Source organism: Amblyomma mixtum, chromosome 4, assembly GCF_055824585.1.
Source record: "Amblyomma mixtum isolate Tamu chromosome 4, ASM5582458v1, whole genome shotgun sequence".
Taxonomy (NCBI): Eukaryota; Metazoa; Arthropoda; class Arachnida; order Ixodida; family Ixodidae; genus Amblyomma; species Amblyomma mixtum.
This window is the reverse complement of record NC_143015.1, coordinates 82255583-82399761: the sequence shown is the minus strand read 5'-3', so window position 1 is coordinate 82399761 and position 144179 is coordinate 82255583. Positions and strand designations below refer to the sequence as shown.

Sequence of the window (144179 nt, the reverse complement as noted above, 5' to 3'; positions counted from 1 at the left end):
GGTGTCCACCGAGACGACAGAGAATTACAGCCCCATTTCCTTTCCTTAAAAAGCGTCGCGTTCAAAGGGCAACGCATCGCGCCGAACGGGTGGTGGCATTCCGTGGACTCCCTGGCAGCGCTACAACATGCTGTCGCGTTCCATTCCTAAAGGCGAAGCTTAAGCGTCATTAATTGGCCGTTAATTAATGCACCAACAAAATGTGAAGTGAACAATCGCGTAGCAGAATGCAGCACTCAGGCTGTCGCCTTTCACCACTTTAGCCGCTAAAGTTCCTCGTAATTTTCATTAAAGAGGTGCGTCAGTTGTTGCTCAAGTCAGGTGTCGTCAAGGGTTCGGAAAACCTGATATGTGATCTTGTCTGGTCGGGGTGCAGTAGAGCGACGTATGGTTATCAGTGACTGCTTTACCTCATCAAGAGTGATGTCCTTGCCGAGGTCCAGGCTATGTGGAGGGGGGGGGGGGGGGGGTAAGTGCTTCCATCTCAGTCGATGGAATGGTTGTCGGGACATATATATGTCTTCCAGAGTTTGAGTTATGTCGGCGTCCCTTTGCAGCTCAATGTGAATGACATGTTAGGTGTTGTAAGTTTAGGTATTGCTACTGGTGGCGTCTAGGAGGGCTCGGAGAATGGTCCAGGTGCGTTTAGTGTCTAACGTGCATTTGAGGCTACTGCAGAAGGCCCACTTGTTTCCACCGAGAGTTGTGGCATATGCTTTCGCTGCCTGTGTAAGGGCGGAGATGCGGAGGCGCAGTTTCTGGTTAAGTCGTTGTCGATGCCAGCGTCCCAGGAGGCTTTGGCGAGTTTCCCAGAGATGTAAGAGGTGTGGGTCTATCTGCAGTGCCGTGCCTCTGTTCTTCACTCGTTTGCTGGATGTGTGAATAGCTTGCTCGATCCTGCTGGTTCATTGAGATATTGCAGTGGGGGCTTCTTGGTATGCCGCAAGAAAGTGCGATGTTTGTCCCAGACCGTGAGGATTTGAGTGCGGGGAACAAAGATTTGGTTTTGTGTGTAAGGGTTGTGTTAATGATAAAGTGGTCGCTCTGAGGTTATCTGCTAGGTTCCTACACGACCTGACCTAGAGGTGTGGGCTCGCCCACGCAGGGTCCGGGGTGGTGCCCTTGGTAACACTTGTGCGGCTTCTTGTGAGTATTGTTGGGTCTGTTGGAGTCCTAGGCCATGATCAGACATGGGGATAGAGACGAGGGTCTCTTCAAGAGAGTTGGAAGGGTAACCCTATAATGTGTGGTGGGCGTTGAAGTCTCGAGTGACAAGGAGCTGCGGAAGGTGCACAGGTGGTGGTGGTGGTGAAAAACTTTAATCGAAGAGAGCTTGAGGGTTAAAAAAAATAATAACCCTGCTGCATGGTCGGTATCCTTAGTCCGGGACACCGCATGACGAGGCCCCGTCACGCGCCCGCTTGACCAGAGCCCTTTGGGACTCCAGTGTGGAGCAGTTGAGGAGGGCAGTCTCCCATGCCTCTCGGGTGGGGGTGGGGGAGGGGGGAAGGTGAGGATTCTGAGTACATGCCCACACCATGTGAAAGATATCGCAGATCTCTCCACAGTGCGGGCAGCGCCCATCTGTGTTCGGATCGAAGTGTTTTGCTATTGCAGGACAGAGAAGGGTTCCTGTCTGCAGGCGCCGCAGAGTTCGCTCCTCCGCCTTACTCAGCCCCTTGGCAGGTGCCGGGTAGAGACGGTGGCTGTCGCAATAATAAATTAGGATTTCGCGGAACCGCAGAAGCGGTTTATGAGCTTCTGAGCCATGAGAGCTAGGATGAGGAGCCCGGTGTGTGAGCGCTCGGGCGGCCGCATCAGCGGCCTCATTGCCTCGTAGACCCTGGTGGCCAGGAGCCCAGATCACTTTTGCGCGAGTTGGATCGGCGAGAGCGCGTCTTAGAATTTGCGAGGCCAGAGGTGATATTTCGCCTGCAAGATAATGTTCACAGGCCCGGCGAGAGTCTGTGATAACCGTTTTCGATTTTGGATCGGCGGCAGCGAGAGCTTATGCGACTTCCTCCGCTCGTGTTGAATTTGGGGCCCGAAAAGATAGCCCATCGACATTCATTCCCCGGTGGACTACGGCAGCCGTGAAGAATCCCGCGGGCGACGGCCCTGTGATGTCCACGTAATAGACGCCCTCTTTATAGCCATATTGCCTCTCAAGCGTGCGAACCCGCGCTTGTCGTCTGCCTTCATGTGAAGCCATATCCATGTTACGCGGGAGCGGAGCGACCAAGAGCATGTGGCGCCACAGCACCGGGATGTTCTCCGTCCCCTCTGGTATGCATGTGTGTTGGATGTGTAAGCGGTTTAGCAGGCGGCGCCCAGGCACCGTCTGCGATAGCCGCGTATATTGGTTCACGAGGTGGGCCTCCCGCAACTCCTGATAGGAGTTTACCACTCCCAACGCCTTCAGTTTGGCGTTGGAGGTAGCCACCGGAAGGTCCAGTGCTAGCTTTGTTGCCTTCCTGATGATGGCGTCAATGCGCTCGTCTTGTTTGGTGGTGCGTAGGTACGGCACGGCGTAGAGGATCCGGCTGGTCACGAAGGCATAGGCGAGCCGTAGCGTGTCGCTGCCCCGCAGACCACCCCGCTTGTTGGAAACACGGCGGATCATGCGCCCTACCTGTTCACCTATGCTCTTGAGTTTCGCTATAGTAGAGTCCGGCATAAGTTTGTTATTGATGAACAGACCCAGGATCCGGAGCTCCGCCACTTCTCTGATGGGACCGCCTGACAGAGATATGTGTAGAGACGTGTTGTCCTTGTGGTTTGTCCTGACGTGTAGAAGCTCTGATTTGGCGGGAGCACATTGGAGACCACAGTCGGCAGCATATGCTTCGACTATGGTGGCGGCCTGCTGAAGGCGGTCCTCTATCTCCCCAAGGCTCCCCTCGGTGGTCCAGATTGTAATGTCGTCTGCGTAGAGTGCGTGTTTTATGCCATCTACCTGAGCCAGTCGGCCGGGCAGGTGCATCATGGCGATGTTGAAAAGGAGCGGTGATAACACCGCCCCCTGTGGTGTACCTCGTGTACCCATAGAGTACGGGCCGTACTCCTCGTCCTCGATCCGGAGGAGTGCCTGACGCGCCGAGAGGAAGTATCTGACATAGGCGAAGACCTTGGCCCCGCAGTTAGTGGTGTTCAAGTTAGAGAGTGTGGTGGCATGTTTAACATTGTCAAACGCCCTCTTACCACCCTCGCTCACAGTGCATGGAAGGGAGCAAACAATTGGCCATCTCTTCGTTCTCTCCGGGCAGGATCCCGTACATCCAGGAAAACTAGCGGGACAACTGAGCAAACTTTTCCCAGGAACAATACCTCGTTACCACCCAAAAGACAACCTTTGCTCCGACTACTCCTCGGCCCGCCTTCCCCACCACCCAGGGACCCAATGGCAACAGGATGGACACCACCCAGCCGCTGGACTCCGCCTCCCGGACGACTGCTGTAACAAGTGCGCAACTAGCACGAACGGGATACCATAGTCCCCCAATCCCTCAACTCCACTCCAAATCTCTATCTCTCAATCTCACTAAAAAGGCCCCTATAACTCTCAACCCACGGGCTGATTTCCAACCTCATATACCCTATCTACCACTCACTAAGCGATCCAGCAATACATTCAGACGCAAGAGTTCTGTGCTAACTTCACTCGTATTATTGCAACTGTCTCCGCCGAACAACTCGTCAGTACGAAAAACGATCTTCTAGCCGAAAAATCGCAACTTTTGCAAGGGCGAGCCGTACTCGCAGCAGGGGGCGTTAGGCATAGTAAAGCGCCCGTCCATTCGGAACTTCACGGTGGGCTGGAAGTCCTAAAAATGGGTAAGGCTTCAAAATGAAAGTGGCTTAGTGGAGTGGGGACTTTCCGAATCCATTTGTGAGAATTTGAATCTATGGGTCAAAACGCCGCTAGAAGGAAGTATTGATTTACCCCGTCGGGCGATGTAGGCTTCGAACAGGAGGCCGCCCTCTTCCAGAAAGGAAGATATGTCGTAGTGGGGGCTCCGAGAAAATTTCGTCCAACTGGGGATTTTTAACCCGTACTGACATCGCAGAGTACTCGGGCGCCTTATGCGTGTCGCCTCCATCGGAACACGGCCGCCGCGGCCGGGTTCTGAATATTTATAAAGCGTTGTGTTGGGCTTTGTGTATTATGGTACACAAGCGACTAAGGCTATCAAGCGTCAAACGCATGGTTAAAGCGTATATTTGAAGTGCTTAATAGACCAGTGCTTTTCACATGTAAGTCTTTTAAAGGTGTTTGTTTCCTACAAAAGCTCGAAGACACGTGACAAATCGAAAAGTAGCTTTTCGCCTGAAAGCAAGCATTGGGTGAAAAGCGATGTGTTCATTTAAAAATAGATTAACATATTTGTCCTTAAACAATGAGAGTTCATCTAGGCACGCTTTCCATAATGGTTTATCCTCCTTTTTTAGTACGAAATTCTGTGTCACATACGTAAGTCCAATGAGAAAAGGCATAAAGTCACTTGGATAAATAGTTCGTGATGCTTACATCAGCTCCATTCTCCTAGGATAGGCCTTACAAAGTGCAGTTCGTTGTTTATTTCCTTATTCCATGCCTTCTGCCATTTATCCCTATTACTGCGTACTAACTTTACGTAACCTCATCAAGCCGTTTTAGAGCGCAGCTCTTTGGCGTCCGTTCCTGGGTTTCGCGTCGTCGTCGGCGTCGGCGTCGGCCTCGTAACCAGCTCCGCCGCCAATGTCACGCTTTTCAATTGGTCGAAATGCTCGTGACGTCACAGTGCGCGAATTTCAAATGGGGCCAATTGTACTTTGGCTAGTAACCATGAAACCAATCAAAGGGATCGTATAGTGATGCTGCAACTAAGTTGGACTGAGTTTAGTTAATTGCTTAATTAATCAATTACCCTAATTAATATAGAGGAGAATGAAGAGGTCAGAAGAAAAGAAAAGAAAGAAAGACGCGCGCCGCAGCGACAACAGCGTCCGCGGAAGGAGACGCTGCTGAAAAAAAAACAGATAAGTATGAAGCCGCATTCCCTCCACCACCACGCACTTCCCCACTCAGTAAGACGTTGCTCGATTCATATACGTTGTGTCGAACATTCTAGACAGTTCCAACAATTGACAGGTTAATGACAGAACACGATGGATAGAAATACAATAATATAAATATGAAATAGCCTAATTAACCTTTCTAGTTAGACCGCATAAATCAATAAAACCGAGAACGAAATTGGTCGAGTTGGGGAATCGAACCAGGGTCTCCGGAGTGCGATACGAGCACGCTAGCCATTCCGTAATGCCAGCTGAATGGTTCGGAATGAACAAAGGCGCGTCTAGCTAATACGGCGTCTTCGTTCACTCCCATCTTCCCCCTTTCCCTTACGGCGAGGTGCAGGTGTCCACCCAGATATGCGAGAGAGATACATTTCCTTTCCTCAAAAAATAAATTTACCGTCCAGCAAGGCGTACAGCCGAATTGGCGATGGCGTTCTGTGGACTCCCTGGCAGCGTTGCAAGACGCTGTCGCGTTCCACTCTTACAGGCGAAGCTTAACATGTTAACCACACATCAGTAACACACGCAGACAGCCAATGGACGCGTCATTCGCTGGCAGCACTTGATTCATCATTCACAACCACATTCTTAACGTACGCTCCCTTGCCGCACATGCCAAGGACGTACACCACGATCACATTCTGCGCCATTCCTCTGTACTTTGCTTAGCTGAAACCTGGATGGATCCCGAAGAGCCTCTCGAAATCATAGATTTCCTATACTGCTGTGGTGCTCGCAGAGACCACAACAGAGCGGCGGGAGTCGCTATCTACTTGCGCACAGGTCTCTCTGCAATACCAGTCGAAATGTTTGGCACGTCACATGAAGTTGGCGAACTGTGCGCCGCAAAGTTGCCCAACGGCTTGCTTCGCCCCTACCGCACTCGCGAAAGACGTCGTGCACTTCCTGCAACTCGCATTAACCGTCCATCGATCCACACCGATGTTAGTAGTGGGGGACTTTAATGTTGACAAAGACAAACAGCAATTTCCTAACACTTATGCGGGAGACCATCCCGTTCCTCTCGCTCGTAACGCGTCCCACGGCTGTGACAACCTCGCGAGGCACTTGTATACATCTCGTCTTTGAGAATCAAGCATTGGTGTACCAAGTCGAACATATATCAGTCTATTTCTCCGACCACAAAGCTTCCTTGTACCACAAATGTAAACAAAAGCGAGGTAATTCATATTACTTAGTAAAGTTTCGGAGAGCAAGAAACTTAGTTACTGCTGCCATAAGGTCCCGCAAGAAAGAATATTACTCCCAATTAATTTTGAAAAATGCCCACAGTACGAAAGTCACGTGGCAGATCATTAACTCTGTTATTAAACCCGTAGCAAATCGTTTTATTATGCCTGACATAGAAATCTTGGGGATCTCCATTGAAAATCTAGTTACAACGTTCAATGTATATTTTTCCACTATTGGTGCAAGTATAGGAAATACTTGCCCCTGCACTGAGTACCTCCCTCCTCCGCAAAACATTGTAGTGACCTTTGCATACCATGATATTACAGTGGATGAGATTGTATATACAGCTAATCATTTTCCATCGAAATTATCTACTGGATGTGATGGCGTTGCCTCAATTGCGCTGAAGGAATGCATTGATATCTTATGCCAGCCACTTGAAAAAATCTTCAACTTTGCCTTCTATTCCTCCACCTATCCCGATCTGCTTAAGCTAGCTAGAATAGTACCGATTCACAAAAATGGTGACCGTAACCACGTTGAGAATTACCGTCCAATTTCCATTTTAAGCTGCATAAACACACTTTTTGAAAAACTCATTGCAAAGAGAGTGAAAATATTTCTCGAGAAAGAAACCTTGCTATGTCCGCAACAACACGGCTTTAGACCAAACAGATCAACTGGTACGGCCGTCATATCCCTAACAAACACGATCAACACTTTCCTAAATGATAATAAAATAGTCTTAGGTATTTTTTTGGACATTAAGAAAGCATTTGACACCGTTGATCACGAAATTTTACTGAAAAAGCTGGTGCATTACGGGTTTAGAGGTATTAGTTTAGAATTCTTCAGAAGTTATCTCAATAATCGGCGGCAAATGATCCAACTTAGTGGTGTAAAATCTGACTTTGAAACAGTTACGGTTGGTGTGCCTCAGGGTTCAGTCCTTGGTCCGATTTTTTTTACCTTGTATATTAATGACCTGCCGCATTTCACACAACACTTCTCTGTTTTTATGTATGCTGACGACACTGCTCTTCTATGTGCTCATGAATCTACAACGGATCTTATTAGCACCGCAAATCGAGAATTGGAAACTTTGTGTAGCTGGTTTATTTCAAATAAACTTGTTGTAAATGTTAATAAGACAAAATGCATAATATTTAGGGGCTCCAGAAAAACAATACATGAAAACCTGCCTTCCGTGCAATGGCTGGGAACACCTATTGCACTTGTGAATAACATCACTTATCTTGGAATAATTCTAGATGAGAACCTGCACTGGAAGCCATACATTCAGGCGCTTTGTAAAAAGTTAGCTGCAGCATGCTTTGCACTCTACAAATGCCGAGATTATTTTGGTAATGACATACTCAGAACTATTTATTTCTCAATTTTTCAAAGCCAGTTATCATATTGCATTGAATCATGGGGCCACACCTACCAATCTTATTTGGAACCACTTAGGGTCTTGCAAAAAAGGGCAATTCGATTCATTTCACATTCAGGATACAATGCCCACACTGCTCCTCTTTTTAAACAGATGGATATACTGCCACTACAATCATTACTTGAATACAGGACTGTCTTGACAATACACACATGCCTTACAGACAATTACCCGTTACACTCATCGCTATTCTGTATCCCACCACTATGCACTCGCAACGCCACTCATAGAAATTTCCTTCTTCCGAAAACAAAAAATGTCTATGGAGAAAGAAGGATGGCCCATGTTGGTATTAAGCTGTGGAACAAGCTTCCAAGTGAACTCAAACATTGTATAACTTTTCCTGTGTCACTGAAGAAATATTATAAACAATGAGTGAAGCCACTACTTTTTTTTCATGTATTTTTTGTGTGTTTGTATCTGTTTCTAAAAGAGGCTTGGTGCTCTGAATATTGTTGCTCTATGTACCCATTTACGTCTTTCTAATTTCATGAGCTTTTATATGAATGTAATTAATTTTTGTTATGCCTGCAATTTTCTTTAAAACTGAACTGCATGGATCCCAACTAGCTTCCAGCTAGGGATCCAGATGTTTTAACAAGCATGCCTTGTATGAATGTTGAGAAATAAAAATTGAATCAATCAAATAAAAATTGAATCAATCAATCAATCAATCCTTCATGACTGTCAAGAACTGTTAGTGGAGTCTTTGTTAAGGGAATACGTGTGAAAAATAAAAAAAAAAATTCTGTGATAGCGCATACATGTGTTGCTCGATTTCTTTGCCTCAATCTATCGAAAAGGTGAAACAGCTTATTTGCTGCGCTCAAATTTCCCATTAGGAAGTAACGTAATCGTCGGTAATTTTTTTAATTTTTCCCCTTCACCACAGCGAGCTTTTGCCGCATGTACGTCGGCTCTCTTATTACCATCTATTCCGACATGTCTCGAGATCAAACAGAATACGAGATGTCCTCGTGTAGTGAACTTTTAAGCATGAAATGCTTTTAGCTCCCATTGTCGGCAGTGTGGTGACGTCACGCCGAGACCGAGTGCCATCATCCGGGCACTCGATTCCACTCACCCGGGCTCTGAAACGAGAACATCCGGGCACCGTACGAAACTTAACGAGACTCAACGAGACTCTCTAAGCCCTGCGACGGGACCGGCATACAAGCGCCGGTTGCTCTCCAAACGAGTCACAAAACATAACTGCTGCCAGTGTCTTCTCAATGTTTATCAAGATATCAGTCGAGCTGTGCATTTGATAATGCACGGAATTATAATTTCCGATTTCTAATAACGCGTGCAAAAAGCACATACATGCCACAATACACTTCGTTGTCATACGTGATCTGTTAGGGGCTTTGACAGAAGGCCGCTTAGAGAAAGAGGGGAGCTCCAGGGCGAGAAGGGCTTTCGGCTGAAAAACTGCTTTCGCGCGCTCCCCAAGGATGGCGCTGCGGTCCTACACTCACGCATGTAAACGACCGGCCGCAGGGCCTTCATGCCCTTTCCCCCTCTGGCAGGCAGATGTATACACGCTCGCGGAGTATTCGAACGCGCTGCATATACATTCTTGTCAGGCCTGCGTCTCGTCGTGTCCGCGTACGCTTCTGCATCGTCCTGGATTTCATTGCCGCCACCGTCACAGCTGCTTAAGCCGAGCAATGGAGCCTGTGTTAGGCCGGTAAACATTTCATGCTTACTCAGTTACGGAAGAGGCATTTTTTTTATATTTTGAATGATGCCTCCTGCCATGGTTACGCCTCTATTTCTAGAATTCAGTGCGGTGATCAAACTCAATTAATCAGTGTAGATTATACCGTTTCCACTACTGTCATTCATTATTTTGCCCACAGCTACAAAGACAGCATAACAATCGGCAGAAAGAATGGATGCGCACTTCGGCAGCCTCACCACTTTTTTTTTCATTTGCCTTGCACTATAGCAGTTTCAAAGTATTTTCCTGTTTTTGATCCATCTAAAATTTTGAGCCATCTGTGGAACAGCCAATGTGACTCCGCATCTAATGCAGTCCGTCACCTTATGGTAATCTATTATGGTATGATTGGAATATCTGGAGATGTTATCACCAGCAAATTCACGGCAGTACAGACTGGTCATCTGCTACCAGGCGCATAATAAAGATCATCTCGTTTTATCGCTGGGCGAAAGAAGACCTGTGTATCGGCGGTGCCTCAAGTCTTTCTCGTCCTAGCTGTTAAGCACATGCTGAGACCGCCTTCTTTCTGTCAAATACGAATTTCGCATCATAAGTTACTCAGCTGCGGGCGTAGTGTGTTCATTCTGTGGTCTCGAGTCGAATGCTGTTTTTATTAGTCCGTTGTTTCGAATGCTTCTCAGTGAATGGTATCAGTCGTGCTATCACGACCGCATGCGCTTCATCAACTGCATTTAAAGGCAATAAGAAGCTTGCCTCCTTTTTTTGTCGCTACACGATAGCAGGGCTGCATATGCTCGGCAGTAATTCAGTCCTTTCCTGGCTCACAACTTACCAGCAATGCCGAGAGTGCTGGACGAAGAAATAAGGCGCTTAAGACTTATGTTTAAGAGAATACTCTCAGCGGGCAATTTTTTCTATGCCAAACCGTCCTCTTCCAACCGTCAAACGCATTATTCAGGCGTACAGGAACGAAGGACGCTTTCGAGATGCCCTTCGGCCACAGCGTCGCCGAATACCTACAAAAGAAGAAGACAAGGCGATTGTGGCATCCATAGCCGACCAACCGACCTCTTCCGTCCGGGTAGTACAGGCAGAGCATGGACTTAACCGCGTTTCGGCTGCAATGGCCAAGCGCCACTCTATGAGTCAGGACTGAAAACTTGAACACCTGCTAGGAAGCCACTTCTGCGTGCGGACGACAAGGGGCAGCGGCTCCAGTTCGCTCAAAATCATGGTGACTGGTCCGCAGCTGATTACACGCGTGTTGCTTTCGCCCATGAGTCCACATTCACGACAATCTTACACGAGTTTGGCGCGCCCTCAACACGCGGTATGTAGCAGTGATCGTAAACGTGTAAAATATTCATCTGTGTACGAATTTACCCGTTACATCTTGCGGCACTAGTTAGGGCTGATGCAATTTTGAAGTTCATTGCAACACCTATTCTGGAGTGGAGCCGTGGTAATGTAACTGTGTAGTCAGTTTCAGCAATGTAAGCGTGGATCTCGGCCACAGTGGTGACATGAAACTAACGGCCTTTTCATGCACACTTTCAGTCCTGTTACCACGTTAATTTACAAGGGTCTCATAGCGCAAACCGATGGTGCGGAGATAATACAAACTTAGCATCTCTTTGGGCTTAAATAATAGCCTTAAGTAACAAAATTTCATGAGTTCTTTGCCTCAGATAAATTCAGTATGCCTCGACCATTATAAACAAGCAGCGCAAGTAGTGCAAAGATGTTCCCTTCCTTAGTGCATGGTATGGGTGATACCGATCATGGCAATTATTTTTCAGCTTGTAGGGTCCGCTCGCGGGCCCACTCAAATCCCGCGCCGCTCACCGCGGGTAGCCTCGTCAACCCTTCCTCCCGAGTGGTGGGGCGGGGGGAACAAGGCTACGCGGGGGGAAGCCCCGCCGACGGAGCTTCCTCCGAATCGCAACCCCGGCCCGAAGTTCCAGCGCCTGCGGCTGCCACGCAGGATCCAGTGGCAACCAAGCAACAGGCCAAGCCCGACGCGCCTGTTGCTGGTGCCGCCGACACAAGGGTTCAAGGTAAAGGCTCTGTCGAAGACGTCAAGCCTAAAGAGCCCGGTTCCCCAACGAAGGCTCAAGCCGAGCCCACGACTCCGACTGGCGATGCAGCCATCCAGTCTGGCCACTCGTTGTCGAAGAAGCCTTCCGTCATTGGCACAGCTAAGGAAGACGTCCTCGGCGTACTGGAGTCCGTGAAGAATGTCGAAGCCGCCAAAGAAGCTTTCTTCGAGAGGCCTTCAAAAACCGACCAGACCAAGCCACCGTCGAGTCCGACGAAACCCGCGGCTCCTGTGGACGACAAGCGTACGGAGCAGGCTGAACCGACGAAGCCGCCAGAAGCCAAGAAATAAGGATTCTTCGCAAAATTTGGCTTTACGAAGCCGGAGGAGTAGCACGACAAACAGAAGGTCAAGGAAACAGCAGTTCCCAAGTCCCCCGGAGGTGGAACTAAAAGCAGCGGAATTTTCCATTTCGAATTCAAGAAACAAACTTCTACGGAGGGACCATCCGAGCAGTCCAAGAGTGCTGCAGCTGCAGTCAGTGTGAAAACCCCTCCCGCAGTGCTTAGCGCAGCAGATGCCATCAAGCGAAGTTCCCAGGAATAGAAAGCTGCTGGCGCGGCCCAAGCTGAGGCTTTGAAGAAAGCATCTGATGAAGCGGTAAGGGTAAGGCGTCGGAGGCCGCGGATGCAGGAAAACAAAAAACTCAGGAGCTCGTAAACGTTTGAAAGGCAGGCGTCGAAGATCTGAAGCAGAAGACGCAAGTGCCTGCCGATTCCGTTAAATCAACAGCTGTAGCAGTCGGAGACCAAGCAAACAAAGCAGCGGATGCAGTGGTGCAAAAAGCGGGAGAGCTGAAAGAGGCTGCTTTAAAAGCAGTGGATACGGGCAAGGAACAGGTAGCGTCGCCGTAGCTCAGCGGTAGAGCACCGGACGCGTAATTCGGAGGTTGTTGGCTCGGATCCCACCGGCGGCACCAGCAACAGGCGCGTCGGGCTTGGCCTGCTGCTTGGTTGCCACTGGATCCTGCGTGGCAGCCGCAGGCGCTAGAACTTCGGGCCGGGGTTGCGATTCCGAGGAAGCTCCCAAACGTCCCAAACACAAGGTCCCAACGAGTAACGTCCCAAACAAAGAATAGTCACTCCTGCTGTCACAATGTGGAGACTTGGTCCGTGTCCAGTAAGAACTTGAAAATAAGACGTGAAGCCTCCTTTCTACAGATTTGGATCCCGCGCGGGAAAACAGTGTCCTGAAGGAAGCTATGAGAGGGAGTCCTGCCTTCTTGAGGGAACCAAATAACGCGCACCTTTCCGTGTTGTAAAAAGTACAACACATCACGTAATGTTCTATATCACCGCACACACCACACCTCTTTCGAAGGCGTTGAAAGAGAGTTTGTATACCACAGCTCATATTCTTATTTTTAATTTCTACCATTTTTTTTTACCTCACATGTGAAATTAAACATCTTCATATTATTCTCTGAAATTTTCGTATTGCAGTACGTTGTAGCGGGTGCGCTCTACAAGAGCTTTGTGAAGAAGTTGACACAGACGAAGCAGATGACTCATGACAAAGAAGAAGATGGCCCTGCGCCTGAGCAGTATTGCTATCGCCACGAATGTGTGCCCGACCTAGCTGCCCTCGGACTGTTTTCACCACTCCCGTCCTCCCAGATCCTTTCAACAAACCCCGCCTTACAGCTTTTTTACGTGCTTTGCGTCTATCTCTAGCACGCCATGTACTTTATCACCGACGTTGTAATGCTTAACTTTGAGCTGATCAAAAGAATTGTGTGAGTCGCGGAACTATTCTGGCTGGTGGGCTGGAAGTCGCTGTGCAAATGAGGTGAGGGAGCGCCGGCACAGCAAAGAGCTTTGACTTGCGCATGGGGCAATTTTCACCCTAAGGGATCGCATGGAAAAATAACAAAAAAAATGTCTGGTTTTTAACATTGTTTAACCTGGTTAGAAGTGCGAAATCACTACCTTAACGTGGATTAACTTGATTCAACGAGGAGTTTAGCTGATAATTTGAAGGTCACCATCGTTTTTGGCGAGGTCAGTTATGGTGGACATCAATTTTGGTCCACATCGGACAAGGTCAAATATCGCCAATGGCCCGGGCCAAGTTTGAAGGTCACCATGGTTTTGGGCACGGTCAATTATGGTGGACATCAATTTTGGTCCTAATCGAATAAGGTCAACTTTCGTCAACTCTCCGGGCCAAGTTTGAATGTCATCATTTTGTTGGGCACGTTGAATTATAGCCGGAAAACGATTTTGGTCGAAATCTCACAAGATCAAGTTTCGGGGGTGGCCCCAGCCTAATTCTGGCAATAGCGATGGCTAAAATTTCATGGTCACCATCATGTTGAACACGGTCAGTTCGTCGGTGGCCGGGCCCAAATTGGGAGATAATTATGTCGTATGCGTATTTTAACTTGACACGGCGTCGCTATTGCTAAGTAACAGCACAAGAAAGAATGAAAAAAAGAACGAAAGACTTACAAGAACCATGGTCGGTGTTTCTGAGCGTTTGAGTGCGAAATTTCGCACTAACACGAAGAGCAGAAGCCACCGCTACCTTACATGCTGCACAGAGCCATGCGCAGTCAAGCAATGTGGTCAACTCTCGATTTGCGTGCGCATAGCAAAACTAAATGTAATTTCACCGCAAAGCTAGCGCGGTTCGGCAAAACCGCTGCGCTATAGCAGACGACGCAGCCGACGCCCCACCTACAGCTGTCACTGCGCCTGCGCGCTAGTTCCCGCGGCTCCCGAGAGAGCGCTCCGCGGAGCGCTGACCGCAGTAAGCGGTGTTCAAGATTGAAGTGGACAACCCTGTACAGTGGTGACTCAACTATATCATTCTTTGGTTGCGGACATGAATTTATTCTGGCATGAACTCTCCGCAGTCATAGCACTGCTCTGAAGGTTCGGTTTCGGTTTATTGGGGTTTAACGTCCCAAAGCAACTCAGGCTATGAGGGACGCCGTAGTGAAGGGCTCCGGAAATTTCGACCACCTGGGGTTCTTTAACGTGCACTGACATCGCACAGTACACGGGCCTCTAGAATTTCGCCTTCATCGAAATTCAGCCGCCGCGGCCGGGATCCAACCAGCGTCTTTCGGGTCAGCTGCCGAGCGCCGTAACCACTGAGCCACCGCGGCGGGGCTGCTCTGAAGGGAATGTAAATTTCATGTAAGGCCCATGTTTCGCACTCTTCGCGGCCTGTTTCTGACAAGCATTGGTATGGTATCAGTGATTGTATACAAAAGCCGGCAGAACACATCTTGCGAATATTCTTCGTCACATTTCCTAATTTCAAGTAACTTTTTTTTTTACATAGCGGCACTTGGGCTACACTAAGCAGGGGCTTATGCAGAGTGCGGCATTGCCGAGTACAGGCCCGAAAGAGCTTCACTGGTGCTGCGGTCAGGCTTGGAATAGCAATAAAAAGTAGTACTAGCCACTTTGCAGACTTGTTTGTGTAAGCACTGCCGTTCTTGCAAGCTGTTCGCTGACTATGAAAGGCAGGAGCACAATCTTCAAGACGTGCATGCAGCGTGCATGCATATATTGTATGTTCCTTGACTGTTGTTTCATGTTACCTAAAACGTTATATAGCATTGCTGAAACATTTCAGCAATGAAGGGAACACGCAACATTGTTGAAACGTGGCCCTAAGTTTGTTGTAATGTTGCCTGCTAATGTTAGCTGAGTGTGACTTCAAGAGGAAAACATCCACGTTGTAGCAACACTGGGATGAAACATTACTGCAATGTTACTGCAACAATTTGTGCTACAAGGGTCTCCCTAAAATTTCACCAGCGCTGCGACTAGGAACAAGAACAGAGAAGGAAGACAAGGATAAGCGCTTGTTCCTAGTCGCAGCGCTGGTGAAATTTTAAAGATGTACCAACTAGCTCAAACCACCATTTTGCTTAAGGGTCTCCCTCTCTCTGGGCGACTGTCTTCTAAAAAATACGGTGCAATAAATAAATCGTCTGCATAAAGAGACAGCAAATGCATTCGAACAGCTGCAAACCAACGCGTAAGGAACCATGGAAAATGCACTTCAATATCAGCTCACGATTTCAGATGCGTACGTATCCACCGACGCTTCTGATCCTACAACGCGCTTCTCTCGTAGCGGCGGTCTAACTCCTGAACTACGACAGTAGGTGCATGACCAAGGCAGTGGATATATTTTTACATCGCTTATACATCGGCGGGCCACACCGAAGCCTTGTTTTTCGTTGCCAGCTTAGCAAAAGCGCCGACACGCATTTCCCATAGTGGTTAGTACTGCGCCACCAGACGTAGCACCATACGAAAAACGAATATCCAGTTTTTTTTTTCTATTGTTTAACGACGGCAGTCTTTCTTCTAAATTAGTCTTTCTTTTGTCACAGCGCCTGCCCTGTGTATTGGGTTGTTTTATTGTCCTCGTTCCTTCGCGCTGGGTTAATCTGTTGATAGCAATGCACCAATTAGCACAGACAAAAATCCTGATTCAAAGCACTAATTTTTTTTTTTTTTTACATGGGGAGGGCAGGCCTCTGTCGGGCGCTACCAGGCGCCTTTAGCTTGCTCTCCCTTGTTTGCAGTCTCTGTACTGGCCAAACAAAACCAATAAATGAAATGAAATGAAATTGAAAGGCGGCAATACAATCGCGATGATCGGAGCTCTTTCGGGTGCCTTCGCAGGCGCTCATAGGTTGTTGGCTTTACAAACGCGAGAAAACAGTGACAAGTACGTTTGGCCGATTTTACATGTAGAAACACGTGTGGTTTGCGCAGACACACGAGCAGCGTAATAAGCAGCGCGCCTGCAAAAACGAAAGTCGGTATAAGACTAGTAGTTCAGGAGTGCAAACTGCTAGGCTAGTTGGTTCATATTGCATATAAAGGGAACCAGCGAAAATAGACGCAAGACAAGAACAAAGAAGGCACACACCACAACGGCTAGACTTACAACTGATATATTGCGATGAAGAATTGCTCAATTTAAAAGAATTTAATACCTGCGCACACACCCTACAGACAATACACTTCGCGCACCACATGGTGACATGGCTACTATAATGATAAAAACTTGCACTCGTTTTCGGTGATAATCACAGACGGCTCACTGACGCATTTCTGCTTATTCTTTCTGATCAGGAATGCCTCCAATAGCTCACGCTCACGTTTAGATTTTCCCCGCCCGATAATGCTGGTAGTGTGAAAACTAGGAGAACACTTGCAGTCCTTTACATGCAAGGCTAGATTGCTGCCGTAGGTATAAGACAGGTGGCAAACATTGCTGGAGAATGAACTTCTTGCACTATGGGAAAATTTGATGTGGCAACTCTGCCACAAGAAGATTTTGTTATTTTTCGTTGGATAAATGTAGGCAGAGGCTTAGTAATATTCTCTTTTTTTTTGCATTCGTCGGGCCAAGTCATTTGGCACATTTTGTTTATCAAATGGTTTGGTATGCCGCGCAGCGGTCTGATTTTTTTTAGTTACGAAAGGAATGCCAAAACCTACAGCCATTACCAAGTCTTTCTGCCTAATGCAAGCCAGCATTTTTCTTTTAAAAAAGTGACATACTTCCCAAAGCGAACAACGCCAGGAATCCGGGAAGCTGGCTTAGACAGCAACATGCACAACATGAAAATAGTGCTGTTTTAGAGCTACACAGGTGGAAGGAAATGTTCAAAAGGGGGGCAAACATCCCATATTCCCCTTTATACCACAGACGGAAGTGCGCACCGAGCAAAACTGGTTGCTTCCAATCACCATGCTAAGTATTTCTTTTCTGTCCAGCTTAGAGTCCCAAAGCAACTCAGGCTATGAGGGACGCCGTAGTGGAGGGTTCCGGAAATTTCGACCACCTGGGGTTCTTTAACGTGCACTGACATCGCACAGTACACGGGCCTCTAGAATTTCGCCTCCATCGAAATTCGGCCACCGCGGCCGGGATCGAACCCGCGTCTTTCGGGCCAGCAGCCGAGCGCCGTATCCACTGTGCCACCGCGGCGGGCACACGTCTGAATAATTAAGGAGCCTAAATGTAATAGTTAAAAAGTAACTATTGAATATTAGTTAACCATCCCGTTAGTAAGCAAGCCTTAGCTCTATTCTGATGTACTACACCGCTGAAACTGCTATGCCGAAAAAGCTCTGCTGACGCCAAAAACCTATTTTCAAAAATTGTGCAAAATCATAGGTCCAACACCCGGTATACTCTCACCTAAGACACCTCAGAAGAGCGATACCGCGGCTCTGAGGTGAGAACGGTAGTTTTGCTTCTGCAGAGAGGGAGTTAGACGTAGGCGGGCGTCGTAGCTTCTCCACTGCACATCCCAACCAACCCTTCGCTAGGAGACTTTTGAGGTGCTGTCTACACTTCCCTATTAAAGTGGACACGACCTTTTCGCCTCCTTTAACCGTCAAACATGCGTGTCAAGTATGCGTTGTTAGAAGCGGTTGGTTGGTTTATGGGGTTTAACGTCCCAAAGCGACTCATGCTATGAGGGACGCCGTAGAGACTCCGTAACAGCTCCGGAGATTTCTACTACCCGGTGTTCTTTAACGTGCACTGACATCGCACAGTACACGGGCCTCTGGAATTTCTCCTCCAAAGAAATTCTAGCCGCCGCGGCCGGGATCGAACCCGCGTCTTTTGGGTCAGCAGTCGAGCACCATAACCGCTGAGCCACCGCGGCGGCGCGTTTTAGAAGCCTGTGACCAAGTATTCAGCGTATTTGGGAATTGGAGTCACGTTTTCAGAAGTCTCAACTAGCATAAAAAGAACACATTTGTTTCTTCACTGTCGCGTCATTCCCCCCCCCCCCTTTTCAATATATTTTTGCGCTGTAAATCAGTATTCAACCAAGACGCAGAGAAATATATCTTGGTTTCAGATCACAGATTCATGTACCAGTATGACTAACAATCGCTTTGGCACTAACACGCTCGCAGAGGGCGTCTCTGAATATATAAAATTTCAATAAGGAAGCAATTACTCATTCACAGCCACCCAAGCGCAGCCATACGGCTACAAAGCAAAGCTATAGAGCTTCCGCAGAACGTTCGTAGTTATAGAACAATTCTTCCTGGCCCAGGATTCGAATCAGACCACCCCGTAACCGGAGCAGTCACTCTACCAACCGAGCTAGCAGGGACGGCTAACCTACGGTAGAGTGAGCGAATTGATCAATAACCCGAATTGCGAACACTGTTGGTCCCATAGGGACCGCATACTATGCTCTCTTATGCCCAAGCCCCGAACTATCTGGGGCACCTGAGCGCTGCTCCCGTACCGGAACCAAGACCAAGAATAATGGCTAGTGACAGCTTTAATCTCCCTCAGAGGATTCGTAGTTCAACCATCCTTCACAAATTAAAGAACCCTCATCGGCTTGCGTAAACGCCGCATATCAGAATAAGGGCGGGTAGAGTAATAACCTCATTAAAAGGCTGAAAACTATGCACAACAATGCGTGAAAAGTTCGGGAACACATTTCGAACACATTTTAAATCCTCTTTACTTTGTAATAAGTACGAGGTGCTGTACATCGGGGGCTGATTGCTCAGCTGTAATTCATGCCTTAATGCGGCAAAGAATGGTGGTGTTTTTCTCTACGGTTAGTGATGGTAAAAGATTAGTAATGTATTGTATTTAACACTACCACAAAGCGACTTAGCTATAATCGTTAAACGAGGCAGGTTTAGCTATTACAGCGAAGATGCAAGCTGCATGTTTTCGGGAGAAAACAATCAGATAGTTTGGTTTATGAGGTTTAACGTCCCAAAGCGACTAAGGCTATGAGAGACGCCGTAGTGGAGGGCTCCGGCTATTTCGACCACCTGGGGTTCTTTAACGTGCACTGGCATCGCACAGTACACGGGCCTCTAGAATTTCTCCTCCAAAGAAATTCAACCGCCGCGGCCGGGATCGAACCCGCGTCTTTCGGGTGAGCAGTCGAGCAACATAACTGAGCCACCGCGGCGGCGATAAACAATCAGACGCTTGCTAGCGTTTATCCGGTACGGTTGCTTTAGCAACATTGAAGATATTACAGCCAAGCGAGAATAACTGACGAAGAAGGAATGCCGACAGGGTGTGACATATCTAGAGTACTCGTTAGACAAGGCACAAGAGTATAAGTGCGCTGCTTTCAGCATGTTCAAAAGCACTATCGAAAAGCGAACATTTGCATACTAGAACACGGTGACGTCGCCGCAAAAAAGACCCCCATGATCGCCTTTGAACGCATCGGCTCGCTGGCCGGCGTGAATTCTCGAGCCGGCAAGTTCGACGCTCGAGTCAGCTATGCACAGATCTACGCAGAGTGTTCAAGTTGCTGCAAGCGACCAGTCGTGAAGTCATTGATTGGTTTATACTGCGACAAAGCAAAGCTTGCACCACGAAAAGTTCCATTTTCAGCAGAAACTAGAGGAATGAACCCGCATAACAGATTTCGGCTAAATGAATGGCGGCAGCGCAACACAGGATTATTACACGGAGCTGGTGTAATAACCAGCTCTTCTCACAACTATGCAGGCATCTAGTGCGGAAACAGTTCTGCCGATTCCATCCACCGTTCTTCCCCTTATCTTTTGACGCCCCTCCTGAAGATGTAGAACAGCTTTCAGCGTGAAAGAACTTGAACAAAGTATGCAGGCTAGAAAAACAATATGGGAATGCTTTCCCTAAATTAAAACACCGCTTCAGGGGGCTTCTCGTGCACCGTGACAACACTGAGCAGGGTAGCTGTCGAGCGCAAGTCTTGCGTAACATATGAAACCAAGAGCAATCAAGCGGACGTTGGTGTGACCACGCGAAGTAGTGCCAAGGAAATAAGCAGAAACATTTCATAGGAACGAGAGCAAAGCGAAAAATATTGGGCCTTTCTCTTTGTGGAACAATATGTGCAAAACAAGGCGAAACAAGCGGACAAGAAGATGATGATGTCCTCAGGCTTAATGGCACATACCCACGGCGGGGGATTGGCCAGGGTGCAAAGCGGATGGACAGGAAGACTAGACGAGCGCTGACTCCTTTGTCTTCTGTCTTCTCCGCTGCGTTTCGCGCTGTTCACACATAATGTCCTACCAATTAGCGCTCGGCTTTCCCTGTTACTGCACTTATTTCTCTTTCAGTCGCACTTTGCATGACACATGCTTAACTATCTATCAAACGGCAGCCGTCGAGGTACAGCTGCAACGGAAAAAGATTAGCACAAGTCACTCATGACCGGAGCGGGAAAATTGCGAGACGCGGCGCTATTGTAGCCGTATGCACAGATAGCGAGAGTGCCTGGCACATTCCACTTTCCAAAGTGGGGGTGGCCGACAGAAAGCAGCCCATCCGAAAGCAGGCACTGCTACACATTACTTTTGACAGTGCATCTTCACATTTAACAGTCCATCCCCAGCACATTTTTAAAAGAAAACTATGATGAAGATAACGTTGCTCGCCACGCCAGCGCAAAAAAAAAAATAAAAAATAAAACAAGATTATGTGCTTAGCCACCTTAGCACATGGTGTGGCTGATAAGACATCTACAGGCGTTCGTTTAAGATTTTGCAATTCTGATGGGCGAATCTCTAGGTGGGCTGCTTTCTACCGGCCACCCCCGCTTTAGGAAATGGAATGTTCCTGGCACTCTCGCTATCGGTGTACTCGGCAACAATAGCGCCGCGTGTCCCGATTTTTTCGCTCCGGTCATGATTCACTTGTGCCATTCTTTTTCTGTTGAAGCTGTACCTGGATAACAAAAAGAAAATAGCCGCCGAGGCGTCTTACCAGGAGTGTGCCGAACGGGTCAGCCTGCTGCCACCGCGCCTCCAGGACAGAACGGTCCAGGCTGTGATGTCCATCTGCCGAAGCGCTGTCTGGAGCACAAGTGTGCGAACTGTACGAAGGCATGGCACAAACAATCAAAACTGCTTTGCCTCGCCACCTAACATCACGAGGGCCGTCCTCGCCCCTGGCGGCAGTACAGCGCAAGGCTCGCTATGCGCATGACAGCTGTCTTTTCCGCACAACTCTGTCGATGGTCGCGTCCTTCGGACGCGCCTGCATCGATGTCTACCACATGGCTACAGCGGCCAGCGCGGCCTGGCTATCGGACCTTGTCTGCTTCGACTGCCGGGCTAAATGACGAAGCTGACATGCTTCCTTGCGCGGCGCACGTTACTATCGGAATAAAGGTCCCCTCCAGCAGCTGACGGAGCAAGCTGATCATGAATTACTTTCGTTGACTAAAAAAGCTCTGATAATGATCTGTTAAAGCCACACTTGCTGTTGGTAGCATTAGGTCGAGACAAGGTGGTGTATTTATACACACGTGATAACGTTCTCTGATAATGCTGTCTAGTGCCCCTGAAGGCCAAAGACATATCGCTCGCCTCTTTGTAGAAGGCGTGGCACAACAAGAGATCCGCCACCGCACAGAAATATCTAAAGTGGCAGTGCTGGGCGCAATTCGACGCCCCACACCGCTACAGATAAAGGGTAACTCAAGAGGATGAAGACTGGCTAATTGTAGCCGCTGTAGTAGCGCATTATTTTCTCCGAGCTAAATAACTAGGGAGGAGGTCGGTATAATTGTCTCGTGTGACACCACTCGATGGCATCTCAAGGAAGCGGGAATCTAAAACTGTGGTGCGACAGAGAAGCCCGTATCCGACAGATAAGTGCCGACAGCTGCCGGTATTCGCTTGAGAATTTGAACGCAATTCTGATGAATCTACATCATCTACAGTGCGACTAATCGCTGCGTTCTCGGTGGGCATTGAGACTACGGCCCAGGATTGAAAACGCGGATCAGCGCCATGTACTTGCTGGGCAACTTGGTATCGAGAAGCCAACTTGCGCATGCGCGTCATCTCTTGCGTACAGCTTGCCTAATCGCTGTATTCAGCTCGATGTGCTCTTTGATCGTAGCGAGTGGCGCAAGATGGCGCCACTCGACACACGTAATGACGTTTGCACTGCCAGAGGCGCTTGCCAGGGGGACCATAGAGAAAGGGATTCATGGGGGACGATCTTGCTCGTCGCCCTCATCCCACTGCAGCTGAGGAATGCTGCGTCGTAGTCGTCGACGGTATGCAATTTTTCGACTGGCGAAAACGTCCCCACGCAGTAATATGAGCGATGTGGCGGCTTGTCTGCGGGGGTAGGAATTGCAGGCGCGCGACGATTCGAGTAGACTTAGTTCATTAGTTAAGCTTACATCATCATCATTACCAGCCTCACGACGCCCACTGTAGGGCAAAGGCATCTGGCATGGCTCCCCAATTAACTCTGTCCTTTGGCAGTTGCGGCCACCGTATCCCCGCAAACTTCTTTAGCTCATCTACCCACCTAACTTTCTGCCGCCCCCGGCTACGCTTGCCTTCTTTTAGAATCCACTCGGTTACCCTTAAGGACCAGCGGTGATCTTGCCTTCGCATTACATGCCCTGCCCAAGCCCATTTCTTCCTCTTGATTTCGACTAGGCTGTCATTAACCCGAGTATTTCCACTCACCCACTCCGCCCTCTTAACGTTGCGCCTATAATTTTTCTTTCCATAACTCGCTGCGTTGTCCTTAACTTAAGCTGAACCCTCATTGTTAGCCTTCACGTTTCTGCCCCACGATAGAGGTCGTCTGTGTTTTAATAAGGTGATTCCTACAGTCGACTCAGCGCATTTCTTTTCCCTGCGGACGAGCTGTGCTCGACGCCATGCTATCCATTCCTGAGCCCCGGTCCTCTGCTCGAGGCCCGGATTTATGAATTTGTTAGCTAGCTCACCCAGGACGTACAGCTATAGTACGCGCTGGAAGTTCGTGGACGCTTTTAAAAATTCCAGCACGTAGCAGGCCCATCTGGTAGAGAAAATGACGCGCAATGGTGGCGGCCAATTTTTTTTTTATACTCCCTCCGTGTCTCGGTAGATGTACTGTTTGTGATCGATATCACGCGTTCACCATCACATTTATTGTAGTTCTGTTGTCTAAATTATTTGCACTTCCGATGTCCCACATTCTTGTGGCTTTTGTATATTTTTTTGAAGTTGACTGCGCCCTGCTCAAACGTTCCTGATAACCTTTTGATTTGATATCTTGGAGAATGTACTACAGGTAATATAAAATCAATGTACTAAAACAGATGGAGTATTTTGTACAGGTTTCTTTAAGGTCCGAATATACTTTACTTCCATTCCCGCATGATTTCTTTATAGCGTCAATGAAGTCAGGCATAGGCCACAGGCTTCCATATCCACTGCCCATACAGCCAATGTCGACTATATATTTGCCATATGGATTCCGTCAGGGGAATATTATGAATATATGAAATTAGTAAACTCGTCCTATAAAACATTTCACTAAGAGCACACGCATGCGTTCGCTTCTCCTGTTGTAGGGGAGTTCTTGCTGGCTGATTTTTCTAGTGCTGTCAGCCCACGCCGTCGCAGTTACGCACACGTATAGCTTGATGTTATTGTCATAGAACGAAAGTAGTGTATGAGCTAGCTATGACTACTTGTGCGTGGCTTATTTGTGTTTGCGGCGTGTGGTGTGCTGACTTTGCGCGAAATAGGCGCTCGACCATGCCTCTCCGTGCGCGAGGAGGAGCGAATCATTCCCGCCTCCTCGAGGAGGAGGAGGAAAACTTTTATTTCTATTTACAGTGAGAGGTCGATGGGACGAGCCGGAAGGGCCCGCCCCTTACAAATACTAGGAGGGATCCCTAGTCCGGGATCCCAGTAGCTTCCGCAGCGGCCCGGGCTCTAGCTACCAATGCCTGTTGGGCATGGAGTTCGGAGCAGCCGCGCAGGGCAGCTTTCCAGTCCTCTTGAGTGGGGTGGAGGTGGGGTGGGTAGGCAGGATTGGAAGGGCATGCCCACACCATGTGGTAGGTGTCCGAAAACTCCTCCTCACAGTGTGGGCACGCGCCCGAGAATGAAGAATTGAAGTGCTTAAGTACTGCCGGGCACAGTACAGTATTGGTATAGAGGCGGAGAAGCCAGCGCTCCTCCACCCCAGTGAGGCTTTTACAAGGAGGGGGATAGAGACCATGAAAGTTTTGATAGAGAGAGGTGATCTCTTTAAAGGTGATGGCCGGATTGGAATTGAATTCCGGATCAGGCTGCGGATGAGGCGAAGCCCGGTCAGTAAGCGCGCGGGCGGCAGCGTCGGCTGCCTCGTTCCCCTCAAGACCCGCATGAGCCGGAGCCCACACGATGGTACGATGGGGAGCGGCAGATGCAAGTTTTCAGCATCTGCTTTAGACATCCGCGTGGCATCACTGAAAAAAATTGGCTGTGGCTTAGCTAAAGTTAAGCCTAGATATCTCGACGTAAAAAAATGGCTGAGGCTTAGCTAAGGTAAGCCTAGTCAGATGCGAAGCATATTGATGGCTAGGCTTGGTAATACATGGCTTTCCTTGGTTGAATACTTGGTCATTTTAATACAACCACTAGAAGCCTTCGTCGTGGGGGAAGACAGGGGCATGGCTACAGCGGAACGCCGACTAACCCCGAGACGCGCGTTGGGTGAGCGCCTGGATTGCCACGGAAGCCGCGTCCGCCTGCCCGGTGGAGCGAGCGTTTCACCTACACCGAGTGTGAACGCGCGTTCGAAATGCGCGGGAATGCCGCTCGAGGACATTCCGGCGTCTGTGCGATGGCATCGTTCTCCCTCTCCCAGCGCGTGACGGCGATCTGTCGTGACGTCATCGTGTCACGTGGTGTGGCATCATCGTGTCGCGTAATTTGGAGGCGCACAACCATAGCGACGGCGCGAGGTGGGCCCCCGTTTCTCCACTGTCGTGACGTCATCGCGTCACGTGGTGTGACGTCATTTATCACGTGATTTGGAGGCGCATAACCACGGTGAAGGGCTGAAGTGGTAGCTAAAGTAGTATGCTTCGCATAAAAGTTGCGGCAAGGCGGAGGAGGAGCCGCGCGTGCAGTGAATACCGTGCTGTCTTAGAAGGTTGGTTTAGAGACATGTACGGTGGAGTGCATTCCTCTCGCGTGTACACCAAGATATCAGAGACATGCATTTGCTTTCCTTTAAGGCAATTTTCATTTCATTTCATTTTCCTTAAGGCCCTTACGGATGGGTTCGAGTATCCACCGAGATATGAGATAGGCAGGAGCCGTTTCCTTTCCTTCAAACCAATTCTCTTTTCATTTTCCTTTCCTTACGGCGCGGTTCCGGTGCCCACCGAGATATGAGAGGTTCCTCGCGCACTGCTTGTCTTTTCTTTATTTTTTTTATTTGTGCAGCGTGTGACGTCCCTCCTTTCGGGTGTACACCAAGATATGAGAGACAGGCATTTCCTTTCCTGAAAACCAATTTTCATTCCATTTCATTTTCCTTAAGGCCCTTACGGCGTGGTTCAAAGTATCCACCGAGATATGACAGAGACAGGCTTCGTTTCCTTTCCTTCAAACCAATTTTCTTTTCATTTTCTTTCCCTTACGGCACGGTTCGGATATCCACCGTGACGTCACGCAGTTCGCGCAAGCGCACCTGTGGCTTTTTCTGACGACGAGGCCCACGCTGCCTGGGTGTTGACTAGCCTAGTGAAGCTTTTCGCTTCAAAACGTATATATATTTCAGCTCCAACGTCCCGGTACCGCGGTTAAAGCAGCAGACGGCCGAGCAGACGACGGCGGAGGCAGCGGGGACTCCTTCATAATTTTCTCCGTATGCAGCTTCTAGCAGTTAGGTTATGTGACCATAACGATCCCGAAAGTGCTCGATCCCGGCTGCGGCGGTCGAATTTCGATGAAGGCGAAATTCTAGAGGCCCGTGTACTGTGCGATGTCAGTGCACGTTAAATAACCCCAGGTGGTCGAAATTTCCGGAGCCCTCTACTACGGCGTTCCTCTGAGGGTGAGTCGCTTTGGGACATTAAACCCCATAAACCAAACCAAACCTATTGTTTGAAAGTGTAACCCACTGCCGCTCAGCGGACCATTCGGGACTATATATCCGCAAGGCACTCTCCGTTATGTGCGTAAGATGCTGAAAATAAACTTTCAGCCACTTATTCACGGTTTGGTTATGCAGGGCGCAGCGGGAAAGAAATTATGGCATCAACTTAAATGAACTGCGCGGTTTTGTAATCTACTAATTTTATGGCGGCTAAATGAAAACAGCAAATGGCATTTATTGTCGCCAATCAGGAGCCTCGTTCACAACGCTGCGACAGTTATGCAGTTTAAGCGCGCTGTGGCGGGCAACTTGCGCGATTAAAAGTAAGCTGACCAGACAGCGGTGACATGGTTTATTTGTTTATTGGGGTTTAACGTCCCAAAGCAACTTAGGCTATGAGGGACGGCGTAGTAAAGGGCTCCGGAAATTTCGACCACCTGGGGTTCTTTAACGTGTTGTCCACGTCCTGGAATGTGGCACTTGTAAAGCACAGTACGTGGGACAAACAGTTACACCGTTCAGAATCCGCAATAACAATCAAAGGTCCCATGTGCAGACAAAGCCAAATCGCCCACTTTCAAAACACATAAACAGTCTTGGGCATCCATTCGATAACTTCACAGCTACTGTACCATGGTATGATTTTCTGATCTATGGTATGATTTTCTGAAATTATATCCTCCAGAGTGGCCTTTTTTTCTAAACATTTTCCAGTCAGCTAAATGTAGCTTCCAACGCCGTGGTTTCGTGGGAACGACTGTTGGCCAGGATGACAGACTTATTACGACAACGAGATGATCGCTTCCATATGGATTATCTAAAACACGCCAATTAAAATCGCTAAAAACAGACGGTGAGCTGAAAGACAAATCTAAAACACTCATTTTCACCGAGGTTGGTGAGCAGTATGTGGGTTTACCGAGTTCAGTAAACAGACGTTGTTGCATAGAATAAAATCCTCTATGAGATGGCCTCTAGCGTCAGTTTTCTCACTTCCCCAAAAACATGAATGCGCATACAACTCTCCAGCTGCCAGGTATGACTCTGGTAGCTGCTCCAAAAAAACATCCTAGTCATGTAGTGTTACCTTAAAGTACGGACCAATATATCGAGAGCACACTGTAATGGTTTTATATGGAAACACAATGGCTGCGACAGCTTCGAGTCTTGTTTTAATTGAAGCTGACGAGCCGGGACACCGTTTTTCACTATGATGGCTACGCCTCCCGACAGCCTGCTCGCCTGCTCTCGATCATGGCGGAAAACAGTATAATTCTTAAGAAAACTATTTTTGCGGACCTAAATTTGTCTCTTGTAGACAAAAGGGGACAGGAGCGTGCGCTCCTAGTATGTCTTTTATATCACTATAGTTGTTTAGAAGGCATCTACAGTTCAATTGTATTGTGAAAGCCATCTCAATTTTGTGTTCCTGTCGAGTGAAAAACTAGATCATGTTGTTTATGGCCCCGTTACTCGGGGCCTGTCTTTTTTTTTGACCGATCCAGGGAGCTACGCCGACCGTCCGACGTGGACGGCACGGGGCTGCCCTGGGTCGTGTCCATCGCCTCTGCGGAGGCGCTGGATGACCGTGCAGAGGGCACGTTCACGTTCGAGTTTGACCTCGACCTGTGGGAAGAGGTCTTGAGGCCCGCCGACCCGGGGGTCTCCGTCGCCTTCTTTGAGGTTGTCGGAGTAGCGCTAGCTACTCCACACGGAGGCGTGGGTGGCCCCGACACAGGCTCACTGCGTGTGGCCTGGACAGGTGCCGATGCCTGGTGTGGTGCGCCGCGCCTACGCACCACATTGGCGAAGTTTGTCTTTGCACTGAAGGAGAATCTGTTTGAGCATATCACCTTCTTGCTACCTTGAAAGAAATTTTTCCAGTAGTCTTGAGAGTAATTATTTCTTTTTCTTTCTTCCAAGAAGGAAAAGCCCTGGAGTAGGCAGCATGGTCTCCTTCACAGTTTGCACACCGCGGGGTAGCAACACATTCTTGAGATTGGTGGTCCTTCGAAGAGCATTTTGCTCAAGTTTTGCGGCCGCGACCACTCTGTGAGCCGTGGCCGTAGCTCTGGCAATTGAAACATCAGCGTGGGTTAGGTATGTACGGTCTTACATTTATTTTCAGTTATCCGACTGCAATGCTTTCAGGCAGTATGCTGGTGTTGAAATTGAGGAAGAGGTGTTTCGTGTCTATTTTTTTGTTATCCTTCCTGATCTTTATTCGCTGCACGTTTGTGACATCTTGGTCGATAAGGCCTTCAAGCATTTCTTCTTCAGAGAGGTAGACAAAGTCGATTTCAGATATGACGCCTCGGACAGTGTTTAGAGATCGATGTGAAGAAACGGAGACTGGAATCTCCCCTATGGACGCGAGGTTTGGGAGTACTGGACGGTGTCATGCAGTTCGAGCAGTAAGTCACCGCTGGCCTGTTTTGATACCAGGAACAGGGATATGAGTTTTGCTTGTTTTTCTTCTGCATTGCTATGTATAACATCGAATTTCGGCAAAGTTATCTTTCTTTTCTGAAAAAAGTCGCCTGCATCGTTCCGTCCACTTTTCAGAGAGCGATCAGGTTTAGAAAGGGGGGAGCCATAAAAAATTCAAGTTTTTCGGTCATGGTGCCAGCCACCCACCATGAAGCCCAACGAGGGGACGGGACAGGAGCTCGCGAGCAAGTCCCACCCACGCCACCTGTACAACCCAAATATAAGCAAATATGACACAACTCAGGGTGGTTGGCCACACAAGGTTAACCTTAGCCGCCAATAAAAAAGGAAAAAAAGAAGGAAGGAGGAGACAGGAGAGTTATAAGAAAGAAAATAGGAAAGCGAAAGGTGGAGGGGAGGACAGGAAAAAGCGACCATCGATTTCCCCCGGTCGGGTCAGGCCGGAGGTGCCGTCTAAAGGAAGCTGCGGACAAAGTGGCCGAGGGGCCTTAAAGGTCCAAACGCTCGGCATCGGCTCAACCACCAGGATCCAATTTTCCACGGACACATCGATGCCACGCACGGCCAGGCGCGGGTGCTCGTGTCCGTGGTGACGTACTGCTCACCATCTTCCCCTTGCGGGGATGTCCCTGCGGATGCTCGGGAACCCTAATTGAAAGTCTGCACCAAAGTCTGCATGAAGCAGACGCCCCTGCGAGGCTCGAGTGAAGCGCCGCTCTGTGTCCTGTGTGGCAGCTTGGCTCCTTGACTGTCCTGTGTACAGGTGCAAAGTCGAATTTAGGTGGAACGCCTTTTTATCGACGGAGTTCGCTTGGTGAATTGGGTAGCCACGCTACCTTCTTCCAACGGAAGCTAGTGAAAGGCAGTCACGAATTTGTTGAATTCTCGCCCAACAAATACCGTCTTTGTTTCAGAGGCTTGACCACGTACGTTTTTTTGTGGCTGTTGTCCTCAAGGTCGCGGAGTCCAGTTCCAGCCGCTGCAGCTACTCATCGATGGAAGCGAAATGTGTCCCTAACAGCCCGCGTGGTTCTTACCATCACAACTTGCCACCATAACATGTCACCGTAGGATAGTACCTTTTTGGGAGTCATAAATCTAATGCCTAGTTCGATAGATCGCAATTCACTTAATGGCTCTGTCGAGCAGTAATCAAATGATGACTGTCGCACTTTGAGTGTCCTATGTTCATTCGTCATACCGAGACGGGCTAGTTGTGGACGCAAGTACTGGGCTGATTACTCTTTCTTTGTTCTCATAAGTGGTGAACGCTCGAATGAACCTTAACCTGGTGCCCGCATCGCTTCCCTGTGGAGAATGATAGCCTCCATGAAATCACAAACTAATTTACAGCCGACAGAATTGTTTGATGGTATAGATGTGCTTTGGGTTTGTTTTCTTCCCGAGGATACGCGCCCCACGTACTTTTGCTACCGATTTTACGCTTAAAATGCAACCGTTCTTGGCAGGTTATATCGGGATGTGAGAAAAGTGTTAGTGCTGGGAACTTTTTGTTACAGCCCGAGTGTGTACTGTTTTTCACACCTTCTCTTCAGGTGCTTGTGCATGAATATAGGCCGTAGCGTGAGTGACTTATTGGGCGTGGGAAAAATCGGCCTTCTTCTACAGTGGCGTGTGGCAATGTAGGGCGCATATCGGCTATTTGAGAAATTGAACTGAATTTATCTGATAAAAACCTGGCTCTTAAGACATGCTTTGCCAAACTGTTGCACTGTAAGTAAAATCTGCGAGTTTTCATTTGAGCGCTCTGCACTGCTGAAATATGTCATCGGATGGAATTACAGCATTCAGAGCGCAAGGCTGTGCTCAGTGTTTGCTGCGGAGAACTATGAGGCAGCCGACAGAACATATTTTTGTGAGATTGGGTATGCCACAACACTGCCGAGCGAGAAGGTTCTTAGGTGGGAAACAGCGCACAAAAAACGAGGACGGGAAGGAGGTGACACCGACTATCGGATGGAAGAAGGTGACACAAAGTCTATAGATGACTAACTTGTTCAAAGCATAACCCATGCGCCCTGGAAAGCTGGGAAGGTTCTTGTGTATCTCAGAAGGATTGCGGTGTTCGCGGGAACAGGAGTGGTGTCATTTTCAGGGCCTTGCGAATATCTACACTAAACAACACCTCACAGCATAGATACGGGTGAGATAAAACCCTTCTTGACTCACCTTTGCCGCTGCCGCTCTCACTTCTGCGACCGCCCCCTCTTTGTTGGCGTAGCCGGCACGGTGTCCTTGTGATGCAGCACACAAGGAAGGAATCGCGCACTCATGGTTATCTGGCGACGGAGAAGACAGCGCGACGGAGGGAAGCGGGATCAGTTTAACAGCACTAAAAGGAGAAAATAGGATGTGGATTTGGATCGTGTGGGCGTGGCCGTGTGTGCACAGCGCCTATTCTTCCATAAATTTAACCCCACGCCACTTACGTGTATGCGTTAACGTCATACTAGGCGGGACGCTATTCTCACATCAGGCCGCGTGGCGTCCGTACTCTTTCTCGTTACCTTAACTTTATTCTTATCTCTTATTTCCCTGACGCTCTTTCGCGCTGCCCCGACTATCGCCTCTGTATTTATCGCTGACTAGCACGCGCACGCACTTCACGGGAACGATTGTGAAACCGCGCCGCTGATTGCGCTACTAGTGAGTGCACTCCGAGTTAGGAACAGAGAGAAGCCCCGCGAGCCCTTGCCCTTCTTGCGCAGTACGAGCCTTAACGCTGCCCGTGTTGCCGGCCTGTCGGCAGATGGTCTAGTGACGTCAGCCCCTCCTTGCACCACCGGAAGACGCAGACGCAGTTATATCTGTGCATACTGGAGCGCGCTGGTTGCTTTTGGGACGTGGTGTCGGAATGGTGCACACCGTGCGCACGCAACACCGCAAGAGTGACGGCGAACAGACTGCTATTAGAAGCTGTCAGGCAGAGCTGTTCGCGATCTTGTAGGAGGAGATCTCCTCTGTCTGAGTAAACACCGCGCGTGCATGTGGAGTATGGACATTTACAACATTTCACTGTTTGCAGCAAGACAGATGAACTCATCGCCAGAAAGTGCGGTCAAGACCGCGGATTAAACAAAAGCGCATATAACCATGCATCATTCTCGTCAAATACCAATGGAACGCCGGCATTATCCACCCAATATACAGGATATTTAATTCCCAACTTTCCTCCAGTTAACACTCATACGTGCATGAGATCAGAAGGAAGGCACAGAATTCCCAGTATCACAAAAAGTGACATCAATAATGTGCTTTATTCCTTACAGCACTTGAAAAATATTTAACCCCTCCAAGCCAAAAATCCTGCATAAATTTAAAAGATGGCAAGCTCACATTTTAACCTGCGAATAAGGAAACAGAAACGCTGGATCGTCACAGGGAGCCTATCCACATTTTCCCTGTGTTGAGGCCTCGGCGCCATGTGTTCGCCCCTATATTTTGTCGAAAACTCTTTTTTCCGGTGAGAATCACTTGTGTTTCAGTACGCCTCGGATTGCTAAACACACGTTGCGTAGTCGGCGTAACGGAAATCAAGGCACAGGCGACAAGATTTAAGACGTAAAAAACAGCCTTTGACAACGCTCAAAATCATCCTCTCGAAACATGGGACTTGCAAGTTATTTTTGGTAGGAACTTCAGACGTTAACCAAGGTTTTCGCAATTTTTTCCGTGATTTGAAATATCCGTTCAGTCAGTCTCTAACATGTGTAGACAGAAATACACAAAACAGTGCATTTGTGAATTTATTAACGAGTATTGGGCTCTGACGTTTCGGTCCATTGAATATCCACCACACAGAATTTGCGGGGGAAAAAAAACATATTTGACACCCAAGAAAGAGCACTCGGATATAAACGCACACTGATAAAGCCACGCAGCGACTTCAGATATCAAAAAGAGCCAGCTTTAGTCGTCCAAAGCCAGAAAGAAAAAGAGAAAGCCAACAGTTCAGTACGAAAGATTCCAAAAGTGCATACCTCATACAGTCCTTTCCGACCGACAACGTTCCTTACCGAGCACCCCCTTCCCCTTCCGCGAGCGGCACAAATAGAAGAGTCTATAGCCTTCCCTATGTGAAAAAAATATTCCTCGTCTCGCCCGAAGGAAACCCTGTCGCGTTCTGCTATAAACTGTGCCCTTTCCTCACCACCGACCACATGCTCCTTGTTGTTGAAACAAGAAGGCTGTTGTTTCCTTCCGACCTGGGCTTGCGGGCCAGCATGGTGCCGACGTAAACACGCCGAGTGTTTGCCTTATCAACGTCAAAACGTTCGCGGCGGCCTTGGTCAGTGAGGCAAAGCAGGCCTCTCGAATGCTCGGCCCGGCTGCCCCGATTATGCGCAAACTACCCCTTTAGCCTAAAAATAGCCCTGCTTATGAACAGGTAAGTGGATTGCCCTGCACAGTTCTATAGACCTTTTCACATTTGCCTTTGTGGGCGCAGCCATATTACCACTGGACAGTGCCAGGAGCGTGCAGATTGGCGGATTTCAAACAGCCATCAAACAAGTACAACACGCGCGTGCGTGTTGATCTGTGCGCATGCGCAGCACGGTCTAACACGCACGCGTGCTCAATCAAGCTGTGAGCAGTGAAAAGGTCTGTTGTGGTTTCCGATAGTCCGAAGACAAAACGAATGGCAGGGATCAGATCCTTATTTAAGGTGTCGATCTCGTATTTCGATTTAAAGCCGCCGTGGAACCTGCTGACGCTGGTCAGCAGGTTCCATCACCCTGGTGCGATCAGACGTGGCCATTACGGTTAAGGAGAAATGCTGGAGGTCCAGCCCGTGTACTACGGGATGTAACAGAACGCACACGTTAAAGAACTCCAGCTTGTCGAAACCATACGAAGCCCACGAATACGGCGTCCCTCATTGCCCGAATCGCTCATTGGCATTACTTTAGGGCACTAGCTTGGGCATGTTGGTTATTCATTTGTGACGGAACACCGCAAAGCGCTTGTCTCTTGTCCCGGTGTTTTGCGCTCTTTCGTCACAAATTACTTTAGGGTGTGGAAAATACCAAACAGTGTCATAAGCACAAAAATTTTAGAAAAAGACAGACAGATCGAATGGGCAGTGTTTGCAATTCCGAATTATATAAGGGATGTACAGTCAAAAAAAAATTACTCTCAAGAAAGGCTCGGAGCTTGGTGGATAGCGCTCCACTCCTTGACTGCGAACGGGAAAAAGCGTCAACAAAAATTTTGAGATGAATACTCTTCGTTCTAATGGAATCTGGGTGAAATACAGAGCGAAGCCTTCAGATAAATGTTTTTGCCGATTCGAGTGTCACTATTGAGTACATGGTTAAAAAACTTTAAATCATAAGATTGACATCTTTTGATCAAGGGAGGTTGCAATCCAAGCTGGCGTTTCATGCTTGTTGTGCTGGAGCCAAAGTTACAAGAGCTAGTCACAAATGGGCGGCACGGTTTCCGATGTGTCATAGCTAGCTAACTTCTACTATAATCACAACATACATTTGCATCTATGCCATGCTGATGCCCGCAGACACACACACACACACAAAAACACACTGGTTGAGAGCTGAACTTGGTCAAACACAGAGGGAGGTATATAATGCCAGACCCAGCTCCAACCCGAAGCTGCCCAAGTCTCTGCCCTTTCTTGCGTGTTGTGGGGACTTTCGGCCCCGTTTGGAACCAACTTTGGGGAAGCCCGAATCATGCACTTTATCTAGCGAATTTCCTTACCATCTTCAGCACGTCTTTTCGTTCGCACGCTCACGACTTCATCCCCTCGGGGTACTCGACGGGGAAGAACACGCTATCAGGAGGTGATTTAGAACTAAGTCGATAATTTTCAACTATGCGTACTTTGAAGGAAGCTGGAAGTTGTAGTTGGCCGTTTGGGCGCAAAAAGAAAGATCGCTGCTGATTTCTGAGGCGGACTCTTTGACAACCGGCAGTGAATCTTCATTTGCTGCACTCATCGCTCATATATCCTCCCCAACCCCCCTCGGTTATTTGCAGGCCCAGCCACAAGGCCAAAAGCTGAAAACGACCCGGCGGACCGCAGTGGAATCGCCTCTATGAAGCCGGCGCATCATCATTGCCGGCAATGACGGCGCCAATGGCAGCGGTAATCCGCAACCATATGGGCACCGCGAGCGACGGTGCAATCCTCCGGCAGCAGAAACAACCGCGGCAGTGGCAAAATAAACACGTCGCAACCGCGCAGCCGCCCGGCCTGCAAGCAGCGCCGTGCCGCCGTAAAAGCGCCAGCCCTGGACTGCCCCTGAGCTCCGAGGCAACCAGCTCGGGCCGCAACCACCGTCATGGCGACTGCCATTCAGTGCCGCCGCCACCCACTTCGGTCGCTCGGGGCCTCCCTCCGCGGCTGCGCTGCGCTGCTACTAGTCTGCGCATCTACGTCCCTCGCCGCGGAAGCGATAACTCCGGAAGATCTCCTCTCTGACCGGATCGCCGCGGGGCTGAACGCCACAAATTGCGGAGACCGCTGCGACGCGGGTGAAGGGAAGCCCAACATGTGCGAGTGCCGGACACGGCAGGAGTGCTTGCAGAGCGGAGACTGTTGCGCGGACAGATTCCTGGAACCGGTGCCTAGACCGCGCCTCGCCTGCGTGCCAGCCGGATACACGCGAGACTTCCTGGCGGTTGTGCGGTGCCCGGACTCGTGGGCCCCCATGGACGAGAAAGACGAAACCAAGCTCCGGTGCGAGGCCGAGGAACGGACTCACTTCAAGCTCTCATTACTGGACGTCTTGCCCGTACTAAGTAGGCGTTCCGGGGTACTCTACCGGAACGCCTACTGCGCCTCCTGCAACGGCGACACGAGATACCTCCTCACCTGGGAGCTGAATCTGATGGACTGCGATCCGGCAGCAGCATATCAGGCAAGGACTCAAGGTGCCATGAAGGCTTCCCACACATGAGTCACATAAAAAACCATCATGGGGCAGTAGTAATTCAGCGGGTTGAATACCGACTTTTCTCTTCCACTCCTCACCATCACTGTTCGAGCGCACGCAAAAAGGAAAACAATGGTTACGCGGCCTGGCCTACTGTGCCGATGTCGACTTCATAAGCGTAGCGGCTGCATTAATCCGATGCAGGTCATTACATGTGCCCATGCCCGTCATATTACATCTTTGTGCATAAAAATATCAGACTCGCTTTTTTAAACTGACTTCATATTTTACCAGCGATTAATGCACTAGTAAGTGCTTCGTTCCACGGCTTTGTACAAATAGTGCGAGCCAACAGCTTATTAAAGGTTTTACTGCCTGCTTTCACATAATCTCATTCGTCCAATAACGTGATAGGAATGAACGGAACGTGATTCTAAAAACATCGGAGCGCTCTTTTTCTTTGATCGTTCTCAAGTTGTCCATTTTCAAGAAGTTGGCTCACACCTGGAAATCAAGTCGCCACGCTAGCGTAGTGATTACCGTGCTCGGCTGGTCACTCGGGAAGACGTGTGTTGAATCCCGGCCACGGCGATCGCATTTCTATGGAGCCCGAATGCAGCAGCCCAGTGTATTGTGCGATGTCAGTGCACGTGAAAGAAGCTGAGGCAGTCGAAATTATCCGGAGAACTCCACCACGGCGTCCGAATAGCCCGAGTCGCTTTGGGACGTTAAAGCCCATAACCCAGCCTATAGCAATGACACCTGAAAATCAAAATTGGGCATATATTTAGCACTGATCTGCATGTAAGTGCAAAAAAGGAGGCCAGAGAAAGCTCATAATTTACAATTTTTTATCGTAGGCACTGGAAAAAGGAACAGCCACGGACATGCAATATTCCGACGGACTGCCAGAAGTGACTTTCAGCTGGAGCGGCAGCACAGGCAGGTCCTCGTGCTACCTGGCAGTCAAGGAGCTCGGTGAACATGGCTTCACACAATACTTCAATGTCGCGCCCTGCACACGCAGGCGCGTTGTAATGACGTGCCCGGAAGCATACGCTGACGCAACGGTTCGAAACAAGTGCCACAGCTACGCAAGCATGTTACATGACGAACATCAGCGCCTAGTCTACAGAAACCTGCACTGCGCCCTCTGCAACGGACGAACCGCGAAAACCCTTGCCTGCTTTCCGCAATTACAGTTCAACGTGCAGTTCAAAGCGCCTGCAGAGGTCGTATCTTACGCGGTCGTCATGGACTTCAGCAACTGGCACGCGTCAGCCCTCTCAGTCGAAGCGCCCAATAAAAAATGCGGACGCGAAGAGATCTACGAGCCCCTCGCTAAACGGTGCGTGCCGATCGGTTGTCCGACCGACGTCTGCGCGCGACGCGATGACTGCGAGTGGACTCGGCTGGGGCTCAACCAGGTCGTCGTGCAAGACAACGCGACTATTCGTCCAGCGCCCGGCTACGAAGAACTAAAACCGGACCGCTGGCACCGAGATGGACCCGACGCAGTGATGGCGTGCATGTCAACGGCACCGGTAGCCCTGAGGCCAGTAGGCTTCGAAGAGGTTTTGTCCACTGTCCTCCTGCTAATTTCCGTGGTGTGTCTACTGCTCCACGTGATGGCGTACGCCCTGCTACCGAAACTGCGAACCGGGCCGTCCAGGCTGGTCCTTTGCCTCGCGCTTTCGGTGCTCGTGGCCCAAGGCAGCTTCGTGGCAGGCGGACTCTTCTTATCACCCGGCTCGGCAGTTTGCAGCGTGTGCGCTGTCGTTTCTCACGCCGCCCACCTCGCAGCTTTCTTCTGGATGAACGTGATGGCTATGGACGTCCAACGTACTTTCCGCAAGGGTGTCAGTGGAAGCCCGCGAGCCGGGAGCGCGTTCGCAGCGTATTCAGCGTACGCCTGGTTTGCGCCGGCGCTGCTCATAGCAGCGTCATCCACCCTCCAGTACGTTATGCCAGACTCAGCCTGGAGTCCGTCGTACGGCTGGCCGTACTGCTGGATCAATCGGCCACTAAGTCTCATTGCTTTCTTCGGGGCGCCCGTACTTCTGTTGGTCCTCTCCAACGCCGTGCTGTTCGTGCTGACAGCACGCAGCATCCACCAAACCACTCAACAGGTAATCTTCTCTCACGGACCAGTCTTATTACCGTTTCCAAGAAACTATTCGAAAATGCACCCACATCAGACCTCCCCAACTATACTGTTCCTCACGCCAAATTACGCACATTTGAGTAACATTTCTTGTTTTAACGAATTGGTGACGTCCTATGCCGCTTAAGAATATATAGAATGTTGTATGAAAATATGCATATATCATAAAAGCGAATAATCGCCTGTTTTTTTTTTTCGTTGACCACCAAAGAAAAGCCTTGATGAGGGCACGGTTAAAGAAAAAACGTAGCTCACTTCTTTTCCCGTTAGCAGTATGGAATGAGCGCATATGCACTCCAGCAACTTAAGAACAACGCCACATGTTAATCAAAAGGAGTAGCAGTGAGCGCACGCTCAAACAACGACATGGCTACAGAGCTTGGATATTAATTATAAGTCGATGTACACTCGACGCGCGCTGTCAGTCGTAAAATAGCAGCTTGCAAATACTACCTCTATTTGGAAATTTTCACAACGCTTCATTTTGCCTGTGCTCAACTAGGGGGCAGAAACTTTGAGGCAAGAGGAAAAGCTTGGCTTAAACTTGGCTAAATAGGGATCGCGTTAAGAGAGAAAGCGAACAAAGAGGAGTTCTTGTCCTTATAGCCGAAATCAAAGCGAGGGACTGGACAGGGGCAGTAACCTAACGCGAGAACACGTACCAACGGAGTAGGTAAGCGTACAAGAAAGCACCCGAGACATCGGCGGATGAGATCAGGAAGTTTCGGACGGGGTGGCCGCAGCCGACGCAAGAGATCTACGGGGGAGGCACTCCCCCACGTGAGTACCTAGCTAGATCGATAACAATGAATCTGTATGGAGAGGGCCGAATGGGAAGAAGTCCCACCTAATCGAAATTCTGGACCCTTTGCAGCGTAGACAAAGTCCCAAACACGCAACCTCTAGCCCCACCACAAAGGTATTCACGAACGTTCGACACTCGCGGTCCCTTGCAGACCAAGATGGCCCGGCGGTCGGTTCCAAACGGCGGCAACACTGAGCAGAGTCGACTGACGCTCTACGTGAAGCTCGCCCTGGTATTCGGGCTGACGTGGGTGTTTGGCTTCGCGGCTGCGCTGAGCGGCGTCCGCTGCCTCTGGTACCCGTTCATCGTCCTCTGCAGCCTGCAGGGCGCATTCATATTCTTCGCGTTCACATTCAAGAGGAGTGTTTTTCGCATGGTGAGTGATTGGTTGCCGCCTTTTTCAGTACATGCGTCGGAAAAAATACACTAGTTGAGAGGAGGGCACTGCCAAAAGCCTCGACCCCAGCGTAATAATTACAAAGCCGAATCGCCGCAGCGGTGACTCAGTGGTTATGGGACTTGGCTGCTGACCCAAAAGACGCGGGTTTGATCCCAGTCGCGGCGCTCGTATTTCGATGGAGGCGAAATGTTAAAGGGCCGTGTGCCGTGCGATGTCAGTGCGCATTAAAAAAACTCAGGTGGTGGAAATTACCCGGAGCTCTCCACTACGGCGTCCCTCATGGCCTCAGCCGCTATGGGAAATTAGGCCCCATAGAATCAAACCAAAACAACGGCGAATAACAATCTCGATCTTCACATAGCTTACACCGATGCAAGACATTGTGCTACCCTGGCATCTTGAATGACGGCAAGGCTTTTAATCGGGCTAGTTGGTTGCTATAATTTGACATAGTGGCTAGAGCACAAGGGTGACGCACAGGGAAGGAATACAGACAGGACAAAAGCTAGTCCTGTCCGCTAGTGCTGTACCATTTGTCCTGTCTGTATTCCTTCCGTGTGCGTCTCCCTTGTGAGCAAGCCACTATGTCGAACTTTAGTGACGACCGCTGGTTTAAACAGAGTTCAGCTGGAGACGAAAGCTCGGCTGTCCTCGTCTGATAGTGAACACGCGCTTCTGCCTGACCTTCAGCAAAAAAGAGCCGAGAAGTTCGCACGAACCGTTACACCAAGCTCTCCATGGCTTCTCCATCGGTCGCAAAGCACCGTTTTGGGGATATGTTGCGACTTGCCGGAAAAGCGCGCTACATCTACCTGGAGTCCCGTGACACGTTGCGTAACAAGGTGTAGAAGGAGATTAGGTGTGGAAACGCGCAAGCTTTCCTCCGCCTCTCTGGACCACCTCCACGCCCTTGCATGACTACAAGATTTCGTGAGAAGCGAATGTAACCACTTGGCCGAAGTACGAACAAGGCGCGTAAGAAGTAAAAAAGAACACATGGTATTAGCGATGCCAGTAGCACACTTAGTTGGAAGTGTTCGGAATATATACAGGGAGTTTCATCTAAGACCTGACACGATTTTAAAAACTGGATTTTCAGTTAGAATAGCACTTTTTTCGCCATGCTATTGTCAGCGGTATAGTACGTAAAATACAGCCAGGAAGTGCTAACCAGCAGGCTGGTTAACTAAAATTGAATAGTTAACTTATTAATTATTACTGTTTGGCTCCTTAACTACTAAAGCCGCCGCGGTGGCTCAGCGGCTATGGTGCTCGGCTGCTGGCCCGAAAGACGCGGGTTCGATCCCGGCCGCGGCGGCTGGATTTCTTTGGAGGAGAAATTCGAGGCCCGTGTACTGTGCGATGTCAGTGCACGTTAAAGAACCCCAGGTGGTCGAAATTTCCGGAGCCCTCCACTAAGGCGTCTCTCATAGCCTTAGTCGCTTTGGGACGTTAAACCCCATAAACCAAACCAAACCTTAACTACTGATAGCCTGTAGCCCATTCCAAGTAATACTCATATTAGTTTTTAGAATTTCTAAAACGCGCTTACCCTCGGCGCTGTGGTCTAACAAATTTTAGCTATTTCGGCGAGTTGCCGGCACTGGTTGCTTTAAACGCACGCTTCTCGAACGCGCTTGTATTTTGGCGCGATGTATCCGAAATTTGTTGAGCCACAGGGCCGACAGTAACCGCGTTTTAGAAATTCTCAGAACTGATATGGATATTACCCTACCGTGGGCTACACGCCTGTCTATAATTACGGAAGCTAGCAGTAATGGTTAGAAAGTTCACTTTTCAATAGATGTTAACCAGCCTGCTAGTTAGCACGTCATAGCTGTATTCTGATGTAGTACACCGCTGGCAATGCTATGCCGAAAAAATCGCTATTCTAACTCAAAAAACCTGTTTTTAAAAATTGTGTAATATCCTAGATGACACACCCTGTATATAAATAGTGTGCCTCAGCTAAGTTTCGCAAGGGTCTAAAAATATGCCGCGACATTCTAAGACGACGCGACCAAATTCATGTTGCTGGGCATTGTATGGAGCAAGTTACATTATTTCTTGTATTTCGATAAACTGCGTAATTAGTCGAGATTATTAATTAACCAGCTTCTCAAGCAGTGAAGCAGGCGAAAATTGCAATGAGAAAGTTGTAGAAGTGTCCGCAAAAAGGGTGGCTGAACAGTTTCGAAATTTCTATTAGCTTTTGTTGCTCACTGTAGTTGCCGAGGAAATAAAAAAAAATACCACGTGACATGCCCGCTAATGCACCGTGATTGTAGTGCTCACAATCGTTCCGACTACAAGCGAACAGTTAACTTGGCCGTATGTAGTGCCGCTTAAAAGGCGACAGGGCAGCGACGTTGGCGCTGGCTGTGCAATTTACGCCAGCGCAAGCGTTAAGGGCTGCGTCTGCTTATCGCTATCATGAACCGCCGCCAGGGAAGCATGCCCCTGGCGTAAATCGCTCATTCAGCTACTGCGTCGCTGTACGGCCGCCTTTTAAGTAGAGCACATCGGGCTAAATGACCTGTCCGCTCCTACGTATGAGAGCACTTCAATCGCCGCGCGCACGTGGGCATATCATGTGGTATATTTTTTTTTTTTGTATTTCGCGGGCATCTGCAGTGAGCGAAGTAAGGCTAACAGGTAATAGATGGAAAGTTAGAAACTGTTCAACCGATATTGTTGCGGAAAGTTCTACAACTCTCGAATTGGAATTTCTCGCCTATCTTCATTACTAGCGAAGTTGGTCAAATAGCATCGTCTAGTTATGAAATTAGTAACAAGACAAATTAAACGTAACTAGCTTCACACAATAGCCAACAATGTGAATTTTGGTTGTATCGTTTTAGAGCGCCCCGGCATGTTTTTAAGCACTAACTAAAGTTAGCTTGGACACCATGCGTGTATAGATATGTACTGCAGGGACGAAATTTCTTTTTAATTTGCAGGGCACTGTGGTTGTGTGCATTCCCCCTAGGTTGTTCCGAACAGTCACCCTTGACTAGAGGCGGACACTCAAATATTTGGGATTTCATACCACGTCTGGTGCAGTTCATTCTTCAGTAACAGAGCCTTAGAGCAATACCCGCTCAGTTAGTGTCCCCTCTGTCTTAAAGCATTGTGACTACAAACTCTTACCCAAATGCATATAAGGTCATATCTGATTGTCTAGAGAAACGACGAGGAAGAAAATTACAAAATTATGCACAAAAAAAAAACAAAATGTGGAACAGTGGCAAGAACACGTTGCCGGACGTCATCCCCCCCCCCCCCCCCCCCCTTGTTAAGCCACGGTCCCCAATTGTCCCCAAGCAATTAAAACCCCGCAGCTTAGTGCAAAGCCATCTCCATAAAACCTAGTTCAGAATCTTAACATGCGAAATCAGCACTCAACTAAAGTGGTGACTGCGAACAGTCGACCTAACGAGACGAATAAACAAGGAAAATCGAGCACGCAGGGCACCCCAAGCGCTAACAGGGTGCCGGCTTGTTTCGAAGTTTGTTTAGTACCGGCTGTTAAACAAAGGTGAGCTGACGCAACGGCTTCCCCTCCATAGGTTTACACTTGCAAAGAAGGCGCTAACCTGTTACTCCTTCAGCCCAGCTTAATTTAAAACTAACAAGAATAGGGCTAGCAGTGGCTGCCTAGTGAAGAGAGAAGAAGAAACTCGGTTATTTATTTTTTTTATTGCTTCTTAGTTCTGTTCCCAACTCCTGGATCATTACTGCTGGCCACTTTCAGGAAATATCGCGCACGCTTGCCCCGCCAGCGATCTTAATTTTCATTTCGAAAATCTCTTAATGTCCAGGAACATTTTGTCTCAAAGAAAATTCTCTCGCCTGCAAAAAAACTCACAAATTCGTTTTTCGCTCGTAGGTGCACGTCTGAGTTGGTTTAGATTGGCTTTTTCCACCAAATTTACCTTCTTTTATAAATTCTTGATCTAAAGCACGGTAAGAGCCACTGAATTCTCTAATGTAGCTGTTTCCTGAAGTGTGCTCGTTTTTTGTCTACTACTTTACGTTTGCACATGAGTGCGTGCGTGAAGACTACGCAAGTTTAGGCTTTTCTGCATGACGATGTCAAAATGAAATAGCATGTTGTCTCCCCTAAGTATCCTCTGCGTAAATGCAGATGTAGTAATAACCATGGACACCAAGGGCAAAAGAAAATTACATAAAAGGGCCGTGTATCTGCAACGGTAAGCAGCTGGTTAGCTGCCTCCCTCAACAGGTGGGCGCCCAGTTTACCCTATGATGTCCACCTAATCGAAATATGGGGTAATAGTTCCAAATTCTAATGATTTCGCCTTCAGAGTACCGTTGATTGGAGAACTACAAAAATGTGGCAGAGTCATAAAAAAAAATCACCCTCACTACGAAATAAAAATCTTCAAAACAGGCTAAATTTTAAGCGTCAGAAGACCAGAAAACTGCGCGCACGCCCCCGAAACAGGCTTAATTTAAAGTCCACTAGAGACATAAAACGGTTTTTCATGAAGAGCACATGAGCAGGAAGCTCTGCAATTAGGCTGTTTGGCAGAGACGGTTTTTGCACACAATATGCACAGTATGTATTCTCTAGACATTCGAGGTAGCGAAGAGAAAAGATGAAAACGAGACATGTTTGTGCACTGGGTATCCTAGTCGATATGCAAAGCATTAGATATTGTTTAAAAAGCGCATGGCAAATCTATCCTGTTTTTCTTACTTTTTAAAAAATATTTGGTACTTTCTGGCTGATGTTCACCGTAATCGGGAATAAGAAAATTTCCTTTTAAAAAAAGGGAAAGTTATGGACAAGAAATTCATAGGCCTAACCCCGAGACAGATGAAGACAGCAGAGCAGGTCATAGAACAAACGGGAGTTAATGACAGCCTAATCGAAACCAGTAAGAAATGACCATGAGAAGGGCGTGTAATGCGAAGGTGATAAAGGGTAACAGAGTGGCTTCGTACAGAAGTCAAGTGTAGAAGGGGGCGGCGAGAGTAAGGTGGCCAGAAGACAGGAAGTGTGCGGGGATAAATTATTAATTGGAGGGGTATAATAGAGGCCTTTTGTCTTGCAGTGGGTGTGGTTAGGCTGTTGATCATTATGAAAGCTTGTAGGTTTTCTTGGCTGCTCAATGACATGCATGTCCATGGCAGGTTCGCGACAGGCTGTGCGGGACACGAGCGGACCGGCGGCGACGTCTGAGGAGCACGTCTACCACCATCACCACAGCGCTGCACTCAACGCTGTCCGCTTCGTCGTCGGCACTGGCTTCGGTGGCCACCGGTCGGGCCATGCCTTCGGACACCGAGAGTCCCCAGGGTGTCCAGAAGCCGCTACTGCGACAGACCTAGCAAGCGTCCACGTCGAGCAGAACTGAAAAGAAAAAAAAATCTCACATACTCCTGTAGACACAGTAGAGTGGTTTCTCTCATCAATTATGTCGCACAAAATTCACTAAGTTACAACACAGGCCAACGGACGCTTTCACGCCATGGATATAGGGCGAAGAAATCTTCAAGGGAGAGTTTTATTGTCGGTACAAATGTACCAGCCGGAAAAACAGCTTAAATTTCTGAAGCTAAACTTTTTCGCAAGAAGGAAAACAACCGGAGAAGAGCAGAAACACTTGCAATAGCAAACATTCATACTGGCTACTGCGTTTTATTTACAACTCTTAGAAGTTTTCTCATGTACGGCACTTAAGACAATATAGCGCAAAAAAAATGTCTTCTCAACTACCTTATACTAATTTCGACCTCCTAGCGGTCAGTTACGACCACTCAGAAAAAAAAATCAGTTCTTTGAAATACTGACCAGAGTAGTGATAAAAAAGACCTCAACCTATAAGACGCAGAGAAAGACGCCATGGACTTCCTTTCGTTGTATGCGCTGCTTTTATTCGTTTCCAGAAGGCGTCGACTGGAGTGACTGCAGGACCGTCGTGATCTGATCCATCGAGTATACGTGTACCGGCCACAACACCACAGGTGTCGTTGGCAAATGCTCCAACTTCTTTTAATTGGATTTTGCAGTTTGGTGGGTGTTTTGTCTTTTTTTTTTCGCAACAACAATTAGTGGCGATGTGCCCAGAATAACTTCAATGGCACAGTTTGGCGCACGATTTCCACCACAGCCAAGAAGAGTTCGGTGTGCATCGGCCGTAGACACATTGAAATGGCCAGTAGGCTGCGGCGTACTATCGGGAAAAGGTAACAGACCCCTCCCCTCTTCAACTTCCGACCACTGCCACTCTGCGTGGCAGCGCCATCTAGCAAAGCACCCCTGGTGTCGAGACCGGTGTTGTGGGCCCTTCTCGAAACCAGAAGTTCTTTGTCAAGTGGCGACCCCATGCAGAGTGGTAGGGGCCGGAACTAGGAAGGGGGGGAGGGGGGCTCTGACTTTTTCCCACGATAGTATATTGACACAGACCACCACCGAATCAAAGCATCACAGATGTCCATGATACATGTAACCAGAAAGAGCAAGCAGTGTTCTGATCCCTCTCAGGATTCTCAACATTGCAACCATGGGAAACGCAACGAGCCAATAAATATTGCTGCAACTTTGCGACAACTTTCCAAAAATCGAGACAGTGTGTCTGTAACTGTATGACTGTCATATGCCACGAAGGAGCGGGATGGAATAGCCCACTCACACCTTAGGTGGCACGTGGTATTTGATAGCGGCGACAAGAAAAACTCGCACGAGAACTCGACAATAATAAGTTGTCTAGGGTAGCATAGAGGAAACACCAAGCTTTGCTGCGTTTATGCGCAGGTGCACAAATGGCAAATATGAAACACTACTCACTTTTTCCAAACTTTGTTCTCCCCCAAACGAAGTCCGCATTATTACGGCCGCGACAGTCCATACGCTATCTTCCTCTTTTCTTTCACCCCTCCTGCCTCGCGAAACAAGAACACTAACACCTATCGCTTTTTTTTTTCATCCACTGCTGAGCTAACTTAGCCAGGCGGGTGTATTTAGGTAAAGCGAAAGGTACTGCGGAATAACTTACTGCAGACTCAATAGACGTTATGCAAAAATGCTGCCATCTACCGGAAGAAAACCGAAACGAGCAAGCGACGCCATGTTGGGGGCTTGTGGTCATGGGGTCAACGTGGTTGCTTGGTGCGGGCCGTGTGCGATCGCTTTATTTTAACTTTTTATTTCATTTTATTATTCATTTTATTTTATTACTTTAGTAGCTTTTGGTGGCTTTCGTGTTTTATTTGGCTTGGACGATGCAAACACTGATGGTACGGCCGTGTCAGCATCCTGCGCCCACTAGCTATGTTCCTCAGGAAGTCATTTTCTGTGAAATGCTTTGAGCAGATGCGGGAAGTCGCAATGCTGACGGGGGATCCCTCTTTATGGCGATTAGCCATGCTTTGCGCATCTTTGGCTCATCTGGGATGCAGTGGAAATACATCTGCAAAAGAAAGACGCGCAGTAAAATAGGCTGCATACCAGGAAATAATTTTTTCTGCATTTTGCTCAATGCCTGCTTTGCTCAACATCTTGTTTACATCGGAACTAAGAAGAGATTTTGTAGTTGTGGTCTTCTGAAAACTGCTGCTTAATGCACAGTTGCAAGATAACTTCCTGTACCATGCTACAGTGAGGTTAGTTACCTGAAATAAGTCAGAACAACAATTAGTCGAGCATTAGGGACGTTATGAGCTGTTTTCAAATTTACATAAAGCCTAAAATGCCTGGTGATAGCACAGCCACCTGATCAACCCGTTGCGGTGGCTCAGTGTCTAAGGCGTTGTGCTGCTGAGCCGAAGGACGTGGGTTCGATCCCGGCTGCAGCGGCCGCTTTTCTGATGGGGCGAAAAACGAAAACGTCGGTGTATCGAGGTTTCGGCGCACGTTACAGATTCCCAGGTAGTCAACATTCATCCGATGCCCTCAACTACACTGCGCCCCACGATTCGTATTCGGCAAAGCGATGGCCCAACCATGACTTAGTAGAACGTTAAGTTGGGCGAGTTGGTATAGATTCATGGTTGAAAAACAGCGCACAAAAGACTAGACACAAGAGTAAAGGAGACGACAGGACAAGCGCTGAACTCACAACTAAGGCTTTATTGCGAAAAACCTGGGTTTATAAGGAAGGCATAATCATGAAAACAAAATTGAACAAATAAAACTATGACAATGATAAAACTAGCGTGCGCCCGAAGCCCACAATCTGCCAAGAAACGTGATCTCGTTATCACTTAAAGCAAGCGAAGGTTTGCTAACGCAGCCCCATTGCTCGGTTGCGATGAAGTATGCTTCTGCTATTTCCCGCGTGGTTTGATTCCTATGAGAATACAACACCTTTGCTTGGCTTAACAAAGCAGTGCACTTTTTCTTCTTGTTTTTCATCACTGCGCACCCCTTACAATGGGTAACAAGATAAGATTGGTCATTGCCTTTATCTAAATTGTTGTTGTGTTCTTGCAAGCGCTTGTTCAAGCAACGGCCGGTCTGTCCGATGTAGCGGGCTCCGCAGAAAAGGGGAAAGCTGTAGACGACACACGTGCGGCAGTTGACAAACGGATCCGTGTGCGCGACACCGCAACCTTCTTTCTTTTTCGACACTTTCTTCCTTTCTATCGCAGCACACACTTGTTTAAGCTTGACAGGAGCAGACAGCAATACATCAACGTTGAACCTTCTTCCTACATTTTTCAGTCCGTGGGAGACCTGGTGCAAATATGGCACAACTGAGGAGCTTTTCTTTTCTTTTTCCGGACTGTTGAGTGGTGCATTCAGGGCCATCTGTCGCTTGAAGCACTTAAGTAATCTTGAGCAAGTCTCGTTCACCATTGCATCTTGGTAGCCGGCATTACTTATCCTCATGAGTTGTGATCGGAAACTGTCAGCAACACCGTGGTGACAGGATTTTATCAATGCATACCTCAGGCAAGAACTTACAATGCAGTTCTTCACCAATTTTGAGTGCCCCGATTGCATTGTAAGTTCTTGCCTGAGGTATGCATTGGTAAAATCCTGCCACCACGGTGTTGCTGACAGTTTCCGATCACAACTCATGAGGATAAGGAATGCCGGCTACCAAGATGCAATGGTGAACGAGACTTGCTCAAGATTACTTAAGTGCTTCAAGCGACAGATGGCCCTGAATGCACCACTCAACAGTCCGGAAAAAGAAAAGAAAAGCACCTCAGTTGTGCCATATTTGCACCAGGTCTCCCACGGACTGAAAAATGTAGGAAGAAGGTTCAACGTTGATGTATTGCTGTCTGCTCCTGTCAAGCTTAAACAAGTGTGTGCTGCGATAGAAAGGAAGAAAGTGTCGAAAAAGAAAGAAGGTTGCGGTGTCGCGCACACGGATCCGTTTGTCAACTGCCGCACGTGTGTCGTCTACAGCTTTCCCCTTTTCTGCGGAGCCCGCTACATCGGACAGACCGGCCGTTGCTTGAACAAGCGCTTGCAAGAACACAACAACAATTTAGATAAAGGCAATGACCAATCTTATCTTGTTACCCATTGTAAGGGGTGCGCAGTGATGAAAAACAAGAAGAAAAAGTGCACTGCTTTGTTAAGCCAAGCAAAGGTGTTGTATTCTCATAGGAATCAAACCACGCGGGAAATAGCAGAAGCATACTTCATCGCAACGGAGCAACGGGGCTGCGTTAGCAAACCTTCGCTTGCTTTAAGTGATAACGAGATCACGTTTCTTGGCAGATTGTGGGCTTCGGGCGCACGCTAGTTTTATCATTGTCATAGTTTTATTTGTTCAATTTTGTTTTCATGATTATGCCTTCCTTATAAACCCAGGTTTTTCGCAATAAAGCCTTAGTTGTGAGTTCAGCGCTTGTCCTGTCGTCTCCTTTACTCTTGTGTCTAGTATTTTGTGCGCTGTTTTTCAAACACCAACCATGACTGCCGACGCTGCACTGTGGGTCTCACCATCGCTTGGAAAATACGATTTTCACAAAATATGCGACGATCGAAGAGCCGACTACGAACGGTAAATGATCGATTTACGCTGCCTACTGAGTACGCAAGTCACTGACACGGGCTACGCGAAGGTCCGTTGCGGATCTGTTCGCCTGTGACATATCGCAAATTTAAGATTGCAGAAGGCTTGCATAAAAGCAAACCAAAGATTCAGGATTTAAAAAAAACGGGCACATGAAACCGAGCGGCAGACACAAAATTAATCCCGCGTGAGAAACTACTAGCTGACCGACGCAGTGCGCCTTAAGTGCTAGCAGGCAGAAGCGCTCCTCGGCAAATACAAGATAAGCAAACAGCCCACTTACTAGCCTTTTTAGTTCTGCAAATGTTATTTGCGTTGTGACTTCGTCTACGATCTAATTATTAACTCTCGAAAAGCACTCGACACCCGCAAGAGGCTTCCCGCTGCCTCGCATCGTGTTCCAGGCGAGAAATTAAAAAAAAGTGCACGAAGCTAGCACTCTTACCTCGTTTCCTTGGTTATCCTTGAGTCCTCCTTGTGTACAGCAATGTACAGAGCAATATTTGGGCATCTTGGACGACGATAAATGCCAGCGTGCGCGTCGCTATTCCCATAGTGTCATATACTGCGGTATCCAGAAGCCCCCCAACATGGCGGAAACGCGCACAGTTAACGCAAGGGGGCGCCAGTTTTTGCATAAGATCTATTGGTGGTGAACCGTCTCTGAAACCAATGATCCGTGAACTGCGACTTTCGGTTTCCACGCGTGGTATATGCACGGCGCCGCCTTTGAAACCAGGCAACGGGGTCTCCTGAAATCAGAACTATGGTTCTCATTAGGTCGCAGAGATTTAGAACTTATGTGGTGTCATAAGACAGAAGATGAGCGATGAACGTTTAACGCAAAGCCATCTAGTAGCTAGTAATGAACATACACCACTCGCGCTACACTGTAAAAACATTTAGCTGAAATACAAAGAAATCTTCTGTAACATTCAGTTTTTGGATTTTTTGCTTTTTGCTTTTTTAACAGATTTTCTGTTTGCATGTAAAAAAAAAGTTACTAGGAATTTGTTTCCTCTATATGTTATGTTCTGTTACTTACCGGATTTCGTTTCGTCTAAATGTTACTTTGTACAAAACGTTTGCTTTCTTATTATTTAGATGTTCATTGCAGTGTTCATGAACAGCTTTGATTTAAAACGAAAAGAGCGAAGAATACATTCGAACTATGAAGCTCTGAAGTGACATTATTAGTGTGGGAGCATTCAGTGCCAGGCAGAGCATGGTGGTTCTCGCAGGCTCCTCCTTGGTGCCGCTCCCAAATATATACACCTCTTCGCGCCATTACTGGTAGGAAATGATAGGTTTGAGATTAGCGTACAAAAAAAAAAGATATACCATTTGAGCCAGATAACGAACAACCAACGCCTGAACTCGTTTTAAGCGCAGAACAACAGCACAGAAAGGAACGAAGTTGACAGGACTTCTCCTCATGTTTAAAGAAGGGAAGAAGAGGAGCGTTAATCATGTTTTCTGGACTTGCAGACCATGTCGCCCGTCACTGCCAATGCCTGGAAGTCCAGAGAACTAGGTTACCGCTCTCTTCTGGCACCTTCAATCCTTCGTGCGAGGTTTTTCTGCGCTTAAAATCGATTCCGGTTATGAACCAACTGGCCCGTAAAAAAATTCCCGACAGTAAATGCATTACCAGAACGCCTAATACGCCTATAAGACGCACGTCACGGCTCCTTATGGAATCAAAGGGAGATAGCAGAGACCTATAAAAACCGGCAACTGTCTGCGGTTCTTGCGAGGACAATATTTGTAGCTTGCATTATGTACTTTATCAAGGCTTTTACGCATTGCAGTAGTGCACATAATATAGCGGAAGTCGCAAAATCACCGTTTAATTGTGGGCGGCTTTTGAAGAAAGCACGATTCCGACGCTATTGGTGTAAAAATTCAGAAACTCTTACTAGCCGCTCTCTGAAGGACGAAGGCTGGGTCTCGAACGGCAATATTTAATGCACCTACATTCCAGAAGGAAGAAGTAAAAGTCATCACGCTAATTAGAGCACTCTGGTTCACTCTTAGCGCTATTTTAGCGCACACTCCAGCAGGTGCGTATAGGTGCGGGCGATGTGAAGTGATACTCGCGAATGCGCGCCGCTGCCTGTGGGTCGTAATTCTGTAAAAGTTTTGTAATAAAAACAGCGCAAGGACACAGGACGAGAACGGAGAGTAGACACACACGGCGCTGAACTTGCAACTGCGTTTATTGGAAAAACACGCTGCTTTTCAAGGCAGGGCGTCAAGAAAGCACGCGCATGCGCTTTGTCAAAAATACACTTATCGGGTAATAAAATGTCTCGTAAAAGCACGTTTGATTATCGGTGCTAGCCACTGTTTAGCAAATTCATTTCTTTAGAGGACAATGCTACTGAAGGCTGGCTGACACATCTGTTTCTTTTTCTCAAGATATGAAATGCCTCTGCTACTTCCCTCGTGCTACGATCGTTATGTATGAACAAGATTTCGGTGTCAACGAAAAACGGGGTGCACTTACACTCGAGGCAATGCTTGGCCAAGTTTGTTGAACACTTTCCCAAAGAATTTTGGTGCTCCAAAAGCCGTACATTAATGCAACGACCTGTCTGGCCGATATAAGTACGGCCACAGGACAGAGGAATCTGGTAGACCACAGCAACCTTACACGAGACGAACCTGTTTGCATGGTTAATTTTACACCCTGTTTTCTTTCCCATACCATCTCTCTTCCTTTGAACAGCTGCCCCCACCTTGCCTACCTTATTAGGTGCCGAGAACACAACGTTGACACCATACTTGGCCCCCACTTTCTTAAATCTGTGCGAAAGGGAATGTACGTACGGCATTACAGCTATATTCTTTGTTCTATCGTCCACACTGGCGCGCTGCTCAGAGTCACGTTCGGGGGTTTTCAATTTTTTCAGGATCTTTTCCGCACACAATACAAGAACTGAGTCTGGGAAACCGGCCTGCTTACAGCGGTGTACCTGGGCGCAGAGGCTAGACTTCATTTTGTGAGAACAGGATTTCTTTAACGCCATACTCATGCACCCGGTTACTATCCCGTTTTTTACTAGTTTCGAGTGGCAAGACCTATAGATATGCAGGGGCTTCTCACTCCGAGGGGAGTATTGCCAGCACACGTGGTATTTTTCAAAGACCAGCAGTAAGTCCAAAAATTGTAATGTGTTATGCTGAGGAATTTCATGCGTAAATTTCAGCCCGGACCCTTCTTTACAAAACAATCTAAAACACTTGACACGGTTTCTGCCTGAGGGGACTTCACAACCACAAGGTAATCATCAACATGCCTAAAAATGCGTATAAAACCACCTGCCAATTCATTCGCCACTTCCTTGTCGACATGACTAAGGAAGATGCTGCTGAGCACCGGGGCAACTTTAGATCCTATACACACGCCAGACTTTTGCAAGACTGTTTGGTTTTCCCAAGCGACGTACGTATTCTTGAGATAGAAGGTGAGGAGTTCCAGAAAGGATGCCGTAGAAATTCCGCATCTATCTTGAAAAGCATGCTCGTCATTTTGATCGTCCTTGGGCTGTTTTTATTACAAGATGCTTAACCAACTCGCCCAAACTGCCATTTTACTTCTTTAAAAGGTCTAAAAACCGCAGTTCTGATTTTTTCAGTACCTGTTCTAAAAACCGGCCTTTTATTGCACGCGTTCACTCTTATTAGAAGAGCGCGCACAGACTTCGACACGTCTTAGCGCACGTAGTCACGGTTCGGGCCTTTCTAAATCAGTTTCGTGGTAGATTCATGTACACCGCGTGAAATATGCGATTAAAAATAGGGACCACTGCGACAGGCATGGGGGCGTGCAACAAAGCGCTGTCTAGAACTAAATCGGAGAGGATCGACCGTTCCTTCAAAACAGGCCAACCAGTGCAGAACAAGTCAGTAGCAGAATGAAATATAATAAGCTATGCACTAAGCGTTTCACCTAAGATAATTTAACAAAACTTCTGTTTGGGCTAGATGGTGCATAGCTTATTTTTTATAGGATAGCGCCTGTCCTGTGTCTTTCCTCTCTTGTGTGCGTGTTGTTGTGCGCTTGAATTCGTTTCAAAATGATTTCACCTAAGAGTTTACACGATTTTTAAAAATACGCTTTTCGAGTCAGAAGAGCGTTTTCTCATTGTCAGTGGCGTAGTACATGATAACACAGCTGAGACGTGCTAACTAGAAGGATCGCTAACTAATACTAAATAGTTAACTTTTTAACCATTACTCTTAGGCTTCTTATGTATTGAAAGGAGCGTAGCCAACTGTAAGTCCATATCCGTTTTTAGAATTTCGAAAACCCGGTAGCCCTCGGCGCTGTGTCCGAACAAATACTGGTTATATGAAACCAAAAAACATGTGCTTTCGCAAAGCTTTCAGACAAAGCAACCTCCCGAGTACACGTAACTCCTTGACATGGCCAAAATGTGTTTGGTCACAGCGCCGAGGTTAACCGCGTTTTCGAAATTCTAACGACTGGTATGGATATTACTTATGGCGGTCAACACGCCTCTCAAACGTTCAGGAGGCTAACACTAATCGTTAAAAAGTTAACTATTCAAGTATAAAGCAGTTGTCTTGGTTTGTTACGAGGAAGTTGTGCGTAAGATCCGTGTGACCTATTCGGAGACGGCATAAGATCACATCCTTGAAACGTTCCCGGTGGACACACGACTTTAATTCACCTAAACCGGTTTTACCAAGTGCAGTTTATTGTTTACTTCACTGTTCCCAGCCGACTGCCATATTTTCCTTAAACTCCTTTGTACGCATTTCATGCAGTCATTAAAGAGTATATTTACATTTTTTTCTATTTCCTTGCCACGATCTTTAGCAGCACCAAAATCTGCTCTCACGTTGCCTTTTATTCTGACATCCTGACTCGGGACCAAGCAGAGTTTTTTTGTTTTGTCCTCGAGCTGTGGCTGTTACAATGTTGTGTATGATGTCACCAAGTATTGGGGTGATTACGTTTCCAGAGTGGAAAGCTGTAAGTACACTTGAGGCGTCTGTGTAAATAATACTGTTTGTGAGGTTCTCGTTTACTATTTTTTCTATGGCCACACAATGTCATTTTCTGCAGTGAAGATAGATGCGCACTGTGGAAGTGGCATTGTTTTCTCCGAATTCCCTCGTACCACTCCGCTTCCTACGTAAAGATCCGTTTTTGAATCGTCAGTATAAATGTCCGTAGAACTACGGTGTTTTTCTTCGAGTGCAAGGAATTCTTGTATTATATGCTGTTGTGGAGTTCGTTTTTTACGAAACTGTGTAATAGTGAAACCACAGATCGCAGGAAAATTGTACCATGGAGGCAGTAGATCTCGTCTTCGAGCAATGGGAGGTAATGTGTCTAGTACGCCGATGTTTTGGCGCATCTCTTCAAAACGCAAAAGGAGTGGCCTTCTAGCTAGCAGTTTGTTGTTAAATAGCGTTCTTGATGGGCACTTTGTGACTATGGGGTAACATAGGTGTTTGGGAAGCGAACGGATTTTTAAAATGTACGAGCATGTGAGCATGGTTCTTCGGTCTGTAAGTGCTGGTCCGTTGGTTTCTACGTAAAGACTGTTTGTGGGTGATGCCCTGTATGCACTAGTGGAAAGAAGCAAACCTAAATTATATACTGGATCCAGTCGTTTAAAGTATGATGGTCTCGCTAACCCGGGCACTATACATCCATAATCAAGGGTAGAGCGTACTACAGCGCGGTAAATTTTTAAAAGGCATGTCTTTCGACACCCTAATGTTTTCGTGACAGTACTTTGAGTATGCTAAGGGATCGGGAGGCATTCTTTTTCAGTGCATTTATATGAGGCAGAAAGAGAGTTCTATGTCAAAGGGTACGCCTAGAAAATTGTATTCATTTTTTTACGCGTAGCTTTGTTTTGTTCAGGTGTACGAATGCGTCGGCTTGTGCGCCTCGCTTGAGCGAAAAAACAATGGCCACTGTTTTCTGTGTGGAAAACTGGAAACCGTTCTCGTCCGCCGATGTCACTAGTTTATTCATTGTCAACTGTATTTGTCTTTGGCATGATACCAGGTTTGAGAATGTGCAGGCTATTTGCAAATCGACAGCATAGACTGAATACATAATGGACTTCGGGATTACTTTGGCTATGGAATTCCCTTTGACAACAAATAGCGTTGTGCTTAAAATTCACCCCTGAGGTACTCCATTTTCTTGAAAGAAGTTCCTTGAGAGGGTTGTACCTAGGCGTACGTGAAAGGAACGGTTGGATAAGAAATCATTTAGGCAGTTTAACATCCTGCCACGGATGCCAAGCTCTGCTGGTAACAAAGGATGCCGAACCTCCAGGTTGTGTCGTATGCCCTCTCGAGGTCAAAGAATACGGCAAGACAATGCTGTTTCTGTATAAAAGCTTTTCGGACAGTATTTTCTAGGCGGGCTAAATGATCTCTTGTTGAGCATGCTTTCTTAAAAACGCACTGATGGATGTGAATAAGTTCCCGAGACTGAAGGAGGAACGTTAGTCTTATATTTAGCTCACTATTGGCCTGTAACTACTATTGGCTATTGGCCTGTAACTACTCGGGGGTGTTGGTTGCTTTCCAGGTTTCAGGAATGGTAGAATAACTGCTTCCTTCCAGGCTTTCCGTAGTTTTCCGAGGACCCATATTTTGTTCAAAAATTTCAAAAGTGCTTCCACAGACGGTTGGTAAAGATGTGCCAGGATTTCGTAATGTATATTATCAAGACCAGGTGCTGTCTTTTTTCCGGCCCAGAGAACTTCGTTCATTTCTTAGATTGTTACTTAACCAGTCCACAGTTCGGTTGTGCAACCAATTGTAGTAGTAGTAGTAGTAGTAGTAGTATGTTTATTTGGCCATATTATATACAATATGCCCTCGAGGTGACGCTAAAGGAGGTAGACCAAGCATCCCTCCTGACAAGGCCTACACCCCGATCACACATCATGGAAAACGGGGGCCGAATGGACAATAGATAAAAAAAACAATGAGCAAACATGATCACAATAGAAAATAGTTAATGATAGACAATAATATATATCAATTAACAATAAACAAAACATTTCATAATATGCACATTCAACATAAAGGAACTTCAAAATAATATGCATAATATGCACATTAAAAAAAAAAGCAGAACACAAACACACACTCAAAAAAAAAACTAAGTATACAGAATTAGCTGAAATTTAACCGGGGGGGGGGGGGAAGAATTGTCAGTTTTTTCTTGAATACAGACACACTATAACTTTCTAAAGCAATCTGAATAAGAGACTGGTAGGTATTACACAATGTTATAATTTGATAATCGGTTGTTTGTTTACCATAGTTTGTTCTGGGTCTTGCAGTAGATAGGGCAACGGAACGTAGACCATACGCAACGTTTCTTGAATTATAAGTATTAGAAAAAGAGCTAAAGTCATGCTTGACTTTATAAAAAATGTGAAGAGCCAAACTAAAATTGTATGAATGAAAGAAATTGCGAACATGAAATGTTTCGAAAAGATTTGTTTCAACAGATGAACTTGAACTTAATAAACGTAGAGCTCTTTTCTGGAGAGAAAGCAATTTGTATGAATCAGTTTTGTTGCATGTACCCCACACTAGGTTGCAATACACCAGGTGAGAATGAACAAGGGCAAAATATAGCTGTTTTTTAACTTGTAGTGGGAGGAGATGTCTAACACGATAAATAACATAAATAGATCTGGCCATTTTTAGTCTAATGTAGTTTATATGATCAGTCCAACCCAAATCGCTACGAAAAAACACACCAAGGAACCGGCAACTATGAACTTGCTCGATGTTAAAGTCATTAAAAAATAGTTTGATGTGATAATCTAATGGTTTGTTTTTTGGATGGAAGAGCATAAACTTTGTTTTGTTTACGTTTAATTGAAGTTGATTAACATAGAGCCAAACCGCTAACTCCTCAAGCCAGGCATTACATTGGTGTTCAATTACTTGGAGACTGGAGCCGGAAAAAAAGACATTAGTATCGTCGGCATACATCATGATATTAGGAGTTAATGGAATGTTTACAATGTCATTAATATAGAGAATAAATAAAAGTGGTCCCAGAATTGAACCCTGAGGGACACCGAATTTTATCATACCAAAACTGGATTTTACATCATGAATCTGAGTGTACTGAATCCGTGCAGTCAGGTAACTTTCCAAAAGTGAATTTGCCACTCCACGGATCCCGTAAGTCTTTAATTTATGGAGCAGTATTGTATGTTGCACAGAATCGAAAGCTTTGCGCAGATCAAGAAAAATTCCAACAGAAAAAAGCTTAGTTTCAAAATTGTTAATTATAGAGTTCTTAATATCTAACAGAGCAGATTCTGTTGATTTACCGGCCTGAAAGCCATACTGTTGGGGGCAGATAAGATGTTTAGCTTGTAAGAAATTGTTTAGTCGTCTATAGAGTACACACTCAGCTAACTTCGAAAACAAAGGCAATACCGAAATAGGACGGTAATTATTTGGGTCATTTTTGTTGCCTCCTTTGAATAAAACGGTAACGCGCGCGGCTTTTAATTTGCTAGGGAATACACCACAAAGTAGCATTCTGTTACAAATATGCGTAAGAGGGCCAGCAATAATATTTACAGCACATTTGATAGGAAAAGCAGCAACTTCGTCATCTCCAGGTGAGCAGGTGTTCCTAAAAGAATTAATGATAGAAATAACTTCATCCACTGAAGTAGAGGATAAAAATATAGATTCAGTACTGCAAGAGGGTAAGTATGAGTCTACAGTCCGAGTTGAATGACAGCTAGCAGAGGGTAGGTATGCTCCGGCAGCTAAAAAGTGTTCATTCAGCATATTGGCAAGTGAAATTCCAGCATAATTCACCCCATTGACTTTCAGCTCAGAGGGAAGACAATTCTTCCTGTTCCCTATAATAACCTTAATACCTTGCCAAAGTAATTTAGGATTGTGTAAGATTGACGAAAACTTATTAATATAGAAAAAAGATTTAGCTTTCTTTAGATCTGAGTTTAATTTATTTCGAAACTTCTTAAACTTAACTAAATCATCCGGGCATCGCGTTTCCAAAAAACGAGAGAACATTTTGTTCTTTTCTTTAATTTGTTTCAAAAGTGCTCCTGTCATCCATTCTTTTCTAGCCTTTCTATGTTTTTTTATAGTTTGACTTGGGAACGCAGCGTAATAGCATTCAAGCAGCTTCTGAATAAATATATCATAAGCACGGGACGAGTCATTTTCACCATATACATCTACCCAATTAATTGTAGACAACAAATGACAAAATCTGGAGATGCTCTTTTCATCATTAACTCTACGAGCGTGAACGGGTTTATTCAATTTGGTCATATCAGGAAAAAGTTAAAAGAAAGGCAAGTGATCACTAATCCCAGAAGAAAAAACACCGGATATGCAACTCTGAGGTGGGAAATTAGTGAAGCACAAATCAATTAATGTTTCAGAGTGCAAGGATATGCGAGTAGGCAATTCAATAGTATTGTCACAACCATTAGACAGCATTATTTCATTTAAATTAATCTTCAGAGCGTTATCCTCCAAAAAGTTAATATTGAAGTCACCTAGCACAATGATACGCCAGTTGTTTTGGTTTGCAAACTTCAGAAAACAATCAATGAAACGAAAAAAATTATCAGAATTTCCTTGAGGGGGGCGATACACAACCATAATAGGAACTCTATGAAAAGCAATGCAGACAGTTTCAAAATCAGTACCAACAAGTGAATAATCCGACAAGACCTCAAAACACAAATAATTTTGCACATATAAAGATACACCACCACCACGCTTTCCATCTCGAAATACTGAAATGGGTTTGTAACCAGGAAACTCGCTGACATCTGCATTTGAGGTAAACCATGTTTCAGTGAAGGCAATAAGGTCAAAATTAAAGTTCAGTTTAGTTAATTCAGCTTCTACTTCTTCTGATTTATTTTTTAGGCTTTGACAATTCAAGTGGTAAAGAGATAGTGTGTTGCGAGGATTGTAAGCACCGTTCTTTAGAAAGTCGGTGAATGACTCGGCAGTAAAATAAGCCATTGTTGAGCAGATGTACTGCGCAGTCTCGCAGCAGTACATCTGCAATTGTTGGAAGTCTATGTTTCTCCACTCCATGTTTATACTTTAAAATGATTCGGTGCAGTGTGAAGAACTAGAAATGTTCGAGAACTGTTCACCTAAGATGTCTGCTTGTTCCTCTATGCTTGTGTGCGTAACCGGAGGTGTTAGAAAAGGAACTGTGAAAGGAGAAAAGCTTCCATTAAGTTTGCGGACTTCGCCGCACATTTGTTTCGAGGTAACTGAACTATTTATAGATGATAACCAGTTCCTCCGGGATGTTTTTTCAGCATTGCGATGGATGCACCGTACTTTTGCTCTTGCCTTTTTAAAATTTATGAGACTCGTGTGTGGGGTATCTTCGGAAAGTTCCCCAGGCTTGATTCCGTTTCTTTTTTTGCTTCTCTGCAACCTTGGTTATACCAAACCTTGTGGTTTTGGCGCACTACTCCTGACAACTGCGGAATAGCTAGACGTGCAGCCGCAGTGATATATGCTGTACAAATTTCATTTCGTTCTTCAACGCTAAGATTATTAGAAAATATTTTCTCCGGACAGGCCTTTTCTCGAAATCGTGGCCAGTCCGCTAAGTGCAGCTTCAAACGGCGTGGTATATATAGCTGGAATGATTGGTGGCGGCGATGAAAAGTTAATTACTACTGAAAAGTGATCACTACCGTGCGGGTTATCGAGAGCTCATGTCAGAATCCTAGTGAATAATGCGCTAAGAGAACACACTTTATTTATATATCTAGGTGTCACATTTGGCAGCCACTTGCACTGGCAAGACCAAACTGAGTCAGTCTGCAGGAAGTTGGCGTCGGGATGGCATGCTCTTCATAAGGTTAAAGAATTATTTGAAATGTCTACGTTACGTATGCTTTATTTTGCCTTAATTCAAAGCCATCTATCATACTGTGTCGAAGCATTGGGTGGAACTTAATATACATATTTAGATATATATCCGCCTTCAAAAACGTGCGCCGCCGCGGTGGCTCAGCGGCTATGGTGCTCGGCTGCTGACCCAAAAGACGCGGGTTCGATCCCGGCCGCGGCGGCTGGAATTTCTTTGGAGGAGGAATTCTAGAGGCCCGTGTACTGTGCGATGTCAGTGCACGTTAAAGAACCCCAGGTGGTCGAAATTTCCGGAGCCCTCCACTACGGCGTCTCTCATAGCCTTAGTCGCTTTGGGACGTTAAACCCCATAAACCAACCAACCAAAAACGTGCATTAATAATAACAAACAAGTCTAACCGTTTTGAGCACAGCAAACCATTATTCTGCTAGTCAAAGGTCCTTCTATTTGATTTATTGTACCGATTAAAAATCTCTGTATGTGTTCAGTACATAGTAAGACACAACCACCCTTTTCATGCATCAATACTTCATACCCCGCTTCGGTCCACTAGAAACCTCTCCTTCGACAATTTCAACCTCCCTTCTATCCGCAATGTATATGGGGAACGTTTAATGCAGCCTGCTGGGGTAAAAATCTGCAATACGATACCCATTTCTCTGAAAAACTCACACAATTTTGCTGGTATGTTTAAAAAACACTTATAAAAATAACTGATTTCACCTGAGATTTCTTTTCGTCATAGTTTTTCGTTATTATGTGCTTTGCATGTAACACTATAGTTTGTACTAACACTCGACGTCTGTAAGTTCTCCTTGCATGTCATGTTTTCAAAAAAGTATTTTCTTTCTTTTTTTTGTCTCGCCAAATGTTATCTACCAGTGTTATTAAGACTGCTTTGCTTTTAATCTGGTACTGGGCTTACGCTATTCTGTATAAGTCACCGTTTTTTAATTTGCTCTTACATATTTTGTGTACTTGGACCCGAACTAGCCGTTGGCTATGGGTGCAAAAAGTGTTTTGTATTTCCTGTAAAAAATCGAAATAACCTGAAATGAATGCAAAACAAATATCCCACTTAAAATCGGTAAAAATGAAGAAACCGTGCGCCGGCAAACTGAACATGCTGCCTGTCAAAGCGCTGAGCGGCTAAAAAAGAAAAGCCTTGAACAGAGAAGCCCTGAGGACAGACACCCTATAAGTGATGTACCGCAAGTCTGTAGGGTAACTGCGGCGACTGTTTCTGGAGATGATGCCCCGGGTGGGCACTCCGAGTGCCACACGTGACGAGGGGCCACTTTCATGGCTGGTGGCATGCTCGTTCAACAGTATCCCGACTAACATGACAGCCGTGGGATTATTTCGGTACTCAAGCCACCTGGAGGTGCCCGAGGCTACCACTCCACATTCAACGTGGGTGCGCGATCTAACGTGCGATGGGGACATACAACCCAGGCTCTATTTCGTCTCTCACATCAATGGATGCACTACAGTCTATAACCAGCCGCAAGCCCTGGTTGTCTGACAGAGAGACACTCTACGACAGCGAGTTCAAAGCGGCCTAGGACTACGTCCGGACTATAGCACTCCGATCGCACAGTCCCTATCGTACAGTGGTGAGCAGCCTTGTCTAGAGCGCTTGAGCAGCGCGCACTTCGTAACAAAAACCGAAATTAGAGAGCAGCCCCTCATTACAGGGCAAAGTTTTCTTGCCTGAAGAAATGAACGGCGGCCTTGCCTGCTTGCTGCTTTGTTGCCTGCTTGCCTGCTTTGTTTTCTTGCCTGCTTTGTTTACGAGGCTATCTGGCGCTACTTCCGTGCAAGCGTTGCAGCTGGACCCTAGAGGCTGCCACAAAATCTGGATTTGTTTGCAAGGAAGTGCACCGCCCGAGCGCTCTAGACAAGGCTGCTCACCACTGTACATGAACCGAGTATTGTCATTCCCCGTGAAAAAGTGTTCAGGCCAACGGTAAGTGTGTGATCAGTGCCGGACCCAGACATGGACTACTACGCTCCATCAGACTCTTATCCGAAAAGAAGGTCCCACGTTGGTGGCTCAGAAACTCGTCGAGAACCAGGCCCCATTGGGGGACAAGTAGGTCTACCTTTGCCACCCGCAGTGAACCGTACCGTCACAGGTAATAGCAGGTGGCTGATCGAGGAATTGGCAGTGAACGCAGGGAAAGCCACAGTCGGTATGTGATCAGGAGTAACCAACGTCTTGGCGCGTAACAAGGCAGACCGCCGCACCGTGAACCAGATCAAGGGCGCCCGGTGGACGCAGATTGTCAGCCGCAGCCGAACACGATGCGGCACAGGTAGTATAAAACATATGCCGTGCGGTCGTCCGTGTTAGTACTGCACGACAATGCTCGCACCGGTCCGGGTGGTATGACGAAGAAAACTCCCTGAAGGCTGATGTGGCGGGAATGCCCAACGTGAAACAGCCTGACAACACGCAGCGTAGGGTCGGCATTGTTATGGGCCGCCCCGGAGCGTTTTGAAGGTGCATAGGGTATAGTTATTTTCTGGAAGGCAACGACGCATCTGGCACCTTAGATTATAGAGACGGGGGGCTGCCATATATTGGGGTGTACCAGAATTATATGCAGGCGTCCCCCTTGTGCGTCACTTCAGTAGTGGACACCATCCTGGGAAGATTCGGTAACCCGGTGGTGATAACGGTTGACAATACCCCGTTTGCATGCTGCGTGAACTTCGTACGATTTTCAGTGCGGGACATATAACCACTATCATTTAAATGCGGTCACAAAACTGTCGGGAATATCGGCCATTTGAATCGTGTACAAGTTGTGTCCTCCGACCATGGCGGTAGCTAGTGTGGTAAGGCGAATGCAAGCATTAAATACGCTGACACAATGGTGCTTTCGTTACATCATTAACTGCATCTGTTTTTAGACCCTATTGATCCCTTGTATTTACGTAAACAGTCCTGTCAGACATTGTGTGAGCCAGTTCGCTTATTCTAAAGCATGCTGCATTGAATGATCAGCGGTATTTACCCTCTGACAACCCCCTGTCAGCCAGTGCCAGGTCAGCCAGCAGGACGACCAATGAGGAGGGAGGAGCCAGCGAGGTGGTCAGGAGGAAGGGGAGGTACCAACTGCTGGTGGAAATTAGGCGCACTCCTGACCTGATCAAGGCGCCAAAAAGTAAGGACGCTTAGTTCCACCAGCGATTCATCGGCGGCCCCAATAGGCTCACCTACAGCAGTAATCAGGTTGTGGGCAATTTTTTCACAGAAGGAACTACCACATGTATTATAATCTATTGTCTATTTTTAGCTAACACTATAATGTAGGGTCGTTCATTTATGTACCCACTTTTTCACATTTTTTGCTTATCCTTCTTTCTGCCCAGAAGGGTAAAAATAAATAAATAATGTAGGTACAGCCCCCGTCAAAAGTATACAGCCCATGGGGTTTACTTCTAAGCTGTTTAGTTATGCTCCATAGCATATCTAGCAGTCCAAAGCTTGGGAGGATTTAGGACGAGAAGCCATTCATCTTTCGAGAGATTACGGTCGCTGAGGATGCTTAGCGAGGCATGCTGCAGGCCTCACAAGCAAACCCCTTGTGCCGTATACTTTTGACGGGAGCTGCATATTCAGTGTTGCTTAGAAGAGAGGAGAGGTGTCGCTCCTACACTGGCTTGCCATTCGGGACGAGACGGGTGTGGTCCACGAAGAGATAGTGCTTATCCAACGCCGCGTTTCACTATTCCAGAAGCAGTGAATCTCGCATCGCACGAGTTTGTTACCTCTTATCCGCGCTATCGGTCGTCGACGGGCAGCCATGTTATGCCGCGGGAGGGGTGTTGCTAAACAAACGTCTCCAAACGCGAAAGGGTTGCTCTGCGTTCCGCTCTTTCTTGTTTCCGCTGCGCCTCCGCTAAACAAGAGCACCGCGCGTGGAGGGCTCGTTTCCGCTTCCTCCCGAGCGATGACCTCATCACGCAGAGCGCCGGCTTCGGGCCCGGACTCCGCGCTCGCCCACGTATTCTGTCAACACGGCACACACCACGCCCCAAAAGCAACCAGCGCGCTCCAGAATACACAGATATAACTACGTCTACGTCTTCCGGTGGCGCAAGGAGGGGCTGACGTCACTAGACAATCTGCCGACAGCCCGCCACCACAGGCAGCGTTAAGACTCATACGGTGCAAGACGCGCAAGGGTTCGCGGGGCTTCTCTCTGTTCCCAACGCGGAGAGCGGTCGCTAGTAGCGGAATCGGCGGCGCGGTTTCACAACCGTTCCCGTGAAACGCGTGCGCGTGCTAGCCTGCGATAAATGCAGGGGCTAAAGCCGGGGCAGCGCAATAGAGCGCCTGGGAAATAACAGATACAAAAAAAGTTACGGTAGCGAGAAAGAGTGCGGACGCCACGCGGTCTGATACGAGAGAATAGCGTCCCGAGTCGCAGACTGGGATTCAGTACGACGTAAACGCATACACGTAAGTGCAGTGGGCTTAAAGGTAGCTGAGAATAGGCGCTGAGTACACACGGCCGCGCCCACAGGATCCAAATTCACGTCGGACTTTCTCCTCTTAGTGCGTTTAAACTGATCCCGTTTCTCTCCCTTGCACTCTCCTCTCCCGCGCGAGATAACCATGCTTGCGCGAGTCCTCCCACGTGTTCTGTATCACGAGCACACCGTGCCGGCTACGCCGACAAAGAGAAGGTGGTCCCAGGAGTAAGAGCGACAGCGGCAAAGGTGAGTCAAGACGGTGTTTATCTAATCCGTATTTATACTGTACGGTCTGGATTAGCGTAGATATTTGCAAGGTCCCGAAAATGACGTCACTCCTGTTCCCGCGAACACCGCATTCCTTCTGAGATACTCATGAACCTTCCCAGCTTTCTGGGGCGCATAGGTTACACTTTGAACTACTTAGTCACCGATAGACTTCGTGTCACCTTCTTCCCCTCCTCGTTTTTTTTTTTTGTTGTTGGTGCGCTGTTTCCCACCTAAGAACCTTCTCGCTAGGCAGTGTCATGTATTGTGACAAACGCAATCTTCTTACAAAAATATGAAATATGTTCCGTCCGCTGTCTCATAGATCGCCGCAGCAAACGCTGAGCGCAACCTTGCGCTCTCAATGCTGTAATTCCATCCGAGGACATATTTCAGCAATGCAGAGCACTCAAATGAAAACTCGCAAATTTTACTAACAGTGCAACAGTTTGGCAAAGCATGTCTTAAGAGCCAGGTTTTTCTCAAATAAATTCGGTTCAATTTCTCAAATAACGAATATGCGCTCTACGTTGCCATGTGCCACTGCAGAATACGGCCGATTTTTCCCACGCCCAATAAGTCACTCACGCTACGGCCTATATTCATGCACAAGTACCTGGAGAGAAGGTGGGCAAAAAAAGTACACACTCGGGGAGTGACAAAAAGTACCCAGCAATAACACTTTTGCTTACTCATATATCTCTACATCATGCCAAGAACGGTTGCATTTTGAGCGTAAATTCGGTAGGAAAAGTACGCGGGGCGCGTATCCTCGGGAAGAATACAAGCCCAAAGCACATCTATATCGCCACAAAAATTGCTGTCGACTGTCGATTAGTTTGTAACTTCAAAAAGGCTCTCATCCTCCAAAAGGAAGCGACGCGGGTACCAGGTTCAAGTTCAGTCGAGGTTCCACCACTTATGAGAACCAAAAAATCATCTAATACACCCAGTATTTGCGTCTACAACTAGCCCGTTTCGGTATACGAATGAACATAGCACATCCCAAAGTGTGACAGTCACCATTTTCTTACTGCTCGACAAAGCAAATAAGTGAATTGCGATGTATCGTCCTGGCGTTAGTTTTATGACTCCCAAAAAGGTAGTATTCTACGGTGGCATGTTATGGCGGCAAGTAGTGAAGGTAAGAAGCACGCGCGCTATAAGTGACACAGTTCGCCTCCATCGATAAGTAGCTGCCGCGGCTGGAACTGAACACCACCACCTTGAGGCACAAAAAACCGTATCAGCTCAAGCCAATGAAACAAAGACAGTGTTTGTTTGGGGGACAATTCCAAAAAAATCGGGACTGCCTTTCACCAGCTTCCGTTGCAGAAAGTAGCGTGGCTACCCAGCTCACCAAGCGAACTTCGTCGGTAACGAGGTGTACCACCCAAGTCGAACTTGCCATCTGTACACAGCAAAACAGCCAAGGAGTCAAGCTGTCACACAGGGCACAGTGCAGCGGTTCACTCGAAGCCGTTTTCCGGTGACATGTTTGGGGCAACAAGCCTCTAAGAAAAACAGTGAGCCATTCGCGATTGCTATCAGGAAAACACCGCAGAGCACGGTGACCTTTTTCCTCTGTCAGCACCACGCGCAGAGACCTGCAATCTTTACGGCTCCGGGCAGGTCTCGCCGTCCAAGTTAGTTTGCAGAGGGACGTCTAGAGCAGGCATCTTCCTCTGGTGTCCGTTGCTCGTAAAGTGGGAACAAAATACTCCACAGCCCCACTTCAAACTGAGCGCCCACTCCCGTTTCCCAAAACACGCTGCACGCTCCCATTCTTCCATCTAAGACCCAGTGTTCGATAACAAAATTAACGGCCAACCACGCCAGTCTCCGTAATTAAACCATAAAAATGCGAGAGCATTTTGAGCTGAAAGAAATTTCTGGCTACGTGCTTGCTACTAGATTAAAAATAAGAAGCTGTTTCAATAAGGTGTCATTAGTGGCGATCGACTTATGTAGAACAGATAAATGGAAAAAAAAAGTTGAGCCGAGAGAGTTTAGTTAATCAAGGACAGATGTGACTCTTTGGAAATGCGAACTTCGATGATAAATAAGTCGAGGATTAATATTACTACGAAAAATACAGAATCTGACGAAATGCAGCACCTTTCTTTTCCCTCTAGATAGTGGGAGGGTTTTTTTTTACTGCCGCTTATTTATTTTTTGATACCTTTGAGGCCTCCAGGTAGGCATCTTGTAAGGGGTTGTTCTAAAGTGCGCGTATCAAAATAGAAAACGACCGCATAAATCGACGTCAAGTAGCAGCTAAGAAATAACAATACACCCCATAAAAAAGCGAGTAATAATTATAAAACATCATTCATAAGGAAAAACAGAAAACCACGAAGCAAGACGACCACTATTCAATGGTTGCTGACGACAATCAGGCAGGACCATGGGATAAGCTGACGTAGTGGTAGCAATTAAGACGCCGAAACAAGAAATACACAAAAGGATATCTGCAATAATATAAGATACAAGTATTATGTCCAGAGATGCTTTACCGATTGCAAGCCGCCGCGGTGGCTCAGTGGCTATGGTGCTCGGCTGCTGTCCCGAAAGACGCGGGTTCGATTCCGGCCGCGGCGGCTGAATTTCTTTGGAGGAGAAATGCGAGGCCCGTGTACTGTGCGATGTCAGTGCACGTTAAAGAACCCCAGGTGGTCGAAATTTCCGGAGCCCTCCACTACGGCGTCTCTCATAGCCTGAGTCGCTTTGGGACGTTAAACCCCATAAACCAACCAAACCAACCAGCCTTACCGATTGCCACGCTCACGTCGCCGTGTTCTGAATCTCGCCGATAAATAAGTAGCCTTGCGAAAAATTAAAGGCTACATAATGAATGAGGCGACTAAGGCGACATGTGGTACGAAAAAGAGTGAGCACTGCAAAAATATAATAAAATACGCTTTCGATAAACATTTATCATTTCATAAAAGGACAGAAAATACGTGCGGTAATCAAATTGGCGCAAGGATAGGACACTGGGATGTAGAGATTCGATCACCCTGGCGTAAAGCGGTCCAGCAATGTGTAAAAAATTCAGGGGGCACTTTGTCTAAAGTGCGTAGAGGCGAAAGCGTTTTCCGCACCACTTTGACTGCTTCTGTGGCACTGGTGGCGTCAGATGTAATTGAGTACTAATTACTAAGTGATGGCAAATCACCAATTAATGATAAATTACTGATTAATGCCTGAATACTAATTAACTGTTAATTAATGACGCTTAAGCTTCGCCTTTAAGAGTGGAACACGACAGTGTGTTCTAGCGCTGCCAGAGAGTCCACGGAACGCCACCACCCGTTCGGCGCGATGCCTTGCCCTTTGAACGCAACGCTTTTTGAGGAAAGGAAATGCGCAGCAATTCTCTGTCATCTCGGTGGACACCTGAACCGCAACGTAGAGGAAGGTTAGGAAGTGGGAGTGAAAGAAGAAAGACAAAGATGGGCCGTAATGAAGAAAATTAAAATTGTATTTGAGGAAAGGAAATTACGCAGTAACGGTCTCACAAATCTCGGAGGACACCGGTCAAAATTCAGAGGGGCACATTTTTGGCCTAAAGTGCGGTCACTGATGTGTGGTTAAGATGTTAGGCTTCGCCTCTAAGAGTGGAACGCGACAGCATCTTGCAACGCTGCCAGGGAGTCCATAGAACGCCATCGCCCATTCGGTTCTACGCCTCGCTCGTCGGTAAATTGGTTTTTGAGGAAAGGAAATGTATCTGTCTCACATATCTCGGTGGACACCTAACCTCACCGGAAGGGAAGGGAGGAGGATGGGAGTGAGCGAAGACACCGTATTCACTAGACGCGCCTTTGTTCATTCCAAACCATCGAGCTGGCATGGCGGAGTGGATAGCATGCTCGTCTCGCACTCCGAAGACCGGGGTTCGATTCCCGGGCTTGACCAATTTCCTACTCGGTTTTGTTTATTTACATGGCCTGACTAGAAAATTTAATTAGGCTAATTGGGTAATTAAGCAATTAACTAAGCTCAGTCCCACTTACTTGGAGCATCACTACATGATCCCTTCAATTGGTTGTATGGTTACTAGCCAAAGTACAGTTGGCCCCGTTTGAAATTCGCGCACTGTGACGTCACGACCGTTTCGACCAATTGAAAAGCGTGACATTTCTGCCGACAACTGCTGCTTACAACGATGAGACATTAAAGGCTTTCGCCTTAAAAGTCTGCAAGAACTGAACTCAGATAGCAGTGCACGTCTTTCGAGTGAAGTGCTCGTGGTCAACTAACTCGGAAGTCTATGCCGCACTACGTAACAGGTAAACTGTCATCAGTAGTGCAGCAGCTGCGGCGGCTTTGTTTGGAGACCTGAGTTTCTCAGTATCACCTAGAAGTAAGGCTGACGTCACCATCCATGCAAGTTTCTTTAAGAGCACTATCCACTGCAAGAATGCCCGGAGACGAGGTTTCTTGTTTTCCTTGGCTAGTGTTGTGCCGAAAACGTGAATTCTGCCGCTATGCTTCGCCACGCTTTCTTCTGCTCGCAAAAAAAGACAGAGAAATAAACTTTTATATAGAGCAATACACAAGTCTTCTCGCTAAATGTGCTTTAGTACGGGAAGTCCTATACCCCAGCCATACCCAGACTCCAGTAAACCAGAGAGAGAGAAACTATGTGTCATTAAACTCAACACAACACATTAACTGGACTGAAATCCTGGCGGATGAAGGCAAAACATTTCGAACTTTTAGACGAGATTATTACGCAGTAGGGATGCGGAGATATGGGGAGTATCATCCCACAGGAACGCTCACGCCGGATGCGCTTCCGAAGTACGGCAAACTGGAAGCTTTGTGGGGCGTACCGCGATCCGTTTTCTTTCACGTGGCGCTCTTGTGGGGCACATGCCATGTTTGGTAATAGTTCATCGAAATTGCGCGAATACTGCGGCTATTATCGACGAAAAACAAAATATTCGCAAAAGCTCTAATAGGAGCGAAAGCTTTTGTTTTGGTAACCGAAAGACAAAAGCCGACGTCGCAGCAGAAAACGTTGTTCTTGCCCGCGGGCAACCATCCTCCTTTCTCGTAGTTACAAAACCCTTAGTTTGGTTTGGTTTATGATGTTTAACGTCAGGGACGCTGTAGTGGAGGGCTCCCGAAGTTTCGAGAACCTGGGGATATTAAACGTGCGCTGACATCGCACAGCACACGAGCCTCTAGAATTAAGCCTCCATCGAAATTCGACCGCACCGGCTGGGATCTATCCCGCGTCTTTCGGGTCAGCAGACAAGCGCTATAACCACTGAGCCACCGCGGCGGATGTAAAACCCATAGTTTGAGCAGACTACTACCGCTACTACCATGCTAAAAGGGCGAGACTTTAATCGCTGTCGCAGTAAAAATACCGGTGGCAGTCTGGAGACCCCCCATAAGCACAAGTACTTGGGGCCAGTTTAAATGCAGTTACTGTGGATCCGCTTATGGAAGCACATTTGCTAGGCTAAGCAACGCAAGCAAAACGCAATAAGGACTGCGGGGAGTGTGCGTACAGACGTTCGTGCTTATGTGAAACATAGAGACTTTATGGCAAAATTTGCGTGTAGTGCTAGGAACGTTATTTTGAGAACTTTTTGAGCAAGCAAGGCGCTTATGGCATTACCATCTGGAGCGAAACGAAAAAAAAAACTGGTGAAACTGGAAACATAAAACTGGAAAAGCTTAGGTAGCTATTCATTAAGCAATTAAAGGACGAAATTAGGCGAATAAGTTTCATTAGTGATTGATAAATATAGTTGTAAGCGTCCACAATGAAAGTGACAGGAATTTTATGCGGGACAGGATATGAACGAGTGCTCTTTTTAATACAGCATATCCAGAAGGAATATTGTGCATTTGTTTGTATGAATAACAAGTTGTAAAGCCTGGGATATAAACTTCAAAATAGATTCAGTAAGTAGTTGACCTTTTCTTATCAGTTTTAACCTCATGTATTGAATATTTGTAATCTGAACAGGCAACGAAAAGTTTCTACAGTACCTGCAAAGATCAACGCTGTTGAAGCTTTTTGTCAAACACGTGCACAGGATACGAACCACAACGCGAAAAAAAGACTCATGCTCTGCGCGAGAAGCAACAGATCTGCCTGAATGCAGTGTCTGTTTTGTATTCCGGCGGTTAGAAAGGCGAGATATAGCTGCTCTTTACTGCAACTTTCCGACCTGCAGCATCTTTTTCTTAAAATTTACCACAAAACGCCCACACAACAAAACGCGAAGGCGCCACCTCGAGAGCGGCAACATTAGGGTTGCTTTCATATTTGTGACACACTTTCCGCTCACTGCGAAATGTGTGATGTAAGCAGCATGAACAAGAGAAACAAAGCAGTCTTGGCCGCAATCTGAGCGAGCACAGATCATGCGGCGCTGCCGATTCGTTGCGGCGCGGCTTCCATCGTGTCCTTCGCGGCTTAACGGCCCTGGAGCCACATGAGCGTTTCGTTTTGGCATTTTCGCAGGCGCCGGCGAAGCAAGCACCCCCCATGCAACTTTCGCCAGTAGCGTTGCGCCGTTTCGTAGGCAAAGCGAAAATAGCGCACTAAGTGCAAGCTGCAGAAGCAATATAATCAGCAGCCGAAAGATGCATAGGAAAGAAAAAAAATGCAGACATAAAAAACCATAACATTCCAATATTGCCACGAAGCTTAATGTGACGTCTTGGCTGTTATTTAATTATCGCCACCGGCACGCGGCCTTATCGCTTTGGGTTGCTCAGCTGGATGAGACGTAAGAGCAATGCAAGAAACATCCCGCGCGTAAGTTCGAGATATTGTCGAAGTTGTAGGCGCGTATCCCAAACGTCCATCATGAAATCCTTGGGCGACCGCAGCGTACATTTTGTAGCGAAAGCTACATTGGCCACGAACTTGCGAATTCGCGCTGACGGTGCTCCGAGCACCGGTTGCCTAGCAACCGCAGCAGCTCGCGGTTGCCTAGCAACCGCCGCGCCATCTGGCATGACGTCGCACCGCTTGGCTCGTTGTTGCGCTCGCCTCCACTCGCTTTAGCTGTCGCTACGTATATCCTGGCATAGCCGAGCTAAGGCACTGCCAATTTTGTGCTGATATCGCCACCCAGTTTCTCTAGCTATTTGGAGTCACCCCTTCTCTGTCAGTCATAGTCCAATACCAAATATGCTGCTTACAACGCGCTATGCTAACTAGACCTTCTAGTCGCGCTATAGCAATAGCAAACAATCCAAGACAGTTAAGGTCAGTCGGAAGAAAATTTTTAGATGTAAGAATGCTGTACATCGGAAGCACGCAACACGGCAAGAGTGACGGCGAACCGACTGATATTAGAAACTGTCAGGCAGACCTGTTCGCGATCTTGTAGGAGAAAATCTCCTATGTCTCAGTAAACACCACGTGCATGCGGAGTATGGAAATTTACATTTCACTGTCTGCAGCAAGACAGATAAACACATCCCCAGAAAGTTCGGACAAGACCGCGGATTAAACAAAAGCGCATATAACCAAGCATCATTCTCGACAAATACCAATGGAACACTGGCGTTATCCAGCCAATATACGGGACATTAAAATTCCAAACTTTCCGCGAGTTAACATTCATACTTGCATGAGTTCAGAAGGAAGGCATACATTTCCCACTATCAGAAGCAGTGACATCAATAAAGTGCTTTATTACTTGCAGCATTTGCAAAATATTTAAGCGGTCCAAACCAAAAACCCTGCATAAATTAGAAGATGGCAAGATAAAAGATTAACGTGTGAATAACTAAACAGAAACGCAGGGTCGTCACATAGAGCCCATCCACATTTTTCATTTCATTTCATTTCATTTATTTACCTTAAAGGCCCCTTTCGGGGTATTACATAAGGGGTGGGTTAATCAAAAATTGGTACATTTTTTCACGATGGCATATGAAGTTCAATGTTGGCGTTGAGCCCTCGGTGCCCTGTGTTCGTCCCTATATTTTGTCGAAAACTCTTTTTTCCGCTGATGATCACTTGTGCTTCAGTATGCCTGAGCTTGCGAAACACGCGTTGCGTAGTTGGCGTAAAGGCAATCAAGGCACAGACAAGAATATTTAAGACGCAAAAAAACAGCCTTTGACAACACTCCAAATCATCTTCTCGAAACATGGGGTTTGCAAGTCCTTTTTTGGTACGAACTTCACACGTTGTCCAAGGTTTCCGCATTTTTCTCAAAGTTATTTGCAATATTCGTTCAGTCAGTCTCTAACATGCGTAAACAGGAATACACAAAACAGTGTATTTACGAATTTATTAACGAGTATTGGTCTCTGGCGTTTGACACCATTAAATATCCACCACACACAACTTGAAGGCGGAAAAAAACACAATTTGTCACCCAAACAACAGCACTACGATACAAACGCATACTGATAAGCCGCGCAGCGACTTCAGTTACCAAAATCATCCAGCTTTAGACGCCCAAAGCCGCACAGCAAAGACAAAGCAAACAGTTCAGTACGAAAGAATGCAAAAGTGTACATCTCATGCAATCCTATCCGGCCCATAGCGTTCCCTACTGAGCACACCCCGCAAACGGCACAAATAGCAGCGTAGCCTTCCCTATGCGAAAAAGATTAAGCTTCGTCTCGCCCGAAGGAAACCATGTCGCGTTCTGCTATAAACTGTCCCCTTTCCTCTCAAGAGACCACATGTTTCTCGCTGTCGAAACAAGAACGGAGTCTGTTCCCTTCTGACCTGGGCTAGCTGCGCAGCATGATGCCGGCGTAAACACGCCGAGTGTTTGCCTTATCAACGTCAAAACATTCGCGGCGGCCTAGATCAGTGAGCCAAAGCAGGCCGCTCGTATGCTCAGCCCCGCTGCCCCGATTATACGCCCACTACTCCATTAGCCTCAAAACAGACCTGCTTATGAACCGGTAATTGCATTGCCCTGAACAGTTCTATAGACCTTTTCACATTTGCCTTTTTTTAGCGCAGCCATATTACCACTGGACTGTGCCAGGAGCGTTCAGATTGGCGGATTTCAAACAGCCATCAAACAAGTACAACACGCACGCGCGCTCAACCAAGCTGTGAACAGTGAAAAGGCCCGTTGCGGTTTCCGTTAGTTCGAAGACAAAACGAATGGTAGGGATCAGATTCTTGTTTAAGGTATCGATCTTGTATTTCGATTTAAAGCCACCGTGGTGATAACCTGCTGATGCTGGTCAGCAGGTTCGATCATGCTGATGCGATCAGAGCCGTGGCGGTCACATTTCGGTTTTGGAGAAATGCTGGACGTCCAGCCCGTGTACTACGCGATGTAAAAGAACGCGCACGTTAAACAACGCCAGCTGGTCGAAATCATTTCAAACACGCCAATACGGGGTCCCTCGTTGCCCGAATCGCTCATGGGCATTATTTTAGGGTGTGAAAACTACCAAACCGTGTCATCAGCACAAAAATTTTAGAAAAAGACAGACAGATCGAATGAGCAGTGTTTACAATTCAGAATTATATAAGGGTTGTACAATCAAAGGAAATTAGTCTCAAGCAAAGCTCAGAAGAACTTGGTGGATAGCATTCAACTTCTTTCTTTACTGTAAACGGGAAGAAAGTCAACAAAAAAATTTGAGATGGATTCTTTTATATTTTCTCTTAAAGGATCTCGGAGAAATACAGAGCGAGGCCTTCAGATAAATAATTTTCTCGACACCAGTGTCGCTATAAAATACATGGGGATAAAATTTAAATCCCAGACATCCTCTCTTATGTTGAAGGGGGGTTGTCATCCAAGCTGGCGTTTGATGTTTGTTGTGCTGCAGCCAAAGCTATAATGCGGCCTAGTTAGCCAACTTCTATAACTCAACCTGCATTTAGGGCTTTGCCACACTAATACCCGCAGACACACACACATACAAAAAGCACACTGGTTGAGAGCTGAACTTTGTCAAACACAGAGGGAGGTATAATATAATGCCAGACCCCGTTCAAACCCGAAGCTGCCCAGGTCTCTGCCTTTTCTTCCGTGCTTAGGTACTTTCGGCCCCGTTCGAAACCAACTTTGGAGAAGCCCGGATCATGCACTTTATCTAGCGAATTTCCTTAAAATCTTCAGCATGCCTTTGCGTTCACATGCTCACGACTTCATCGCCTCGGGGTACTCGAGGGGAAATAACACGCTATCAAAGGTCAGAACTAAGTCGATCATTCTCAACTATGCGTACCTTGAAGAAAGCTCGTTATTTTACGCAAAAAAAAAAAGAAATACGAACGCTGCCACTCGGATTGACTTAGTCGCATTCAGATTAACGGCGACTTTGAAATGAACACAGCCTACTGTTTCTGCTTCGGAACGATAGAATGAAAGTTTTAGCTACTTATAACAGAGGCCTTTAATTCACTTTCGGCTTCATTTATTAATTGAAAATGCTGTTTCAGCCGTGATGCCGAAAAAGGAAAAGAAAGGTCAGCTGATATAATGCAGCTCTCAACTCCGCGTTTGACGCTTTAACTAACCTACGCAGACTGAAATGGTCATCATAAGTGAGAGGAAATTGCCAAATCGGTCCCGAGACAGAGGGTCGATGTCCCCGTTTCCACAACCGTGTCCATGTTTGCGGGACAATAAATTTGGGTTCAAACTGGGAGGGCTCCAAGAGATGCATGCTGTAATGCTGTAGAGCTTTAGCATAAAAGGTGTAAGAGGAAATGTAACATGTTAATATTTCACGCATTTAACGCATCGCACTTCACGAAATACACGCAGGCACACGCTTACCGACGCTCGGAATACCGCTTACTGGCGGCGCATTATATGGAAGGAGTTCATGCCACGGATATTGCCAAGTCGAAATTCGCTCAGTGATGAATTTGAAATCACCGAAGACCGCACTAGGAGAGAGTAGTAGTTTAAATTACTAGTTTAGTTCTTGATCCATATGAGGTACGTACCCCTCTTGTACAATCCAACTCAACAGAATGCTCCGATTTATCTCTCACAGGTTTTAAAATAAACATCTGTAAAGGATGAAAAATATCACCCTGTATAAGTCTGTAAGGTTGGACTGAAGCTGAACTTTACCGCCGTTTCTTAAACATCTCAAAACTTATCCTACAAGACGAAATCCACTCCTGTCACCGCCATGGTTCATTATTAAATGCAAGCTCAGCCTGTAAGCTACAAGGTAGAACCCAAATGTTCGCAAACATCCCACAACTACCGGCCATGATTTCCGCCAAGCTGTTGCCCTTCGAGTTTTGCACAGTTTACGGCTGTTGCAGTTCCGAACTCCCCATCATAAATGCAAGCCATGGAGATGATATCGGCATGCTCTTGCCCACAGCTGGAGCTATCCATCTGCTTTCGCTCTTCGCTTGCGGCAAGGCGTACTTTCGCATCTAAGAAGGCGCAGTTGTAGCGATCATGCGACGCGCCTCTCTTTTTACGACTCGCGGCGACGTTTTACGATCAGAGTTTGGCGGCAGCATTGTGCTATATTGAGAAGCGTTTCCCGCACTTCTTTTATATACGCTTTTTTAACCCAGTTTAGGTGACCATTGGCCTGAAGTTCTAGCTGGCCGTTTGGGCGCAAAAAGAATAAACGCTGCTGATTTCTGAGGCGGACTCGTTGACGACCGGCAGTGGATCTTCAATTGCTTCACTCATCGCTCATATTCCTCCCCAACCCCTCTCGGTTATTTGCAGGCCCAGCCACAAGGCCAAAAGCTCAAAACGACCCGGGGGACCGCAATGAAATCGCCTCTAGGAAGCCGGCGCATCATCATTGCCGGCAATGACGGCGCCAACGGCGGCGGTAACCGGCAACCATATGGGCACCGCGGGCGACGGTGCAATCCACCGGCAGCAGAAACAACCGCGGCGGCGGCAAAATAAACACGTCTCCTCCGCGCAGCCGGCCGACCTGGAAGCAGCGCCGTGCCACCGTAAAAGCGCCAGCCCCTGAGCTCCGAGGCAACCAGCTCGGGCCGCAACCCCCGTCATGGCGGCCGCCATTCAGTGCCGCCGCCACCAACTTCGGTCGCTCGGGGCCTGCCTCCGCGGCTGCACTGCGCTGCTACTAGCCTTCGCGTCTGCGTCGCTCGCCGCGGAAGCGATAACTCCGGAGGACCTCCTCGCCGACCGGATCGCCGCGGGCCTGAACGCCACAATTTGCAGAGACCGCTGCGACGCGGGTGAAGGGAAGCCGAACATGTGCGCGTGCCGGACACGGCAGGAGTGCTTGCAAAGGGGGGACTGCTGCGCGGACAGATTCCTGGAACCGGTGCCTAGACCGCGCCTCGCCTGCGTGCCAGCCGGATACACGCGAGACTTGCTGGCGGTGGTGCGATGCCCGGACTCGTGGGCCCCCATGGACGAGAAAGACGAAACCAAGCTCCGGTGCGAGGCCGAGAAACGGACTAACTTCAAGCTCTCCTACCTGGATGACTTGCCCGTTCTAAGTAGGCGTTCCGGGATGCTCTACCGGAACGCCTACTGCGCGTCATGCAACGGCGACACGAGGGACCTGCGCACCTGGGAGCTGAATCTGATGAACTGCACTCCGGCAGCTGCATCTCAGGTAAGGACTCAAGCTGCCATGAAGGATTCCCTCACATGAGCCGCATAAAAAAAAAACATCGTGGGGCAGTAATCATTCAGACTGCTGAATCCCGACTTTTGTTTTCCACCCCTCACCATCACTGTTCGAGCCCACGTAAAAATCAAAACAACGGTTACGCGATCTAGCCTGCTGTGGCGATGTCGACTTCGTAAGCGTAGCGGCTGCATCAATTCGAAGCAGGCCATTACCTGTGCCCATGACCGTCATATTCCATTCGTGTGTAAAATATAAGACTGGTTATTTTAAACTGGCTTCATACTTTACCAGCGATTAAGATATTAGTGAGTGCTTCCGCGGCTTTCGTACAGATAGTGCGTGGCAACAGCTTGTTTAGAGGTTTTAATGCGTGCTTTCACATTATCTCATTCGTCCAATAACGTGAGAGGAATGAACGGAACGTGATTCTGAAAACATCGGAGCGCTCTCTTGCTTTCATCGTTCTCCCCTTGTCCAATTTCAAGAAGTCGGCTCACACTTGGAAATGAAGCCGCCACGCTAGCGTAGTGATTACCGTGATCAGCTGCTGACTCGGGACGACGTGTGTTCAATCCCGGCTACGGCGATCGCATTTCTATGGAGCCGGAATGCTGCAGCCCAGTGTACTGCGCGATATCAGTGCACGTTAAAGAAGCCGAGGTAGTCGAAATAATTCGGAGCACTCGACAACGGCGTCCCTCATAGCCCGAGTCGCTTTGCGACGCTAAAGCCCATAACCCATGATTCTTTAAAACAGCGCCAAAGACAGGGACACAGATAGAAAAGACACACACAGCGCTGTGTCTATCTGTGTCCCTGTCTTTTGCGCTGTTTTAAAGAATCATGGTTCACCAACTAGCCTGCACGTCTACCCTTGTATACCCATAACCCAGCCTAAAACAATGACACCTGAAAATCAAAATTGGGCATATCTTGAGCACTTATCTGCATGTAAGCGCAAAACAAGGAGGCCATGGAGAGCTGATAATTTACCATTTTTTGTTCGTAGGCACTGGAAGAAGGAACAGCCACAGACATCCGCTATTCCTACAATTATCGAGCAGTGACGTTCCGCTGGGGCAGCGGACCAGGCAGGTCCCGGTGCTACATGGCTATCAAGGAGCTCCTTGAGCGAGACTTCGCACAAAAGCTCAATGTCACGCCCTGCACACCCAGGCGCATTGTAATGACATGCCCGGAAGCATACGCTGACGCGACGGTTCGAAACAAGTGCCACAGCTACGCGAGCATGGTATATGACAAACAGCTCCTAGTCTACAGAAACCTGCACTGCGCCCTCTGCAACGGACAGACTGCGGAAAACCTTAAGTGCGATCCGAATGTCCAGCTCGCACCGCCGCCTCCACCCGGGGTCGTGTCTTACGCGGTCGTCATGGACTTCAGCAACTGGCACGCGTCAGCCCTCTCAGTCGAAGCGTCCAACAACAAATGCGGACGCGAAGAGATCTACGAGCCCTTCGCTAAACGGTGTGTGCCGATCGATTGTCCGACCGACGTCTGCGTGCGACGCGATGACTGCGAGTGGACTCGGCTGGGACTCAACCAGGTCGTCGTGCAAGACAACGCGACTATTCTTCCAGCGTCCGGCTCTGAAGAACTCAAACCGGACCGCTGGCACCGAGATGGACCCGACGCAGTGATGGCGTGCATGTCAACGGCGCCGGTAGCCTTGAGGCCAGCAGGCTTCCAAGAGGTTTTGTCCACTGTCCTCCTGCTAATTTCAGTGGTGTGTCTAGTGCTGCACGTGATGGCGTACGCCCTGCTACCGAAACTGCGCACCGGGCCGTCTAGGCTGGTCCTTTGCCTCGCGCTTTCGGTTCTCGTGGCCCAAGGCAGCTTCGTGGCTGGCGGACTCTTCTTATCGCCCGGATCGGCAGTTTGCAGTGTGTGCGCTGTGGTTTCTCACGCCGCCCATCTCGCAGCTTTCTTCTGGATGAACGTGATGGCTATGGACGTCCAACGTACTTTCCGCAAGGGTGTCAGTGGAAGCTCTCGAGCCGGGAGCGCGTTTGCAACGTACTCAGCGTACGCCTGGTTCGCGCCGGCGCTACTCATAGCGGCGTCATCCACCCTCCAGTACGTTATGCCAGACTCACCCTGGAGTCCGTCGTACGGCTGGCCGTACTGCTGGATCAATCGGCCACTAAGTCTCATTGCTTTCTTCGGGGCGCCCGTACTTCTCTTGCTACTCTCCAACGCCGTTCTGTTCGTGCTGACAGCGCGCAGCATCCATCAAACCACTCAACAGGTAATCTTTTCTCGCGAACAAGTCTTAGCACTGTTTTTAAGTACCTTAAAATGCAACTATACTGTTTCTCACGTTAAATTACGCACATTTAAGCTCCATTTCTAGTTCTAACAAACTGGTGACGTCCTATGCCGCTTAAGAATATGGAGAGCTGGATATGAAAACATTGACAAATCAAATAAGCGAATAATGGGCAGGGTTATTTTTTTTTCACGTGACGTCACCTAGATGAGGGAAAGGTTAACTAAACCCTCCGAGGTGACCCAGTGGTCAGGCCGCTTGGCTTCCTTATCCGAACTCGACCGCGGCGGGCCCCGTTTTAATGGAAGGGAAACGTACATGGCGCCCGTGTGCTGTGCGATGCCAGTCCATATAGAATATCCCAGATGGTCTAAATTATTCCGGAGCTCTCCACTACGGCCCCTCTTTTTTCTTTTCATCTTTTAATTCCCCCTATAATCCTCCCCTTACGGCGCGGTTCAGGTGTCCACCGAGACGCGAGACAGATATTGAGCATTTCCTTTCTCCAAAAACCACTTGTCAATTTTCAAGGGTTAGATACAGAAAACGCGAGCTGACTTCTTTTGGCGTTAGCTCTATAGAAGGAGCGCATAAAAACTCAAAACTTGAGAACAACGCCACATGTTAATCTAAAGAAGTAGCAGTGAGCGCAGGCTCAAACCACGACACAGCGACAGAGCTAGAATAATAAGGATAAGTCGCTGCAGACTCGGCAAGCGCTCTCAATTGGAAAATAGCAGCTTGCCAATAGTATCCCTAATTGGAAAATTTCATAAAGGTTTCATTTTGCCACTGTTCACCTAGAGTGCAGAAACTGTGAGGCTAGAGGCTTAAACTGCAGGAAACATACAAACTTAGAAAGAAAAATTTATAGGGATCACGTTAAGAAAGACACGGATGAACGAGGAGTTATATCCGAAATCAAACTGGACAGAGGCAGTAATCTAACGCGAGAATACGTACCATCGGAGTAGGCAAGCGTACAAGAGAGAACCCGAGATATCGGTGGATGAGACCAGGAAGTTTAAGGCAGTGTATGGTTCATGGCGGTTTAACGTCCTAAAGCGACTCAGGCTAAAGGGACGCCGAAGTGAAGGGCTCCGGAAATTTCAGATGGAGAATTTCAGGAAGTTTCAGATGGGGTGGCCGCAGCCGACGCAAGAGACCAACGGGGGAGGCACTTCAGCACGTGAGGGCCTAGCTGGATCGATAACGATGAATCTGTGTGTAGAGGGCCGACTGCGAAGAAGTCCTGCCAAATCAAAACATTGGGCCCTTTGCAGCGTAGACGAGGTCCAAAACACTCAACCTCGAGCTCCACCACAAAGGTATTGACGAACGTTCGACACTCGCGGTCCCTTGCAGACCAAGATGGCCCGACGGTCGGTGTCAAACGGAGGCAACAGTGAGCAGAGCCGACTGACGCTCTACGTCAAGCTTGCCGTGGTCTTCGGGCTGACGTGGGTGTTTGGCTTCGCGGCTCCCCTGAGCGGGGTGAGCGAGCTCTGGTACCCGTTCATCGTGTTCTGCGCCCTGCAGGGCGCATTCATATTCTTCGCGTTCACATTCAAGAGGAGCGTCTTTCGCATGGTAAGTGAATGGTTGCCAACTTTTTCAGTAGATACGTCGAAAAATACATGAGTCCCGAGGAGGGCACTGTCCAAAGCCTGTGCTCTCGCGCAATAATTGCAGCGGTGGCTCAGTGGTTGTGGCGCTCGGCTGCTGACCCGAAAGACGCGTGTTCGATCCTGGCCGAGGCGGTCGAATTTCGATGGATGCGAAATTTTAGAGGCCCGAGTGTTTGGCAATGTGAGCGCACATTAAAAACCCCAAGGTGGTAGAAATTGACCGGAGCCCTCCACTAGGGCGTCCCTCAAGGCCTGGGCCGCTTTGGGAATTTAAGACCCATAAAACCAAACCAAGTAACGCCGAATAACAATCTCGATATTTACACAGCTTACACCGATGCAAGAGATTGTGGCTGCCCTGGTATCTTGAGTGACGACCGCTGGTCTAAAGAGAGTTCAGCTAGAGACGAAAGCTCAGCTGTCCTCGTGTGATCCCTGAGTGAACAAGTGCTTCTCTCTGACCTTCAGCAAAAAGAGCCGAGAAGTACGCACAAACTGTTACACGAAGCTCTCCATGCCGTGTCCATCGGTCGCGAAACACTGTTTGGGGGATATGTTTCGACTGCCGGAAAAGTGCGGCACAACTCCCTGGAGTCCCGTGACAGGTAGCGTAAGAGTAGAAGGAAGTTATGAGGTGTGGAAACGCGCGAGCTTTCCTTCTCCACTCTCGAACACCTCCATGCGCTGGTATGACTGCAAATTTGAGTAAGAATGGAACGTAACCACTTGGGCAAAGCACGAATAACGGGCGCAAGGTGGAAAAAAAGGAACTGTAGCAGCGCTACCGCTATCACACTTAGTTGAAAGTGACCGGATGGGGTTTAAAGTCCCAAAGCGACTCAGGCTATGAGAGACGCCGTAGTGAAGGGCTCCGGAAATTTCGACCACCTGGGGTTCTTTTAACACGCACTGACATCGTACAGTGCACGGGCCTCTAGAATTTCGCCTCCATCGAAATTCGACCGCCACGGGTGGGATCGAACCTTCGTCTTTCAGGTCAGCAGCCGAGCACCATAACCACTGAGCAACGGCGGCTGCACACACACACACACACACACACACACACACACACACACACACACACACACACACACACACACACACACACACACACACACACACACACACACACTGGATTGCGTGGACTCGCCGTATGTTATTGCGAACAGTCATCCCTGACTACAGCCGTATACTCAAAGCTTTGGGGATTTCATAGCACGTGCAGTTCATTCTTTAGTAACACAGCCTTAGAGCATTACGCTCCGAGTTAGTGTCCCCTCTGTCCTAAAGCATTCAGACAACAACATCTTACCTCAACATATATAAGGTCCTATCAGATTGTCGAGAGGAACGACGAGGAAGAAAACTATGCAGAAAAAAAGAAACTGTGGAACAGTGGCAAGAACACATTGCTCGAAGTCCTCGAGCTCCGTCCCCCGCGTTTACCCACAGTCCTCAATGAATTGCCCCAAGCACTTAAAACCCGCAGCTTAGTGCAAAGCCATCTTCATAAAACATATTGTTAGACTCTTAATATGCGAAATCGGCGCCCAACTCTGTTTATTGCCGAGGGTCGACTGGGAGCATCAACCCAACGAGACAAAAAAAAAATAAAAATCGCAGGTCACCCCAAGCGCTAACAGGGTGCCTGCTTGTTTTCAAGTAATGTTTAGTACCGGCTGTTAAGCAAACGTGAGCTGACGCAACAGCTTTCTCTCCTACCGTTTATACTTGCAAAGAAGGCGCTAACGTGTTACTCCTTCAGCCCAGCTCATTTTAAAACTAACGAGAAGAGGGCTAGCAGCGGCTGTCAAGTCAAGAGAGAAGAAATTAAAAAAAAAAAACTCGGGTATTTTTTTTTCACGGCTTCTTAGTTCTGCTCCATACTCCTCCAGTCCAAACTCCAAACAGTCGTTGTGGCGTGTACACTCCTCTTGTCCCTCGTCTTGTGTGACTGGTTTTTTTCGTTGTACAATGTACCAACTGCCCCGCATTTCAACCCTTCGCCCGAATCATGACTGCCGGCGACTTTAAGGAAAGATCGCGCACGCTTGCCACGCCAGCGATCTTAATTTTCACTTGAAAAACCTCTTAACGTCAAGGAATGGTTTGTCTGAAAAATAATTCCATTCACCTGAAAAAAAATTCACAAATTCGTTTCTCTCCTGTAGGTGCACGTCTGAGCTGACTGAGATTGGCTTTCTCCACGAATATTAACTTCTTTTATGAATTCATGATTTAAAGCACGGTAAGATCCACCCAATTCTGTCATGTCACTGTTTCCTGAAGTTTGGTCATTTTTTGTCTAGTCCTTACGTTTGCACGAGTGCGAGCGAGAACACTACGCAAGTTTAGGCTTTGCTGCACGATGTCGACATAAATCAGCATGTTGCCTCCCCTAAGTATCCTGTGCATAAATGCAGATGCAGTAATAATCATAGACATTATCTACAAAAAATGCATAAAATGGCCGTGTATATGCAACTGTCTGCAGCTAGTTAGCTGCATGCGTCACCAGGTGGGCGTCCAGTTAACCCTATAATGTCCAGTTAATCAAAATATAGGTTAATTGTTACATATTCTAATCATTTCGTCTTTACAGTCCCGTTGACTGGAGAACTGCAATAAATTGGCAGAGTAAAAAAAATAACCCTCAATGCGAAATAAAAATCTCCAAGAACAGCATTAATTTTCAGCGTCATAACACAAGAAAACTGCGCGCATGCCCCCCAAACAAGCTTAATATTATGTGCAGTAGTGACATAAAACGGCTTTGCATGAAGAGCTCATGAGCAGGACGCTCAGGATTTAGTTTGTTTGTCAGGGGCGGCTTTTGCACACAGTCATCTTATGTTTGCTCTCAACATTAGAGGTAGCTATGACTATGACCCTGCTGTTGGCAATATATTGGCAAGTGTCGTAGTACAGTAACGCTAGAAATTAAAGTTACTGTTTTATTGAGAGAAAAATTAAAAACGAGAGATGTTTGTGCACTTTGTATCCTAGTCGATATGCAGACCAATATAGATATGGTTTAAAAAGCACATGACAAATGTATCGAGTTTTTCTTTCTTTTTAATATTTCGCACCTTGTGGGTAATGTTCATCGTAATCAGTATTACGAAAATTTTCTTTAAAAAAGGAAACAACTTTTGCCGACACTTCATCAGCAATTTTAGTGGCCACTGAAAGTAGCTTAAGCGATTTGGGTGCAGTCAGGCCTCCGAAATGATCAGGTGAAAAACCCTGACAGCATTGCATTTCTGGCGATGATTTCGCGCCTTCCTTTTTGAGAAAAGTAGCTCTGTCGCTAGAACGCGATAATTTATTCGTACAAGTCAACACACTGTCGTACTCCTTGTCCCTCAAACACGAAACAGGCCGAAACTTTCAGGGAACGACTGGAATGTAAAAAGGGGAGGTGAAAACAGTGAAAGGTAAAAACATTTAAAAAAAAATTGGCTGTGGTTTAGCTCTGGTTAAAACTGGAGGATTGCGAAAGCAATATCTGCGCGTAGCCGTATATTGTTGCGTGAGCTATACATTGCCCACAGTCTAGCCGTTTCGTGTGCTCTTGCACGACCATACTGCGCATGCGCCAGGTGCAAGTGAGGTCACTACGCACAGCTGGCGTTCTTCACCGCGAGCGCTCGCCTAGCGGAAAACGTGGTCAACGCCAATGAACACAACGAACGCCGAAGGTCGTCTATGGCTTCAGCGCCGCGTTTTTTGGCACAGAGAGAGAGAGAGAAAATCTACAGCTGGTATGACGTCACAGCGGCAGTGGCGCCACAGGTGCGCAGCGCGGCAAACACACACCGTAACTGCAGCCGGGCTCTCTGAAGAAGCGAGTTCGTCGCCCATAATCTACAGCTGGTATGACGTCACAGCGGCAGTAGCGCCACAGGTGCGCGGCGCGGCGTAACTGCAGCTGGGCTATCTGTAGGAGCGAGTTGGTCGCCCGTATTCACTCCGCTAAATATCAAACGTAACTGCGGCCGTGTCACGAGAAGGCTTGAAAGTGCGAGTAGTATTGCTTTCGCAAGCTACAAGATAAACTTATGGTTAGGACAGCGCATAAAGTTATGCAAAGTGATAGGTGTAACGCCGAGAGAGATGAAGACAGCAGAGTGGGTCACGGAAGAAACGCGAGTTAATGACAGCCTAGTCGAAACCAATCAAAAATGGCCATGAGAAGGGCATCTAGTGTGAAGGCAAGAATACCGATTAAGGGTAACGGAGGGTGATTAAGGGTAACGGAGTGCCTTCGTACAGAAGTCAAGCCTAGCGGGGGCGGAGAGAGTAAGGTGGCCGGAAGACATCAGGAAGTGTGCGGGGATAAAGGATTAATTGGAGGGGCATAATAGAGGCCTTTTGTCTTGCAATGGGGGTGGTTAGCTTGCTGATCATTATGACCGTTTGTAGGATTTCTTGGCTGCCCAATGTCATTAATTTTCCTGGCAGGTTCGGGACAGGCTGTGCGGGACACGAGCGGAACGGCGGCGACGTCTGAGGAGCACGTCCACCACCCTCACCACAGCGCTGCACTCAACGCTGTCCGCTTCATCGTCGGCCCTGGCTTCGGTGGCCACCGGTCGGGCCATGCCCCCTCACACCGAGAGTCCCAAGGGGGTCCAGAAGCCGCTACTGCGACGGACGTAGCCAGCGTCCGCGTCGAGCAGAATTGAAAAGCAAAAAAAAAGCTCCCATATGTACCGATACAAAACTGCACTAATTTAACTTGGATCTCGCACAAAATGCACTAAGTTACAATCGACAGGCCAACGAACGCTGTCAGGCCATGGGTATAGTGTTAACAAACATCCAGGAGAGAGTTCTATTGTCAGTATAAATGTACGAACGGCTTCAATTTCTGAACCTAAACTTTTTCCCAAGAATGAAAACAAGCGGAGAAGAGCAGAAACAAAACGCAATAGCCATTATGAATGTTTACTATTGCATGTATTTACAAGTCTTAGAAGCTTTCTCATGTCCGCCACTTAAGACAATATAGCGCTAAAAGAATGTCTCCTCAACTGCGTGAAACTAATTTCGACCACCTAGTGGTAAGTTACGACCACTCAGAAAAAAAATAAGAATTGTTTGAAATCTTGGTAAGAGTCGAAAATAAAAAGACATGAACCTATAGGACGCAGAGAAAGAGGCCATGGACTTCCTTTCGTTGTATGCGCTGCTATTGTTCGTTTCCAGAAGGCGTCGACTGGAGTGACTGCAGGAGCGTCGTGAACTCATCCATCGAGTGTAGGATACGTGTACTAGCCATCCCCACTTTTACGGGCCGACAGCTTCCGTCAGCTGTCGTTGGTAAATGCTCAAATTCTTTTAATTGGTTTTGCCGCTTCTTGTCTTGTTTTTCCGGAATAATAATTAGAGGCGGCGTGTACCAGAATAAATTCAATGGCACAGTTCGACACACGATTTCCACCACAGCCAAGAAGAGTTCGGTGTGCGTGAAAAGTTTACAGACCCCTCGGGAAAAGATAACACACCCCTCCCCTCCCCCCTTCAACTTCCTACCACTGCCACTCTGCGTGGGAGCGCCATCTAGCAAAGCACCCCTGGTGTCGAGACCGGTGTTGTGGGCCCTTCTCGAAACCAGAAGTGCTTTGTCAAGTGGCGACCCCATGCAGAGTGGCAGGGGCCATAACTAGGGAGGGGGGTCTGACTTTTGCCCACGATAGTATATTGACAGAGACCATCACCGCATCAAAGCATCACAAATGCCCACGATGCATGTAACCAGAAAGAGCAAGCAGTGTTCTGATCCCTCTGAGGACGCTAAACTTTGCGACCGTGGGAAACGCAACGAGCTAAGAAATATTGCTGCAACGTTGCGACCACTTTCCAAAAATCGAGACAGTGTGTCTGTAAGTGTTTAAAAAGGGCCAGTCCTTTGCCGTCTTTACGCATACGCCACGAACAAGCATGGACTCGCGCCCTAGGTGGTACGTGGTATTTGATATTGGCGACAAGAGAGAGAGAGAAAAAAACTATTGTGCAGAGGAATTCGGGCCTCCCAGGCCCCTGGATCCCCGCACTACCCCACCACACTAAAACGTTCATGCCTAAAAGGTCCATGACGCTGGCAGCGCGGCTGGCGACGATCGTTTGTCTTGTCGGGTCCATAGAACGTAGTGAGGTCTCCCAGTCTTTCTATGTTTGGAGTGGCACCGGCCCGCCGGGTCGAGGCGAAGCCGGACAAGTCAAGAGGATATGGGTCAGGTTTGCCTTTTGTGCACTGCACAGAGGGCACGAGGGTAGGATGGGTCGGTAGTGGGATAGTAGAGAGGGGGTAGGTATAGTCCGCGTTTGACAACAAGAATAACCTGCATCTGAACTCGGCAATCATGGCTTGTCTACCGTAGCGTAGAGTAAATACCAAGCTTTCCTGTATTTATGCGCAGATGCACAAATGGCACATATGAAACGCTACTCACTTTTTCCGCCGCGGTGGCTCAGTGGCTATGGTGCTCGGCTGCTGGCCCGAAAGACGTGCGTTCGATCCCGGCCGCGGCGGCTGAATTTCTTTGGAGGAGAAATTCGAGGCCCGTGTACTGTGCGATGTCAGTGCACGTTAAAGAACCCCAGGTGGTCGAAATTCCCGGAGCCCTCCACTACGGCGTCTCTCATAGCCTTAGTCGCTTTGGGACGTTAAACCCCATAAACCAAACCATAAACCAAACTTTTTCCACACTTTGTCCCCCCCTCAAACGTACTCTGTATTATTAAGGGTGCGACCGTCCGTACGCTACCTTCCTCTCTTTCATCTTTCCTTTCTCACGAAACAAGAACACGGGTGAGTAAAACACCTATCGCTTCCTTTTGTACCACTGCTGCCCTGACGTAGCCACGCGGGTGTATTTAGATAAAGCGAAAGGTACTGCGAATTTGCTTACAGCAGACTCAATTGGTGGTGAACCGTTTTTGAAACCTATGATCCATAAACTTCGACATTCGGTTTCCACACGTGATATGTACGGCACTGCCTTTGAAACCAGGCAACGAGGTCTCATGAAATGAGGACAAGGTTCTGATTAGGTAGCAGAGATTTAGAACTTAAGTGTTGTCATAAGACAGAAGATGAGTGACCAACGTTTAACGAAAAGCCATCTAGTAGGTAGGAATGAACATACACCACTGGCGCTACACTGAAAAACATTTTGCTGAAATACAAAAATTTTCTTTAATATTCAGTTCTGCATTTTGAGCTTTTGTTTATTTTTAACAGATTTTCTGTTTTCATGTAAAAATAATTTAGTGGAATTCAATTGTTTCCTCTTTTCATGTTGTTCTGTTACTTACCGGATTTGTTTTCGTTTAAATGTTATTTTGTACAAAACGATTGCTTTCTTATTATTTAAATGTGTGTTGCTGCGTTCATGGAAAGCTATGATTTAAAAGAAAACAGCGACGGATACATTTGAACTATGAAGCTCTGAAGTGACATTATTAGTGTGGGAACATTCCGTGCCAGGCAGAGCATGGTGGTTCTCGCAGGCTGGTCCTTGGTGCCGCTCCCAAATATATGCACCTCTTCTCGCTTTCCTGGAAGGAAAGGATGTGTTTAAGATTAGCGTACAAAAAAAGATAAGCCATTGCAGCCAGATAATGAACAACAAACGCTGGAATTGGTTTCAAGCACAGAATAGAAAGGAATGAAGTTGACAGGACAGAGCGTTGATCATGTTCTCTGGACTTGCAGTAGATATGGCCCGTCATTGCCCATGTGGCCTGGAAGTCCGGAGAACTTGGTTAGAGCTCTCTTCTGCCATCTTCATTCCTTCGTGTGCTGTTTTTTTTTTTGCGCATAAAATCAATTCCAGTAATGGACACACCAGCCAGCAAAAACGTCCCAAAGAAAAATGCATTAACATGGTATCGTGGACAAAAGTGGTATACTCCACGCGGCGGTAGCCCGAGCAACGGAAAACTGGCGCATTTTGGCGGGCTAAAGCACGAAACATTGAAACGAGCCAAGCGACATGCCTGCTGGTATATAAAGGTCACACACTGGATGTCTCGATCCCAGATGCCGCCTGTAGATGACGTTGCAGTGCAGTTGAAATGCCGACATCGAGGAAGCAATTGAGAAACGCCCCATGGAAAAGTGGGATTATAATCAGAACTACTCATCAGTACGAAAAATGAAACAAGTAAAAGGAGTTAACCGCTGGAGAGGAAACAGGAAGCCACGAAGCTGGTGGAATATGGAAATTAAGGAGGCCATCGAACAACGACGGGCAGCTTCAAGGGAACACAGAGAAGCATATAGGGCGGAGTTATCTGAAGAGGAAATAGGCCAAAAATGGGAATCTTATCGACAAAAGAAACAGGAAGTTCAGGTCCTCGTCCAGGCTAAAATAAAGCAGTCTTCTGATCAATGGCTGGCTGAAGTTCGCGATGCAAATAAAGATGGGCCAAGAAAATTCTGGAATCATTAAGCTGGTTGAGCAAAACAAGTCAAAGAAAGCAGGTACAGATTATAGATGCTGAGGAAAAATGTTTAGAGGGAGACGATGCTGTGAACTACATTACATCAGTTATCGCTGCGTCATTTAGCAACGACAACAGGGTAACCTCCTCAAGTGAGGGAGCAACACATGACAGAACAATAGAGAACAGCTTAGACCTGACTAGTCTTAACGGAAAAAAGGCGGAAGCCAAAATTCCTAAAACGACATCCGCAGGGATAGACGAAATTCCTATTAAGCTGATTAATGAACTTGGCCCAAGCAGCAAGACCCGCCGCGGTGGCTCAGTGGTTACGGCACTCGGCTGCTGGCCCGAAAGACGCGGGTTCGATCCCGGCCGCGGCGGCTGAATTTCGATGGAGGCGAAATTCTAGAGGCCCGTGTACTGTGCGATGTCAGTGCACGTTAAAGAACCTCAGGTGGTCGAAATTTCCGGAGCCCTTCACTACGGCGTCCCTCATAGCCTTAGTTGCTTCGGGACGTTAAACCCCAACAAACCAAACCAAGAAGCAAGGAAACGTTGATAAAAGCATTGGAGACAGTCATAACAAATAAGCAAATTCCGCACAGTTGGAGACAGAGTAAAAATAATTTGATTTATAAAGGGAAAGTAGATAAGATGAACATAAAATCCTTGTGACCAATTACGATATCATCTGTTATATACAGGCTGGCAATGAAGGCGGTGCAATTAAAAATGCAGTCATGGGTAGAAGGTAATAGGATACTCGGAGAACTTTAGAATGGGTTCAGAAGGGGTAGGCGCTTAAATGATAGCCTGCTCGTGCTTACCCAATGCATAGAAATAGCTAAGGCGGAAAGCAGACCTTTATATTTAGCCTTTCTGGACATAAGCGGCGCCTACAACAACGTGAATAGGGAACTCCTGTGAAACACATTAAAAGATGTAGGTAACGGTCATGTGGTCAAGTACCTAAAAAAACAAGGACGACAGGGTAGAGAAAGACAACACAGGCGCTAGGAAAGTACTACTTCTACTATGTTCTCTCAATCCAAAGGCCAACTAGCCCAGCTTTCTGCCATAAAAAGTACCATAACTGTGGGGGTACACAAAGGATTAAGGCAAGGTTGTCCCCTATCACCGCTGGTGGTCATGCTTTTTGTGATAAATATGGAAAGAAGGCTACAAGGAAGTAATCTAGGTTAAATCTGTCGTAGAGATTTGGCGGAAATGTCGTTGAGCAACGGCTCCCGGGTTTAATATATGTGGACGATATGGTACTGCTCGCGGATAGCCAGGAAGATTTGCAAACTTTGGGTAATTGTTGTGCAGACGAAAGAGACGCTCTAGGTTTCAGTTTTAGCGCATTGAAGTCAGGTGTGATGATTTTGAACGATACAACTGATCAGGCTCTTACAATACAAGGTTATGAAGCACCCAGAGTCGCCGAATACAAATATACCTCGGCATATGGCTAAGCGAAGGGCAGATATACACGGAAAAGCATGAACAGCCTCCTAGGGCAAAAGGGCGAAAAGACGCCGGGATAATGAAGCATACGGCATTATGGGGTACAACAAATATGAAGTACTGAGAGGTATCTGGAAAGGTATAATGGTGCCGAGGCTTTCTTTCTGGAATGCGGTTCTGTGGTTAAGGGCAGAAGTTTCGTCGATATTAGACATAAATCAAAGAGCTGTTGAAACATTAGCACTAGGTGCCCTCGGCAAAACCACAAACGAGGCATATGCGCTGGGCATCGTTCGAAGCACGGGAAGCTAAAAGTAAAATACTATATGAAGAACGCCTGAGGAAATTGGACGGTAACAGGTGGGCAGCTAACGTATTTAAATACTTATGCAGAAAGAGCGTTCACTCACAGTGGCGGAAAATAACTAACAAACTAACCAGTAAGTATACCGGACACGAGGACGGAGAAAGAAAGAGCATTAAACGACAAGTTAAAAATGCGTTAGTTAAAAATTGGGTTAATTCAATGGAAAGAAGCATAGTCTAGAACTATAACGATAGTGGAAAAGGCAGATCAGGAAAAAAATTTTCTATGATAACTAAGCAGGCAGTGCCCTACTCTTTGAAGCTAGGTCAGGGTGTCTTAGAACGCGCAGCTACAAAAACAAATTCAACGAAGATGACGAGACATTTTCTGTGCTTGGTAGATCTGTAGAAACAATTGAACACCTCATACTCAAATGTGATGGTAACCATACGGATGTCAATGCAGGCACAGTCACTCTTCCTGGCGCCCTAGGGTTTAAAGATTACAATGGTCATGTAAATAAATCTGAAGTGGAAGTCAGGAAAAAGCGATTGGAGGATTGGTGGCTGAAAAGCAGAGATATGACATCAGGTTAGTAGTGTAGGAAACCGTAGTGAAAAAAGATGGCGAATCGTAATGAGAACTAACAACACAGTTGAACAAAAATAAAGAAAAAAAGCTAAGCATCGTGCAAAGGGGGCGCTCCTATCCATCTATCCGTTGCTCCGGCTCCCGTCTCGTGGAATTTACCACTTTTGTCCCCTATAGTGCATATATAATGCACGCCACGGCTCCTGATAGAATCAAAGGGAGATCGCAGAGACCTATAAAAACCTGCAACTGTCTGCGGTCCTTGCGAGGACAATATTTGTAGCCTGCATTATGCGCTTTATAAAGGCTTTTAAACATTGTAATACAGCACATAAAATAGGGCGGAAGACGCAAAATCACATTTTTAATGAGGGTGGCTTTCGAGCAAAGCACATGAAAACTCGGAAACTCTTACAAGCCGTTATCTGAGGTACGAAGTTTGGGTCTCAAACGGCAACATTTAATAAACCTACATGCGAGAACGAAGAAGTAAAGGCCATCACGCTAATTACAGCACTATAAGTTCACTGTAAGCGCGACTTTGCGCACACGCCAGCAGGTGCGGGCGATGTGAAGTGATACTCGCGAGCGCGCGCCACTGCCTGTGGGTCGTAATCCTGTAAAAGCTCTAAAAATCGTGTTTCTGATTTTTTGAGCACCTGCTCTAAAAGCCGGCTTTTTATTGCACGCATGTGCTCTTATTAGGAGAGCGCGCACAGACTTAGACATGTCTTAGCGTACTAGTCCCGGTTCGGGCCTTTCTAAATCAGCCGCCTGATAGATGGATGTACAAAGAGAGAAATATGCGATTAAAATAAGGACCACTATGACAAGTGCCGGAGCGTGCAACTAAGCGCTGTCCGGAGCTCAGTCGGAGAGGTTAGGCCGTTCCTTCAGAACAGGAGAACCAGCTGAGAACAACCCAGTAGCAAAACGAACTGTAACACGTTATATACAAAGCGTTTCACCTAGGATTTTATGCAATTTTTTAAAGTAAGCTTTTTGAGTTATGAGAGCACTTGTTCACTGTCAGAGGTGTACCACATCATAATATAGGCTAGTTATGCATATTGAAAGCCGCGTAGCCCACCGTAAGTTATATCCATATCAGTTTTTAGAATTTCGAAAACCCAGTAACCCTCGGCGCTGTGTCCCAACAAATACTGGCTATACAGCGCCAAAATACATGCGCGAAACTTGCAGGTAAAGCAACCTCTCCAGTGCAAGTGACTCCTCGATATGGCCAAAATTTGTTCGGCCACAACGCCGAGAGAAACCGCGGTTTCGAAATTCTAAAAATTGGTATGGACATTAGTTGTTACGGCGGACTACAAGCATCTGAGTAATTTGAGAGCTTAATAGTAATAGTAAAAAATTTAACTAGTCAGGCATTAGTTAACCATCCTCTTAGCAAATCTTAGCTGTGTTCTCAGGTAGTACACCGCTGACAAATCTATGCGAAAAAGCGCCTTCAACTAAAACAGCCTATTTTTTTATAAATAGTGCAAAGTCTTAGGTGAAACACCCTGTATATGAAGCATGAGGAGTATACACAGCTTACCTTGTTTTGCCCATAGACCGATCGGCAAAAAAACCAGCAAGTACTCACGCGCATTACTAGGGCGACCACCTAGGAGGATGCAGGATAGTAGGTAAACAACGGAACGCAGAGCGCTCAGTACGTATTCATCAGTGAAACAAATTTCCAGTATGCACTGTTTTACTCTTTAAATATGTTCAAGTAATGCTCTTGTTTAGGCGAGTTGGTTTATCTTTGAACGGGTACGTACTTTCGCGAAGAAGACGGGACACAACAAAGAAGACACACTCTGTACATTTCGTTACTCTGCCCGTGTACTCATGTACAGACCACCATGTACAGAGCGCCATGTACTCTGTACATGGCGCTCTGTACATGCCTTGTGTGTCGCTTTGTTGTGTCCGTCTTCGCGCAAGTACGTGTCCATTTTTAAATATGCAGCATGTATTTTAAAAAGAATTTTTTTTTTGTATAGAGGAGGACCAAATTCCCGGCACTTCCGGTGTAGCTGCTAGAACAAAAATTACTCTTTTCGTGAACAAGTGTCCGTTAAGACTCTTTAACTGGTGTCCTTTTAAGACAACCGTTAATGCCACCTTAAAGATATACTAGTAACTTTGCGCACATTTCTTACAGGGTATCTTTGGAACGATTTGTTTCCGAAGGGCCTAGTGTATGCACCAATGTGGCAAAGAAAAGACGGCAGAAAATATGTATATGACATGTGTGGTGATATGATAATAGAGAGGGAACGTCTGCTTTTTGTCACAAGGAAATGGGTGAGCTGCTAACAGAATCGCCAAACTTCCACAGGTCTTAAAACCTGTACTAAAGGCACTTTTCATGTTAATTTATGAAAAAATGGAAAATACAGAAGAAATGACGCAGCACAATTATAGCTGAGGTAAGCTATGCCATATTTAAAACTTTTATCCTCTGCCAGAAAAAAAAAGCGGAATTTACTGCAGTTGCCCGAAAACAATTCGCGCTTCACAGGACGGGGGCTGTTTCTTCTTGCCCCTGCCCACCCCCCACCCCCCCACCCCTCCCGACGACAGCACCTCTTAGATCTGCCTCGCCCGTCAGTAAAGAATTGCATGACAAGACTAGCAGCAGAAGGCTTGCCCGGTATTATTTGAGTTAGCTCTTTCCTTGCCACGAGCAAACAGCCAAAAGAGAGTGTTATTCACAAAATGTTTTTTCACATAATAATAAAACAATTTTCTACCGCTTCAAGATGGCGCGTAACGCTTCTAGCCACCCTCCGGGATCTTCCCGCGGCAGCCACTTTCTGTTTGTCCATTCCTCCGCTCTCGCCGTGGCAGGTGGCGTTTCCTTCTGCTACTACCTGCCACGGTTGTCTGATGGCATGTTACGCCGACCGCGCTGATGCCGATGACTACGAGGAAGAATGTAGTAACGGTCTCCAAAGAGCTGCGCTGTAAAAGAAAAACGCTGGGAAAAAATCGTGCACCACGAGAGATGAAAACGTCATTTTCGCGATTTCGGAAAACTGCAAGTTTCGAGCCATGCAGGACAAAGCATGAAAGCTTGCTCGAGACATTAGCTTTCTATATCATTCGTATAGAATAATTCTGAGCTAAAGTTAGTGAGGGGAAAAACTTTATTCGAGATTAGAATTTCACACCGAAAAAAACATTGTGGACATCACCGAAAAATCTCTGTTCTAGAAACAAAGGCACTTTCCAGGACAATCATGGGACAATATAGAGTAAGTATACTTGACGTTGATACTTTTTTCGAGCACTCTTCGGTCCTTTCTACAAACAATACGGGAGAAATTGTAACTTCTACCAGAATATCCGGCAACGAATAGAAGGATAACTGCAGCTCCTGAGGCCTGCTTTTCGTTTCAGAAATCAACCTCCACTCAAATCACTCTTCGAGTAGAGCAGAAAATGGAGGATTTGAGAATCTCGAAGGTAACACCTACGCTACTTCGAGGTCTCCTCGGCCGCCACTGCGCTTGTAAACACGCTAGATGCAGAATCGTTCCCTCAATGGTACTCGATGTGTGGATTTCGTTCTACCCGTCAACTAAGCTCTTCGCCAAAGTGGATGCAATGTGGATGCAGAGAAACCATGCACCAAAGCTTGGTGACGGCCTCAATCCGTTTGACCCGGAATTCCTGGCGCGTTATTATTTTACAAGTACGACCGTCGCTGTCCTGTCTCCTCAGGTAATTTGTCGCTGATGCCGAGCACGGAGAACTGTGTTCAGTCAGTTGCTCACTCCAGTGCTGTGGCTGATGATCCCATAGAGAGTCTATAGACTTTTTGTCGACTCTATTGCCTTCCTTAGATATATCCTGTCTATTCACAGTCTATAGACAAAGTCTACTAAAAACTGTATGGCAATAAAACTAGATTGTCTATAGGATTTATATTGCATGTAGACTATTCTCTAGGATTTCTCGATAGAGAAAAGTCTATGGACAGTCCTCATATTGTCCAAAGAAATTGTTGTAAGGCATTGTGTCGCCTCTGGCTTGGTGTAGCTTTCACCAACCATTACTCATTCTTAATCGGTATGGCTGATAGCCCTGCATGTACCATCTGCGGGAATGACGAGACTATAACCCACATTATTTGTGGCTGCCCTGCCTACACCACCGAAAGTGTCTAGATCCATGCCCACTGACGGAAATGAAGATTCTCGGCCAGTGGCCGCGGCGAGGCGATCGTCGGCGGTGAAGGCCTCCAAGGCACTGCTCCACTTCTTGAGAAGTTCTGGCCTGCACGATAGGCTGTGACTTCAACGAACACTATCGTTTTAGAGTGACTTCAATTTTCTGTTACTCTCCTTTCTCTTTCTTCTTTTTATCCCCTCACTCCTTTCTCTCCGGGTAGGGTAGCAAACCGATTATTCTTCCGGTTAACCTCCCTGCCTTTCCTCTTCTACCTCCTCCTCCTCCTTGTAAGGCATCGCACTACGCTTCTATGGCACGGGCACAAGTCGTCACTTGAAACCTTAGCAACGTTTCGCAGCCTACCATGTGCTGAAGTTCAGCGCATCTTTCGGGTAATCGAGAGCTCGCCCTCAGCAGAGAGCAGCGCATTTGTGGGGAACGGCGCATTGCACCGAGAGGCTCTGGAGGCGCGGCTGAGCAGTGGAAAAAACAGCGGTGCTGCACGCATCTATGGCTCCTCCGTTCGCCTTAGGGTACGAACATCTTCAGACGCCGTTGCACTCGTTCTATATGGGAAGGATATTAGAGAGTTTTTTTCACGTACGTAGAAGCTTCACGTACGTAGAGCGCTTACGGGTCACCAGTGCGCATGCACAGAACGTGAAGTGTCTGCGTGGGTCTCACGGACGTACGTGAGATTCGGATCTTTTCGTTGCAGTCTTCACGTTGCTCGCGTACGTGGCGTTGGCAAGATGGCGGCGCCCTGCCCGCCCGGTTCAGAGTGAATGCAGCTTCGTCCCTAATCCCTCGACATGATATCGTGCTGTAAACTGCTGTATTTGTCTTCAGTTGGCCCATTCTTGCTCTCGAATGAAGTTTTAGGCGATAACTAGCTTTTGTTTAACAGATAGAAATCCGTTTCAGCAGCTCCTAAGCCTGACGGAGAAGCGTTTGTGGTCGTCATAGCAAAGGAAGACCGAATGTGCCGAGGGTCTCGCGAGACCACGCGAGGCTCGAAACCTCGCGAGATATAGCGAGACCCTCGGCACAGTCAGCGGGAAAAGCAAGACCGCGCACATTTTGGCTCCATATGCACACGTTGTGAACATAAGTGGGACACCAGCGCGCCTTCACTTCTCGAAAAGCGATGATTTAAATATGCTGCGGGACGGCAGGGAATGCAATCCCTTTGAAGATAACATGCAACATACAGTGTGGTGGACAGAAATTGCTCAACTTTTGCCAGAAGAAAGGGGGAAAGTATTTACGGCCCGCACTTGCGCGACCGAACGGACCTGCTACAGCCGCACTGTGGCTTGGCCTGGCTCGGCTCCTAGCGGATCGTCTAAACAAAATTAGTTTTGTTTATCTGTACTAGATGGCGCGGAATAACATGCTAGAGCATTTTTTAGGTTCTATGGCAGGTTTACACAGTTTGCGTCCCGTACGTGTAGCTAAAACTGTACGAAGCGGCACGAGCGTACGCTACGTAGACTGCTCACGTTTACGCACGTAAAACTAAAACTGTCTATTCGCTGTCAGCACAAGGTCACTGATTGGCAGCACAGACGTTAGAGCCAACTAACGTTCTGCTTTCTATGTGTTTCAGTGCTATAGTGAGGATTAAGATAATCGTATCAATTTGGTTTGGTTTACGGGGTTTAACATCCCAAAGCGACTCAGGCTATGAGGGACTCCGTAGTGAAAGGCTCCGGAAATTTCGACCACCTGGGTTTCTTTAACGTGCATTGACAGCGCACAGTACACGGGCCTCTAGAATTCCGCCTCCATCGAAATTCAGCCACCGTAGCCGGGATGGAACCCGCGTCTTTCGGGTCAGCAGCCGAGCACCGTAACCACTGAGCCTCCGCGGCGGGGCAATCGTACCAATTTATGTAATTTATAACTGAGATGAAGTTTTCGGTAAAGAGCGAAAGCATCTCATAAACAAAAAGTTCGTGCAGACGCATGACTGGAATTGTGCAATCTATACAGAAAAGTGGAACCGTTCATGCCGCTTTTCAAGAGGAAATGGTTCGGCACTATGTCGTGAAAAAAAGAACTATTTCCGCTTCGAAACTGGCAAGAAAACATAGGAAGCATTGTCTAAATTTCATTTAACGGATTTCTACATCAGGAGGATCTGGATTAAGTCCCATTTTATTTGCCATTTTTAACTTTTTTTTTATCGCCTTCCGAATGAACAGCAAGATTATCAGGCGGCAAGTCCAGAATGTTCATATTGCTCAGCACTCGTTGGACAGCGCATGCATAACGTACACACTGTTGCAATGCCCTCACATCCAAGGGACAGCAAGTTGTCGTGTGTTCCTTCACCGGCGCTCGAGCGCCTTCTCTTCCACCGTGGCTTGTGGCGGAAACACCTTGTCTTTTTCTGCCATTGAGTTTTGTTTTGTGTTGAAGTATGTGAAATTGCGCGATATCTATCGCCGGAGTAAACGGGAGTCCCGTCCCATTGCCCCAGGATACCGCAATGGAGAAGTTGCCATCAACGTGTGGCTCGATTTTTGACACAGCCCCGTACGACTTTGCGGAGCGGTCGAACATGTGGCCGGAAATAATGGCGGAACGCAGCATCGTTTTTTGTTTTTTTATTTAGCGGCAACATAGGCGAGAGCGATAATCCTCTTTTTGGCAATTGTGCGCTCTTACGGCCCCTAGAAACCCAGCTGTTGAATACTCGGCGAAGTGAAAATGCAAGCAGTGGACTGTTTTCAAAGCTGCGCCTTCATTCATGTACAGATATTTACAGGCAGATTTTTTTTTATAGCGCGGAGTAAAACTGGTGGTCTTCCTGCAAAGTTTTCTAATTTATGACAAAGAGGCCCGATCTTTAAAACAACCTCATGCGACTGCCAAACTCCTGGCAGACCTCGTACCCGGTAGTGATTTCTAAGTTTTCTGTAGTGAATACTGCATCCCATAGGCAGCGCCCTGAATTACAGAAGGCACAACTATCCGCGCATGTAATTTGATTTGCATTAAAACAGCCCGGCTTGATTGAAAGGATATGAAACTTTTACCTCAAGGTGGAAGAGTATAAAACTGGTCCCAAAGCGAAGCGCGCGCCTTCAATTCCAAGGAGCACAGCAAAAATTCTTGCTTGCATTATTGTTAGAAGTTACGCAGATAGAAGTTACGCGAGGGGATTCTTGTTTCTACTTATTAAGGAAGCTGACCAGGAAAAAAAAAGTTTATTACGATAAGACACTCCGCCAGCGGAGTAGGCAGCTCAACCTCGTTTTATCAGTTTGAGTTCCAATTCCAACCGCTACTTTTCTAAGCGAAAAATATCTCGTAAAATTGAGCAGGCGAAACGTGGCGCGCTTTAGAGATTATATTTTAGAGGCAAAAAAATACCGCAACGTTTTACTGTTGCGGTAGGATTACCATCTAGTGAAGCACTTTCATGAAAATTTCGAAGGAAATGCGAACCAATAAAGTTGGCAATTTTGTGTAAATTTTGAATGAATTAAACTTGTCCATCCAAAGTAACAATTTTCCAAATGGTAGCGAAGGTAACACAAATGAGAATGGAAAGTTTCAGCGCATAGCTTTGTGCATATAGGCAATATTAGCGCAGAATTAAGGGGAAAAAACGGAGGCTCTACAGAAATTGCTGTTTTATACGCAGTTGCAAAATTGCAGTTTTGCGAAATTGCGGGGGGACGTTTTCTACTTCTGATTAAATACCTCCTTCTTTTGCAGAAGAGCGCATCCTAGAAAACACAGGCCCATTCTTTAGTGCGGAATATTTTTCCAACACCTATAACTTAAAGACGAAATGACAGCTGGTGATTAACCTACTCTTCATATCGAAAGATAGGACAGGGGAGGTAGATTTTATTTTCCTCCCTTTGGACCCAATTCTAAGCGATTCGTCACCAGAGTCCTTCTGGTGGAGCACACAAGTACAAATAGTGTTCACACAGGACATCCCGCTTACGCATATTTCAGGCGCAGTGCTGTGGTTTTGCACAGGATACACGCAGCAGAAATAAAAAAGGGATGCGACGTCTTCGCCAGACGTCGGAGTCAGAGGTTGCCTAACAGGCCATGAAGCAGGAACGGATGTGCACACCTTTATACTGCCAGGAAATTACGTTGCTCAGTGGCCTGCCGTGGCAAGCAGAACTTCTATCATTCCATAGACGAATGCCCAAAGCGTGAGAAATATATATATTTATGCCTTTTTCGGCCAGATTATGGTTTAAATACGATTTGTTGCGTTAAAAATTGACCACCGGCCGCGCTAATTGCTATCTAATATCTTAAGCACACGAGCTGCAGCCAGCTGAATTGAAAGGGAAAGTATAGTGAGGAGAACTAGAGAGGGGAGGGACAGCAAGAAAGGACAGGGGAGAGCTTTGTATACTATATAAGTGCACGCGAGCGGCCCACTGCGCACAATAACTTACAAAAATTGAAGTAAACTGTATGTACAGTCTTTGTCAAAAGTAACCATGCTGCATGGTTTTGCTTTTGAATCATATATTTAAACTATTATGCCAGCCCTCAAGCTCTAAATCTCTGTGTGGTAAGGAGAACCCCTGTCCTCACCTTCAAATAACTTTTCGACCTTAGGGAAAGCCGTAAAGGCTCTACTATACAAATGAGAAGCAAACCACGTAGCCTGGTTAGTTTAAACAAATACTGTACATAGCCGCGCGCACGTATAGCGTCCTGTCTCGGACTAATCGCGCGCGCGGCACACTGCACTAGAAGCCGGGGTGGGGCGCCCGGCCGCGTATACCGTCCGAGGTAGCACCCACGGAGCGTTCATGTCACGCGTGCACTACCTGGCGAAGAGCAAGCGGGAAGTCAAGCCCGCCTGCTCGATGAATGCACAGAGGCAAACCATTGTTCTGTCACGGGTGCGCGCACTGCCGCGCGGCCACAGGAGCGCCTCGAGACTGTCCGGGATGATTCCCAGCGCCCTGCGGGCCACGAGCATCTCGCGACGCGGCACTGCAGAAGCGGTACAGCGAAGGAGCTTGTGCCCCAATGTCGCCACTGCGCCGCAGTCACCGCACGCGTCGCTCTCCTCGCGCGATGCGAGGGCCCGGGTGTTGCTGACGAAGGTGGTCGTAGATCCCCGCACTCACGTCTTCCAGGGCGAGTGGTTCGTCGCTGGGAGGAAGCTGATGTGCGGCGGTGGCGAGCTCGTCGGCTTGTTCATTGCCGCGGATGCCACAGTGGCTGGACACCCACTCCACGCGAATGCTGCATCTACGCTCCCCGAGACGCTCAATTCGCTCGCGTAACTCGCACAGCAACGTGATGCCACGGCGAAGGGTCCGCAGGCGGCTAAGGACGGCACGGGTATTACACAGCAGAGCACACCTGGGAGGCGGTGGAGTAAGGGTGAGCACCAGGTACAAGCCCAGGCGAAGACCCAGTAGCTCCGCCGTAGTCGAAGAGCCCAGGTAAGACACTCTTTGCTGGCGGTGCAGCTGCAGGGCGGGGATGGTGGCGACTGCGGTGAGCGAGCAGCTTTTGCTCTCCACGGAGCCGTCAGTGAATACAAGCAGATGGTCGCGCAGTTGCTCGTAGATGACGGCTCCGGCTAGCTGCTACACCGCACAGTGGTGTGCTGCGTTTTCCCGCGATGCCGATGATCTCTCGCTGTACCTCCGTCGTGAGGGGCCAGGGGGAGCAGAGGACGTAGGGGGGCCTGGCGTGCGTCAGCTGATCATGTTCGTGCAGTGTCGAGCCCATTCTTGAGCGCGGGTAGACGAACGCGTTGCAGGAGTTCCCCACCGTCTGGTGCGCGGTGAAGGCGGACGATGTGGTGCAGCCAGCGCTGGGTGGCCTGTAGCTGCAGCGGCCACGCGCCCGCCTCGGCCAGTGTCGCCTCGCATTGCGTGTGTTTTGTGTGTTTTGTTTTGTTTTATGGCGCATAAGCGACTAAGGCTATCATGCGCCAAGCTCAGGGTATAAAATTGTTTTATATAGGATGTTGTACAAAAGTCTAAATGAACGGCGGTGTAAAGGGCCTAAAAAGTTAATTCCTGCAACCTAGTAAAAATATGAGAAAATTGTAGAAGTGACTGATGGTAAAAGCTTTAAATAGGGTCGGTAACCTCAGCAGCCATCCTTGGCTGGACAAGGATCTCGAGGTTCCCACCCGATGGAATAGGGACCTCAGCCATCTTCTCAGGAATGAGACAGTGGCTGAGGTGTTTCAAAAACAAGTAAGGCAAGATGAGGTATGTCAATAAATTGTAAAGCACGGGGTTAAATGCATGTTTCTAGAATTTATGTGTTAGAGTTGTTGTAACCTATAGTTTGTTTAGAATATTTGCTTCTTGTAAAAAGTTAAATGTGCAAGACAAGTCGACAAGTGCATTCTCTCCCAAAACCAGTGATGGATGAAAAGGGATTTGTTCACTGTAAAACCGTGTGAAATGTTTCTTCCTCAGTGTTTCGAGCTTTCGACATGAGTATAGCAAATGGTTCACGGTGAGGTCGTCTCCGCATGCATCACATATAGGTTTGTCTTGTTTTGCTAGTATGAAGTTGTGTGTGAGGTGTGTGTGTCCTATGCGAAGACGGCATAAAATGACTTCCTTAATGCGTTCCTGGTGAGTACATGTTTTCCATTCGCCCAACACAGGCTTAACCAAGTGGAGTTTATTATTTATTGTATTATTCCATGTTGCCTGCCATTTATCCCTTAGTTTAAAATGTACTAATTTCATGTAATCCTTAAACGGTAAATCTACTTTCTCGATTTGTTTGTTCCGGGCTTGAGCTGCGCATACGTCTGCTCTTTCATTTCCTTTTATACCGACGTGGCTAGGGACCCAACAGAATTTGACGTTTAGTCCGTGGGCAGTGGCTGTTATTATGTTACATATGATGTCGCCGAGTAGTGGCGTGACTGCATTTCTGATGTGAAGCGCTGTGAGTACACTGAGCGAATCTGTGAAAATAACGCTGTTGCTTATGTTCTCATTTACTATTTTCTCTACCGCAACCCAGATGGCATAACATTCAGCAGTGAAGATGGATGCATACTGCGGAAGTCTTATTATTTTTTCCCATCTTCCTTGTACTACGGCACTTCCAACACAATCGGCTGTTTTTGAACCGTCAGTATAAAAAGTTTCAAAGCCACTGTACCTTTCCTCGAGTGCGAGGAATTCTTGGATGATGTGTTGTGAGGGAGTTTGTGTTTTTCGGAACTGTGTAAGCGTGAGATCGCAGTCGGTGTGAAAATTATTCCATGGGGCAAGTGGGTCCCGTCTTTGAGCCATGTTAGGTAATGTGTCAGCTATGCCAAGATTCTGGCATATCTCTTCGAACCTTAAAATCAGAGGCCTGGTAGCTTGTGGTTTGTTCCTGAATATTATTCTAGAAGGGCACTTTGTTACGATGGAATAACAGATGTGTTTTGGCAAGGATCTCACTTTGAAAACATATGTACATGTAAGGGCGTTTCTTCTGACTTCTAGTGGGGGTTCATTTGTCTCGACGTAGAGACTGGTTATGGGCGATGTTCTGTAAGCGCCGCATGAAAGGCGAAGGCCTGAGTTATGCGTAGGGTCTAGTTTCTTCAGATAAGATGGCCGTGCTGATCCGTACACTACGCATCCGTAGTCTAAGATGGAACGTGTCAAGGAGCGATAGATGTGTAGGAGGCATGCTCTATCAGACCCCCAGTGTTTTCGAGACAGTACTTTCATTATGTTAAGTGATTTAGTGGCTTTCTTTTTTAGGTTATTTATGTGGGGTAGGAATGTAAGTTTTCTGTCAAATGTTACGCCCAAAAATTTATGCTCCTTTTTAATAGGCAGCACTGTTTCATTTAAGTGGAGTGTGGGGTCGGTCTGTAAGCCTCTCTTCAGTGAAAAAAGAACGGCGACTGTTTTTTGAGGGGAAAACTTGAAACCATTTTTTTCAGCCCAAATTGCCAGTTTGTTTAACGTCAGCTGTATTTGTCGTTCACATGTTGAGAGGTTCGTGGAGGTGTACGCTATTTGGAGATCATCAACGTATGTAGAATACATAATAGACTTTGGCATTATTTTCGCAAGAGAATTCATTTTCACAATAAAGAGAGTTGTACTCAGAATACACCCCTGGGGCACTCCATTTTCTTGACTAAAATTTTTCGAGAGTGTTGAGCCAAGGCGGACTTGGAATGAACGGTCAGAGAGGAAATCCTTTATGCAGTTTAGCATCCTGCCGCAGATGCCTAGATCTGCAAGGTCACGAAGAATACCGAACCTCCATGTGGTGTCGTAAGCTTTTTCCATGTCGAAAAAAACTGCCAGGCAGTGTTGTCCGTGAATAAACGCCTCTCGTACTGTATTTTCAAGGCGGACTAGATGATCGGCCGTTGAGCACGCTTTCCTAAAACCGCATTGATGTATATCAAGCAGTGTACGGGATTCAAGGACGAACATTAACCGGATATTAAGAACACTTTCAAAAGTTTTGGCAAGACAACTTGTGAGCGCTATGGGTCTATAACTACCGGGGGAACTTGGTGGCTTTCCGGGTTTAAGGAAAGGTACAATTACTGCTTTCTTCCATTCCTCAGGTAGCTTCCCGGAGACCCATATTTTATTAAAAAACTTTAAAAGTGCTTCTACAGCAGGTTCTGAAAGATGGGCTAACATCTCATAATGGACTTTATCAGGCCCGGGTGCTGTTTGCTTTCCGGTGCAGAGTACTCTATTGATTTCTTCAAACGTTATTAAACTGTTGTATGTCTCATTCAACCTGCTATTCGTGGGAAGTCTTTGTTTTTCAGCAGTGTTTTTGTATTTTAGAAATGAGTCGGTATAGTGGAGGGAACTAGAAACTTGAGAGAAGTGCTCTCCCAAAATGTCTGCCTGTTCTTTGATGTTTGTTTGTCTGTCGGGGTCTGTCAGAAAAGGGATTGTGAAAGCGGAGAAGCACCCATTTAATCTACGCACTTGTTCCCACATTTTTTTCGACGTAATTGAGCTCTTTATTGATGACACAAACTTTTGCCATGATTCTTTTTCAGCTATGCGGCGTATATACCGGGCATTAGCTTTCGCTTTTTTAAAATTTATAAAGTTTTCCTGCGTTGGGTATCGTCGGAAAATCCCCCAGGCTTTATTTTGTTTCTGTTTTGCTTCTCTACATGTTTGTGTGTACCAGGGTTTATGGCCTGGTCGTACCGTTCCCGAAGTCTGAGGAATGGCTAATTGTGCTGCAGCAATAATACATGAGGTAAATATTTCGTTGAGTTCATCTATACTAGAATACTCTGTGGATATTTTATCGAGGCTGGCCTCAGCTCGGAAAAGTTCCCAGTCGGCTAAATGAAGCTTCCAGCGGCGTGGTTTTGTCAGGGTTACTGATGGTGGTGATGACATGTTAATGATAACTGGCAGGTGGTCGCTTCCATACGGATTGTCTAAAACATCCCAGTTAAAATCATTAAAAATAGAAGGCGAACTAAAAGACAGGTCTAAACAGCTCATTTTTCTAGTGCTGGGACTGCAATACGTTTGTTTCCCTGTATTTAGTAAGCAGACATTGTTGCATAGAATAAAATCTTCTAAAATACGGCCTCTAGTATCTGTTTGTTCGCTGCCCCAATAAGAGGAATGCGCATTAAAATCACCGACTACCAGATACGGCTCTGGTAGCTGTTGTAAAAGTGTTTCTAAGTCATGCAGTGTTACTGATAGTTGCGGCTGTAGATATACCGAGCATATGGTGATGGTTTTAAAATGGAGGACGGTGACTGCAACAGCTTCATACTTGGTTTTTATCTTGATTTCACGGGTTGCAACTCCACTCTGCACAATAATAGCAACACCTCCTGAGAGCCTATCAGCTTGCTCTCGGTCGCACCGAAAGACTTGATACTTCTTTAGGATATTCTGGTGTTTGGGACCTAAGTTTGTCTCCTGTAGGCATAAAGCCATAGGGGAAAATGTGTTTAGAAGTTCTTTTATATCAGAATAGTTATTTAATGCTCCACGACAGTTCCAATGTATAAGGAACGCCATGTTGGATGATTTTTGGGAGTGTCGTAAGGAAGTTACAGTAGAGGATTTGGGGGTGCCATTACTGGGCTCTTGTCTTTTCTTTTTCGCTCAAGCGAGCTGCGCCGCCGCTGAAGCGGGGGCGAGTTTGGCGTTGTGTCCATCGCCTCGCTAGAGGCTCTGGAGGTCCGCGGAGAACCCACGGGTGTGCGGTTTGTAGGCCTCTCCCGACTGGGGGAAGCCTTGCGGGCTGCCAACCCGGAGGCCGGCGGGCCCTTCTTCGAAAGTGGCAGAGCAGCTTTCACTGCATCTGCCCGGGGCGCGGATGGCCCTGCCCCAGGCTCACTGCGTGTGGCCTGGACAGGTGCCGAAGCCTGGTGTGATGCCCCGCCCCGTCGCACCACATCGGCGAAATTTGTTCTTGCTGTGAAGAGGAATGTGCCTTGTGTTTGACTGAATCGTTGACGTGCTTCTTTGAAAGTTATGTTTTCTTTTGTTTTGATGGTTATTATTTCCTTTTCTTTTTTCCAGGTCGGACACGACCTCGAGTACGCGGGGTGATCCCCTTCACAGTTAGGGCACTGCGGTGCTGCATTGCAATTTTCAGACTCATGATCGTGTGATGAACATTTAGCACAAGTTTGGCGGCCACGACAACTCTGGGATCCATGGCCAAATCTCTGGCACTTGAAACACCGGCGAGGATTTGGGATGTATGGTCTGACTGCTATTTTCATATAACCTACCTCTATGGTTTCGGGGAGTTGGCTGGACGCAAAAGAGAGAACTAAGTGCTTTGTTGGAATTTCTTTGTCATGTTTTCGGATTTTTATGCGCTGGACATTTGTGACATTCTGGTCTTTGAGACCTTCCAGCATTTCTTCTTCAGTCAGGGTGAGAAAGTCTTGTTCTGAGCTGACACCTTTGACAGTGTTGAGGGATCTGTGGGCACTGACGGAAACAGGTATTTCTCCAAAGGTTGCTATGTTTGAGAGCTTGGAAAACTGTGTTTTGTCTTTGATTTGCAGTAGTAGGTCCCCACTGGCTAGCTTCGACACCTTGTAGCCAAGGCCCAGTGATTCTGTCAGAGACTTGGAAACTATGAAAGGAGAGATGATTCTTGCTTGCTTTTCTGTTACCTCACTATGTACAACATGGTATCTGGGGAAGACTTCTTTTTTTTGCAGGAACTGCGCAGTGACATCGGTCCGCCCTCGTTTCTGAGGGCGATCATTTGTTTGAGGAAAGGAATCCATAAAAGAAAATTGTTATTCAGCTGTGGTGGCAGCCACCCACCATCGAGCCCAACACGGGGACGGGACAGGAACTTGCACGCAAGTCCTGCCCACGCCAGCTGTACACCTCAACTATAACCTAATATGACTCAACTCAGGGTAGTTGGTCACACACGGTTAACCCTCGCCGCCAGGAAAAAGAGGAAAAAACGAAGAAAACAGGAGGAGACAGGAGAGTTGTAAGAAAGAGATAGGAAAGTGAAAGATAGAGGGGAGGAAAGGAAAAGGCGACTGCCGATTTCCCCCGGTCGGGTCAGGCCGGAGGTGCCGTCTACAGGAAGCTGGGGCCAAAGTGGTGTGTTGCCTCCACCGAGGGGCCTTAAAGGTCCAAACGCTCGGCATCGGCTCAACCACCAGGATCCCCTTTTCCCCGGACACGGCGATGCCACGCACGGCTAAGCGCGGATGCTCGGGTCCGTGGTGACACATGCTCACCATCATCCCCCTGCGGGGATGTCCCTGCGGATGCTCGGGTTAACCCCGTGGTGTCGCCACTCACCAACGTCTGCATGCTGCAGACGCCTCCCTGCGGGGAACCTCGCATTGCGAGTTTCCGCGTAGGCCGAGGCAGGTTCGCAGCGCTTTGCGATGCTGCACCTCCAGTGCCTTCTATGATGGTTTGCGCACCGTGACGAGGGGCAGTGCGTAGAGTCTCGCCCCTAAGGCTGCGGCGTTGTAGAGGCGCAGCGTAGCCTGCTGAGAAATCCCCTGGCCCCGGAGATTGTGCATGGCTGCGGTAGTCCTCTTCACCTGCTGGCAGGCAGGCCCTGGTCGCCGCGGGGCGAAAGGAAAGGCGCTGGTTGTTTTCCAGGCCGAGGTACCGCACGGAGCTCTTCCACGGCAGCGGCGTCCCAACCAACGCCAGCGGCTCCAGGCGGGCGCACCTGCGAGCTCCGCAGGCGATGGCTGTAGACTTTTCCGCGCAAAGCGCCATGCCGAGGCTGCGCAACCGGTCGCCGATAGTGTCAAGGGCCCTCTGGAGACACAGCCTCTCACGCGGGAAGCCTCGCCTGGAGGTCCCAAGAACCACAGAGCGATGTCGTCCGCGTATATGGAGATGTACACGTGGTGCCGGTTGCCTGTGGGCAGACAGCCCGGCACCGCCGACATCGCCACATTGAACAGGAACGAGAGCAACACCGACCCCTGCGGCACGCCTAGATCCACCGGGCGGGGCTGAGAGAGCCCCTCCCACGCGCACGCGAATAGTGCGCGTTGAGGAACCTCTCCACGTGCATATCGCAACAGATCAATCAATAAATCAATCAAAGCAATTTATTCACCAGAAAAATCTGGTTGGCCACCCTGGGCTAAAGGCTGTGCACACAGCTCTACAAAGGCCCAAGGGACCATTACATGGCAGTAGCGAAAAGGTGAAGAGAAAAAAAGCAAGTTGATATTTTAACACATGAAAAGCACACTAAACAACATAAGAGATTCACATTACAATGAGTTACAGTAAAGAACAGGAGATAGAAACCACACTTTGACATTACATATTACACTATAATACCTACAAAAATTAAGACAGTCGGTACAATAGCACGAAACATAAGAATACGTAAGGCAGAAGAGAAAAGTGCAAGTCACAATGGGACATATAAATTAGCAGTTTTCATCGTTATATGCACCAAATAAGTCCTCAGTTTCTTAGAACTAAAATTGGCTATGTGTTTATATTTGTTTAGTATGTAAGGTAGATTATGAGCCAATGATTGTAGCCTATAGTTTATTCTGAAATGCGGTATTTCAAATGCATCAGTGTTCCGAGTTTTAATATTTATACTTCAGTAGGCCAAAGACCCGAGATTTTCTAGAAAGCTTTTAGCACCAGACGTAGAAAAATACATAACCTGCAGTAATTTAAGTTCATATATACGATCAACATATATCATGCTACACGTATCATATACCGGTTATGCCCGCCTCTTCCAGCCTCGCGAGAATTACCGCACGGTGGACGTTGTCAAACGCACTCGACACGTCTCGCAGCAAGAGCAGTGCTACCTGCCGCGCCGCCACGGCGTGCTCGAGTGCGGAGACAAGGTCCTATAGAATCTGCCGCGCAGCGCATCCCGCGAAAGCCTGTCTGACGCTCGTCAAGTCCGCCTCCGCGGCTCGCGCATGCAGGCGTTGGAGCGCCATATGCTCCACCAGCTTACATGCCGCCGACGTTAGCGCCACTGGCCGGTATCAGCTGAGCTCCGTGAGTGGGCGGCCTGTCTTCAGTATCGTGCAGACGACTGCTGTGCGCCACTCGTCAGGTAGCTCCTCGCGTTCCCATACCAGGTTGAGTTGCCGCAGGAGGACTTGACATTGCTCCGCGTCCAGGTTGTGCGGCATCTGGTAGGTAAGCTCGTCTTGCCCGGCGCTGAGCAGCGGGTGCAGCGGCGCAGCGCGTCGTTGAGTTCTGCCGCTGTAAAGAGCGCGTTGCAGGGGCCGTCATTCGGGGCGGGGGAAGAGACCCTGGCATCGAAACTGGGGCGCTATGTGGCTAGTGTAAGGACAGTACTGCCCGCGGGGCGCTGCGGCGCAAACCTGTCAGCGAACTGCTCAGCCAGCTGTTGGTTTGTTTGGCCGCTCGAGATGGCGAGAGCAGCCAGGGGCTGAGGGTTCACCTGAGGTGTAGTGATGCGCCGCAGGGCGGTGAAGAGCCGCCGCGAGCTGCGATCCTTCTCCATCGCCATTATCCATTAAAGCCTCTTTCCTTCCTTCCTTCTCCATCATGTTGTAGAGAGAAGCCCACTGCCGTCGGTAGAGCTTGGCGTGACGCCTTGCCGCTGCCTCTAGCCGATTGTAGATAGTCCAGTCTTCTGGCCTGTCCGTCCGTGGCGCCCTGCGCTCCGCCTTGTCCATTTTCTCGCGCAGATTTAGCAGCTTATTGTCGGGTGCTGGCTGACCTGCCCGCAACCCTGCGTGACGCGTGTCTGCGAGGGCGCTCCTGACAAGAGTGGTGAAGTAATAAGCGCCGGACGCAGCGGCAGCGTCTACCTCTTGGTGGAAGCAGCCCCAATTCGTGATTGCGTACGTATGCATGGTGCGCGCCTCTTCAGCAGTGGGCTCTATGGTGATGGGGAAGTGATGGGGAAGGAACCTGGTGATCTGCGCCGTCGGAAGGTGGGCTGGCCAGTGTTGAGGGGAGTTAGTCCCAGCAGCGTTGCTGTGTCATGCCGGTTGTCACCGTCGTTGCGCGCACTGCCCCACGTACAATGATGAGCATACAAGTCACCAGGGATGAGCTGGCGCAGGGCAAAACACGACGACACTGCACGAAAACACAGCGTGCTGCGCACGTAAACACTGGCCACTGATGTGTCAACACCACCGACGCGCACTGTCACTGCCACGCACTCCTGAACGTCACTCGTCGCCGCCGCCGTGCCGACGAGCGCGTGCTGGACGTCGCGCCGCGCATAAATGAAGGCCCGCGATTTTCCGGCTCGATGGACTGGGTCGCCGCAAGGGATTGAAGTACACGACACCTCCTCACACTTCGTTGGGCAGCCGCATTTGGGGCCCCCATCCCGCAGCCGGACATAAGTCTCCTGGAGCGCGATCACTTCTGGTTGCTCTGATGTTATGCGCGAGCAGAGTTCAGCCCATCGCGCTGTAACGGAGCGGGCGCTCCACTGCAGGACTGTGGGAGTACGGGGTGCTGCCCGGCGACTAGCCTTGTTGTTCTCTGTTTAGTGCAGGAGGTCCTGTCATTTCCTCACAAATGCGGCGACCCTCGGAGCCATCTGGCAGGAGCACGCTTAGTGCACGCAGCGCGGCTTGCAGGCGCTCGATTAAGGCGTCACGTGCGTCCAGAGGGGAGCCACCGGAGGTAGTGGGTACGGGCCTCACTGGTGCGGTGCGGGAACCGGACTGCTGCTTCGGCTGTTGCCCCCCCCCAGCTTCTGGAGCCGGTGCAGCCGAGAAGGCTGTTCCGGCTGCTGCTTGCTGTGGTTCCGCAACCTGCGCATAGCTGCGCGTGTTTGGTTGCTGCTGTGAAGCCTGCGGCGCCGTTTCCTCACGCACAACCACGCGCATGGCCCGCAGTGAGAAAGGCACCTCTGACAAAGCCAGAATCGTGGCGACAAGCCTCACTCGCAGTAACAAGGAAATTTGAGCTAGTTGGTTCATGTTCGAATCTTTTACCAGCGCTGCAACAGGGGACAGAAAACAAGAAGAGACGGAAGGACAAGCGCTAATAACATCTGAAAGTTTATTGAAACATACAAGGGTAACATACTCTCATGACAACCAGAAGCACATGCGCCGCCCTTCCCGCGAAAAACATGAAAGATACAGCTATGAATCCAAATATGACAGTTCACATTCATGAATAATTACTGACGGTGTGCTTACGCACGTGTCGCTATTTTATGAATACAATATGCTTCACTCAATGTCCTAGTCAATTTATCTCGATGCTTGAACATAATCTTAGCCTTATTAAGAAGCGGACTGCATGCTTTTTTATCCGACACTTTCGACACACTGGGATAATTAAGATTACAGCCTCTGTACAGTAGGGCCAAATTAGCTTACTGACCCCCTTCCAAAGATATTTTTATTGGCGCAAGCGCGTGTTTATGCATTTCCCCGTTTGCCCCACATTATGCTTACCGCATGTAAAAGGAATATCATGGACCATTCCCTCTGCACATGACACAAAAGGCAACCCATGCTTCACTTCGCACCCTTTCTTAGTTTTTTGTTTCTGTTCTCTGGCTCTTCTATAAACTATAGCACAAATTTTTCCTAGCTTATTTGGAGCCGAAAACAACACTTTAACCCCATATCTATTGGCAATTTGCTTGAGCTTATGGTATAGTTGATGGATGTACGGAATTACTGCATACTTTTTATTGCAAGCAAGTATTATCACGTCATTCTGGAAGCCCGCTAACCTTAGCCTCTGAGCCTGTTGCTTGAATCTGCTATCAATAGCGTGGACATATGATTTAGTAATCGCCGAACCCAAACACGACACTGCTTACCGCAGTTAACAGTCTTTGAATGTCCGGAACTGTAACTTAGCAAAGGCTTTTCCGATCTCTGTAGGAAGGACCAACACGCATGATCCTCTTTCCCTTCTAGTTTTATATCCAAGAATTGAATAGATTAGTTTCCGGTGTTTCAAAAGTAAATTTCAGACAAAACCCGCTGAGGGCAAAAGTCATTAAAACCTCATCCACCTGTCTCTTTAAAACTAGATAATCGTCTACGTATTGGAAGACTTGTTTGCCTAAATTTTCTTTGATATTCCTGCCCACACAAGAGAGAAAGATATTACTTAGTACTGGCGCCACGTTTGAACCAATGCACACCCCTATTTTTTGAATATACAGCCTGCCGTCCCATTCTGCAAAGTGGATTTTAGATAAAAAGACACTATCTTCAAAAAAGATCCCACAGATACACCGCATTTTGCAATAAATGCTCCCTCATCAGTCTTTTTCAATACATTTCCTAACACAATGGAGGAGACAGCCTATCATGCTGTAATGAATATAATAAATCCAGCACATCAATATTGAACATCCCACACACCCCTGGATTACTTTGTTTCAAATATTCCACAACTGCCACAAAATGCCACAGGCTAGACAAGCGGGAACACTGCAGTGGGCGCGGGCGACAGGGCCGGACAGGGAGGCGTCGCCTGCAAATGGACGCGTGCGGCGGCGGGAACGGCGCCGCAAATCGGAGAATCAGCGTGCTTCCCGACAGCGATGCCGACGTCACCGCCACCCTCGACTCCACTGCGGCAAGCAGCAGGTCCACTGAGCGGCGCGCGTACACGCCGAACGTGAGCCCACTGGACTGGTTGCGAGGGGCCGGCTCCCTGGCGCGCACAGCCAGGCCAAGGATGACAGTCCTGGCCAACAGTGAGCCGAAGGTGACTGCGCAGCCGGTGTCCACCGCCACCACGTTCCGCTGCGTGTTAACGAGAACGGCCAGCACGCCTGGGCGCGGGCCCAGCTCCACGGCAATCTCTCAGCCCTGCTTCTTGGTTATGGCCACGCCGCGTTCCGCTGGCCGGAACAGGAATGTCCAGTGGAGCTCCTCATGGACCGGTACAGCAGCAGCAGCTGTCTGCAGGGCAGCCTTTCGCCTTCGCTGTGCTAACGTTGAAACCTGGCACCAGGGGATCAGTTGGCAGAATGGCGGCCTCCAGTGAGCACGTGGATGACGGCGGAGCGTGGCACTCGTTGCTGTCAAGCACGCGGGCAGCATGCACCGCGCTCCGGCTGACACCCACAGCTGCGGCATGCGTCATGTGCCGAGTCTGCTGTCTGCAGCTGCGCCACGTCATCCGCTGGTGTCACTGGCCCCTCTGGGTGGCCCCTCAGGGAGAGGGCTTCCGGTCCGGCGAGGGCACGGGGTAAGCAGCCGGCACTGGCAGCCGCAACCCGCCGCGGTGGCTCAGTGGTTACGGCGCTCGGCTGCTGGCCCGAAAGACGCGGGTTCGACCCCGGCCGCGGCGGCTCAATTTCGATGCAGGCGAAATTCTAGAATCCCGTCTATTGTACGCTGTCAGTGCACGTTAAAGAATGTCAGGTGGTCGATATTTTCGGAGCCCTTCACTACGTCGTCCCTCATAGCCTGAGTCACTTTGGCACGGTGAACCAAACCAAATTGGCAGACGCGCTGTTGTCCGCTGTCACTTGCCTGCCTCTTTGTGTACTGTGCAATTTCAGTGCACATTAAAGAACCCCAGGTCGTCGAAATTTCCGGAGCCCTTGTCTACGCCACTCGATGTCGGCGACGCAACGCCCAGGGCTAAACGGACCTGAACCTCACCACGACACTGACCGCCGATTAACAGTCCCTTAGACCGAAATTTCCAATAAACTTCTCTGAAGCGTGTACCAGATGAAGGTTATCATTTGCTTCATTATTCCTCCAAATCGCGAATTATTCCATCTGCAGTGTACTAGCTTCATGGAGTCGCCGTGAGGCCTATAGCCGAACCCACTCACAACGAACCTGATGGTCATGTGAACTGCGTTCGTTGTACACGCGGTTCGTACAAATTCCCGTGTTACAACCAAAAATACAAAGTCAGACAGTGTAAGTAAATTACACACGTCTATTACTTAAACTAGACCTTATTACGGCGCTTTACAAGGTATTTAGAGTAGTCAAATGAAACTCGCGATAGCTTTGCTACCCAAAAGTTGTTTTATGGACGCGACATAACAAACTGCGGTGGAAGCTTTTATGGCAGCCGGCCACAGGTCGGCCTGCTAGTGATTATCATATCACTGGCAAAGGGAGAGTGTTCGTACTTGGTGTGCTAAAATTTTCGGCGCTATATAGTTCTTTGATGTCGGGCATCAATGTCAGCACCAACAAAGTCATCCCAGGCGACATCAGGTCCAGGATCTACGACGCGTTGCTCAACCCTACATGCGTCTGATAACGTGGATGTTCGACGGCATCCTCCCTAATTCCTATGATCATGACCTATACCTTACGGCAGCAATTTCTGCTGCACTTGGCAGTCACTTCCATCCACGTGAACTTCGTTCACGGCGGAGAACCGAAGTTAGCCGAACCGGGATGTCGGCAGTTAGTCGGTCAATTTCAATTATTATGCACTCGCTATGCAGCGCGCATGAGACACCTCGAGCACGTAATTATGCGGATGTAAGGTTGTAGGTCTGGATCGTCGCGTTCGGTTGCCGCAGTCACGGAAGACAGCACATAGTGCGCCGCACTGTTGTCGTGCACGAGCAGGACCTTCGTTTTTCTTAAACTCCTCCGTGAACATAAGCCCTCACCCCCTGGCCCTTCTAAATGTGTGTCTAGTGGCAGATTCGCGTAAAACAATAATCATGCATTATCCACGGCTTTGCGTCACACCTGTAGAACACGAGAATGTAGCTTCCAAAGCATTGCGGATTGGCAGTCTTCCCGATGACAGGAGGCGGCCTCCGATAGGTGTCGTCCATGCCAGTACATTGAAGGACGGTACCGCATACACTTGCCACAAGCGCTTGACTTAGCCTTTCAAGGCATGCGCTTACGACGGACGCATCCAGCAAAACTGTTCGGCGGCATTTAATATGTGACGTATTAGTTTTTCGCTTTTAGGGTGCTTGCGTTCGTTATAAAGGGGGGAGGAGGTGCTGGAGGTATGGAGGCACTCGTCATTCTCCGGGAGGCTCTTTGCAAGAAACGAGGGTTTTCGACTCTTGGGAGAGTTCACAGCGCTTCCTCATTCGTTGTAACTGAGTTGTGGGGCATTCGGCACTACACATTGAAGCTCTCTGCGTTAATCGCATTGCATTTTCCGGATCTCCGACACATATGGTTGCTTGCGACCCGTCTCAGTTAAATGCACTGTATTTCTCATTCTTTTCCAAAACAAGGGTTTTCTCAAGTGTGGGGTTTTCTTTCTTCTCAAGATATGTCAGAGATAGATCAGAAACTATTCGGAGGTTGTACTGTGGAGAAGTTTCTCTGCAATTCCAACTCGAGGCATAGATACTCTAACATAATTAGCAAAGAGGCCTTATTGTCCCTGGTTTATTAGAGAATATTGTCACGGACTAGAAGACGATAAAGTGGGGGGGGGGGGGGGGGGGGCGCTACACGGGGCGCTCGCGCTATTCCCGCCGCCATTAAAATCATTCAATGGCCATATGTCATGTACTCCTGTCTTCATCGGCTTGCCGTCACGTAACATTTGGTGTGAGGTGCGGGGTGACCATCGCCATGCTGTTCCTGGAGCTTCGGTGTGCTGCGTCTGCCGTCGTCGGCCTTGTGTTCATGGTGAGCACCACCCGGCTGTGCCCCAGCCCACCTGACCAGAACCGACCTCGCCGTTCGCCCTGCAGCCCCGTTCTCCGCCTCGACCACAAGACACGACGATCCTACCGCGGCCGCTCGATCTCTCCTCCCTTGGGAGGGAGATCGAGCGGCTGTGATCCTACTGACCAGACCCTGAGCGACCCAACCGATCCGAGACACGTGAGCACATAGCCCCCCCCCGCACATGCCGTTTGATGCGCCCATGGACCTCGGCCTTCGGCTCAGGGTAAACCGTGTGCCGGGAGCTTAGTGGACCAGAGCTCATCCGATCATCTGCTCATCTCTTTCATTGTGACGGCAAGCCCTTGATTTTTTTCTTTGTTCATTCCTCCTGTCACGCCCATCATCAAGTCTTTCGTTTCATCGTCACTGTTCTTCAAGTTCGCACGATCGGGACAATCGCTCGGTAGCCCCGGGTAGTGTCACGGACTAGAAGACGACAAAATTGGCAGTGGCGCGGCACGGATTGCTCGCGCTAGACCCGCCGCCATTAAAATCATTCCATCGCTTTGTGTCATGCCGTCATCGGCTTGCCGTCACGTAACAATACAACAGAATGGGGTAGCAGAGGTTCTTAGGAAGTAACCGTATTCTACTGACGTAAGCGCATGCAAGCATAGGCCTGTATTCATGTGGAGCATGATTAGTTTTATAAAAGGCAGTTATGAGCGCCATTCTCTATGCGGCTCTTGGAGACGTGCTCCCAAGTCGTGCACCGGGCTTGGTTTAAGACCAAGGGGACCCATTTATCGTGTACCTGTAATCAATCGAAGGCGGGACGTAATACGGAATGATATATATTGTGTGTATTTTTTAAAGGTCCAAAAGTTTTAAAGAAAGGTAAATTCCTTTCGATTTTAACCCTAGCGCTATAACTGAGGGCTACGGCGGACGCCAGGTAAGAGGCAAACTATTCGCTGATTAACTGAATACGTTAACTTTTATAATTATTATTTTAGAGGATATGTTCTATTAGCAGAATTGGAGATCGTCTTTCAAACAGTCCAGCCAAGAAAAAAAATTTCATGAAAAAATTTTCTGCGCGCGTTACGAAGCGAGAAAAAGTCACCCTGGTAGGCAGCTTCACACTGTAGCACAGCGACTGTGAGCGCCTGTGACGTAGTAGTCTCCACCCTGCGCTTTGTGTCACACGGTTGACGTCGCCTGAAGCACAGATGGGCGGCTGGTGGTATCGCTGCCCGTTTCGCTTCGCTCAGCGGCCTCACGGAATGCGGCGTGGGAACACAAAACGCACTGTCATTGCGCTTGCGATCCGACCTCAGAGATCCGACCTTAGAGGGACAGCGGGCCGTTTCGTTTGCGCAAGCGGCAAAAATAAAGGTTCGAGTCATTTGCGCTTGTGGCGTGTGACATCATCGGCCTCGAAATGTCGTCGGGGAGTGAGGGAAGGTTATCCACGGAAGAAAAAGTAGACATGGTTGTCGCATATCATATGTAACAATGGCCAAGAACAAGCGTCTGGCGGCCAAGTTCTATGCTTCCAAGCACCCGGGGCGCCGCCTTCCATCGGAGGCATCATTTAAGAGGATTTTCAACAAATTTGCTTGTACAGGTTCTGTGTCATCAGCAAGGAGGTCTAAAACGTATGTTCTGGATGAAGAGTTTGAAATCGACACGTGTGCTTGCGTTCGTAAGAGCGAAGCCAGAATCCTGCATTCGACAGATAGCCCAGTGCGCAGGTTCAAGCATGACGTCAGTATGGACAGTCCTTGTCAAGCACTGCGTGTATCCTTTTCATGTGAGTCTTCACCAGCAGCTGAGTACGACATACTTTGAACGAAGGCAAGATTACTGCAACTGGGCCCTGATTCAGTTAGACAGAGATCCTTGCTTTTTACACAAGGCGATCTGGACGGATGAAGCACAGTTCTGTCGCAATTCATCTGTGAACCTGCACAATGCCCATTACTGGGCTGATGTGAACCCTCACTGGCTTCTAGCCCACAAACACCAACAGAGGTGGGCAGTGAACGTTTGGTGCGGCATTTTCAATGGACAAATCATCCATCAGCCCATACTTTTATGAAGAGTTACTGACTGGGAAAAAGTACTGGCAATAAATTCTCGTAGGAGATCTGGAAGATTTCACTGAAGACCTGCCTCTCAAAGTTCTCAAGGAAGCTTGGTATCAGCACGATGCAGCTCCGGCGCATTCTTCTGGACGTGCTGTGAAGCTTCTCGATGCAATGTTTGCACTGCAATGGATAGGATGTAACGGCCCCATTCCATGGCCCCCAAGGCCTCCAGACTTGACCCCCTCAGAGTTCTTCCTCTGCGGGTACATAAAAAACCAAGTTTTCATAGATGAGCCTGCCAGTGTAGAAGGGCTTAAGACGAGGATCATCACAGCATGCGCTGCAGTTGAGCCTACAATGCTGATGCGGGTACTTGATTCTGTGCACGAGCGATACATGATGTGTGTTGCTGCCGAGGGACAGCATTTTGAGCATTTCTTGTAATGGTTCTGTGTGCTTCTAGCACCGCTTCCCAGTTTACACGCGAGTCCACAAACTGTAATTTTGCCACTAACGCAATACTTCAATAAAGTGTTTCCGTTAAATCTGGACACGTTGCTTAACTGCTGGAAGGTAACCAATCAATTTCTTGTTTTGTCTGTTCAACTTCAGAGTTCTCTGTTTTCAATGCCAGAAGATTGCTGCCAATCAACCATGATATGCACGTTCGCTTGCATCAAGTAGGTTTTACAAATACACAAATTCACTGTGGAGACCGATTAGCAAGACTTATTTCAGTAGTGAAATTTATCAGGCACTGCACGTTGCATGTTCTGTCAGCAAGTTAATTGTGAGACACCAAAGCGTCACTTCGAGCACCATCTAGAACGTTAAGGTTGGGTGACAGCTCAATTATCGAGAGACTCTGTATTCTGCCTCGATAGGAACAAGTGCCTTGAAGAGAAAATGAAATTCAATCCCCCCGGAGATGTGCCCAACCACGGTTTGCAACAGTTCTTCGCAAAGGGGGCTTCACTCGGAAGGTGGCGTCAGGGCAGATAATACATCTAAGGCGCTTGGGCAGAGTTAGCGAAAAAAAGCTTTGCCGCAGCTGTTCACTTCGTGCACTCAGCGGTTGCAAGCGTCTCGAGCTTATATTTTTGCCGGTTCCACCAGCGACAACGTTCCCGCAGTCACCCAGAGGTCGGATAGCAAGCGCAATGACTGCGTTTTTGTTCCAACGCGGCATTCCGTGAGGCCGCGGAACGAAGCGAAACAAGCAGCGATAGCACAGGCTGCCAGTCCGGGCTTCAGGTGACGTCAGCTGTGTGACGCAAAGCGCAGGGCGGAGTGAACTACGTCAGAGGCGCTCACTGCCGCTGAGTTACGGTGTGAAGATGCCTACCAGGGTGTCTTTTTCGCGCCTCGTACCGTGCGTGACAAATTTTTAATTAAAATTGTTTTTTTCTCGGTTCGACTGTTTGGAGGACGATCTCCAATTCTGCGAATACAACATACCCCCTAAAACAAAAATTAGAAAACTTTATTAACATATTTAGTTAATCAGCGAACTAATAATTAAAGCCGTTTTCCTCTTGCCTGGCGCCCGCCGTAGCCTCCAGTATAGCCCCAGTACTAAAATAAATCTCAAGCAATTTACCTTTTTTTTTAAATTTTGGACATTGTAAAAAAAAAACACCCGCTACGTAGATAAGAATTCCACAGGGAGCCTCAACTTTTGCGTTTTAATGCCATTCGCGGTTCCAGAAGCTATACGTATTAGGGATTTTATGAGCCACACGAAAGCTACTTTCTTCTTGAAAGCCAGTAAAAAGGACCTGTGTTGCGATCACACTGGTAGTTGTGTTCCACACTGAGTGCTGGATGTTTCTATTTCTCGTTTCCACGAGAATAGCAGGGAAAATGACTTGTTGGTGAAAACTTCAAACCCTTTGTTTAGACAAACAAGGCTATTCAGAGCAAACTACTGGACTAATAACTAACGCGGATACTTCACGACAATGAAAGAAGCACATAAGGGTGTCATGGCGAAACACGTTAAAACCACTAATGTTGACGCCTGCGGAGCCCTCCGTTCAGCGATTCCGCCGCATTCCGCCGCTAAAATTTTACAGCGAAAGCAAAAAATGTCCCGCAAGAATTAGGGCCAAAAAAAAACCCTGCCTGGCAACTCGGCCCCGACTACAGTTGGAAAAACCTCCCAAAAACGCATGCCAACTGCGTTCTGTCCTAACATCGTGATGCTTAGAAACCGCCAGGGCAAACAGTAATGCACAATGCTTTTTCTTCTTTCTTTGCCTCGAAGTGATGGATTAGAAGGAAGCCTTCGACAGGGCGTACGTGCGCACCCGTTGTTTGTTCCGAGACGGCAGAGGCAGGCCGCGATGGTCCCGAGCCGCAAAAAGGCGGACGTCTGTTTCGCGTCCGCCCAAAAGTAGGATTTGTTTAGAGAGGGCGAGCGCGCACGTAAGCTCGATTATTTTACGACGCACCACCGGGCGGCCCCCTGTCGGACGCACCGATGAGGCATGCGGCCGCGTTGGTTTTCCAGCCACCCCGGACTGGCAGACCAACAAAAACAAGGGGCTTCTAAAAGGGTTCCCTACGGCTGCTCCACACACCGCGGTGGCAGCAGACGTCATTCTTGGGTGAGGTAAGCAGACAAAGTGGCCGAAAAGTACAGAAATATTGAAAAGAAAGCTGTCAAGGCAACCGCGCTGAGGCGTGCAGCTATGTCGGGCCCGCCAACGTGTCTGGCGGACTTCCACCATTTGGAATGCTGACTGGGCAGCTGTTGTAGCGCAGTCTCGCCAAAGTCGTGATGCACACGCTGGGAAGTGAAACAAGTGTGATACTTGGCGCTCTGCAACCCTTTCTACTGCGAAGAAAAAGAAAATGAACTGGACAAGTCAATCACCCAGGCAGAAATAACTTCTACAAAAAAAAAAGTTGAAAACTAGGACGACATATTCTTCTCGTGAGTACCATTATGAAATAAATGAAAACAATCAACGCTAGGAAGCAAGCTTTGTACTAGACACCAGTTTTAATCATAGGAGCTTTAGGGTAGTCCAGGTGTAGGTCAGGGGTTAATCCACTCATTAGCGCCCATCAAATCTCGGCCATATGGCTAGAATCCTGGCATCGTGTTCGTGATAAAAATTGCAGGGGACACTGAAGCTCGGCCTTAAGGGTGTAACGCGATAACGCAATGGGTTGAGTCTCATATATGCAGAAGGTCATTCTTGACTTTATATTAATCGATCCCTGGGAGTCCTCACGCACCGCGATGCGCAGTGGTGCAGCGGATAAGAGATGCGCCACTGCCATGCAATGGCAGGTGCTCCCAGCCAGTAGTTCTTGTGCGCGTAAGGTTGCTCCTCCGGAGCGACCAATCATTAATTTAACTGCAACCTGGCACTGTGGGCTGTTTGTTCTCTATCCGGTGGGCAGGTTGTGATGACGGCGAAAGGTCACGCGACCTAGGGGGCCCACCTGCCTCCCAGGTTTCTCTCTCGGGACAACCCACCAGAGCCATTCTCGTGATTTTTCACTCACAACGCCGTTGCCGACAACGCGGACACGAATTTCCTGGAGACCGAAGCCTTCAACGCTACCCTGTTAAAATCTGTATCGCCTTTCCATCTGGTCTCCTTTGTGGCTACCTTAGCTGATAGAGCCGCGACCCCAGAGGGACGGTATTACTGCTTCCGATTCCCGTAAGTGGCAGAAATTTTCTTTGATCAAAATGTTTCAGTTAAACCTGATTGGCTTTCATTTGTATGCTAATGAGCGCTTAATAAAATACCTCTCTCCACTTGTAAGGCGACCGTTCGAAAGGTGGCTGCAACGCGGACGGAGGAATGGCAAATCTGAAGGAGGTGGTTCTCACGGGAAGAACCCGGCGGGTGGCTACCGTTGACGACGGAGAGTGAAAAGAAAAGTACGCTGAGAATAAGAGCGGAGATATCAGAGCGAGCGAGCCGTATGCCTCTCTTAAGTGAAGTGGTTGTGAGCGAGTTGTGCCTTGGCGGTTTAACTGCGCTGTGGGGAACTTGCGAGTGGGTCTCACGGAAGCGGCACCTTCAACGAGCGGCATACAAAGCGTCGAAGACGTGCGGAGAACCCTGCTAGCCGAACAGCAGGACCTCTGGAGAGCGCGTCCGCGATAAACGGGAGATTCTTCTCTCCAGGGAAAACAAAATAAAAAAATCCAAGTGCGAAGAAGCACAAAAAAAACCCATAAAGTTTCCGATAGGGGTGGATATAACGAATTGAGTGGGATGTGTCGTAAATGCAAATGAACATGAACGTCTATTGACACGCATTTGCATCCGATCTGCATATCGATGACAAGACAATTTTTTTTTAACATGAATAGTTTATTTCAACCCACTTTGTTCATGGACAGCCAGCAGTTTGGAGGCGTCACAAAGAACTAGAGCTGGTAAATAACATGGGGATTTATGAAAATAAATTATTCTTCGATGACATGAAAGGAACATGGTTATTTTAAAAGAAACGCAAAGCTGCACAGTGTAACACACAGAACATAGGTCAAATTAACATAACAGTTGCAACAGATTATAATCTGCAATGTCTTTTCCTTAAGACACTGATGAATCTGAACTGCACGGTTTCTCAACCGCAAAAACGCACGAATTGTTCCTCCTCACTCTCAAAGAGCCCTCCGTTAGTTCATACAAAACTTTCGCAAATGTTAACTGCAAATGTTCACTATTCTATATATTGCCACGCGCCTAACGCGCCGCGCGGCCTCCGCGCTGAATCGAGGACGACGACGAAGCGGCGGTGGACTCTCGCGGCGCGCTTGTTCTGTTTGGTGTCGTGGAAGCTGGCTCTATAATTAAAAGAAGGCTCCCAGTCTTGGGTTCTTCACGACGCCTACCTTCACGGCTCCTCTGGTCGTGACAATATATATAGAATGCAAGCTGTCACTGTCATATATCTGTTTCAAATTTGTTTTCAATTTCTCTACCGAGGTGAAGGGCGGATCATATTAAAGAAATATATGCGTACACCAAATTGGCAGTGCAGAAAGACACCAGTAACTAACGATAAGAAACAGCACACAATAACTAAAGAGCACAGCAGACGCAAACAAGGACAGAGGCAGGGAGTATTTTTTTACGCAACAAGTGAAAAAAAAAAAAGAGCAATTCGTTTCACGTGGCATACGGCCGAGCCTTTCCGTCGCTCACTGGCGCCGATTGGCAACCCTTATCGCTACCTCTGAGAACACTCGGCAAAGCCGCTATCACCTCGGTGGCAGAAGGGTCGACGCCGCACGTAAGCATACACGCAACTGCGCTGAGATTACACCCAACTTTTGCACCATGATAACAGGGAACACACTCAAGCCCCCGCGCATGATTCAAGAGCGGAGGCTTCAGGAAAACCTTGTTTTCCATATATCCCCATGCAACATTTTTTTTTTCTCACCTAGCCCCCGCGTGCGAAGCGGACCACAAAGCTGTTAACAGGTTTCCGTGATAACCAGCACACTACAGAGAGCGAAAACGCACTACTGAGGAACAGCTCTGTAAAACATTTGGCCTTATGGGAGGAGAAGGCTCGACAAACGTAACAGTGAAGTACCGTAAGCTCCTTGGTAACGTACAGTCGGTCTAAATTGCAATAACTTCGCTCAAGCTACTACTATACGAATAAGCTCGTGTACTCAAAAATAACTTTTTTTTTCATTTAGGGGCTTCTTTCACCCTGTTATTTTTCTAGTGAAAACGGGCTCCTAGAACTAGCTAACCGCCAGACGGAGCATTAATGAGAACTATCTGGCGACGCGACATCAAAAAGAAAAGCGCTGGCCAAAATAAAAAAAAAATTAACGATGCGCCAATTTTCAATGATTTTAAGAGCCGCAAGCGCTACGGTTCCCCTGAGTCAAGAACACCAGAGTAACACCAATGTGCCATGGTTTACACCATGGCACATTGAAAAAGATACGGCAGGACACTATTACAGTTTTCGCCCAGGAGCGGTCACAAAACGAAGTGTCCTAATCTCAATCCACACTGTAGTCACGAGTCATGAAAATCCCGTCAATCCTGCCTGCGACTGCTAACACGACGATTAGTGCAATCATCGCAGCTGCCGCGCGCTCTACGGGCGCATGAGAGGGCTCATCGCCCGCACCTTCGCTCGGAAAGACCGGTGTCTCATAGCAAACGTCACTCAGGGGATCGTAGATGTGCGTCGACGTGTTCGAACACCGACGCGGATTCACAAAATGGCTTCGCTTTCCCATGACCACGTGAGACACGTCCGGCGTGTCATGACCGTACATTGCAGGGCGGGCGCCACATTCCACGCCCGCCTGCAGGTTATGGGCACACCGGAAGCAGTGGATGTTCCGGTAGTTGGAGAACTTCCTCGGCGAGTAGACGTAAGCTGTGTAACTGGAACAGAGCCGAACGTCACGCGGCGCGGCGTCCTTCCGACAGCTGGACACTGCAATTCGGCACTCGCGCAATCCGGGCAATTCGCGCCAGAAGGCCTCGGACGCCACGTCGACGACTTGGAGCCGACACGTCAGCCCATCGGCGCCATGCAGTGCGTGGCTCATCTTGCCGTAGCGTCCGCGAGCCAGGCTTTTGAGGACAGTGTTGGCCTCCAAGGCACGGTTGCACCGAAGCTCCAGCTGCCAGGCCATCAAGCCCTGGAGGTCGTTGTGACAGGCGGCGCAGAACACATTGGCGTACATGATTCGAGAAGCATTGCTGTAGACGGGCACGTCCTGAAGGGCCTTCAGCTGGTCTCCCTTGCCGAGGCAATGGTTGCGTAAGTCGGGGTCCACAGCCGGATCGTCCGGACAAGAAGCGAGGCCGTAGAACTCACGGCCGTTCACGAACAGGCAGCGCCAGGGCGAATGAGCCTGGTCTGCGCGAGCATCTAGGCTGGTCAGCGATGCGTCGCTCCGGTCCAAACAGCAATCACCGTACTTTGCACAGTCCGCATCACAGCGGCAAACGTTGCTTCGGTCATTGCGCTCACACAGGTCTTCACCCGAAGTACAGATGCCAGCGTGCAGGTTTTCACGACGCACAAGAGCCCACCAAGCTTCTCCGTCTACGTTGGGACCCTGGAGATGAATGGTAAGATTATGATTTACTTAAGGCAGGAGCAAATATGTAGCGCCACAAAAATGCCCATGATGCAACCAAACACAGGACAGAGTTTGTCTAATCTCACAGATCGGCCTTTTTCAAAGTATAATTAAACATAAGCATTAAGTGTAAGTAAACACTCTAGGATGCCCGAACACAGTTGAGATATTCCAGATGAATCCATAAAAAAACTAGAATGAAAAAGCAATCTCATAAAAAATGTACAAAAATGCGTTGGCTTCAATCCTCGAGAAAATATTGTCGAATCATAAATATTCCCCATAAAACAGTCCGAACTATAAGATGAATATTTTTTTTAATTTGAATTTATTAGTTCTTTGAGACGTAGCATCAGCTGCTGTGGAAAAGGTAATGATTTTTGCCTGACAAAGACCACAATACCGAAAACATTTATACATACTACTGGAAACAAAGAAAACAAAGAAGGAAAGAAAACAATAGCATAGCAAGTAGCAATTTCATTAAAAATAGAAAAAATACACTAAACAACATCTGAAGACGCAGTGATTTAACCAGAAATTTCAAACGAACAATGAGAGCGTTTATCCAACCCTTTTAAGGAAAACAAAACTTGACATATACGAGAATGTCCCGCAGAAAAGGTTTCCAAATATTTTTCATATCTTCAGAAATAAAGGTTAGAATGACGTTTCCAGCTTCTCTAGGACACTCAAGTGATTGTATAACATGGTATATATTTGAAAATACACAGCGTATGTTTCATAGTTACTGCGTATTGGTAGTATATAAATTTTTTTATGTCTTAAATTCTGTGAAGTTGTTTTTGGCAAAAGTCTTGATGAAGTGTTCTTTGGCGGCCTGTCTTGGACGAAATGCTGAGAGCGATAATTTAAGCATGATTCCGAGTAATCCGCGCTTATATATATAGGGCGTAGTGTGTGCAAAGAAGTTGAGGTTACAAATGGATCTTACCGCCCTTTTTTCCACTGTAAAAAGTGATTCGAGGTTTGTTTTTGTGGTGGTTCCCTAGACTAAAGCGAATACTACAGAGGTGAGTGTAATAGACAGTAATGCAGTTTCTTTTTCAGGCTCAGTTGCTCCAAAAGGTTTATCACTTCTTTCACCCCGCGAGTATCTGCTAGCAGGGATTCCACATGTATCCACCAATAAAGGTTCCCATTAAACCATACGTCAAAAAATTTGATGCAGGTAATGTGTTTTACAAAATTATTCTCGAATAGCAGAATGCAGTTACTCGTCAGCTACCTGTGTTTTATCAAAGTTTCAAAAACTAGTGCGGGTTGTATTCGTTTCTGTGTACCTGTTAAACCAAAACACGAAAAAGAGTACTAACAGCATGGATGGTTCCAGCATATAATGGGTTCCTGGGGACACGTGACAGGCGTACATCGGAAACATCATTTAAGGGGAGTGGTGAGTATTTGGCCGGTGACTTGGTTGCTGGCATTTCAAAAATCATAGAAGCAGCGTTTCTGCGCTCCGGCGTTAGAAGTTCCTTCAGACCACCCGCACAGAGGAAATACTCGCAAGAGTCGCGGAAAAAGAGGGCAGAAACTAACGGCAGTAGCGAGCTGAAACACTAAAATAAATAGGTGCTAAACCTATTGTAGAAGCTGTTAAAACGACCCTCAAAACCACTACAACTTCGTAACCCAACGTGTTCTTTCACATAGGTTCCCTATAATGTACTGCTGGGATTAAGATATTGTCTTCATAAACCAAACAAATAATAACGGAGCCGGAATAGAAATTTTTCATCTGTAAAACATAGCCGCATCGCAGATATACTTTACGCATTGCACACGCGTTAGAGATTGTTAACGGAGGTGACAGCGGCGAAAATGCAAGAGAACAACAGGAACAATGACAAGAGAAGAATATTCCGTCGCAGCCTTCGTTTAGGGACACATATTTTCACCGTTGAGAAAAAAACCTCCAAAAGAATTTGCCGCAGCCTAAACGAACCTTCTGAAAGTTTCGAGTATCGCATGCACCATCGATCCACCGATGATGTAGCTCTTGCGGTAAGACCAAAGAATTCAAGTAGGGTACCGACGTACCTGCAAGGCACTGGACCAGCTCGAAGGCAGACCGTCTAGAAAGGTCGCACATAGCAGGAGCACCGGGAGCTCCCAGGAGGCCCGTCCTCGCTGGCGCGTTGGCATCGCCGAGGCTGTTACACGTTCCCTTCGCTGGCACAGCTCCACCACGACGATGCATCAAAGAAAGGCGCGACCACCACTCTCTCGCCTCGTTCGCTCGCCGCTCACAACGGCGGCCTTCGAAGTCTTTCGTTGGCCCGCGAAAGCTCGGCGCGTTCCGCTCCGCACTCTCTCTCTCAGCCAAACGTTCAAGCCGCAAACGCTGCAAACAAACCCGCGTGGACGGCCCCGAAGAGCGCACGTGACTTTGCACCCTCCCCGAGCCTCCACCGTATCGCCCTTCCCACGCTCAGCCGGAGCCTTCTGTCTTCCCCCCTTTTATCTTTCTTTAGCGTAACGCTCGTCCCACGAGAGCGATCGCCACAGTCTCTTACGAAGGCAACGACAGAAACGCGGCCGGAGCGACAGCGTCACCTTGTCGACGCACGCAGGGGTGCGGCGCGGCTTGACGAAAGACGACGACGCTGCTGCCTCTACCCCGCCCGCGTGACGTCAGTGGAGCGGTTTCGAGAGAGCAATCAACGTACTGGGGTGAAAGCTACACTACAGGCAAAAAGCACATAGAAACCGCGGCTGTCTTTTGTCAAAATATACACATACCGCAACCTTAATAGGGGAGAGTAAAGAAAGGACGAACCAATAATTAGATGTAATTTTCTTGAATAGATCGTTCGCGCTAAATAACGCACCCTAAGTGCTCAGACTTAAAGCAGTTCGGACATACTTTCAAAAACTACAGGGTTGGTTAACTCGCACGTCACAGCGCCTCCTTTGGAGCGGTAGAGGCGCCTACGACACTACCAAGGCTCCCAGGAGTGAGTGAGTACAAGCCTTCTACTCACCATCCAGAGCGTAGGGCCTTGGGGGGTGCCCTAATAATGTTGCCTAAAAGCAGACCTGGTGACCTGAGCACTTTTGACCAACTGTGTAGATTTTTCAGCAACATAAACCTCATGCTTTATCTCCTCAAATTATCTTGCAGGGAGCCGGCCGGCGTTCCCACAAGATAAAAATATGCCTTTTATCTCTAATGCCCGTTAGGCTGTAACGGGCCGACAGACAAGCCAACCTAATAGGATGGCGAATTTAGTAGTGAAGAGATGGCGGTTTCTTCAGGCTCAAGTAGAATACAGGTGTGCGGTCATCGTCGGGCTTGATCCGTTATCTCCTGAGGCGTCCGGCGATACTATAACATTTGTGGCTACATACCAATGCAGAGACACAGCCACCGCCGAAGCTGTGTAGTTGACAGCAAACTAGGTGGAAATATGCGTCCGCAGAAACCCCTGGTTAGCCTCGTCGTGACAACGATGTATCCAGGCTACTTAGTTGCACGAGCAACTGGAGGAAGGACAAAAGGAAAACTCTGCATGCTGTTCACTTTATGCAGCCGTCATGTTCCGCTAAGAGGAAAATATACTTTCGTACCACGATGTGCGTGTACTAATGCGAAAGGATTATATATAAGTAAGGAGTGAGAAAATCCGGCGTTTGACCGACCGCCCACGAAAAACGGACCGAAACCTCCACGTGACCTCACGGAGTCATCGGCAGTGGCTGCACCATCAGGAAAGAAAGGAGAAAATTTATTCCGAAGCGGACTTCGAACCCCGGTCGCGTCAATTCAACGTGACGCCATCAGAGAGGAAGTAATACAATGAGGCTCACTTCGTGCACTGCCACATGTTGAATTTGCCAATCGATTACCGAGTCATATGTGCTGAATATGTTGCTGATTTATTATTTTTTCTTTTGTGCGTGTTTATTGCCGTAATCTGTTTGTATTTTTATGTACCCACTACTGTTATGTCTTGCTGTCCAAGACAACAGCATGTGTAAATAAATAGATATAAATAAATAAATGACGTTGGCTAAACCAGATGAGCCGTGCTGGCTTTGTTAAGGCAACGCTTTACAGTATGCATATGTACTCTAGTCTTCACCTTCACCCGAAGGCATTTAACCTATAGCAGAAAGGCCTCGCAGACATTAGTACTACTTGCTAATAGTAGCTAGTCAGCAAATATAGTTAAATGGCAGCCTACAATGACACACAACTGTTTTCGCATTTAAAGCTCTTAACTAGTCTTAAAGGGACACTGAGGAGAAATTAAAGTTGGCTTGTATCGCCAGAATACCAGCTCCTGATTACAAAAACGCCACTAATACTAACAAAGCTCTTGTAACGTAGAAAAGAGCAAGAACCAAAATACAGGCATCGCCGCCACAGGCCAAACTCGCAAGTACAAGCGTGATGACGTCATAGGACAAAACAGTGTTGCTAGAACAAATGGTTCTAGCAACCCTAGGACACGAGAACTCACGAATCACTGAAGCGCAGCCAATGCAAGCGCAAATGTCCTTGACGTCGCCAGATGGCGCCACGTACCCGGCAGCTACGCGCGTGCCTGCAACATGGGGACCAATCAGCGCCTGCTCGCCGGCGGTTGGCGGGCTCCCGGTATTCCGCTAACGGTAACAAGGTAGACGGTATGCTAAAGGTGTCTATTTGCGAGAACTTCGTTGACGAATTCGAGAGCGGGATCCATCGTAACGCTGGCAAAACGCCGGTGCAAGCGTAAACGAAGCGACGGCCGCAGTAGCAATAGAAATCACGGAGTCTGCGTTACGTTATGTGCACGTCATGTGTCACGTTACTTAGTCCTGTGTCGTCATATGAGAATCCCAAGTTTGAATCAGAGCGGCGGGAAAAACTTTTTCAACTTCGAATCCAAATTTCTTAGAAATAATTGCATCTTTCGCTGCCGGCCTAGTGGCTACAAAGCCATGAAATGCCGAACTATCGGATTTTGCTTTTAAAAAAATATTAATAGAGCTCTCCTCACTGTCCCTTTAAATGCCCTCTAATTTTCGTCACAAAGGCGCTCGTAGATCCTGGCAGAAGAAAAACTACAGAGCGCAGCGCGAGTGTTAACGGCTAGTCATAAAACTATAAAAACCGTATTGTCGCCCCAACGAAGGGGGATGTGGGTGTTGGAATTACTTTCATTAATATGCATGAAATGCAATCGAATTTCACAGACATAAAACTTTTTATCCACATCTGAGAACCGCCTTCTTCCTATATAGTATAGAACGGATTGGCTGGTCGTAAAATAAAGTGAAATAAAATTGTAGGAGTTTAGTTTCATACACATCCTATACAGGACACCGTCACACGCGAGGATCCAAATAATTGCGCACTCTAGCGGTCCGGCACCGCGCTGTCCATACCGCACAGTGTGTGTCCATTCTCTGCCAGAAGGAATGTTCTTCCGAGGATTTTGCTGGAACGGTGTTGCAATCCATCAGTTTGAATTTCGAAGCAACGCTGCGGAAGCCAGCAGCTGGGCTTTGCAAGTAAGCTCGAAAGAAAAAAAAATGTTTGCCATCGCTTTATAAGAAAGGCGCCACAAGAAGCGAGGCGCATAATCTTGTCGACAGAGCATGACGTCGGCTCTTGCGCACAAGCCTAAGGGTCCGTTCGCCGGCTACCCGGGCATCACGTGTTCATACGCCACTAAAAACTGGCCTGCGATTCCAAGACGTCAAGCGGACGCGACGGACCAAAAGAGCAGACGAAGCACTGGGTGTACCACAGTTGCCAGGTTATTTTAAAGTGTTTGGCAGGGCTGGTCGAACCGATTTTCCCTCCCGACCGATGACTGTGCCATTTAATGAAAGAAAAACTTCATAGAATGGGGGGGGGGGGAGTCCTGCAGAGTGGGTGCAGCTCTTTGTCCAATTCCTCAATGGCCTGGGCCGTTTTGCTAGCCCAGTTGCCAGAGCTAGCGCACGCATCTTCGCGGGCCGGCGCTAATTCCCGCGAGGAGAGGCACCTGAGCTTCTTGCTTGGCCAGTCCGCGGGCCGACAGCGCGCCTTTCCATGTGGTGACGCATGAACACGTGGTGAACGCGAGCGAAACAGACGCCACTCAAGTGGCCGCGATCGAAGAGTCCCATGCAACTAGGTGACGCAGCCGTCTTGTGGACTTCTACCCTGAACGCTACATAAAAATTAGTTTTCTGCGACTCCTTATACCCGCTTGCTTCACGTGGAGACACTTCGTGAGTACGCCCTGTAAAAAAAAACATTGGAACCAATTGGATTTCCGATGGGTTCCAATTGGTTCCAACTGGACACGTCAAGTTTCCAAATGGTTCCAATTGGAATGGTGTTCCAATTGGATGGTCCAAATGGAGCATCCAATTGGACCATTTGCGCTTCCAATTGAAATGGTGTTCCAATTGGATGGTCAGAATGGACTATCCAATTGGACCATTTGCGCTTCCAATTGAAATGGTGTTCCAATTGGATGGTCAGAATGGACTATCCAATTGGACCATTTGGGTTTCCAATTGGTGAGCCCCATTGGTCTTACCCATTGCATCCAATTGGTCCGCCGAACTGCACCCAATTTATCCAATGAATGTTTGCATGTTTGACGAAAAAGGTAGAACTAATATGGTACTTACAATAAGAGCTATCAGCAGCTTAGCCTAATAAATTGTACTCATCACCTACACCACCACTGGAGCTGAAATGAAATTAATTATCTGCGCTTAGTGGGCAAGCGCCACCGGCCCCAGCATGAGAGCCTAATAAATTGGGTATATAAGTTGGAGTAGGTTTGGTTGGTTTATGGGGTTTAACGTCCCAAAGCGACTAAGGCTATGAGAGACGCCGTAGTGGAGGGCTCCGGAAATTTCGACCACCTGGGGTTCTTTAACGTGCACTGACATCGCACAGTACACGGGCCTCAGTTGGAGCAGGAGTGTGTTCCCTGGATGCACATATTGAGCTAATGTATGCTACTAGTCCCTGAATGTGCAGTGTTGCTTGTGTGTGATGCATGTGTGTCTGTTGGCTTTGATTTCCATAAAAGCATGTTAATTTCAATTCCGTAGAAAAATGTGTCTCCCCGCAGTCCTCATAAATCAGTTTTCCTTTTGCACATTACAATGTGTTAAGTTGTAAAAATATTCATCCACGATCCGAGAGCATATTCAAACATTTAGCTACCTTTCTCAATGAACGTAACATATTTTGTGAATATTTTCTGGGTCAAATAACTGCCTGGCCTATTGGGTCCAATTGACTAGTCCAGTTGGATCCAATTGGTCGGGGGCTAAAGACACAACTGGAACCAATTGGTTCCAATTGGGAAATCCAATTGGAAGCAATGGGAATGTCCATTTAGTTCCAACTGGAATGTCCAATTGGTTCCAATGGTTTTTTTTTGACTGGGCGGAACTGTGAGCAACGCGTACGTGTTCGAAGAAAGCAAAGACGGCACAGATACTTTTAATAAAACATTCTTATTGGCAACATGAGTTCCGTTCGCCCAGGATCACAGCTGGTAACGTATACAGGAGCGGCATATTGTTATCGCCTGCCACTCGATTCCCCCCACGCACTTCCCTTATCGCATGGACATTGCTTTCTCCGTGGTAGGGGTGTACTCCGGACACGGAAGAGCAGCTCCTTTTACGGCAGCGCGATCATCGTCTAGGGGGATGTGCGCCTGAGCCACGGCGTTTGTCCCTGCACGCCTTTCATCCACGTGCGAACGTCGTGGCGGGGGACCAGTGAAAACACTTTGCGCGCGCTGACCTAGTTAACAGCAAAGGCGACTGCCAGTTTCCCGTTTCCATTGAATAAACCACTAGTTGCAACTCCACGTAATGCGAAAACTATCGGTGCCTTTTTACTTGTAGCTACCATGGATCCTCCGACTTTATAAACGATTTCACCAAACCTTCTTCGAGAATACATACCAGGAGAATAGAATATATCTGCTAATAACATGTCTACTAATATGGGGGCAACTAAAAAAAAGAATTTAAACTGTCGGCAAAAAAAAGTCAGTAGGTTTGGGTAATTAGGCCTAATGCGTATATGTGCGCTAGGATGGCGTCATCTGCCGGTTGGAGCTACGAACCACTAGGTGGTACCAGGTTACCACCTAATTACCACCATAACTTTCGAATCATGACCGCTGCTGTTCATTTCTCTTAACTCGGTGCGATTAGGGGCTTTGCAGCGTAATGAACGCCCCAGCTTCCCGCCTGGTTACAAGCGGGTACAGCTTTGCAAGAAAGCAACCCGGTAGGCAGGTGAGCAGTGAGACAAGGCAGGTGCTATGACAGCTGTTGTCATCGGTGGGAGTTGGGTTGCAATCCAGGTTATCCTTCCCGAGCAGCCTCTCATGATTAAATGGGCTGCCACGTTACACGGCGGGCAGGTGAGCAGCCTGCCACAACACCGGCTTCAGAAAGAGAGAGACAGACGGACATACAGACAGAGAAACAACGCCAAAATACGAGGAATGACCACTATAAGTGCCAGTGCACTAAAAGCGACATGCTTAGGTTTTAAGTTTTAGGCACATTCCCTTTTGTTGCGAAAGCAACACTACGCCAGCCAGTTCGCCTCGTCGCGTAACGGCGCCTCTCCTCGTAACGGCACGAAGGCCGTGGTCGCACTCTGACTTCGAGCCGTTGCCTAGCAACCGCCGCAGCTGTCGGCGCGCCACCTGCACCGGCCGCGGAGCCGCTCGCTTCGCCAGTTGTGCGCATGCGCGGTAGAGAAGTGTCGCAGTACAGACCGTTTACAGCGCGCCGTTCTTCTGTTTGAGACCAGATGGCGCCACGCGTGCGCTCGGAGCACGGTGCCATTACGGGCCTCGTATGTAGCCGGCGTGCATGCCTCGACGCAGCAGTGGAAATATCGCGGGTGGCTGCCGAATGTGCTATTCCTATGATGTGAAAAGGCAGACGAAATACGTGCTGCGTTGTGGATTGCAAGAGCTGCGACAGAGAGTCAAAGGTGCGGTATGCGATCGTTTGCGAGCTTAACGGAGCCGAACTGCCCAAGAAGGTCATGCCAATGTTCGCGCCCGTTCGCCATGCACCCTTTCCGAACGGGCGAACGCAACAAAACACGTTCGCCAACGCTAGACAGCCGATATTTAAAGTTTCGATCATGGAAAATTTCCAAGGGTAAGTGCACAACACAGCCGCATGAAGGAAATGCTCCGCCACCAAAACCGTCACTTCGTGCTTTCAGTTGCTGTGCACTGTGCTGAGAACCCATTACTAGTAAGTTATACTCGTAGTGTGTGGCCATTGGTAAAAGGAGCGCTAGAAGCCGAGTTAAAAACGAAAAAAAAAAGACTACTTACGCTCCTACATACCGCTACTGTTTATTAAGCACTGCACACCCGTGCGGGCGGACAACGCTCACCGTCAGCCCGTGTATTACACGCCGTTTGGTGCTACTGTTGAACTTCGCTCCAAGTAGTGCGGTTTTCCTAGACCATATTCGAAATAAAAAATTTGCTTTACGGCTGCTGTGCTGGGTGGTCGTCACTTGCTCGTGGTCCATGCGAGACAGTCACTAAAAGTGACTCTCTATGCTCAGAGTGACGCTGATTAATTTCAACCAACGAGAGCTCGAGAATTTCCATGTCCGCATATCGAGCGTGTAGCGTACCACAATTTTATACGTGAGTTGACATAATTACGAACTTCGTGTAGTATGAACGCGTTGCCATGCTCACGTTATAACAATTATACCGCGGAATCCTTCGAAAACGATTGTGCACCAGGTTATGAAGGCTGCTTGATGCATGGTACTACTACCGTGATAGTCAAGAGTGTTCAACAAACCAGTAGAGAATATTTTAGGTTTCCTAATCACCGTTAACAGTTTGTAAACAAATGCGTATGATGTGCATGTGAGCGTTTTAGAGCAGTGTCTGAAAGCAGTTACACAAGAGGACAACGATCTACGCGTCCGCAGCAGCATTAACCCTTGCTGTTTTAGATAATAACAATAAACAAACACTAAGCAAAGCCTTCAACGCATTCAAATACAAGAATTCAGGCGATCCATCCGTTGGCTCGAAGAGGCGGAGAGCTCAGCGTCTCTCCGCGACATGAAGCCGATCACGTTTTCAGGCCTGAAGTGATAAAATTAGGGTTCACACATGTCCTTCGAAGCTTTGGCCAAACCATGGTGTTGTCTTCCCACTCCTTTACAACCGTGTCAGCCGAAACACTGCCTCTCGGAACCGAACCATCAGACGCAGCAGCCTTCGCGACGAGGCGCGCGCCGAGCGGTCAGAAGGCGCGTAATGGCGGCCTGAACACGTGATATAAAATAGCAGCCCCCATGATACGGCGACGTCTATATATACGGTTAGGCGTAGCGGGAGGCGAGCCGTTACGGAGAGCTATGAGTCGGCTAGACTGAACGAAGCCAGACTTCCGCCTCGGAACGAAACAAGAAGACAGCATGCCGAAGAGAGCTAAGAAGAGCGTAACAAGTTGCTTTCGCAGCACCATTTGGTTAACCAGAGTTAACCACCAGGAAATTCTTCTTTTTCTGACTTTATTAAGCAACTCGATCCGAGACTTCAAGAACGAAATCGACGTATCTGCCAAAACTGTCGTGTGGACCCAAATTACGTATAAATAGCCTGGCGTGGAGCAACGTCGCCCCACTAAAAGCGAGCGAAATACGACCAAAACGTATGTCAAATTATACTAGTCGCGCAGCAGCGTCCCGATTGACGCCCGGAAGTCCGTCTAGACGGTCTGCTGACGGCAAGCGTGGATGTCAGCAGAGCGCCCTACCCTGCTTACGCATCTGCCCCGGATGCAGCCCTTCCGGCTTGTCAGCTACAGTGTCGTATAAGTACGCCACGACTGGCGCACAAAAAGCGCTAAAAATATCGCCCCACCTGTAGGTCTCTGTGTAGCTAATTACCGAAAATCAACGCACTTGCATCTTCCTGCTACCCTTCATTGCATTCACTATGATACAAAGACCTGCCTACACGGCCAGCGAAACTTAGCGGCGAAGTTTCGTGTTTTCTGCTATGATATTATCCAGCAATTTAGCTCTCAGTTGACGTTGAACTAATACCCAGTCTCAGCATTCGTTCCGGCAATCTGCTGGTACAGATGTGAGCAGTATGAGAGGAAACAAGCGTTTCGCACAAAATTAGGAATTTCCAGGTTATTTCTTCATTATATTTGAAAATGGTTTGAGCATATCATATGCGAAGAGGAATATAAGTTCGAAAACAGAAAAAAACTGTCCTTTTCACACATAATTATGCAGTAATCAATAAATGAATGCTCAAACGTTGTTCCTGACTGTGCACTAAAAGCACTTAACCAGTTGCGATGTATCCAATTCTCACTTCTTAGTGAAATAAAATCAATCTGCGTCAAGCTTTTGCGTAGCGACGATATATTTGGGGAAATTAAAACCCAGGTGTGGCTGAAGTTAAAGAAGACTGCTCGACATTAATTCTAATGAACAAAGAAGCGTGTAGACATTAAATTGCTCGCCGAAGAAAAGTACGAAAGAGGCTCTGCCATCATTAGGCCATCCCTGATCCTTTGGAGGACATAGCGCGCCTTATTATAATTTATTTCTTTCAAGATATTTTAGAGTCAGGCGGACTCGCAAGTGTCATGCATACGTTTTCCCGGACCTCACATGTGGCGAGAAAAGTGACACAAGTACATACTATTCGTTCTGGGAAGTGTTTGAGTGTCCACAGAGATGCGAAACAATTATACTGCGCCATCTCGTTTCCCGAAAATCAGAAAAAAAAATACTTATTGGCTCTCGCTGCTCTTTGTTAAGGGGTTTCGGAAAATAAGGTTTGCAAGTGATAATCTCTAGACGAATACTCACGCAGTAAGCGAATATTGACGAAAAAAAATAGACGATATAAAAAGTTGCCAGGAAATGAACTCACCCAGACCATATCAGCAAAAACAATTTATTGTTGAGTAATTTGCATTCAAATAGCGCCCGTTCTGCATTCTTTTCACGGTTTCAGTGTAATGCAACTTGTTTGAACAGAATAGTCCCCGTCCACCACAATTCCTTTAGGTTTGACACGAGGCGATGTGTACGGACCATTTCTGTAATAAGATATACAGAGTGTCCCAGGTAAATGTAACCAAGCTTGTAAAAAAGGGGATGTTCCCTAGCCCATTGAAACCAGCTGAGGGTGGTTGACAGTCACGTGTCCTAGTCTGCTGTAGTTTTTCATTATTCAAAAGTAATTAATTAGCACAGGCTAATTAGCTAACTTCTTAATTATTGCCTTCAGGAAGAAAGTGTGAATGCAGGAGTTGTAGATCCTATAGAAAAATAACCCTTTGCCGTGTTTGCAACCAAGTACCACTGATACAGCTTCTTTTATTTGCCTTAGAAGAAATCCCGCGAAATACAAAAAGAACGCGGGCTTTCTTTTAAGGCAAATACAAGAAGCTGTATCAGTGGTACTTCGTTGCAAACACGGCAACCGGTTATTTCCCTATGGGATCTCCAATTCCCGCATTGACACTTTCTTCCTGAAGGCAATATTTAAAAAGTTAGCTAATTAGTCTGGCTAATTAATTGTTTGCACAATAAAAAAATACTTCACACTAGCACACGCGAGTGGCAGCAACCCTCAGTTGGTCTCACTAGACGAGGGCACTTCGTCTTTTTGTAAAAGCTTGATTAGATTTAGCTGGCACACCCTGTATGTACACGGCATTGTTCGGCAGAACAGCAGTACCTCATACCTATTCTGCATCGATGGCAGAAGCTTCTATGGAAAGGATACGAAAAAGCGGTTCCAAAAGGAGAAAAAAACTGCCTTAAGTGTAAGGTTGGACAATAGATGATTGTCTAAAAATTACTACCAACTAATGCGAAGCAAAAATGAAGCATCGAAAGGGCCCTTTCACATAAAAGGCAAGAAAATTTTAGCATTTAAATGTTAATTATACACAATTTATAACAATATATGTTCCAGTTTTCTAATTTGTTTTCCTTTTTGTCCTAAAGTATCCAAAAGCAATTTTATATAGGACCGACAGCCAGATCGCTTAAGAAAGGGTTAGGTGACGTTTTTGACAAAGAGGAGCTAGAGCAACAACCCTTTGAGAAGAAACGCGGGTCAGCACACATCAATTCCTGCAGGGGAGGGGGTGTATTTTAAGCGTAGCACGGTCACACCACGTTTTTTTTTTGTTTGTTTGAGATAGATGAACGAATTCACCACTTCTTTGTTTGCGATCGCAGATCTGCACACATATACAGCATTTGTGGAATTAGTTTTCGTCGTCTAAGGATATTAAGAAAGTACCCTTCAAACATTCGCGAGTGATTCAAACTACTTCACGCTTTCCTTCATTTATCAGCTTTATTTTTCTGAGCTGCTCAAGCCGTCCATGAGGCAGCTTTTCTCTAAGGCTGTCCTCTACTTCCGCACAAGAATAAATCAAATGAGAAGTTAAATGGAACGTTTAATTCTAGGGGCAATGGACAAACAGAAAACAACGCAACTATTCCACTCAGATGACGTGCAGGTATTACATTTGTCTTTAATCAGCCACCGGATGTACTGTTGCCTCAATTTGCCCCCTTAAAAGATACAGACCTGGTATGCGCTGTTCTCGGCGTGCTGCTGTGAAACGCTAATACTATGAAAATATCAGTGGTTTACTTACACATGCTCTCTCACCTGTGTTTATCTGAAGGATTATTTTCGTAGTACCCAGCATCACCGGATTCAGTCGCTCGGCGTTCGATAACAGTCAGCAATCGGTCTGAGCTTCCTGTGTTTATGGCAGTTAGAAGTTGAGCGTTTTAGAAACGTCTTACTAAGCCAACCTAAACTGGCTGGGAAGCTGCCGTATTTTATACTTTGTGGTCATTCTTACTAAGCCGTTGAGCCTCGTTTGAGGTCTACACGGCGAGGTCTGAGTTGCCGGCATCGCACACCATGCGCGGCTGTTCTCACGGCGGCACAGCGAATAAGGACACAACACAGGGCGCTTTTCCTGGGGCCAAACGTTTATTGGGTTCTCCCAAAACCGGTCGCTGCTACATCGATGATTTACGACCCTTGCAGTGTGGTTTGGTCGTGCGGCTGATGGGGCAAAATAACGACAAATAAGAGGGAAGGCTACAGTCATTTACCCGACGGCATGCAGCTGTCGCGGCTAAGTGTCGTCTCCCTCCGGCCACCGCCGGTCTCTGCCGATCACCGCGCATTTGAGGGTTAAGCAAAACTTGTTGTTGGGGCTAGTTGGTAAGCCATGATTTTCATCTAGTGCTGTTGATCCTTCTCAAGCAGTAACCCTGTGAACGACTGCCACCTGCAAGGGAAGATCCTTTGGTTTTTGCATACGGCACAAGATCCTGACACCTGAAATTTTACGTCTGTTTGGTGGCATTGCTCCAGCTCCCAACCATGGCATCCGTCTTTGCAAGATGCTCAGGTCTGAGTGGCAGCACCGAGCACGCCTCCACAGGGACTTCCTGCGACTTCTGTTAATGTCTTCCTCGCCAGTGGCGACAGGCTCAGGGGATTGTTGGCGTCAGTTCTCTGGCATCATCAACAGCACTACGGAATTCCTGTGGCAACAGGTTCTGTCCCAACTTCGAGCACAATTTCCTCAGAAGAAACCAGCCTCAGGGAATCCAGTTAATCTATCGGAAAGTGTTTCTCTATCTGAGGATGTCAGCCGCCGACTCAGCCGAGGACCGAAATTCGCCACTGAACCTATACCATCGGCACCGGAATTGCTGGCTGCATTCAGAAGTGTTTCCCGGCTTCGCCAGAAGCTGATGTCCACCGGTGCATATCTGAAAGAGTTGGCATGCTGGCAAGGTGTAAAGATAAAGGCACAAAACCTTCTTTGCAAAGAACTGTAGACTTTTTGAAAGAAAAGAACTTAGTGTTACTGGCCGCCGATAAAGAAGGAGGATTCTCTGTTCTACCTAGACATGTTTACCACCGTAAATCATCTGAAGAAATCAACCCTTCTTACCACAGGCTTCGTGTAGCTTCAATTTCCAAAGCCAAAAAGGAAGTGGAGGAACTGTGTTAAAGCATGAATTTGCTGAAACTGGCCAGCGCTACACAAAACAGCGAGAAGCTTATCCTAAATGTGATTTCCACGGCCAAGACGCACAAGCCTGGCGGTCCCCTTAGGGTCATTGTTTCTGAGACCGGTACTTGGCAAAAATGTGTTGGCACCCTTCTGCAGCGCCAGCTAAGGAAATTAATTCTGGATGATCCATATTTAGTCAAGCATGCTGGAGAAGTAGTTGAAATTTTAAAGCCCCAGCACAACAAACCAATTTTAGGATTTTCAGTCCTCGTAAAAGACTTATATTTTCCAATGCCGACCTACTGAAATGCGTCAACGGGAATGATCTCAGTAAAGTATTTACCTTTTCTTTGCCGCTCAAAGATCTCCAGGAGATCTAGCTAGGTCAATGATCATGGCTCCTATGTCGTCATCCTTTAGGGGTGGTGCTCCTGGGGAGGGTGGTGGTGGGGCTGGAAGCTGGAGCGGGCTATGCGATCGGGGCTTGCAGCAGGCGCGGATGGGGCGCTCTCCACCCGAAGCACCCTGGCCGCCAACACCGGGTCCCGGGTGCATCCGTGCCCGCACCACCTCGGCGTCGAGGTCGCCCCTCTCCTGGTACTAGGGGTGGTAGCGGGAGGCAACGGGGGAGCCCCGGCTCACCTTCAGGCCCCTAGTCTCCGGGCAGTACTTGGCTACCGGATCTGGTGGTACCAGGGCGGCCGGGTGCACCGCCAGGTGGTCCCGGAGTGTGCATTGGCGGAAGATGCAGGGCATCTGCTCTTTCACCACGCCAGCATCCACCTGAAGCTGGTGATCCCAAGGGGCCCTGCTCGCGCAGGAGCGAATTGCCGCCTCGCGTTTCTGGTGTGTCCAGATGGCGACGGAACGACGACTGGTCCGGCTGCCCCGGCCGGAGTTTCTGCGTCCGGCCACAGAAGGCTGGCGGCGCTGCTCAGGCAGTTACGGCTAAAGCCCCTCTATAATTTGAAAGTAGCGACACTCTCCTCCACTCCGGCGTTTTCCTCCTCGAATATCCTCGCCCGCCGGCTGCGCGCGCTGCACACGGCACGCTTTTTTGGCCATCGCTCGCTCGCCGTCCGGGCAGTTGGCTGGCACATGCGCGCGCTCTTAAGTTCGCGCTTTTTCCACGCTCTGTTATTGAGTAAAAACAAGAGAAAGACATGCGACACGCGTGTCTACCACGAGCCACATAAATTAGCGTCTCGTACGCGCAATGAAAGTGCCAATACGAGCGCTTGCGGCACGAACAAAACCACTTGCTGCATACATCTCACATCCTTTTTTTTTTACTTTTCAATACCGTCTGTCTCAACACGGCATAGTATATGAAGCATAATATTTACAATATATTTGAACATTCCTGAATATTTTCAGCATACCAATGTTTAGTTAAATGTAGATTCACTTCGAACTAATCATCGCGGAAGTACAGTTTATGAAGTTGTTCACGAGTGGAGTTTCAGAAGTGGGATGGTTGCTGGGAACAAGCTGGGGCATTTGCTTCGATGGCCGTCCCAAAATTTTTCATTAAGGTTCAGTCTGAGTTTGGCACCGCGCAGTCCACATGCAACGGCTTAATCGTTTTTGTAGTAGAATTTTCGCGGTGGCTTAAGAACGAATATGAACTTTTTTCTACTAAGCATGAAACGACTTCAGCTCCCGCGGTCGGCGACCTTGAGGTGATGTCGAGCCGAAGCCGAGAGCCAAAGAACCGAGCACCGATTTTCCATCATCCAAGGAAAGTGTCCGCACCCCAAAATTTGGCCCTCTCAACCACCGAAATTTGACCTTGTCCGAGTTTCATCAAAATTGGTGTCACGCCTAATTTTAATATGACCAATTCAATGGTGGGCTCCAAAATTAGGTGGGCTATCCCCAAAATTTGTCTCTCCGGAACCCATAAATTTGACGTAGTCCATATTTGACCAACATTGGGGTCCAACCTAATTGGGGTCCAACCTAATTTGACTATGGGAAATGTTGGCTTCGAAATTTAGGTAGACCACCTCCAAAGTTTGGCACACTTGGGCATTTTCCGCCCACATTCTATTCGTTTTTAAATCCGCTTAAAGAGATGTTACGTTAGGAAAGAAAAAACTGATAGCAACGACCGTGACATAACCCAAGAGAAATTTATAGGGTCGTGCCTGACTAATATAAGTCGTGAGTATAAATACAGTCACAATATGACACACAGTTTTTCAGATGCAATGTTTATTACAGATGAGTCGTGTTGATTTACGCCAAAAATATACCTAAAAACCACGAATAAGCCAGCTGTGGACATCTGTCACCCGTTGGGTGCAGTCCTCAAAACAAAACACAGAAAACAAAAACATACTTAGGGAAATGAAACAGCTCAGATGTAGGCCTATAGTTTTTGAGCGGATGATGTATTCAACAAAAGGCTACGCGACCATGCTCAACCAAAGCAAATGATCACAAACTGTAGCAATGAATATACAAAAATGGCATGCATTGGATATTTACAATACTTGAGTACATTCAGGCAACAATCGAAAGCACTGAAGTTATTAAAAAATGAATTATTTATGTGAATGCAATATGAGGTCTTTTCCGAGAATGTGGCATTAATAATCTCACCTGGTAGAAGCGTAACGGTTCAGCAAAACAACAAATAAGCGTAGATCGTTAGACAAGTTGCGTTCATAAAAAAAAATCTAGGTTAAATCTCGCTCGGGACATGCGCCGCATTACTGCGATGTGCACCATTACCAGAGGTTCGAAAAATTTACCGCACCGCGGATACCACTGCACGCATACCACCGCTTTTGCTTATTATAACACGTTGAGCGGAGCCATGAAGTGACAACAATAACACGCATAACGACACAAAATGATAACTGAATTAAGTGAGGTTGTTGGCTTTGTGATGCGCATGCATGCAGTTCCAGTATACACAATCGCTTGGAAGAAATGTACAGTTGCTCGCAGAGGTGGGCAGCCTTCGTCGGGGTAAAGTACTTGCGGCCGACGTTGTGCAGCCGCTTTTTTCTTCTAATGCTGTCTTTCTTGCCGCTCGGAATCGCGGAAAGAACAAAGGCTTTTTCACGCCAGCTTGTGCACTGAAATGCGCAGCAACTCGGCATAGCGCTGCACTAAAAGAGCGCGAATAACGCGAAGTGCAAGCGCGCAATGCCAGAGAGCTCGGTCGTAGCAGCGGCGGCTGGCCAAAAAATGGCGCCGACGAAAAATGAAAACACAAAAAGAGCGAACTTTCCGCGCGCTTTCCCCCGGAGACCGCCCGCGGAGCCAATCACCGTTGAGAAAAGCGCCGATGGGAGAGGTGAGAGAGGAGGATCGGCGAGGGTGCGCGGCGCGGCGGCATAGTTCACAGAAAGACGCTACTTTCAAATTATCGAGGGGCTTTAAGTTACGGCCACCCCGTGTGGTGCAGCTGCACCGCAGCCTCCGTGGGGCAACGACGCCTGCTGGTGGTTTCGCGTTCGTGGCCACTGTCACGGCCGCTCGATCTCCGTTGGGAGCGGCCTGCCGAATGCGCCTCGCGGCCTGTGATGGCGGAAGTACCAGC

The 144179-nt window shown here is 47.7% G+C and overlaps 4 protein-coding genes and 1 pseudogene across 4 annotated transcripts; 3 read left to right on the top strand and 2 right to left on the bottom strand.

Moving 5' to 3' along the window:
- Positions 1 to 11160: 11160 nt before the first annotated feature.
- LOC149347204 (uncharacterized) lies at positions 11161 to 12347 on the top strand (annotated as a pseudogene).
- A 22344-nt stretch (positions 12348 to 34691) lies between these two features.
- Positions 34692 to 44533, top strand: LOC149347203 (uncharacterized). Its single transcript, XM_089585522.1, has 4 exons — positions 34692 to 35723; positions 36599 to 37867; positions 38859 to 39083; positions 44268 to 44533. Exons 1-4 carry the CDS (start codon positions 35145 to 35147, stop codon positions 44463 to 44465), a joined length of 2271 nt encoding a protein of 756 aa, XP_089441648.1. The 5' UTR covers positions 34692 to 35144; the 3' UTR covers positions 44466 to 44533.
- Positions 44534 to 64194: 19661 nt separating this feature from the next.
- LOC149347202 (uncharacterized) lies at positions 64195 to 86435 on the top strand. The gene is made up of 5 exons (XM_089586942.1): positions 64195 to 64775; positions 76478 to 77351; positions 78379 to 79638; positions 81025 to 81249; positions 85752 to 86435. Exons 2-5 carry the CDS (start codon positions 76773 to 76775, stop codon positions 85947 to 85949), a joined length of 2262 nt encoding a protein of 753 aa, XP_089443068.1. The 5' UTR covers positions 64195 to 64775; positions 76478 to 76772; the 3' UTR covers positions 85950 to 86435.
- Positions 86436 to 104928: 18493 nt separating this feature from the next.
- LOC149347201 (uncharacterized) lies at positions 104929 to 108119 on the bottom strand. Its single transcript, XM_089586941.1, has one exon. The coding sequence runs from the start codon at positions 107549 to 107551 to the stop codon at positions 106352 to 106354; it is 1200 nt and encodes a 399-aa protein (XP_089443067.1). The 5' UTR covers positions 107552 to 108119; the 3' UTR covers positions 104929 to 106351.
- A 14648-nt stretch (positions 108120 to 122767) lies between these two features.
- On the bottom strand, positions 122768 to 127941 carry LOC149347200 (uncharacterized). The gene is made up of 2 exons (XM_089586940.1): positions 127604 to 127941; positions 122768 to 125515 (listed from the first exon to the last, which is right to left on the bottom strand). The coding sequence occupies exons 1-2, from the start codon at positions 127706 to 127708 to the stop codon at positions 124439 to 124441; spliced, it is 1182 nt and encodes a 393-aa protein (XP_089443066.1). The 5' UTR covers positions 127709 to 127941; the 3' UTR covers positions 122768 to 124438.
- Between the last annotated feature and the right edge of the window lie 16238 nt (positions 127942 to 144179).

What these genes read in the sequence shown, in the direction of transcription:
- LOC149347203 (XM_089585522.1), top strand. Translation starts at nt 35,145, where the DNA reads ATGGCGACTGCCATTCAGTGCCGCCGCCACCCACTTCGGTCGCTCGGG. An exon ending in TCCACCAAACCACTCAACAG is followed by an intron (nt 37,868 to 38,858) that starts GTAATCTTCTCT and finishes GGTCCCTTGCAG; the next exon opens with ACCAAGATGGCCCGGCGGTC. An exon ending in AGAGGAGTGTTTTTCGCATG is followed by an intron (nt 39,084 to 44,267) that starts GTGAGTGATTGG and finishes TGTCCATGGCAG; the next exon opens with GTTCGCGACAGGCTGTGCGG.
- LOC149347202 (XM_089586942.1), top strand. Translation starts at nt 76,773, where the DNA reads ATGGCGGCCGCCATTCAGTGCCGCCGCCACCAACTTCGGTCGCTCGGG. An exon ending in TCCATCAAACCACTCAACAG is followed by an intron (nt 79,639 to 81,024) that starts GTAATCTTTTCT and finishes GGTCCCTTGCAG; the next exon opens with ACCAAGATGGCCCGACGGTC. An exon ending in AGAGGAGCGTCTTTCGCATG is followed by an intron (nt 81,250 to 85,751) that starts GTAAGTGAATGG and finishes TTTTCCTGGCAG; the next exon opens with GTTCGGGACAGGCTGTGCGG.
- LOC149347201 (XM_089586941.1), bottom strand. Translation starts at nt 107,551, where the DNA reads ATGGATTCCTTTCCTCAAACAAATGATCGCCCTCAGAAACGAGGGCGG.
- LOC149347200 (XM_089586940.1), bottom strand. Translation starts at nt 127,708, where the DNA reads ATGCCAACGCGCCAGCGAGGACGGGCCTCCTGGGAGCTCCCGGTGCTC. An exon ending in GCTGGTCCAGTGCCTTGCAG is followed by an intron (nt 125,516 to 127,603) that starts GTACGTCGGTAC and finishes ATTCATCTCCAG; the next exon opens with GGTCCCAACGTAGACGGAGA.